Source organism: Lepidochelys kempii, chromosome 20, assembly GCF_965140265.1.
Source record: "Lepidochelys kempii isolate rLepKem1 chromosome 20, rLepKem1.hap2, whole genome shotgun sequence".
Lineage (NCBI taxonomy): Eukaryota > Metazoa > Chordata > Testudines > Cheloniidae > Lepidochelys > Lepidochelys kempii.
Genome location: NC_133275.1, coordinates 10,978,666 through 11,122,844, shown reverse-complemented (window position 1 = coordinate 11,122,844; position 144,179 = coordinate 10,978,666).

The window sequence follows — 144,179 nt, the reverse complement described above, 5'->3', positions numbered from 1 at the left end:
ATATTGGGATAGGACCGTTCCGACAGTGGAACAAGGGAAACTGCACTCATTAGAAGTAGGAAAGTTGTGCCTATTGGAAGATATTGAATGAATTCATAGGAACATAAATTCTGTGTCTCATCTATGCAGCTCAAGAAGGCCGTCATCAAAGCCCTTGGTCCCATGATGGGCATCCTGCTACACAAAAAGGAGCCGCAAAATCCAATATTTAAAGAGATCTCATGGCTCCTTGAGCAATATAAGGAGGAAATTGATGTTTTTCACGTCACCAAGGTGAGGTACCACTCGTTAAGGTAACTGTCTCTGTGTGTGCCTGTATGACCTGCAGGAGGAATTTGCTGCCAGTGGGGTTTCCTGGTCTAGATAGTGACTTGTTAGATAATAAATATGCACACAAGTTCTGGGTTTATACACATGGTGACCCAGGCAACAAGATTTGTAGGTAACTGCCTCTTCTGAAAAGCATCCTCTGTTTCCTGGGGAGGAGGAGAAGGAGATAAAAAACAAAACACCTGCACAACAAGATACTCCCGCCTTGTGATTTCCCAAAACATCCTGTCAACTCTGTGTCTCTCTTTTAGATCATAAGCTCCTCAGAGCAGGGGCTACCATATGTTGTCTCTGGTCGATACCAAGCCAACTGTCAACGGTTGAAAATTAATAATAAGGAGGCTTGAGGGTCATTGCTTTGCATTGCATAACTCAATAGATATAAAATCATTGCCTGTCTGTTTCATCTACCATTCTATGCAGTGCTCTTGTAGCCATGTTGGTCCAAGATATTGGAGCGACAAGGTGGGTGTGATAATCTAATTGAAGATATTGTCTCACTCACCTTGTCTCTCTATTTCATCCCCCCTCAGTACCACATGAGCGAGAAGTAAGGGGCCATATTCTGTCTTGAGTGGGGCTACACAGTTGTAAATGAAGTCATGAGACAGCTCTAACTTCTTGGTAGTGATATTTACTCACCGTCTATGTTGGTTGAAGCTTTCTAGTACGGAGTATGTGGTCACTTTGGGGGTTGAAATACCCATGATTTGGAGGGAACCAATGCATCATGGACTTCTTTGATAGCATCAGGGCACTACACAACTGTGTAAACATAGTAAAATATGTAGATGGCATCCGAGACATTCTGGAAGCTTCAAGCAGCAAAGGAGAAAAGTGTGTTAGATGCAGGAAGGAATTCGATTTTCATCTTTTTTTTAATCAATAACCTGGCAGAGGACATAAAATCATCACTGATAAAGTTGGCAGATGAGATAAAAATGGGGGAGTGGTAAATAATGGAGAGGAGAGCTCATGGATTCCGAGTGATCTAGATCACTTAGCAAACTGGGCGCAAAGAAACAATATGCCTTTAAATACGGCTGAATGTAAATGTATGCGTCTAGGCACAAGGGATTTAGGCCACACATACATGATGGGGGGATGCTGTCCTGGGAAGCAGTGACTCTGAAAAAGATTTTGGGGGTCATGGGGCATAATCAGCTGAACATGAACTCATGCTGTGGCCAAAAAAGCTGAAGCTGGGGTGCATCAAAAGGGGAATCTCAAGAAGGAGCACAGTGGTTATTTTACCTCTAAATTTGGCACTTGTCTGACGACTGTTGGAATCCTGTGTCCAGTTCTAGTGCCCACAATTCAAAAAGGGTGTTGATAAATTGACAGAAGAGCCACAGTGACGAAAGGATTAGAAAATGTGCCTTACAGAGGGAGAATCAAGGAAGTAAATCTCTTTAGTTTAATACACAGAAAGTAAAAGGCTGTGTGATGGGGTTTACCTACCCCGCATTGGTTCAGCAGGGGTTAATCCTGCTTTGTGGGCCGAGGAGGCCATGCCCCCTCATCTCTGCTCGGCATGCTTCAGCTGGACCCAGGATACAAAAGAGAGCCGCTCAGCTCAGGCTGGGATGGCTGCCGAAGGGAGCCGAGGCGCATTGCAGGCTCCTGCAGAGAGACTGCCAGTGCTCCAGGATTCAGAGGCCAGCCGGACTGTGGCTGCAGCTGACCCCCAGCCACCCAATGCCAGAGATGGAGGAGAGACCCCAGAATCCCTGAGCGTCCCAGCTGCGGAAGAACGGGTGGGAAGCAGCCTAGGTGGACGAAGCATTGATCCAGTTGAGGTAGCGGGCTTGACTCAGCATGCTTTGGAAGGATCCCCGCTGAGTTGGTGGCAGATACCCCTGCGCCCTGGGCTGGGACCCTGTGGAATAGGTAGGACCCAGTGGAGAAGGGCTCACCACTAGGTAACACTTCCCTGCCACAAAAGGGGGTTCTATCGACTCTGGCCACTAGGCCGCACTGCCCTGCAGCCAAGGGTGGGTCTACTGACTTTGGCCACTAGGCCGCACTGCCATCCCTAGAAGGGCAGCCCAAGTGACTCAGGCTGTTGGGCTGCGGACCCTCACGCAAGGGCTGCTGCACTGATCCCGACCATTAGGCGATGGTGCCCTAGGAGCCCGGACTGCTGTGGTGGCTAGGGAGACTAGGCCAGTTGGGCCGCTCCACATCTACTTCAATTCCTCCTCAACCTGATACCACCCTGACGGGGTGGACCTATCCTGTGACAGGGTGACTTAATTACAGTCTCTAATATCTTACATGAGGGACTCCTATTATCTAATGGGCTCTTCCGTCTAGCAGAGAAAGGTGTCACTTGATCCAATGGCTAGAAACTGAAGCTAGACACTTTCAGCCTTGAAATACGGTGTACATTTTTAATGGTGAGATAATTAACAATTAGAGCCATTTATCAAGGGCCGAGGCGGATTCTGACGACTTTTCAATCAGGATTGGTATGTTTTTCTAAAAGCTCTGCTCTGGGAATGATTCTGGGCAAGGTCTATGGCCTGTGTCATACCGACCGGAGGTCAGACTAGATGATGGCAAGAATCCGGTCCGGCCTTGGAATCTAGGAATCCCCTGAATCTGCTTCAGTCACTACATATGGCTCCTTTGTGTGCCCACCATCTGACTTTCGCCCTCTGTTGCAGAGTCTGAGCCAGCTCTTGGAGGTCTCTGGTGAATATAAGATCCCTCTACCTAAAGCGAAGTTTCAAGCCATCTGCAGTGCTCTGCACAACCAGGTGAGGGGTGGTTTTGCTTGGATCCCTTGAGCTTAGGCACAGCAGATCTGAAGCATATTAACACTGAAAAATCGATGGAATGATCGTGGAGAGCCTGGGGACCTCCTCATGCCTTACTGATTTCTGCAGGCTCAAGAGTAAGCAGGGAGCGCTCTCATTTTCTTAGCTACTATCCAGCTCAGTTTGTAAAGCAATTTCACCATAAGCCGATTACCAGGGGGAGTCAGAGTTGTAAAGTAAAAACTGTGGCTGTGTCTTGATTAGGTCAGCTCTGCTGCTCAAAACACTTTAGCTTCTCTTATCTTATGTATTGGTCATTGTCTTTGAGTCTTGCTGTGCATGCAGGACCATCTCCCTGGGGTTCAGACCTCCAGTTGGACAAGCAGGAAGCGGAAGCTTAGAAATTAATTGAACATTTTTCTTTTCCATTGCTTCTGATTAGTTTTTCTTTGACCATTTCCCTTCTTCCCACAGATCTGTTCTCCAGCTAAGCAGCTCAGCATTGAAAACCACAAAGAGCTGTTCCATTGTGTACTTCTGCTAGGTAAGGGGAAGACACTCTGAGTGACACTGTGGTTTCTTTGTAACTTCCTTACCTTTGTGAGGTACGGTAAGAAGAAGAGTTCTGCAGGCAGTGAGGATGTGATTTCTTCCCTTGCAGCCCGTTCTTCTCCTGATGACATGCTAGCATTTCTACACAAGCAGCAGAAGATTGAGCATGAGGCCGTTCGTGTGGTGTCTTTAGAGCTCCTGAGGGCTATTGTTGGGGCTGACTGTAAGTAACACAGGAGCACCTGTGCCAGCTGCCCTCTTGGCCAACATGCTGAGGGTTGAGTTGAGGACATCCAGAGCTAAAAGCTTGAGCTACTGGAGATTGAGCTAAAGAACCAAGGCTGTGTAGGCACGGCAGGGCTGCAGCAGACTCATCACCTCTGCAACTGGGGCACAGAGGCTCTAGAACACACAGTCACCAGTGGTTTGGAGATCCACTAAGGGACCAAATGCTGCCCTAAGTTACCCCCATATGGCCCCATATGGAAATCAACAGGTTCAACTAAGTGCTGAATGTAGCCCAAGATATTTGTCAAGGTCTTTTTCAACTTCAAATACAGAAGTTAACTTGGGGCTAATGCACGTTAACAAGAATCAGATAAAAATAGAATAATACTCCTGACTCGAGAATCCTAAGTATTATACACTCTAGACTAGATTCTGAGTCCTGTTATGCCGGTGTAAACACAGATTAACTTCAGGTTTCAGAGTAACAGCCGTGTTAGTCTGTATTCGCAAAAAGAAAAGGAGCATGAAAGCTCATGCTCAAATAAATTGGTTAGTCTCTAAGGTGCCACAAGTACTCCTTTTCTTTTTGCAGATTAACTTCAGTCACCTCAGTCTATCAAACTCCTTTATAATATTTCCATCATGGTAGTAGGATGGCACTATTTAGAGAAATGGAATTACTTTAGATTTACACTGGTGCAACTGAGACCAGAATCTGGTCCTATGTTTTCCCCACTGATTCTGTAGAGGAGAGAAGCTTGGTACTATTCTTAACTAGGGCCCTTTGAAATCCAGGATTAATTCCAGTGTGGAAAGTGAGTGTGTGTGGAACAAAGAAGTACTGTACACCTCTCCTTATCTTTCAGTGCCTGAGACAAGAGTTAAAAAGCTTCTGATTGTGAAATCCACTCTCAGTGATCAGAATGCTACGGTAAGATTGTGTGTGGAACAGTGAACTATTTCAATTTTTTCAGTGTTATGGGATGAATGGATATCTGGGTGGAGCTTTCATTCAGATCCAGATGAGAGACTGCAGAATAGAGAAGGCATGTCATTCTCCTGCCGGTGTTAAATGTATCCATGTTTCTAATCCAAGGAGACAAAATCAAAAGCATAATGGCCCAACTTGACTATCATACACATTGTAAGGAGAGTGATCCCTTTAGATAAGCTATTACCAGCAGGAGAGTGGGATGGGAGGAGGTATTGTTTCATGGTCTCTGTGTATATAATGTCTTCTGCAGTTTCCACAGTATGCATCTGATGAAGTGAGCTGTAGCTCACGAAAGCTTATGCTCAAATAAATTGGTTAGTCTCTAAGGTGCCACAAGTACTCCTTTTCTTTTTGTCTTGATACAGTGGAAGTGCCTCTCGTTAAGTTATTATGGGTCATACACAGGTTGCCTGGTCTGCCAGTGTCACAAATGCATTCTTGGTTCTTATGCTCCCAGGGTGGTAAAGGAAAATTTCTATTTAACCAGCTAAGAACATAAAACATAAGAATGGCTAACCTGCCTCCTGCAAAAGAATGGTTCATCTGGTCCAGTATCCTGGCTTCTGACTGCATTGTGTGAAGAAATGCTTCCTTTGGTTTGTTTTAAACCTGCTGCCTATTAATTTCATTGGGTCTTGTGTTAGGTGAAGGGCTAAATAACACTTCCTTATTGACTTTCTCTACACCAGTCATGATTTTATAGACCTCTAGCATATTCCCTCTTCGTCGTCTCTTTTCCAAGCTGAAACGTCGCTCTTTTTTTAATCTCCCTTGGGTGAGAAGTTATCCCATAGGCCTAATTTGTGTTGCACTTCTCCGTATTTCTTCCCATTCTAACACATCTTTTTTGAGATGAGATGACCAAAACTGCACGCAGTATTCAAGGTTTGGGGGTCCTGTAGATTCCTATCGTGGCACAAAGAAAGTTGCTGTCTTCTTATCGATCCTTTTCCTAAGGGTTCCTAACATGTTGTTATTTTTTGACTGCATGTTGAGCGGAAGCTTTCAGAGAACTACACAATGACTCTGAGGTCTCTTTCTTGAGTGATAACAGCTAATTTAGACCCCATCCATTTGTATGTACAACTGGGATTATGTTTTCCAAAGTGCATTACCCAGTACAGTACAGGAATCAGGGGCACAATGGTACCAGATGTGCCTGTTACTTTGGGGTAGGCTCATTGATTAGGGTTACTCTTCTTGGAGGGGGGAGGGTCTGTAATTCTATTAATGTGCTGCTTATGTCACTTGTGTGGAGCTCTCCTCCTTCCTTCTGCAAGTCCCCTCCCAGTGAAGCTACCCTGCAGGACCTCGGTTCCCCAGGGCTGGGTCCCTCCAGCCGAGAACTAGATGAACACGCACGCAAGCACTAGCAGAGCAAGTCTGAGCGGACCAGGTCCATCAGCCCTCTCCAGCTGATCCTCTCATATGGCCCTGTACTCAATGGGCTGGGTTAAGCAGCACTTTCAGCTGCTCCCCTCTTACGTGCCCCAAGTTTAACACATCCCTATCCCACTTTCACGTTACAATTGTACTGGTAGTAACCCACTTCATGAGCAAACCCCACAGTATTTTTGGGCACTACCGGGATCTTTAGCTTAGGTAAAAGAAGGGTTGCTGCAGAGTAAATGGGGGAAGCGGAAAATACAGAGTAAAATTGGGAGGGAGAGAGAGAGAGAGAGAGAGAGAGAGAGAGAGAAGCAACCAGCTGAACCACAAAAGTTATTTGCTGAATAATAGTGATAACTACACAAGGAGGGCTAAACAAACATAATGGTTACATTTGAAAGGTTAATACCTGAGGAAGAAAAGAAAATGGAGGGGCGGGGGGGGGGGAATCTCACCCACTCCATGAGGCTTGAACTGGGTGGGGTTCCCAGGTGGTGGTGGTAGCTCAGGGTCCTGAGTGCTGGAGACAGGCAGAGCCCCCCGCACGGTCAGTCAGGAGATGGAATCCCAGTGGAACTGAAGCAGAGGTTGGGTCTATACATCAGAACCCCTACTTGGGCATAGGTAGGGGGGTTTGTAGAGAAAATACAATGGTTCAAGGGAGAACACTAGATTTGTTTATGGGTAAACTGATGGGTTTTCAAGGGTTTTCTTTAGGCTAGACAATAGGAGCTGATCACTCTTGGCTATGGGTGGTGGTTTTTTCCAGGGAGCTCACAAGGCAACTAGGCTGCTTCAGTATTTTAGGATAACAAAGATTTATTACTAGAATTGGTCTGATAATTGCTGAGCTAGGTGTGTGCAGGCGTAGGTTCATTAGCATCTGGAGCAGGGATTCCCATGATGCAGTGCGTCCCTGCTTTTCTGGTCCCAGAGTTCAGTGTGGTTCTCTGTTCCTCATTCTTCATGCTAATTCCTATCCCATCTTTCATGCAGATGAGGCTAGGGGAGTTGTCTCTGTTCTTCATTCTGTATGCAAATGGAGATGTCTTAATCTTGTCACCCTTCTCAGGAGGGGTCTAGGTGTGACTACCAACACCCTTCATTGTTCTCTGCAAGCCTTTTCTCTGATGGGTTTGGGTTTGGGTTCAAACAGAGACTGGTGGGGGCGGGGAGTGTCTTTCATGAGTCAGACAGGCTAGATACTGCGCCCTGGTTCCCCAAAAACACAGAGCTGACTGGTCTCAACAATAAGGATGGCAAGTGAAGTCTAGTCCAACTGGAGACCATTCATTCTTCCTTTTTCCTTCTTTTTTCATTAGAGTCAGGGAACTTTTGATCGGTTTGGATCTCTGATTGGACGCATAGCACCATACAGCTGTGATTCGCTGGCCACGTCCCGTCAGTGGGTGGTTGACTGTATCAGCTGCCTTCTCTGTATACAAGGTGAGGAGACCATGAGCAGGTATAAGGAATTCTTCACCTTCTTTCACTGTTGTAATGTCCATTTGTCTGCCTATCTAGTTCTTTCTGTCCTGTCTGTTGTCGCTTAGATAACAGAATGGTGGGCATCTTGTAAATACCTCATTAGAAGAGAAGATTCTGATGTGTAAAGAGCCTAGCACACTTTTGGGAACTGTACAACTAATAAATGGTCTGCATACAGGTAGATAAGCACTAAATTCCTTAGGGCTTGTCTACACAGGGACACTAAGGAAAGTTAATCCAAATGAACTAAAGGTGTACATTTAAAGTGCATGAGGTAAATGGCATTAAACACATGTGTGGATGCTCGGATTCTGAATTAAAATGGGCCTTATTAATTGTAGTAAATTCCATGGATGAAACTAACCTGAATGAAGGCCACTTTAATTCTAAATAAGTGTGTCCCCATAGGTGTTTAATGAAGTTTAACTCATGCACTTTGAAAATGAATGGGGATTAGCTTTCTTGAATATCGCCATGGAGACAAGCCCTTGGTACTAAACATTTTCATTCTCTTTACCCTGCCACTGGCTGTACTGGAGGGGTTTCCTGGAATAATTCTGTAAACAAAAAGTTCTTCCAGCAGCCCTCTGGCATGAGCCTTCAGAGCTACTGGAGTAAGTAGAGGCCATTTTTCCCCTTTGTGAAAGAGTAGGATATTCTTTTCACCTAAGGGTTAGATGATAAGGGATAGAGCTTGGTTATCGTTTAAGGCCATTTCCAATGAGGGTGACCAGACAGCAAATGTGAAACCTCGGGACAGGGGGTGGGGGGGAATAGGAGTCTATATAAGAAAAAGACCCCAAAATGGGGACTGTCCCTATAAAATCGGGACACCTGGTCACCCTAGTTCCAATTATTATTAATCAGTCCTACAAACAGTGTTGGTGATTCAGAAACAGAATAAGGGACTCCAGCCTTTGAATGTACGACATAGTAATCCCAGCCTTGTTTAGAAGTGACTGATGAGCCTGGGTTTCTTGCCGAAGTTTTTTGTCTATCCCCGTCTCTTTTACAAGGAGAGTTTGGTGGAGGGATTCACCTCTAAACTGGAACCTCTGATCTACCTGCATGAGTTGTACTTGAAGAGGAGCTTAGATGTAAATAGTGAGAGCAGAGAGCCTGCTGAAACCAGACACACACAGAAAGCTGCTCCAAGCTGAACACAGTGCTTGTTCAATCCTGGATCATTCACAATAACATACCACTACTGTTAACGTTCAGACATTTTAGGGTGTAATCCCGACTCCATTACAGTCAACAGGAGTTTTGCCATTGACTTCAATGGGGCCAAGATTTTACACTATGCTGATGACAACATAGCACATAGAATCATCGAATCATCAGCATAGGGCATAGCGAGCAGATCGAGGGACGTGAACGAGAAGCTGGATATGACCCAGCAGTGTGCCCTTGTTGCCAAGAAGGCCAATGGCATTTTGGGATGTATAAGTAGGGGCATAGCGAGCAGATCGAGGGACGTGATCGTCCCCCTCTCTTCGACATTGGTGAGGCCTCATCTGGAATACTGTGTCCAGTTTTGGGCCCCACACTACAAGAAAGATGTGGATAAATTGGAGAGAGTCCAGCGAAGGGCAACAAAAATGATTAAGGGTCTGGAACACATGAGTTATGAGGAGAGGCTGAGGGAACTGGGATTGTTTAGTCTGCAGAAGAGAAGAATGAGGGGGGATTTGATAGCTGCTTTCAACTACCTGAGAGGTGGTTCCAGAGAGGATGGTTCTAGACTATTCTCAGTGGTAGAAGAGGACAGGACAAGGAGTAATGGTCTCAAGTTGCAGTGGGAGAGGTTTAGGTTGGATATTAGGAAAAACTTTTTCACTAGGAGGGTGGTGAAACACTGGAATGCGTTACCTAGGGAGGTGGTAGAATCTCCTTCCTTAGAAGTTTTTAAGGTCAGGCTTGACAAAGCCCTGGCTGGGATGATTTAGTTGGGGATTGGTCCTGCTTTGAGCAGGGGGTTGGACTAGATGACCTCCTGAGGTCCCTTCCAACCCTGAGATTCTATGATTCAATGATTCTATGATAGCACATGGATCCTCCCATATGAAGATCCATGCAGTAGGGGTTCAGTTTCCTTAATCGTTACAGTACTTTTTCTCCTTTTCTCCACTCCAGGCCAGTCCATAAACCTGGGCTCAGCAGAGGAGGAGCTGAGATGTCTCCGTGAAGCACTAAGAGCTCCAGACCCCGAGGCTCTGTTTCAGGCATCTTCCAAAATGGCCAGGGTAACTGACTCAAAAAGCTTGTGCGGATGTGCGAGTGACCGGGCACCGTTCATTTGACATTTGCTCTTTCATGATGCCTTTCCGTACTCGGAGGGAGCTGTGGGAGCGGGGCGTTGGTTGCTAGTAACCAGCAAGATGCTTTTCCTAGATGTGTGCTCTGAATGCCACGTAAAAACCAGATTCCACAGAATGTTGCACGCCCATGAAAATGCGCGAACAGATGCACACACATGTACCTATCCAGCAGGGCCGGCTCTTGCTTTTTCACTGATCCGGAGCAGTGAAGCACAAAAAATAATGAAATAAAAGAGCCCCCATGCCGCCCTAAGCTTGGCTGGAACACCGCCCCTTGCAATCTGCCGCCCCAAGCACGAGCTTCCTCGGCGGGTGCCTGGAGCCGGCCCTGCCATCCAGCCATCCAGGAGAAAAACTGTGTTAGTGGAACATCAAGCTGAGAAACCACCCAGGATTCATTCTGTCACCTTGTGGGTTTGCCTTCGCCGATATTTGTGTGCACGCCTCTCTTGACTGACTTCTGTGTGCTGTAAAAAGATGCAGTGTATGTCAGAGACTACAAACGGGAAACTTACCTCCTGCATATCCAGTACAATGTTGTGCTAACTGTGCAACAGAGTCTTTGCCTCTAACCTGATATCATCAGTGTAGAAGACAAAAATGTAGTCTATAGACTAGAGAGAGAATTGTAATCCCAAATGGCGAGCTAGACAGGAGGCTAATTCACCATTTGCTGATGCATGTATCTTTTTTTCCATTTTTAAAAGTGCTGGAGCCAAACATCATGGCGGTCTCTCCTGTTTTTGATTTGTTCCCAGGTTGTTAGTGAGTACTTTCCTTCAGAACAGGCCACAGACTTTATTGAGGCCACATTGGGTGGTCTGCTGTCTGCTAGCCCCACCTGTGCCACGGCAGCTGGACTGTGGATGAAGATCATCCTGAAGGAGTGTGGAGGTGCCATGCTGGATGAGGTAAAACTGGGAACTGGAGAGCTTTTCTACCTGAACTCTAGGCTTTTTGATCTTTGCCCTCATGTGTAAGGAAGAAAAATCTTGCTGTTTCTCCCCCTTGGACATAGAGTCGATTCCATCTCTGTTTCTACCCTAAGATAGGCAATGGCAGAATCAATAGCAGTAGACCGAGATAATCCAAGGGAAAAGGAAGATGGTTGGTTGGTTATTGTTCTAGCTTGTTGCCACAGTATTCAGCCAAGAAAGGCTTGAGAAAACAGACTCTGGGGAAAAGACAAGAAGACAGAATGACTGGCACTTGGAGGCCTCCAGGTATTAGGAGGCCTATGGTTAAGGGCTACATGGATTAAAAAGAGCACTGGGCTATTGCCAGCCTCTTGCCAGGTTTCTGAGCCTGGGCTCCAGCCCGAGCAGGAACAGCTCCACTTTTAGCCCCATCGTGTAAGCCCCACAGGCCCAGGTTGACCTGAGCTCTGAAACTCAGAGCTGTGGGATTTTTTTGCTGTGTAGACCTACCCTTTAAGAAGAGAAGGAGGGAGGGAGAAAACGCTAGTGTCTTTGGGATCCACTATTTATATGCCTTATTCTGGAGCCCAGTGCGTTAGGGCTAGATGAAAGGAGCACTCCACAAATCTTCTAACAAGGCTGGTGAAAGGCCTCAGGACAGGGAACCCTCGCAGCAGAACTGCCATGTTTGCACAGTGTTTTGAAGATGTGAAGGGCTAGGAATGAATATGAGAGGCAGTCCCCTGTTCATAGTCCCAGGCATTTGCACACTGTCTTTAAAGCACTTGCATATTTTGTGCTTGTGGTTGTTGATGAGCTCTGCATTCTTCGAGGCAAATGCTCAGATTTCGCTGCTTAAATCACACCTGGAAAATCTGGGCAAGCAAAGCCGCCTTTTGTGCATGTGAACATGGTTTATGCATATGGTAATGCATAGCTGGGCACCACCACATTAAATTACCTGGTGTGTCTGTGTGTGTGTCAGTGTTAATTTTTACAGCCGTGTGTGGGCAATTTGTGTGGGTTCAAGTTACGCAGACGTATTTGAACATTTGCTTCTTGAAGTGAGGCATTTCTAAAAAAGCAGCAAATGGCTAAACAAAGGTTTTGATTCTGTAGAGTGAATAGAGAGAAAGAAAAAGGGACATTTCTTTCTGGTTTTGTTCCTTCCAGGTGCCAGATATCCTGGCTATACTATATCGCCACATGCCTACGATCCAGGAGGGCAGCTTGAGGCAGTTCCTGGTGGAGGCAGTGTCCATTCTAGCTCACCATCACCAAGAGGCAGTGATCTCCAGCCTCCTCAGCAAACGTCTGCCGATGGACAGGTATATACCGCTACCTATTGCATTCATCTTGGTAAAACCTGGATCCCACAGCTTTACTAGGAGATGTAGGGCTTCATTTAAGCCACAGACAGTTTGGGATCATTCCTAAGGGTTAAGAGCCTGGCTCTTTCTGCAGGAAGGTCCAAGAACACGTTAAGGTGGGGTGCGGAGAGAAATTAAGTGTCATTCTGTTTCCATTCATGAATAGCTGCTTTGACATAGATACTTAGGTCAGAAGGGACCATTATGATCATCTAGTCTGACCTCCTGCACAATGCAGGCCACAGAATTTCACCCACCACTCCTAAAAAAGACCTCACACCTATATCTGTGCTATTGAAGTCCTCAAATTGTAGTTTGAAGACCTCAAGGAGCAGAGAATCCTCCAGCAAGTGACCCGTGCCCCATGCTACAGAGGAAGGCGAAAAACCTCCAGGGCCTTCCAATCTGCCCTGGAGGAAAATTCCTTCCCGACCCCAAATATGGCGATCAGCTAAACCCTGAGCATAAAGACATCCTAAAGACCTATCTTTACTGGTATAACTGGAGTGTACTGTTGGAAACATCTACCTCTCTAGACACCTGAATTGAGCTCACTCTGGAAATGAGCAGTGGCTGTTGGTTTCCTGGTAGCATGACAGCTTCAGGTGCAAATCCCTGGCTGATTGCAAAGACTAGGGCCAATATTATCATCAGACCTCTGCTTGGTATCAGTGAGGGTGGGGCTGCTAGAGCAGTGTTGCCATCCTTGGTACTTAAAAGTGGACTGGAAGCAGATCCATCATTTCGTTTAAAGATCGCTAACTGAGTTATCAGTGATCAGTGCTGGAATCTAAGACCATAAGAACAGCCATACTGGGTCAGACCAAAAGGCCATCTAGCCCAGTAGTCTGTCTTGCGACCGTGACCAGTGCCACATGACCCAGAGGAAATGAACACAACAGGTCGTTGTCAAGTGATCCATCCCCTGTTGCCCAGTCCCAGCTTTTGGAAAACAGAGGGTAGGGACCCCATTTGTGAAGGGGACATAGGATGGCCATGAATATTCATTCTCATAGTTGTATGTCCATCGAGTAGGAATCTGGCTGTTCTTTCATCCACTTGCCTTCCAAACCCTAGACCTTTGGGAGCCACATGCTCATGATTCCATATTGACTGGGAAGTGGAGAAAACAGGAAGTGAGGTTGGCGCTCTGTGTCCTGTCCTTCTGAAGTCTAGTATTAATGGTTAGGCTGCAGGAAGACTAGGTCACTTAACTTAGTTCTGTACCTGGAAACTCCATATTTAAACACAAGGAGAGTTAAAGGAGGACAGGACTCCTAACTCTCTCATCATAGGCAAGGAGAACATTTGGTCTTTACTAAAATATGACGCATTCAGGGTGAGCCACAAAAGTGTCCAGGGCTCACCTGTAACTTCTGTTAAACTGCAGTGACACCGCTGAGCTGTGGAGATCTCTGGGGGGAGACCCCTTGCTGGCCACTCAAGTCCTACAAGCCCTAATAGAGAAGATAAAGACTCCAACAAGAACAGAAGGCAGCATCACCTCAGAGGCAGAAATTGACAGGCATTTGGCAGCTGCTGAACCTCTCTCAGTAAGTTAGATGACAGACACATCTTTCAGGCTTTCCTGTGCCCTGTGACAATCCTGCTGATGGAAAGCGGGAAGTGTGGTATAATATTGCTGTGTGGGCACTTCTCCTCTGATGGACTGTTTCCCTGAGTCCGGCTCTGCTGTCTGTGGAACAAATACGGCAATTTTAGCTACGTTACTGATTTCCTTAATACTGTCTGGCCATAAGAGAGTCTTTGGAGCAGGTTTCTCACAGTGCTTTGCAAATCGTCCTTTGGACTCGCAGCATGCCTTGGGAGGTCATACACATTTATACGGATGTGGGAAAGTGAGCCACGAGTTAAGCAAGTTGCTCGCTGTCATTCAAGTTACTGGCCGAAGGGAGAATTTAGTACAGCAGATATCAGAAGGGGAGAGAGGGAGTGATGGTGTTGGGAAGAGATCTCCTTTTTTACCATGCTCTCCTTTCAGGCAACATGTGCCATCTTTGAGGTGGTGTCAGCCCTGCAGTCGAGCAAAGCTGTGCGGGAACTGCTCCCAGAGTTGTTTCCTGTTCTCCTGCAGCAGGTCAGCCAAACCCTCGGACAAAAGCTGCCTTTGCCAACGAGAAGCAGCCCGAGCGAAATCCGAAAAGGGCTACAACTTCCTGAGGGCAACCCTTGCCGGTAATTAGAAGGAAGGGAGAGAAACAAAGAGAATTCCAGGAGAGTTGTGTGACGCTCCCCAGGAGTTCCCAGGGTTACGAGGCACCTTACCATCACATGCCCTTCGAGTGAGGAAGTCTTGTCTGTGCCTGCTGTGGGTCAGTTCCCTGAAACTACCAGGCTATGGCAAAACAAACCCTGCCACCCAGGCCTCCTCAGACCTCAGTCTCTTTGTACAGGTTAATGACAGGCACACACCCACCGCCGAGTCTTCTGACCATTCTGTATAGTGTCCAGCCCTTTATCCACTGAACTCCCACAGAATTGTCAGGCCTGCTGTTCCCAATGGAACAGTACACACCAGTTTATTACTTCTTCTTTAGACTCTGTACTGGATACTTATACTCTGTACTGCAAAACACACAGCACTTAGATATATTTCTAGTGAAAAGAAGAACCGAGATTATCAAATAACAGAGATTCCAGTGACCATGAGTAAGAATGCAAGCAAAAAATGGTTACATTTCAAATGAAATCATAACCTGCTCCTAGAAACTAAACTTAACCAACAGGTTAACCTCCTGTCTCAAGATGTTTCTCACCCAAAGTTCTCAACCAAGAGTGATCGCGACCCCTCTTTCATGAAGAAAACTCGCGATCCATCTACTTCCTAAGTGAAAGATGTCCCCCAAATAGACTAGAGCAAACCTTTGATGTGTACCCCAAAATTGGGTCCCCACCCCCTGTCTACTTCCTGCTACTTTTCTTTCTTTGATGTTCTCACAGTCCTTCTCAACTGAATGTGAACCCTACATGCTTAATGTACATGTAAACAAACAGATGGATAAACATTTCTTGCCTGAAAGAAAACCATTTTGTCACCTTTCCTGGTGACTAGTCCCGAGTCACAGATCCGAAGAATGTAATTTTCAATGCATATCCATGACTCTTGATACAGCATCTGGACATGCGTTTCACAATGATATTGGCGACATGGGCTTTTATTTGAGACTCATGGGGCAATCTTTTAGTGAGCTAGAATGTATGTACCAGGCCCCTCGGCACCCACTCTGTGCCCCTCGCCAGTTAACACTAAGATTCCTGAGTCCTCAGTTGACTTCAGCTCCGGTAGCACATTAATGTACATTTCCCACCAATCTCGCAACATTATTTGTTTCTCTTCTTGTTGTGTTTCTTTATTCCATGCCAACAAGGTGCTCAAATTACAGACTTCATGGTTTTATAGTGTCTCTGAATTTTCCTAGGAAACCAGGATTTCAGCTCTGTTCACGGATGGGCAGCAGGTATCAAATAAACATAAGGAAGTACTACTTCACACCACACACGGTCAGCCTGTGGAACTCATTGCCAAGGGGTGTTGTGAAGGCCAAAAGTATAACTGGGTTTAAAAAAAAAAGAATTAGATAAGTTCATGGAGAACAGGTCCATCAATGGCTATTAGGCAAGATGGTCAGGGATGCAACCCCAAGCTCTGGGTGTCCCTAGGCCTCTGACCGCCAGATACTGAGACTGGACAACAGGGATTGGATCATTTCATGATTGCCCTGTTCTGTTCATTCCTGCTGAAGAAGCTGGCATTGACCACTGTTGGAAGACAGTGTACTGGACTAGATGGACCATTGGACTGAGCCAGTAAGGCTGATCTTATGTAGTGGCCACAGTGGGTCAGGTTTTCAAGATGGGTGCCTCAGTTTTGTCCACAAAACTTGAATTTGTTCAGATGGATGGGTACCTAGCTATGTGATTGCTGGCGCTGCAGACACGAGTATAGATTCTGCTCATGCTGTTGGCCCATGTGCAGGCCCATTTTAGGTACCTATATGTGACGGGGTGGTAGGCTGTGCCCCGGCCTCTTCCATGGACACACACTGCTCTGAGTCCCTCCAAAGTGTTCTAGGGATGCCTGCTCCTGAGATCCTGGTGGTAAGGGCTCTGATGACTGTTTGACCCCACTGGATGATCTTAAGTCACCTTTACGCTTGACCTTTGTTTTCTTTCTCCTCCCTCTTGTCTCTACTTTCGTGTCTAGGTTCCTCCAGCCCCTTTACATATATTTCCTCTTTACCTGGCCCTTCAGGTTTTATTTCCACCCTCCTGGGCCTCCATACCTGCCTTGGTGTCCCTGTTAGAAAGGGATTCCAGTCCATGCCCAGTAGAAGGCAGTGGGGCAATCCATCCACTACCCCTACATGTTTCTGCCTAAACTTCCCCTTAATTTTCAGAGTCACCTCTGCCATTGGGCAGAATTTATTGTCCCCATGGACCTGGTATTCAGTTTTGATCCTACCTCTGGGAAGTATCCAGTGGGGTTTCACTAACTCCTGCCTGATTAGCAAACAGGATGAAGCTGTGTCCATTAGTCCCTTTGGTGGCTCCTCCCTACCCAGACCGATACGGTAGGTACTTTCTTTTTTCTTCCCTGCCTGGGAGTCTTGTCCCAACCACAAAACTGGGCAAACCCACAGTCCATTTTCGGACAGTCTCTTTTTAGATGTCCTTCAGGTCCATGTCGGAAGCACGCCGTAGGCCAAGCTCCCACTACAGTTCCTTGAGGCTCCTCCCTCTTCTTCTTGCTGCCCTTCCCAGCTGTAGGCACTCTGGTCCTTCTCAAATCTAGTCCCTTAGACCACTGACTCACTCTGGGAATGTCCGCCTCTGCAAATTCCTCTCACTTTAACTGTGGGGTCCAGATGAACTGGCTGGCGCCACAGAACCCATACTCGGGTATGCTCAGGGAGACTCTGAAGAAACTTCCAGAACCATGCAGTCCATGATCTCCCCCACGGTCTGAGTATCTGGCCTTACCAATGAGTGGCCCAATCTTTTAATTTCTGTCCAAATGCACAGAGGCATAATCCCTCAATCCATCTTTCAACTCTAGATTTCTGGCAGTACTTTTCTGTAGACAGGCCCCACCTCGTCCAGCATGGCTGCCTTAATCATGTCATAATCTCTTGCCTGCTCATCACTAAAAGCCCTAGATGTGCTTCCCCGGTTAAATAGAGTGTCAGTTGAAGGGCCCACATTGTTCTGTCCCTAGGAGGTCTCACTGCTCCTCCTTGAGGAGTAACCAAAAACACATCGGGGTTGTTCGCGGGTCCCATTTTACAGTCTGATCTCCTGTGCCTGGTTTCCATTTCCTGTCACGGGACTCACCAAACTTTGGGGGAGTTGTTGCCAGACCTGGGCTTGCTCCCGTATAAATTCCTGCCGATTCTTTTGCTGTTAAACCTACCGGGCAAGGAAAGGCTGTTTTTCTGCCTGCTGGGATTGTTGGAAGGTCTGTCGGGTCTTCTACACCAGCGGTCTCCAAACTGGGGTGCGCGGGATGATCCCGGGGGGGGGGGGCGTGGCAGCAGTAGCGCCGCCGGACGGCACTCCGCCGTTTTTTTCCTTCGGCGGCAGCTCTGCATGTCCACGGCTGGTGCTCCCCTCTGGCGGCCCGCCTGTGGCAGGTCTCCCATCGGTGGCGCGTCTGCGGCAGGTCACCCTGGGGGTGCGTGAGCCAAAACGTTTGGAGGCCACTGTTCTACACCAGCAGTTCTCAACCGGGCCGGTTTTAGGGGGTCTGCCAAGCAGGGTTGGCTTTAGACTAGCTGGGGCTCAGGGCAGAAAGCTGAAGCCTTGAGCCCAGCACCTGCACTAAAGCCTCAAGCCCCTGCACCCTGTGGGGTTAAAATCTGGAGCCAGGAGCCCCAAACTCTGATGCCTGGCAGGGCAGAGGCCTGGAACTGGGCCATGGAGTATTTCTAGCATGTTGAGGTAGGGGGGGAGGCTCAGAAACAGAAAGGTTGAGAACCCCTGTTCTACACTTCTCTTTGCTGCTTCATCACCCATTTCAGTGTTCCCTCCATCGCCTGGACTGCCAAACCTCTACACCGGCTTCTCCAACAGGCTCTCCATTTGCATAGATAACAGGGAAATCCCTGATGAGCCCCCAGCTGTGACACAGAGGGGTGTTGCACCCCCACATCTTCCACAAACACAGACCGCGTTGAGACTTTTTTGCTTGTAAACACCAATGTATAGTCTATTTAATCCCCCTACCAATACATAGCACCTTTATATTGTATCTCAACTTTCTAAGCTCTTCTCCAAAAGTCAGGTGGGGGGTAAGGTGTTTCCACTCAGAGACCTCACTTTGTCAGGCTCTCCTAGCTTTTTGTCTTTCTGTTTCTCTTAGGGTGACCAGACAGCAAGTGTGAAAAATCAGGACAGGGGCGGGTGGGGGGATAGGCACCTGTATAAGATAAAGCCCCAAATATTGGGACATCTGGTCACCCAAGTTTCTTTCTCTGTCTGTTCCCCTCAAAGGGCTCCTGCCCATGTCCTTTTATACAGTTTCCCTGTTAATGGAATGATTGGTTCCTTGACTCACTAGCCCCAATCTGACCTCATAATCAGGTACACCTCTATCCAATTAGGCCTTCTGTGAGGAACCGAATTAGTACGAATAGTGACCAGAGTGCTGACTCAAGTGCAAACCCTCAGCACTCTGTCACCTCATATCTGGAGATATGACCCCAAAATGTCCATTAGTGATCACCACACTCTATGCCCCCTGTTTCTGGGTCCTGATCATGTATCTTTTCCATATCACTGTACTCTGCTAGTGCCCATACTCCTTGCAGAAAGAGAAAAAGCCCTGGCTGGGATGATTTAATTGGGGATGGGTCCTGCTTTTGAGCAGGGGGTTGGACTAGATGACCTCCTGAGCTCCCTTCCAACCCTGATATTCTATGATTCTATGATTCTATGAAAAAGGACTGCAAAATTTTGTCCCTAGCAAAACTAGTCCTAGGAGATGTATGAGACTGAAATTTACCTCCCAGCATCAAGTCCTTCCAGGGACACTGGTGTCCAGGACATTGCCAATGGGTGAACTGCCGATTGAACAGCAGACCTGAGAAGTAACCGGGGCTTCCTGACTCTCTGTTCAAGCTGCACCTTCCTCCTGATTGCTGCAGTTCTGTGCCTCTCTTTCCCCAGGCTTTCTATCAAAGCATTAGAATCTGTGCTTTTCAAGGGTGGGAATGAGAGACTGGTGAGAGCGCTCAGGAAGCAGAGGACTTGGACTCTTGTGGAAAACCCCAAGACACACCATGAGGGAGTGTGTCTGCTGGTGAGGTAAGAGATCTAGGAGGCATCATTTTATCCTTGGGAATGAGTAGCCAATAGAGTGGCTGAGAGGGAACCTCCCGTTTATAGCTTTGTGGGCGGGGGGTGCGGGGGTGTCCTGGGTGGAAACACACAGCTCCCACTCCTAGATATCAGAGCTGTATGCTCAGAGCAGCTGAGTTTTTGAAGTGTGCAATCTAGCCCATGAGCGGTTTCTTTTATCTTCCAGGCTTCTGCTAAGATCTGGGCTCATAACACCTGAGATCATACAGAGCCTCCTCCCCTGGGTGAATTCCCCCTCAGAAAACCACCGAGTCACCAGCACAGCTTTCCTTGCCCAGGTAAGACACAGGGCTCTGAAGAGCAGTTTCACCATTAGACTCTTGTCTGCCTTTCTTTCGGGAGTTGTACAGTTCAGTTCATAGGAGTAATTGTCATTTTAGACAGTAGAATAGGTCCTCCTTTATATGGAAACCTCACCAGGAACTTCACGATACCTTTCTGAGTCCTTCTCTCTCTCTCTGTGGTTTTTATTGCCGTCATTGCCTATACTAGCTACACAACCACAGGTGCTGGCTGAGAGAGATACGGACAGAGTTTGGATGACTGGACCTCTTCTGCCAAGTCCTAGTGCTGATCCTAACCAACAGCTCCTGAATTTGTTTTAGCTCAGCACATCTTCTGAATGAACTGAGTGTCCTAATACTACCAACCAAGCAACCTACAACTACATTAATGTCTATCTTAGGTTCTCATTACTCTAGTATCGGAGTACCTCTAAACTCTTTAATGTCTGTATCCCCACCACACTCCTGCGAGGTAGGGAAGCACTATGTTTCCTATTTTACAGGCAGGGAACTGATGCACAGAAGGGCTAAGTGACTTGCCCAAGGTCACACAGGAAGTCTTTGAGGGAGCAGAAAATGAAACCTGGGTCTCCTAAGTCCTAGGCTAGAGTGGGGATACCTGCTGGAGCATCCTCCCTTTCCATAGTCTTCCTCCAACATCTGCATCATATTTCCCACTTATGCTAAGCAACTATCTTCGGGGCTTATCTGGTTCTAAGAAAAACAACCTCTCTGTGCCCGTGATGGGCTGTACCTGGGCTTTAAGGCTCCTTACAAGAGGCCTCATGGTCCTACTACACCCTGCCCCAGGAAAAGAGCCCCCAGTCTGGGTCTGTCTAGAGAGGCCTCATGAAAGCAGCCAATCCGAGCCCATCAGGCTTGGCTAAAAGGAGCTGAAGGGCTTTAGCAGGTCAGTTCCTGGCAGGAACTGGAGGGGCAAGAAAGGGCGCTGCTCTCTGGCCACAGAAATTCAGGGGACAGCCAGAGTTTGATTCTGGCAGCCTTTACTTAAGCTGGGTTTTCAGGAAGAGAGTCCCGAAGAACTTTAACTCTGAGGTGAGGGTGAAGCTAAAAGTGGCCGGTAGGAAGAAGCGACAATGACCTGAAATCAAGCAGTGCCTAGCTCCTGTTTATAGGATCCATGGTTTGGAACCCAGAGTTAGGGGCAGGCCCAGGTTCCCCTACCACCAACAGTGGCATAAGCCCCATGGAGGGGACAATGCTAATGGAGAGCTTGAACAAAGGGCAGAATGTAAAGGACCCAGAGTTGGGGCTGGAGACCCTAGTGAGGGCAATGGGACTGTTCTTGACTACCCCAGAAGGGGTTCCTTTGGACTTTGGGACTCAGCCAGAGGCCTGAGCCACAGAAGACTCACTGAGGACAGCTGGCAGGATGCACCAGGGGTGAGAAAAGGACTGTGATACCATACCCAGCCACTAAGAGGCTCTCAAGAGGTGAGTGGATCCCTATTCTAGTGCCCAAAAGGAAAGCTCCATGTTTTGTAGACCTTTCTCATTTGTGTGGAATTTCTCATTTGTGTTACAGTGTATTATGTGCCAAGTATCAGAGGGGTAGCCATATTTGTCTGTATCCTCAAGACTGGGGCTGTAGGAGGACTCCTTGTTGTTTTTAGTGTATGACATGTCTGCTCAGATTCTATTCCCAATCTTAATGATCATATTGGAGCTAATGGACAGGTTGATTTTCTTTCAGCTAATGAGTGATCCCATGCTCAGGGAGAAGAAGTTCCTTAAGCCAGTCTTACACATCTTGGAAGAAAAGTCACATGATAGGAACAGCATTGTCCGGCAGATGGCTGTAAGAGGCCTGGGAAATTTAGTCTATGGGGCGCCTGAGAAGGTAAGAGAGAATACTGACTAGAATGCAGTATAACGAGAGAAACCAAGGAAAATAGTTGTTCGGAGTTTACAGAGGCTGCACACAATGCACTAGGCCAAATTCTGCTCTCTCACATACCCGAGTAACCTCTTTGCAGTCAATACAGAGCAAGCTAGATCCTTTGCTAAACTGGGCATAAGCAAACAATCTGTACACTTCAATATGACCATGTGTAAATGTCTCCATCTAGGAACAAAAAAAAATGCAGGCCATACTTACAGGATGAGAGACTCTATCCCAAAAAGCAATGATGCTGAAAACCACTTGAGTCATGGCAGAGAATCAGTTGAACATAAGGTGTCCCAATGCGAAGTTGTGGCCAAAAGGGCTGAAATGATCCTTAGAGGCATAAAGAGAGGAATCTTGACTAAGAGTAAAGAAGTTCTTTTCCCTCTGAATATGACACTCATGTGAGCACTGCTGGAATGCTGTGTCCAGATCAGGTGTCCACAATTCAAGAAGGATGCTGATAAATTAGAGAGGATTCAGAGAAGAGTCCCAAGAATTCTCAAAGGATTGGGAAAGATACCTCTAGTGATAGATTCAAGGAGCTCAATCTATTTAGCTGTACAAAGAGAAGGTTAAGGAGTGACTTGAGGACAGTCTAGAACTACTCACATGGGGAACACATTTTGAGAATGGGTTCTTCCCATTAGCAAACAAAGGTATAAGAAGATTCAATGGGGGAAAAGGAAGCTAGACTAATTCAGACTGGTAATAAGGCATTGATTTTTAATGGTAATTTTAATTAACCATTGGAACAATTTACCAAGGGTTGTAGTGGATTCTCTGTCACTAGCAATTTTAAAATCAAGATTGAACGTTTTTCTAAAAGATACACTCTAGTTCCAACAGAGACTATTTCGGGGAAGTTCAATGTTATGCAGGAGGTCAGACTGGATAATCACAAGGGTTTCTTTTGGCCTTGGAATCTAAGTAACTAGGAATCTAATAATAGGATGACACAGGTGTATTATGGCACCAAGTTTGGCTCATTGTAGCTCGAACCTGGTCTGAAATATAGCTATAGGTCTCCGGGGAGAGGGATGGGGGGGTGGGAGGGGGAGATGAAATTCCCACAGCTTCATAACTGCTAAAGAAAACGTATTAGAAGTGTGATCAGTGATCAGTGTTCTTTAATGTCGTATGTTTGTCCAGCTGAAAAAGCACAAGAAGTTTCTTATGGTCATCCTGATCAGGGCCTTAAGTGACCCTTTCAGTTCTGAAGTCATTGGCGAGAGCATGAAAGCAGTGGCCAAAGTCCTGAAGGAGCTGAAAGAGAAGGACATAGGTTCTTCCTTCAGAGACCTCACCCAAGAGATCCGGACCTACTTTGACAACGTATGTGACCAGAACTCTCCAGCCCCAGTTCAAGCGATCTTGATTAGACTCCATTTACTCCCTGGGCATTGCTCATGTCAGAGTGAAGAGATGTTTCGGCCCCAGGGAAGAGAGGTGTTTTTCGGAGGAGGAGAACATTAGGAGGATGGGGATGACATCCCTGCTCCCACAGTCTCCCCCTTCTGTTCTTCTTTCTTGCCACTGAGAAGCTCAAAGAAAGTCTGAATACTAGATTAGGTAGCTAGATAACCATGAAAAGGGGGTTCCAAGGTACAATAGAGAGCGTTGGGCCTGCTCTATACCATTTCTACGTGAGAGGGTTGGAATGATTCCGTTTTGCAGAGAATTTTGAGATGTCAAATTTTGGTTTTGTTCCTATTTGTGGCAATCCCTCTCCCCAAACTTCAAAACTCTTTGTGAAACAGAATTCCTCTTCTTAGCCGAGCTCTATTGAAAGCCTTGGGTCTGGGCAGTCTGCTCTCAGACTATCCCGGTGCTGGGAACCCAGGAAACTGTGGGAGCTAGAAGTGCCAGGGAGTTGCAAATTTGAGAGCCAGGGTCCCAGACGCTGGGGGTTTGGAAGCCCACGATCCCAGTCAGCCTGCTAGATCGGCTTCCAGGGAGCTGAATGGGTGCACTGGCAAGACAGCAGGCAGGTTTCTAAGGACCCCTGCCTAGCTTCTGGAGGAATTTCATCAAAATGGAACTGTCGCTAAAATAGTTTGATGAATCAGCAAATTCGAAACAAAAATTAGTTCATGAAAGTGTTCCCGACTAGCTGTAGTTGGAATCCCTCGACTTTAGCGTAGAAGAGATGGCTGTGCGAGGTTCGTGATGTGATTGTCCCTTAGTTACTAACTTGTGGGGCTTTCTTGGCTGTAGGAGGATGATGCTCTTCGTTTATGGTCCTTTGTCCTATTTGGCATCCTGGCCCGCCTGACCAAAAGAAAATGGAAGGGCTATTTCGCCGAGCAGGTTCGACAGAGCTGGGTCACACTTCTGCTGCACCTGCAAGACCCGAACCCCAGGGTTTCAGTGGTAAGACCGAGAGTGACTTATTTACTAAGCCAAAGGAATCTTCCTCCCAATGACAGGGGAGCTCTGCTATTCCTGCCTGCTCTGGAGGTCCAAATTCCCCCCTCAGTTCATTGCCCTCCTGCTGAGTCAGTTCCCGCCAGGTTGGTCCATGGCTGCCTCACCAGAATCCAGGATAGGTCATGGGTCTGAGCCCGACAGCTCTCTATTCCTGTCTGTCTCTGCACCCCAGGCCCCTGCCTCCCCAGAACAGAAGAGAGACCTGGTGAAGCAGCTTTCGTAAGTAGATCTGTTCCAAAAAGACATTGATGCTACCTCCAGGTTGCAGTGGAAGCTCTCCCCTCTATTAGTCATTCCTGCATGTTTTCTGCCAATTACATCCAGATGAATCCCTTTTTATCCCGGAATAGATGAGCAGTCAAGCAGATGAGTTCCCTTTGAATGACCAAAGCACTCATTAGGGAACAATTAAATGGTGTGACACGCTTCCTTTTTTTCAGGAATGCAGAGCTACGTTTCACCTCTGTGTCCCGTTTTTGGGACTGAAGAGGCTCCAAACTGCCGTGAATGAACACCTTGATGGCACAGCCGAGCTGAAGCCTGAAGAGCTCCAGGTGGACATTTGCAGACACCTTGTGAGTGAGCTGTTGAAGTGTCTGAGTTTCTTGACTGGAGTGGTATGTGGTGGTGTAGAGGTGTGGGGGGGATGTGTGATGGGTAATGGAAATAGCGGTCAGAGTGGGATATATGACTGAGGGTGATGGGAAATGTAAATCTGCCACAGATCCCCATTTTTCCCACGTCCACCCAGTCACCTGTTCTTTCTCTGATTTACCTGTGGCTCGTAAAAGCATGTGCTGGCAGTCAAAGGGCACTTCTAGCCAGAGAGAGCTCATGTGTCCCTGATTTCCTCTAGGCCAAAGAGAATGCCGAGCTGCTGGAGAACTTGTACAAAAGCACCATCATGTACTTCTTTAGCAGATGGGAAGAGATCCGGGCAGTTGCAGTCAAGTTAGCTGGTGAGAGATGATGCCCAGTGTCCCTTTTGGTATTCCCATTGAGGGAGAGAGAGAAAAATCCCACTGTGCAGCACTGAGCTGCCATTAATCTCTCTATGCCTCAGCTTCCCATACATAAATGGGGATGTTAATATCCCTACCTCTCCAGTGTGGTGGTCGGAGGAAATCATGACTTGCTATAAAGTGCTTTGGGATTGTTGCAGGGAAAGCACGGTGCAGTCATTTAGTAGTAGAGGCTGGGACACTGTCTCATAGGGCATGTTTACACTTGGAGCTGGGGGGCTAATTCCCAGCTTGATGAAACATACCCGCACTAGCCCTGAGTGCTAAAAATAGAGAGTAGCTGCGATGGCAGGAGCAGGAGGAAGTTTAACCACCCCAAGTATGATCCCATCCAAACCCCAAAGTTGATTCTCAAGGTGGCTAGCTCCTCCCACTGCTCGTGCTGCTTTTGCTACATTCTAATTTTAGCATGCGAGCGCTGTCCGAGGTAGTGTGGCCTGTCCCATTGAACTGCGAGTGATCCCCCTTGCTCAAAGTGCAGACCCACCCACAGTGTTGCTCAGTGCTCTTCACTACGACTTCATCATTGAGAGGCATGCAGCCCACCTGCCCTCAGCACCTGCTCTTTCAGGTTCCTGGCCACACCACCTTGTCAAGGAGGCAAAAGGTTCCTCCGCTTTGGCCCTGTGCCCTCTTCTCCCAAGCATACCCAGGTGAGACAGGCAGGCATTGTGGCCTAAGTCCCACCTGTCAGTCACCTTGTGGGATCCCTGCTTAGAACTCACTTATTCCTGGCCCCAGGCCTTTGCTCAGACCACTAGACCAAGACACTAGCATAGTATGTCTCCAATAACTGACAGCAGTGGCAAGAGGAACACAGACTCTTTAAAGCAAATGGGTTTTGTGTAAACATTCTTAAAAAAAAAAGTCTTTCTCATTCTCTTCAGTGTGGACTCTAAACTGCACTAGCATCCTCTTGCCCACAGCTCACCCTTAGGTCCACAGTAGGAGAGGCCAAAGACCTGTCTAGGGGCTGCTAATATCACTTTGCACTCAACAAGGGAAGGTTTTATTGTTGTTGTTTGTTTTCCATTGTGTATTTAGGCATCATCCTGGAACACACAGACAGGCAGCGTATGAAATGGCCGAACCTGGACCATCTGCTGATGTGTAAGTAATAAATACAGCTGAAGTTCTGCTCATCCGTGAGTTCTAAAGAAATTTAGCTGAGAAGCAGCTGTAACCGATAGCACTGGTGCAAACTGCATCAGCCACACATCCAAGGACAAATTCAGTCTTGCCCAGTAGAAAGTCAGCTTTAATTTCCCCTGAAGGAGGCAGCTGCAGGGGGTGTGATGTGAGTCCGTGCATCTCCTGGTTGTCCTGGCAAGGCCCCCTCCGCAGCCAGTGCTATCCACTCTTTGGGCGTTATTGGCTCTCTGTGGACTGCCCAGGTGAGGAGAAATTTTAGCCACTTTCTGCTCCCCCAAATTTCCCACCAGCAATTTTTCTTCCAGTAGGTGCCCTGCATCCTGCACAAACCAGCTTGGACCTGGTCTCTGTTCAATTCCAGGGTTATTGGAGCTCAGACCGTGGCTCCTGAATAGAGATGGAAAATAAACTTAAAAGTGGAAGCTATTGAAACAATGGACCTTCTTCCATTTACAGCAGAGTGGATGACTTTCTGGTCGAGTCAGGGCCTCCCCACTTGTTGGGAGCATGGAAGGGAGCCAATGGAGGAACCTAAAGCTTTCTTTGTATTGGAGAGCTTCTGTAGCGTGGTATTCAGAGATAGTAAGTCTCCAGCTAGTTCAGGCACAGGTGACAATATGAAAAGTGAGGCATATTCATCTCTCATGTATTTTCCATCCCAATAGAAGGACTGAGCCCAGTTTCACATTTTACAATGTGATCATTCAGCTCTGGTAGTTCAAGATTCTGTGATCACGCTTAGCTGTGATTTGACAGTCTGTACACTAGCATGTTGTCCTCTGTCATTTCAGCTCTCCAGTTCCTCAAGAAAGACCCAAGTCCCTCTGTCCAGCTGGTGGCAACTGAGGTCCTAAATGACATCTGTCCTGGCCGAGTGCTTGGGGAATGAAGCGGGAGAGAAACAGAAGAAGGCGCTCCAGTAGTATAAGGGCCCTACCGTCAATCAAACGTTAACCCCACCCTTGGCCCTCGTAAGCCTTACCCACCGTCACTGGAAGTCCCAAGCCATGAGGTATTACTTCCAGGGTCAAGGCAGACAAATGACCGGAAGCAACGTGTGTCATGTGACCCCTCTAAGAACTCCTCCCATTGTCCTCTACCAATCGGGATGGGTTTCGCCCTGATAGGAACGCCCCAAGAGAAGATTTGACCAATCAGGGGGAGTTCCGGGGCAGGACGACCTGTCTGGAAGTGGTTCGTGTGACCCCTCTAAGAATACCCCCCACCACCGTCTACGAATCAGTAGGGGTTTGAGCCACTGGGGACCACCCCGAGAGGAGGTTTGACCAATCATGGGGAGTTCCGGGGTGGGGTGATCTGTCTGGAAGTGGTTCGTGTGACCCCTCTAAGAATACCCCCCACCACCGTCTACCAATCAGTAGGGGTTTGAGCCACTGGGGACCACCCCGAGAGGAGGTTTGACCAATCATGGGGAGTTCCGGGGTGGGGTGATCTGTCTGGAAGTGGTTTGTGTGACCCCTCTAAGAATTCCTCCCACCGCCCTCTACCAATCAGGAGGGGTTTCAGCCACTGGGGACCACCCCGAGAGGAGATTTGACCAACTGGGGGGAGTTCCAGGGTGGGGTGACCCGTCCGGAAGTGCTTCGTGTGACCCCTCTAAGAACTCCTCCCACCACCTTCTACCAATCGCGATGGGTTTCGGCTGCAGAGGACCGCCCCGAGAAGAGATTTGACCAAAATGGGGCAGGTTCTCGGATTGGGTGAACCGTCCAGAAGAGGGTCATGTGACCCCTCTAAGAACTCCTCCCAATGCCCTCTGCCAATCAGAGTGCAGCACCATCACCCCATAAGTCCCAGCGCTGGGCAGAGGAAGCCATCTCTCACCAAGAAGACATGTTTTAGAAATTGTGGAAAGGCTGAGAGGAAACATGGACTCCTTTACCACCCCCATGAGACCTTCAGATTTTGTTTTAGCTCCGAGGACCTTTGGAGTTGTGTGGAGAAAGCGCTTCGGCAGTGACAGTTCCGAGGAGGGCCCTTTGACTCAACCGTTGATGGATACGTCGGAACCCGACCCCAAAATCCAAACCTTTGTGAGGCACCCCGATGAGTGTGACAGCCTCTCATTGTCCAGGCCCTAAAGTTGGAAGGCGATTGTGGCTTGGGGGAGTCACAAGGTGAACGGGAAAGACGGCGCTCAGGTAAATGAATGATTAAGAAGCGACGGTCGATCATGGGGGTGTGATGGGGTTAGGAATCGACCTGGCATTACATAAATCTAAAAACAGGCAGTGGGGTGCTTACACTGTTTTTTGTCTGAAAATCTCTCAACAGCTCGACGATGCCTTTCTAGAGGCCTTTGAGAAGTTACACATCGGTAGCCCTGTGGGAGTAAATCCATCGTGCATCAGCTGTTTTTGCTCCTGTCTGAGACCCAGATCTCCAGAGGAAAATCCAGAAAAGGACAAAAATGGAAGAATGAACCAGCTCAGACTCCCTCATGGTAGGGATCATGGCGTCCTTTGTTTCAGGCGGCTGTAAAAGATTGTGTTAAACCAGGCGATTAATAAAACTTATTTAAATGTGCCAGAATGAACGTGTCCCCCTCCATACTTGTGTTCGTAAAAGACGGTCCCAGGAACAGCCGTGTCTCCACAGACGGCTCTGTTAAAGAAAACCTGTTAAACCCCCAGGAAAGTTGGGGGCTTTGACGGGGTCAATCTTCTTTTTCAAGTGGCCAAAAAGCATCCTTGGAAGCTATTTTTAGCCAAGGTCGCGTGCCTCAAAAATGACAAACTAATCGGTGGAAAGAATTTTGAAACAAACCTTTTAGCAGATTGTTGAAACAGCACAGCGTTAACGCTTTTTGTTACTGATAATGAAGTCAAAGCAGGGGTTGTGGAGCGATTTTAACAGAACTTGAAAAAGATATGGAGGATGTGGCGATATTTTACAGCCCATAACGCCTTTCGCCACATTGACCTGTTACCTGACTTTATGAAGAGTTACAACCAGAGCTTTTACAGAACTCTACGTACCAGACCCGCCGATGTTAACCCTTCCAATTCTCTGAAGATATGGAAACCGGTTGATAGAAACGGTTTTAAAATAAAACCGGTTGTTGCCCCTTTTAGAAAAGGCGACCACGTGAGCGAAAAATGAGCGACAGCGGGTTTTACATGACTTTGCCCAGCAATGCCAGCTCTGCAGTTTTTCCTCAAAACACCAGCTCGAACTTTACAATACAGGTAATTAAGCCCTTGGATCTCCCAGGTGCCTGGGAGGTGGGGTTAGTGGAAATACAACACCCGCACAGCTGGAACGCTATCAACGAGGACACCCCTTTTAAAATCACCTTTGAAGATATGGCATAGAGTTTTATCCTACGACGAGGTTATTACTTGTCCATACCCAAATGATTGGATCATATGAACAATGCCGTGGCTCGTCATCCCCCACCACCTGAGGTGGTCATGAACGATGACCCTGTGGGTAGAAAAGTTAACCTTAAATCCGCTGATTTTACTTTTATGTTTTCTACCAGCAGGGAGCTAGCTAACATTCTAGGTTTGGGCCCCAAGCGCAGCATCCAAAAATTCCCCTTCTGGGCAGACATCACAGGGGGAGTTAATTCCCTGTATCTGCACACAGATATTGTAGAACACCAGTTTGTGAGGGACTTTTCTGTTCCCCTGTTACACTGTGTCCCTGTCTGAGGAAGGAACAATGAGTTTGTCACCATCACCTACGATAAACCTCATCACATTCCTGTCAGAAAACACCACATCGATACCATTACCATTGAAATAAAGACAGATCAGAACAGATACGTCTCATTTGTTGAACGGAGTGGATGTGAAAATTTAAACTGACGCACAGATAAGATGCTTTCTGTTTAATGGGCAGTGCAGCCGAAGGCTTTAAATTGCGCATTGTATCAGCATCGCTTTTTATGAAGAAAGTACGAGTGGCCCTGAGCGTTCATCTGGGGCACGCGGAGTCCCTGCTTACCACAAATGCTAAATATCCCGTGGACCGTGTGGGAATGAAAGTGTTTAGCATCCCCGTGGGCAGCAGGGTCAATAACCAGGAGAACCTGTTTTTTGGGACAGTTACCCAAAATGCTTGTCCTAGGGTTTGTCTTATGCCTTGAGTGGAAGTTACACTAAAAATCCCTTTCATTTTAAACATTATGATATTAATTTTGTGGCCTTGTATGTGGATGGTGAACAGATACCAACCAAGCCTCTGCAACCAGACTTGGAGGCAGGATGCTGCGTGAGAGAATACATGAATCTGGTACAGACACTGGTAAACACATGACAGATCGTTCTCTGTTAATCGACCGTGAGGAGTTTCCACAGGGTTACACCTTGTTTGCCTTTGACCTGTCTCCCGACCAGGAATGCACCGATGACTATTCCCTGATTAAAACCGGGAACCTGAGAGCAGAAATACGTTTTGGGAAGGCTTTAACCATCACCATCAATCTGATCATGCATGGGGTTTTTGACAACATCATAGAGAGAAATCAGAGGAGAGACGTTCTGCTTGACCATATGTGAACATGGACACCGCGCAGCTCTCGTGTGTCTTATCAAGGTGCCTTACACAAAAAAGAATTTCTTAGATGTGTTCCCTTGTGATTTGGCTCCCTGGCGACACGCTGTCTCAGAGACCCCTAGGTTTGTATCGCACATCCACACAACCAACCTGGTGAACACTGGCTTGCCTTGTGTCTGGCGGAGCGTAACCGTGGAGAGTTTTTAGACTCATACGGGCACCCCCCGAAGAGCATGTTGTTTCCTAAAAGCATTATGAAATGTTTAAACAAAAATGCCACAGGCATTGTGTTTCACAATAGACAATTACAAGACCCCCGCTCTGTCGCCTGCGGCTATCACTGAGTGTTTTTCTTACATCATCAGAGCAAGGGTTTATCTTTTGACAGGATTTTAAAATTGTATTCTAACGACTTAGTGCAAAACGACCGGATGGTGATGAATTTTCTAAAAAATACATTTAAATTCTTGGGCATACCTAGCCTTGCTCAAAATGTGTTTCAACAAGCCCAGACATGTGTATCTTGCAATGCTTTTTATAGCCATGTTATCCACTATTCTCAGGCATAACAGATAATGTTTTGTTTGGCATTATCCAACACATTTTTTATAAAGTAACTTTTCCCACAGTTGCTAGGTCCCGCGAGTATTGCAGAGAAGGGGTGTTTCCACCTCGTATCCATTTTAAAATCCATAGGGCAGGGTTTTAAAGCCTTCTCCTAGGACCCTCTTGTTGTAAATGACTTTCTTTGTTTTCTTAAGGGTTTTGGTCTCTATTTACCACTGATTTTTGCTCCTTACGATAGAGGGCTGCTGCACCTCTCTCTTTTTTGAGGTGTTTTCTCGCAGGCCCGTGCAATAGTCCAGGACTAGATCTTTCAAACTCTCAAAGTTGATCTTTTGACAGTTTGCCAAGTTCAGGGTAATACCTTTGACTTTCATACAGGCCTTTCCTCCCGACAGCTTATACCCGTATGTTTTCGGGCCTGCCGACACAAACTCGGTGATGTGTTGATCTGGCGGGATCTCGCTCGTGAGGGAATTTAGAAAGAGTTTAGCGATTTGGCGTTTAGCGGGGTTAAACCTGATCTCGTGTTGGCACAAACGCACGCCTTCTTTCTGGTAGAAATCGTTCATGTACTTATTTTGTTTTTCTTCGTCTGTGCACCAGCTGGGATACCCTGAAGCCTCTTGTTTCTGGCGGAGGTGTCATTTGATGTACTCTGAAAAGAGTTCATCAGATTTTTCATTAAAAAGCCAGATTTCATATATTTTTGCCACCGCGTACCCCTTCGTTATGGCCGCGTTCAATTCCACCGTGCACCAAGTCCCCAGGATGGCCCTCTCCTTGTCAGTATGGATGCACATCTCCCGCTGCTCGGTTTCCGCACAGGTTCGGCATAGCGGGAACATAAGCTTGCCACCCACTCTGACAGGTAAGAATGGGAAAAAGAAGCCTTGTGTGGGGTACACTTTAAGTTTTGCAATTCCAAAATAATTTGCAAGGGGTCCAAATTTGTCATAAACTATATCGGGGTGTCCGATAGGGTATTCTTTGGTTTTCTTTACAAAAGGGTAGAAGCTGGTAAAATCATAATAGTGGATTTCTTCCCCGGAGTTAAGTTTGTAATGTAGACAGATAGCGTTTGTCCTCCCCCCAAAAAGAGCATCCCTAGGCACGAGAGGCTAGGGCAACTGGGCTCATTTTCAATACCTGCAAGCTCCCTGTCTGTTTCTTTCATCACTTCCCACTCTTGCTCCCAAAGAGTCCTCACTACAAAACCAAGTTATTTCAGATAGTCGGTCTTGAGCTGCGTCTTGTAATAAGGAAACCCAAAAGTTGTCCCCGTCATAGGGTTTTGTGCTTTCTCACAATGACAGGTGGCACAACCGTGGAAAAGAACACCCATTAAACTCTATGGCTGTGTGTACCCTGTCAACACTGGCATAACCCTCTAAAGAGTTGGAGCCTACCTGTAGTTCCCCACCCTGTAAAGCATGCCCTATTTGTATAGTTTCTTGGTGAGAGGTATACAACAGCCATTGAATAGATGGGGTCGAATATCTTTTTCTGCCTGTGATCATCGTCTGGAGGGAGAAGAGCTACCGTGTTAGGCTCCAAAAACATAAACCTGTACATAGCCATGCAGGCAGATGCTAGTGTTATGTACCAGAATGGATCTATACACAGTTTTATCTCAGTGAATTTACCAGGTTCTCTCTCTACTAGATCTCCCTTCTCCATCATTTTCATAATCTCTTTTCTGTATAGGATACAAAGCTGTCTCAAAATTTTGACATCCTGCTGACAGTAATACGAGAGCTCTTTCTGCAAGTCAAACGTCTCCTACCTGTGGGCCTGCTACCAGTCGAGAAACTCTGCTTTTTCCCTGGGCATCATGCTTTCTACACCATAGTGCTCCACACCGGGCATAGGCCCCACGTCATTTTGATTTTCTAAAGTGTTCAAAAAATGTGGAAAATACCCTTTGCACCCTTCAAATCCCATCACCTGCGGGAGCTAACCAAGCTTCATGGGCAAGAAGTTTAAAGAGTCTATAAAACGAATGCCCAGGGCCTTAACTTCCACACACATTAGTTTACTACCCTGAGTGATCAGTTCTAGGCACATCTTTTCCTTCAGGAACTGTCTAATGATGAAGTATGCATCGTAACCTTTGGAATTGTGCGCCTGGAACGTGTAGACCCGGAACTCTTTGCCAATAAAGGTCTGAACAAACATAGAAAGACACTCATCACCCTTAAATTCCCAGGACTTTTCCGGCTTGAGGGACATAGCAAAAATGTAATTGGGAGTGTGCAACCCAGTCTCCTGTGTGATTTCGGAATCATAACAAATACACTTTTCTGAGGATTCGGGCTTTCTAAGGCTGTCCATAAAACCGAGGTGACCGTCTACATCACCAGCGATCAAACCCTGACCCTGCTTACAGCGCCTCCCTTTACGTCTGTGCCGCTTGTCCACGTAAGACTGACCCTTATCGCACAACGTTTTAGACAGGCATTCAGCTTGTTCTGTCGATGCCCAGTCGATGTGTCTGTCTAAACGCTCTCTGGACTGACAATACAGTCTACAGCGAGGACACCTCAGCTGCACGTCCACGCTGTCTGAGCAGGTTACGCTCAAGCAGAGGCAGCAGCTGTACCTGTGAGAGTGGCCGTGACTGTGCACCATGGGGCAAAACTCACCATATTTTTTTGCTCCGAACAACTTTTTCACAACCAGAACCCCATAGTAATGCTCATCGTGCAACAGGATGAAATAAATCTTGGGGTAAACTGCCCCCCCCCGCCCGTTTAAAAAAAGCCCCTTTCGCCGCATACAGCACCACCTGTGTGTTGACTCCTAAATGCTGTTCAGACATTGCTACGTCACTGAGCATAATCTTTTTTTGATCTGACCAGCCCAGTTTCTCATGCAACTTTCTCTCCCCCGCTAACGATTCCGCGTCCGTAGGTTTATGGTCGGACATGATGGTCAAGAGCCCACGCGCAAAACACAGATTGGTAGCCATGTAAGTCAGGTCTACTAAACATTGTCTCTTTTTTATGGATGATTTGACTACTGAGGATAGAATTTAAAACTCTACGAGCGGCCCCCACCCCTGTTTTTTTAAAACTGTCCCAACGAGGTGCAATGTCCCATTGACATGCAACTCTATTGCTCTGTGGCAGCTTTGAGGTCTGATTGAAGAAATCCTCAGCAGACAGCTCATCCCTAGTTCTTCAGACTGAAAACAACGGGTTAGTTCAATTACGGCTCTCTAAATGTAACTGAACATAATCATCAGGGCCTACCCTACCATTAACGTCATCGAGAACTAACTGTATCCCCCTGTGTATGGCTTCAACAACCTGCTGAGCTGAATTTATTCGCTCAAGATTGACAAAATGAAATTCCTCACAATACACCAACCCCCCAAATCTAGGTAATTCACGTTGCCAACTTCTCACTCTCTCCATACACCCCTCTGCATTTTCAGGGTTACTTGGGGGTTCCTCTACGGGACCATCTACATCAGATGCTATTTGAGAGTCAGACTCCGAGGCGCCTCCGTGAGGGTCATCGGGAGGAAATGGGGACCCATCATTCTAGAGAGCCCTCTGGGGAATTTTCTAAACCAGACTCTGTGTGAGAGTCTGATTCCACCTCCCCATTTTCAGACATTCCAGTTTGAGAGTCTCCAGTCGAGGGCATCTCTTTTTGTCCCCCCTCCCCATTACCTCTTTAGCCCTTTTTAAAATTTTTACAGCGACCCTGGCCTGGAACTTTTTGGCAGCCATTTGTTTGTCCACCAAGCGCTGTCCCCCCTTTTGTTTACACCTGAGCTGATGTGTATCCTTGAGGGTACCCCTTTTACCCAGGCCCCTTTCCACAACTAGTCACGCCTGCGCAGAGCCAAAAATTGAAGTATTTTTCAAAAAGTCACCCACCAAAGCTTTTGCTTTGTTGACGTGCTTTCCAGCCCTCCTTTCTTTTAGACCCCCTGAAGATACACCGTTCACCGGTATTCTGAACGAAGCATCATATTTTCCCCAAACCTTTTTAGAATGCCGTTCTTTTAGAACCCCCGAGGATACAGCGTCCCTCAGTCTTCTGAACGAAGCATCGTAGGTGGGCGTTTTCACTCATGGTTTTCTCAGGGCTTGGTGTGGAGGTGGCCGCTGAGGAACTGGAGTTGTGTTTGCGTGGTTGGTTTTCACCAGAGTCTTTTGTTTTGTCCTTGGCTTTGACGTATTTGAGGTTTGGATTGTCCTGATGCTTCATCTGCACTCTTGTGCTGTTTTGAGTTGTTAAAGGTCTCAAAGCAGATTTCTGGTTCTTTGGCTGGTCTGGTGGAGGTGTCCCTGTAGCTCTGACTACAGCATTGTCAGGAGAACTGCACATTCCCGATTGGGGGGGAAGGAACATATTACAAAACTTAACTTTACCATCTTTCTCACCCACACCGATGTATTTACTTAAAATACAAAACCTCATAACCTCCCAAACACAGTATATTTACTGGGCTTCATCCATCCATCTGGTGAATTTTTCTTTTCAGCTGTCTCTTTTCTTTTTCTTTTAAGCTTCTTTACCCTCTGGTCTAAGGGTCTCTCATGTTTTGACCGTACTGTGGAGCAGACAATATGATTATGATTATTATAAATCACACGAAACTGTCTTGTAAACTTAAAAATAAAATATTCATTAGGGTGTTTTTCTATTTAAAAAGTCAGAGCTTTAAAATAAAATAATCCATTTCAGGCTGTACAACAAACAGGAGTTTTGAGTTTATTTCTACCACGTTAAAACAAAAAACAACAAACCCACAAACATTTTTTTTAAATGCACCTCAGTTTGCAAAATAAAAACCAAACTGCTTTTAAAATCCAGTTTAAAACACATTTTGCACATTAAAAAAGCACCCTGTTAATTTGAAACACACCATTACCATCAGTTTGCAGCCATATACTTAAAAAAAAAACCACCTATATTTTTTTACACAGAGAGAGAGAGAGAGAGTGAGAGTTTAAAACACAGTTTGCCACAAAATACTTTTAAATAAACCCACATGCATTTAAAAGCCAATTGCAGAAAGTTACGCCCCCCCCCCACCCCACCCCCATATGTGTTTGGGCCTTTGGATTAAAGAACAAGCAAAAATGTTAGTTAGTATTACCCCCAAATCCCTATCCAACCTGTGTAATACCTGAAGTTATTAAGCAAAACTACAGTTAAACTGGTTTTTACCTTGGCCCGGTGATGAAATGCAGTTTAAAGTGATTGGTTCCATGCTAAACAGATCACACTGCAAGAAACATAGGCACCATTATTTACTAAGACAGCATGGCCAACGAGTGATAGAATAGAATATATATTTTCAGAGTTAAAAACAGGGAGCATGGCTCCTTTTGCAGTCCAGCAGCCATTCAAGAGAGTTTCTGTTGAAAGAGTCTCCAAAATACATGAGGTTTTTACACCATCCTAAGCCTTTGTTTCAAACAGACTTCAAAATAGGAGCTAGCAGGTTGATTTGATTGCTACAACTCTCAAATAATAGCTACTTAAGGCCATTAGGCACCCCTCCCTAACATTCCCTTTTGTGATCTGGGGTGGGGGAATTTGTTATACCAATAAAATAAAAACCAGCAGGATCTTATTAAAAGGGAAAAGGCAAAATGCCACATTTATTGTGCATACAGAAAGAATCATAGTAAGCAGTTAGTTATAGCTATAACATTCCATTCAATTTCATATTTACTCACACATTCATTCATACACACACACACACACACAGAGAGGTTCTGCAAGGTTGTTATCATAGTTACCAGCCTTAGAGTTGCTCATGCCAAGCCACTGGCCAGGTGGCCTGGACACGAGGAGGGAGCAGGGCCTTGTCAGATGCACATCTGACGCGCCTGGAAGTTGGTTTGCAGAATCAGACCCCAAAGTTTTCCATTTCTAGAGTCCATTTTTATAGGAATTTATTGCTATGCCAGCCTATGGGAATTGCTTCATCATGCTGTTGCTGAATCAATCAGCAGATGGCACATTCCTGACGGCTCCGTCTTGTTCTTCGGTTCTCCCATCCTTGAGGCTGTTGGGTGGATTCCAGTCTGCCCTCTGGGGGTCCTCTGGTTGACGCCTTCTTTGGCCGACAGACACTGGATTCTTAGGCTGGCACCTCCCTGATCATTCAGTTATTATCCACACCAAGCATCCATCCACATACATCCTCTATCTCTATTTTAAAGCACAATTGTTAACAAAGCCAGATAAATACAACAAAAGGGCGGGGAGTCTCTGTGTGCTCTTTCTGTTGTTACAAAGTGTTGCTTTGAGAACAGACTCTGTCTAGGATGTACTAACACAATTAGCAGCTTGCAACTTTCACACGGAGAGGGAGAGAAACAGCACCAAAACCCAAGAGACCTCTTAATTAGTAATACCCTGGAATTTAAACTATGGGGAATCAAACTCATTTGTGATTTTAATACAGAACTTCTTTAGTATGATCCAACAAATTAAGCTGTCTGCACAACCGAGCTGCTTTTGGCCACATTTTTTTCCTTTTAGTTAAAATACATTTTTCTGTAGGGCCTTCTTACAGTATTAAACAGTAAATCACCAATCTGTAATGTAACTGTACCCATTTCCAAGTGGGGACCCTTTGCAGATCTCAGTAAATGTCTTTGGGGCTTGTTTTTTAAACATGTTTCTTTCATGCTTAAACTTTGGGGTTGGGGGTTGAAATAAAATGGTTGTATCACAACCATAATAAGCACCCGCAGCTTTTAAAAATTTGTCTTTCGAGCAAATGATTGTTCTAAAGCATGGTGAAGATTTGTGAACCCTTCAAACATTTCAGTTTTGGGTTAGACCCGTGTGTGTGTGTGTGTGTGTGTGTGTGTGTGTGTGTGTGTGTGTGTGTGTGTGTGTGTGTGGTGGGATTTTTTGGTTGGTTGTTTTGGGTTTTTTGGGTAAATAGAGTATTTTAAACTTTTAATGGCTTTGAATTGCTAGAAAGAGTGACCCATAGCATTCAAACAACTCCTGGGTCATATTTAAACTGTCCAGTAGAGTTCTGCCAGTTCCTGGGTCATTTTCACTGTCCAATAGTGCTCTACCAACTCCAGGGATTATATTTAAACTGCCCAATAGCATCTGCGAATTCCTGAGGTTTTATTTCATTTCATATTAATCCGAACTCACCCACCCGCCTCCCTTACTATGGGTGCACACCCATCACATTTATCCCTCTAGCAACAAGGGTAAGTAATCACAGTTACCTTTGCTATTCAGTGGGGGTGTGAACAGGATGAGTCAACTCTATTGTACTCAAACACATGTCTGAACCATCCCTGTTTTGTTTTCCTGTTGTAAGCAGAGGCAGGATGAGCTCTACCCTGACATCTGGTGGTGAGTTGTGGGAAAGGACTTCAGGAGCTGATCTCGTTTGCAAAGGACACTCACCCCACCTAGCATGAGCCCACAGGAGCCCAAATGGTCACTTTGGCGGCTGTGGGATCCCCAGTTTCTCTGTTATTGGGGCAGGAAGAATAAAGTGCTGTTATCCTGATTATGTGAATCAAGGACAGTAGAACTGTCCTTGGCCTTTTATGACGGAGGGACTCGCCATCAACTAAGTAGCACTCGCTAGGCAAGGGACAAGGATTCCAAAACCCAGTGAATTGAGAGAGTTTGGAGGTTTGTGCCTGGTGATGTGAGCCCCCTTCTGAGGGCCCCAAACACCAATTGCACTTTCTCTCCATTGTGTAATGTCAGAGGTAATTTTGATTCTATTAGGAGTTTGGTTACAGACTGCAGAGCTGATGTCACTTTGGGTTCACGGTGCCCCAGCTCTGAGGCCCCCCTACTACTTAACACAGTATTCAGTGATTTCAGCTTGTCATAGGGGAGCTTCAGTGCCCCGCTGGTGGGGGGCTTGACCCGGTTTTGCATTGTGTTACTGGGAGGGAACTCCTAGATACTGAATCCAGCCCCTGTTGTGGCCAACTCTGATGGGCAGAAGGGTTACACTGTAAACACATTTTTAGGATTTGTTCCCCTCCCACTTCACAGCTTTTTGCTGTAAATGGGTCTCTTTTACACAAAGACACAAGACCTAGGTTCTCACAAACCATTTTTTTTTCATTTAAAAGTCATACAGCTTCTTGAAAACAAACCCAGAGGCTCCATTAAAACTTTTAGCTCACTTAAGGGCCAGAGACCTTCTAACAGAAACACAGATAATCACAAAGCCCTTTTCATTCGATTTTTTAAAATCTACAGCAGCCAAGTTTTATATTGCATGTTTGTCCCTTCATCATTCTCTCAATTAATCCTTTTAGATTTCTTACAAATAGACTGTTTCTTAAGCAGGGTTCTGTCACTTTTTGTGTGGACCAGACGGTCAATGTAACGCTGTAAGCAGGCATCTTCCAGTTTGGACATTGTCTTTAAAACAAGGTCAGGGTCTCCACTGAATTGCACAGCATTTCTCAAGGTCACCCCTTGTGCTAAATGTTCTTGGGTTAGGCACAGACATTGCATAACATAACCTATGGCAATAATAGTGTTCAATAAGCTTTCCAAACATAGCTCAGCACACAGGTCCCAGAGCTTGCAGTTTCTATCCATTGAAGTCCAAGTCACACAGTCATGGTGCCATTGGGCTGGGGCATCTATGACACAGCCCTCACCATTTTCAAAAAGCTTTTCCCTAAGACAGTGATGAAGAACAGCATAAACAGCAACGCGGACAATAGTCCGCATAACATTTTTACGCTCGTGATGTGGCACTGACTCAGCGAGTTCCATGCCAAGCCTCCTCCTAAACTCCTCGTAGCCGTCCTCCTCGGAGTCATCTTCAACAATTTCTAGCGGCGTTGAGCAAAAACAAGGCGGGCCTGGTTCACCTTCGCTGCTTGATGTTACGCCGTCCAGGGCCTCCGGGTCCCCTGGAAAGGCATCGTCAAGCTGTCGAGAGATTTTCAGAGAAGAAACAAGCGTAAGTTCCCACTCCTTGTTTTTAGATTTACACAACCCCTGGTTCCTAACCTCATTACACGCAATCATCGACCGTCGCTTCTTAATCATTCATGTACCTGAGCTATGTCTTTTCCATTCACCTTGTCTGCCAGTGCCTCCCCCAAGCCATGATCGCCTTCCTCCTCCAGGGTGGCGGATGACAAGAGGCCACCATGCTCATCAGGGTGTCTCATGAGCAGTTGGGCTTCAGGTTCGGATTCTGGCATATCCATCAATGGCTGGGCCAAAGGAATCCCCTTGGCTTCTCTCTCATCCTCTTCAGAACTGTCGCTGCTGTAGCGCTTTCTCCACACAACTCCAAAGGTCCTCGGGGCTAAAACAAAGTCTGAAGTTCTCACAGGGGTGGTAAAGGAGTCCACGTTTCCTCTCAGCCTTTCCACAATTTCTAAAACACGTCTTCTTGGTAAGAGATGGCCTCCTCTTCCCAGCGCTGGGACTTATGAGGTGATGGTTCTGCACTCTGATTGGCAGAGGACATTGGAAGGAGTCCTTCGAGGGGTCACATGACCCTCTTCTGGGTGGTTGAGCCCGTCCCAGAACCCACCCTATTTTGGTCGAATCTCCTTTTGGGGCTGTCCTCTGTGGCCAAAACCCATCGCGATTGGTAGAGGGTGGTGGGAGGAGTTCTTAGAGGGGTCACACGAGCCACCTCCTAACGGGTCACCCTGCCCCAGAATTCCCCCCAATTGGGCAAATCTCCTCTCGGGGTGGTCCCCAGCGGCTGAAACCCCTGCTGATTGGTAGAGGGCAGTGGGAGGAGTTCTTAGAGGGGTCACACAAACCCCGGAACTCCCCCTGATTGGTCAAATCTTCTCTCAAAGCGTTCCTGTGGGGGCAGAATCCATCCTGATCAGCAGAGGACAGTGGGAGGAGTTCTTACAGGGGTCACATGACACACCTTGCTTCCGGACATGTGTCCACCTTGACCCTGGAAGTAATACTCCCAAGAGGTGGGACTTCCAGTGACCTGTGTGCAGGGCTTACGGGGTCAAGGGGTGGGGTTAACGTTTGATGGATGGAAGGGCTCTTATACTACTCGCTCCCGCTACCCAAAATTGGAACAAAAGAGACGAAAATACTGGAGAGAAAGAAAGGAATGTTTTAAATGTTTTGAATTCTTGTATTGTCCTGTAAATTCTTTTCCCCAAATTAATTCAAAACATTAAATTGTATTTTTGATTTTTCTATGTTTTGTTGTTGTTTTATAACAGAATACAGCAACTATAATACTGGCCAGTATTATGCTTTTATAAATAGAATACAACAACCAGAACAGTGGCCCGTATTAGCCATTCTCCTACTGCTCAGATGCTGTAAGGGAGAGAAGGCTCAGGCCCTGTAAAGTAGGCTGGGTTGATTTTTTATGACTCCAAGTGTTTTTATTACACATCAGGACATCTAGTCATTCTGATGGACGTGCAGCCTCTGGACAAGCTCAGTGATAAGCATGTACATTACACTGCTTGCTCAGGGGTCATTACTATAGAAACAGCCAAGTACTGGCCCAGATCCTCAAATACACCTGAGCTTTAGACTCTGGGTTGTTCTAAATTACGCTGTCTTGAAACAGCCATTGCTGTACGGGAGATTGCTGTAGCACCGGGGTCGGCAACGTTTGGCATGCAGCCCCCCAAGGTAAGCCCCCTGGCGGGCCAGGCCAGTTTGTTTACCTGTCGCGTCCACAGCTTTGGCCGATCGCGGATCCCACTGGCCGCAGTTCCCCACTGCAGGCCAACGGGGGCTGCAGGAAGCCGTGGCCAGCACATCCCTCACCCCGCGCTGCTTCCCTCAGTAAAACAGAAGGTTTATTAGACGACAGGAACATGGTCTAATACAGAGCTTGTAGGTGTCGAGAACCGGACCCTTCAGCTGGGTCCATTTTGGGGGGCAGTGAGCCAGACAACCACGTCTACCCTTCACTCCATGTCCCAGCCAGCCCCAAACTGAAACTCCCTCCAGCCCCTCCTCCTCTGGGCTTTGTCCCTTTCCCCGGCCAGGAGGGCACCTGATTCCCTTGTTCTCCAACCCTTAGGTCTCACCTTGCAGGGGGAAAGGGCCCAGGCCATCAGTTGCCAGGAAACAGGGTGTCGGCCATTCTCTGTGTCCAGACCCCTGCACGCACCTGCCCTCTAGGGATCTAGATCTAGGGATCAGTCCAGCCAGCCTTGACGTCCCTCTCCGTGGAGCTGGGAATGCACCTGGAGCTGCCAGCCCAGTCCTGTCTACTCAGCGAACGGCTTGCTGCTGCTCTTTCCCGGGTCTCCTCCTCCCTCCCCAGCCCTGGAGCCAGACGAACACCCACACACAGGCCTACTGTGCCCATGGCTGTACAGCGGCTGCAGGGCTGCAGCCATCGCGTCCTGGACATATTCAAGGGGAGCCCGATGGGATTGGCCAGGCAAGGAGGGCATGAGCCCTGCCCAGCTAGGATGGGGCACCGTCCCCAGGCTGCTGCATCAAAGCCAGCCCTGGCTAGGAGCAATTCTGCAACCCAGGAGAGATTCTGCAACCATCCGCCTGCTGGAGAAAGACATCAAGGTGAACTTGTCCTAGCTTGGAACTCCCTGTAGCCAATGGGATACATTTGAGTTAGGAAAAAGAAAAGGAGGACTTGTGGCACCTTAGAGACTAACCAATTGATTTGAGCATAAGCTAAAGCTCACTTCATCGGATGCTTATGCTCAAATAAATTGGTTAGTCTCTACGGTGCCAGAAGTACGCCTTTTCTTTTTACGAATACAGACTAACATGGCTGCTACTCTGAAACCTGTCATGATTTGGGTTAGGGTGAATATATGTCAAGAAGACAAAACCACTCCTTGAGAGGGGCATGGCAGTGAGCTAGGCCCAGCCTGAGGGCCTCAGAGACCCCCTTGTCCCACCCTCTCTGCCTAGCTTCGGAACAGTCTAGGGGGTTCTCTGTGTGTGAAATTCCTCTCACTCTGCCTTCATTACTGGGGCTGGAGGGGGGCTGGACTATTTAGCTGCATGCAGCACATTGGCTTCTTGGGGTGAAGTCCCATCACAGAGAGGTGCACACAGGGCTAGGGAATGGGCAGCTCCCTCAGACAGTCATAGTAGTCCCTGAATCACACATGCACCACGAAGGGCCCATGAGAGTGCTGAGTCCTGAGAGTACCACGGCTCCAGCTGGACTGGATCTCCTAGCTCTCCCCCTTCCCCCAGAAGGTGGGGGTGAGCAGCTCTCAGATCACAAGGGATGCTTTGCCAGCTTATACAAGGCTATTGGAATGCATGGTTTATTGGTGGGAGAAAATGACCTAGAGAGCTGAGGTTGATGGGCCAACAGGCTTTGCAGTCTGCACTGGGTTTGCGTGCTGACGCACACCGTCGGTGAGACCAGGGACAGAACACGCACAGGGCTGTGGACAGCTCTGGCCCATGGGCTGGGCTGGGCTCAGAAGCATCCAGCGGAAGGAAGGCTTCGGTATTTCACCAGAAGGGGGAATAGGTCAGAGGCAAATTGCCGATTAGAGCTGGCTCGCTCGTGTTGGCAGGCCCCGCCCTTTACAGACACGCGACTCCATCCTCGTGTCCATGCTCCCCGAGCCCTTTAAAACAAGGGTAGCCAAAGGCAATGTTGCCATGGCTGCCCCAAGGAGCTCGGCTGCTGGAGGTTACAGGACACAGGCAGCAATGCTCTACCTTGAACCAAGCGGCTAAGCCAGGAGCATGACATGCCAGAGACCCAAGGTCTCCACCAGCCACACCACCTACGAAAGATGATGCAGCTGGATTCTTTGCAAACTGAGCAAGGCCCTCAGGTCCTCTCACCCACCCTCTCCTGCTCCCCAGGCCTCCCCGCAGATGCTGCTGACTCTGCATTCCAGTGCTGGGGAATGGCAATGCTGGATGGAGACTCCCCTACTGGGGCTGTGCAGGAAGGTCTAGCAGTGTGGGGGCATTTATCGTGGATCAGTGCTCCTGCTCTGTGGCTGATTATCAGCTTCAGTGACCAATTTCTTGCTCTAACAGCACCCAGAGAGCATAGGATTTGCTGTGCTAGCTCACTGCAGCGCCCAAAAGCCAGGTATCCTGTCTCCATAGTCAGAGGCTTCGAGGAAGGTATCAGAGACGCTGCAGTGTGTAATTAGGGAATAACCTTCTCTTTGGGGAATGTGCCCCCCTGTAGTCAGTGGCTGGCTCCTGCCCTGTGGAGATGGTTTTATAGTCCTGGTGTCTCCTGCCCTCTCTAACTAGTGATATTTGGATCATCCATATATATGTCTCATCCTTTTTTGAATCCCACTAGACATTTGGGCCCCTCAATATCCTGTGGCAGTAAGTTCCGCTGGTGAATTATGTGTTGTTAAGAAAGCCTTTCATTGGTAAGTCCTGAAAGCCCAAGGTGCCAAGGCGGCTGTGACTGGCTCATGGCTGCTGTGTTCCCTGTGGGAGGGTCAGAGGGGCATCATTCAAGCTGCCTGCCCGCATCCCCGGGTAGAAGTATGGCCGCAGGGGCACCAAGAAGATGCCACTGAAGGTGTAGATGTGACAGCTGCCAGTCACGTTGTAGAAGGACACCTCTCCGGCCTCAAAGTCCAGGAGGATGCCAATCTGCCGAGGCTTCACTCTCAGCATAAGCTCGGGCAGGGGGGAAGTGAGCGCTGCATACTCATCCCCATTGTGCAGCCACACCGTCCCGAAACCAGTCGCTGGTGAGGGCGTGAATATTCCCTGCCTGCTCACACACTCCTCACAGACCCTCAGTGTCCAACATGGCTTGTCCCTCACTTCCACCTCCCAGTAGTGCTTCCCGGCTGTGAACCGCTGCCGGCCCAGGATGCAGGTGCACGTGTCAAACCGCTTGGGGTTACTGGGGACATCCCGCCTCTTGTTGCCCACCCTCACGCTCCGCTGATCCCGGGACAAGAGCAGGTAGGCATTGGCTGTGTTGGGGTCCACAGTCACATGCGCTAGGGACAGAAAGAGAATCACATGGTGCATCCCATTAGTGTCTGTTGGTTACTTATGTCCTGCCCTTTCCTAGCACCTCCCTCAGAGGTGCTGTATAGACTGGAATGAATCCAGCCCCAACCCCCAGGAGCTGGGTCGGTGTCATTATCCCCATATGAGTGAGGCACGGGGGGGGCGGGGTGCGGGGAATTGCCCTCAGTCACACAGGGAGTCAGCTGCAAAGCCAGGAGGAGTCCTGACTCTCCATCTCCTGATCTAAACAGTAGACAACCCTCCCTCACAGATCCAGGAATAGAACCCAGGAGTGCTGACTCCCACCCCCAGTGCCCCCACTCATACCCACTAGACCTCGAAGTGTAACTTACAAATACAGATTTTTTTTTGGTTACCTAACCTACTTCTTATTCTGCCAATCGCTCAGACAAACAAGTTTGTTTACATTGAGGGGAGATACTGCTGCCTGCTTCTTATTTACAATGTCACCTGAAAGTGAGAAGGCATGGAACTTTTGTAGCCAGCGTTGCAAGGTATTTACATGCTAAATATGCTAAACATTCATATTCCCCTTCCTGCTTCAGCCACCATTCCAGAGGACATGCTTCCATGCTGATGATGCTCATTAAAAAATAATGCATCAATTACATTTGTGACTGGACTCCTTGGGGGGAGAATTGTATGTTTCCTACTCTGTTTTACCAACATTCTGCACGTATTTCATGTTATAGCAGTCTCGGATGATGACCCAGCACATGTTCGTTTTCAGATTTCACTGCAGATTTGACAAAACGCAAAGAAGGTACCAATGTGAGATTTCTAAAAATAGCTGCAGCACTCGACCCAAGGTTTAAAATTCTGAAGTACCTTCCAAAATCTGAGAGGGACAAGGTATGGAGCATGCTTTTAGAAGCCTTAAAAGAGCAACACTCTGATACAGAAACTACAGAACCCAAACCACCAAAAAAGAAAATCAACCTCCTGGTGGCATCTGACTCAGATGATGAAAATGAACATGTGTCAGTCCACGCTGCTTTGGATTGTTATCAAAAGCAGAGCCCATCATCAGCATGGAAGCATGTCCTCTGGAATGGTGATTGCAACATGAAGAGACATATGAATCTTTAGTATATCTGGCACAAAAACATCTTTCAACGCCAGCGACAACAGTGGCATGGGAACACCTGTTCTCACTTTCGGGTGTCATTGTAAACAAGAAGCAGGCAGCATTATTTTCTGCAAATTGTAACCAACCTTGTTTTTCTGAGCGATTGGCTGACCAAGAAGTAGGACTGAGTGGATTTATAAGCTCTAAAGTTTTACATTGTTTTATTTTTGAATGCAGTTTATATATATATAATTCTACATTTGTAAGCTCAACTTTCATGGTAAAGAGACTGCACTACAGTACTTGTATGACGTGAATTGAAAAATAGTTTTTTTTTGTTTTTTACAGTGCAATTATTTATAATCAAAAATAAATATACAGTGAGCACTGTACACTCTTTATTCTGTGTTGTAATTGAAATTAATAGATTTGAAAATGTAGTATACATCCAAAAATATTTAAAAGAAATGGTATTCTATTGTTGTTTAACAGCACAATTAATCGCGTAATTCTTTTTTGAATCGCACGGTTCATTTTTTGAATCGCGCAGTTAATCGCAATTAATTTTTTTAATTGCTTGACAGCCCTAATTTTAATATGGCTAATGTAAACATATACATCCAGGAACAAAACCTGTAGGCCTTAGTTAGAGGATGGGGGACTCTATCCTGGGAAGCAGTGACTCTGAAAAAGATTTGGGGGTAGAAGTGAATAAGTAGTTGAACATGAGCTCCCAGTGCGATAGAGTGACCAAAATAGCTGGAGTGATCCTGGGATGCCTAAATAGGGGAATCTCGAGTAGGAGTAAAGAGGTTACTGTACCTCAATAGTGGCACCACTGTGATCCCTACTGTGTCCAGTTGTTGTATCCACAATTCAAAAAGGATGTTTATAAATTGGAGGGTTCAGAAAAGAGCCACAAGCATGATTAAAGGACTGGAAAACATGACTTATAGCGATACAGGCAAGAAGCTCAATCTATTTATCTTAACAAAGAGAAGGTTAAGGGGTGATTTGATTACAGTCTCCAAGTACCTACATGGGGAACAAATATTTAATAATGGGCTCTTCAATCTACCGGCGATTGGTATAACATGGAAGTTGAAGCTAAACAAATTCAGACTGGAAAAAAGGTGTAAATGATTGACAGTGAGGGTAATTAACCATTGGAATAATTTACCAAGGATTGTGATGGATTCTCCATCACTGACCATTTTAAAATCCAGATTGGGTGTTTTCCGACAAGATCTGCTCTAGGGATTATTTTTGGGAAGCTCTCTGGCCTGTGCTATCCAGAAGACCAGACAAGATGATCCCTTCTGTCACTGGAATCTATGAATCTATGATTTGCCTAATTTTGAGACAACGCCGGAGCCAGTAGCCCTGGGGATGATGGAGAAAGGAAGGGAGAATTGAGGCTGTGCAGCTCAAGCCAACAACCCTAATCCAATGACTGCTTCATCTTGAGCAGATACTTTTGAATAACAAATTCCCTTCCAAACTGAGGTGGCACCCCCTCTTCTCTCCCCCAGCTGATACACTGGAAAGGGCCCAGGATGTCTGGCTGCAACAGGCCCGAGGATCACAGCCCTTCAACAGCTGCACCAGGCCCGGGGCTCGCAGCCCTTCAGCCTCTAGGCTGGGCCCGGGACACGCAGCCCTTCATCCTCTAGGCTGGGCCTAGGGCTCACAACACTTCAGCCTCTAGGCTGGGCCCAGGGCTCGCAGCCCTTCAGCGTCTGCGCCGGGTCTGGGGCTCGCAGCCCTTCAGCATCTCCACCTGCCTGCAACTCACAGCCCTTCTGTTCAGCTCTTTGGGACTCAGCCCCAGCCACTGAAAAGTTGGAATTCTTTTTTAAGCAGAAAGTGGATTTGTGCCCATGACTCAAAAGCTGCAGGACAGATTCTGTCCCAGCCTGGCCCCGAGCACAGATTCCCCTGGGATTTGGCTGAGATGGGAGAGGAGGAACGTCAGTTTCTGAGGGGATCTGGAGAGCAGCGCAGGACAGGGGTTGAGAGAGATGCTCTCTCTCAGCTTTGCTGCCAGCACTCTGAGTTGTCTGTAGCTCATATCTGCAGGCTGGGCACTGCCTGACTGCGGGACAGGCTGATGGCACTGCTCTACTCACCGAGACAGGCTGTGTTCTTGGAGCAGAGCTCTTCCTTGCACAGGATCAGACCCTGCCTCATGGTGTCCTTACCTTTCCTGAGTTGGCGTTTATATTCCCTAGCCCTGGGCATGTTTCACTGGCCCTCATTTTCCCTAATAAGGGAGGGGTTTGCTCCTTCCTCTCTTCCCGAAGCCCTGAGGGTCGTCCAGCCCTGCTGAGCTCTCGATGGTTCCCTTGGCCTTGGCCTCACAGCCTATCACGTTTCCCACTTCTGGTTTGGAAGAAACGTGCCTGCGAACATACAGCCGGTCTGGGCTTGGCGAGATGCCGGGTGAGGTCAGTGCAGGGTCTCAGGAAGGGCCATTTTCCAGTTACATAATTTCGCAGAATTTAATGGGACATTGGACCATCAAGTCTGACTTCTTGTATAACACAGGCTAGACAGTCCTTCCACCCTGACACCCCTTCCACCTGGACACCCCAACACCCCAATGGTAGGGAATCTACAAGTTTAAAAATATTGACGAAGTTTAAAAGCTTCAGCTCTTCTCCAGGCTGCTCCTTCCCATAGCAAGAGCCTCACAGAGAGCCTGAAAAGAGAGAGAGAGAGAGAGAGTGTGAGTCAGGAATGACAACAGTACTGGCGGGGAAGGTACTACATTTATAAACAGCAGCTCCTGCTGTAATGTCACATGCTATGCTTGAGTTATGTCAAGGTTACAGAAGATGACGACCATGTTTTCAGAGTCAGAAGCCCAGGCATCAAATAGAAGGGTTGAGCCACTGGCTAGACCAGTACAGTTAAAGTGAGGCACCCTCGTGTTGAGGCAGTTATGCTGGTATAGGAGTGCTAGTCCTGGGATCGCTATTCCTATAGGAGAAGCGGAATAAGCTCCACGGGTATAAAGATGTAGAACTGCAACCACACTAGGCCCTGGTCCACACTAGGAGTTGAGGTCAAATTTAGCAGCGTTAAATCGATTTAACCCTGCACCCGTCCACACGATGAAGCCCTTTTTTTCGACTTAAAGGGCTCTTAAAATCGATTTCCGTACTCCACCCCAGACAAGGGGATTAGCACTTAAATCGGCCTTGCCGGGTTGAATTTGGGGTACTATGGACGCAATTAGACGGTATTGGCCTCCGGGAGCTATCCCAGAGTGCTCCATTGTGACCGCTCTGGACAGCACTCTCAACTCAGATGCACTGGCCAGGTAGACAGGAAAAGACCCGCAAACTTTTGAATTTCAATTTCCTGTTTGCATGGTCACCTGCAGCTTGCCACGCTGGCCAGAGCTCATCAGCAGAGGTGACCATGATGGAGTCCCAGAATCGCAAAAGAGCTCCAGCATGGACCGAACGGGAGGTACCTGATCTGATCTCTGTATGGGGAGAGGAATCCGTGCTATCAGAACTCCATTCCAGTTTTCGAAAGGCCAAAACTTTTGTCAAAATCTCCCAGGGCATGAAGGACAGAGGCCATAACAGGGACCCGAAGCAATGCTGCGTGAAACTTAAGGAGCTGAGGCAAGCCTACCAGAAAACCACAGAGGCAAACGGCTGCTCCAGGTCAGAGCCCCAAACATGCCGCTTCTATGATGAGCTGCATGCCATTTTAGGGGGTTCAGCCACCACTACCCCAGCCGTGTTGTTTGATCCTTCAATGGAGAGGGAGGCAACACAGAAGCAGGTTTTGGGGACGAGGAAGATGATGATGATGAAGTTGTACATAGCTCACAGCAAGCAAGTGGAGAAACCGGTTTTCCCAACAGCCAGGAACTGTTTCTCACCCTGGACCTGGAGCCAGTACCCCCCGAACCCACCCAAGGCTGCCTCCCGGACCCGCCAGGTGGAGAAGAGACCTCTGGTGAGTGTACCTTTTAAAATAGCATACATGGTTTAAAAGCAAGCATGTGTAATGATTAATTTGCCCTGGCATTTGCGGCTCTCCTGGATGTACTCCCAAAGCCTTTGCAAAAGGTTTCTGGGGAGGGCAGCCTTATTCTGTCCACCATGGTAGGACACTTGACCACACCAGGCCAGTAGCACATACTCGGGAATCATTGTAGAACAAAGCATTGCAGTGTATGTTTGCTGGCATTCAAACAACATCCGTTCTTTATCTCTCTGTGTTATCCTCAGGAGAGTGATATCATTCATGGTCACCTGGTTGAAATAGGGTGCTTTTCTTAAGGGGACATTGAGAGGTGCCCATTCCTGCTGGGCTGTTTGCCTATGGCTGAACAGAAATGTTCCCCGCTGCTAGCCACGTGGTGGGGGGAGGCAAAATGCTACCTTGGAACGAAAGCACATGTGCTGTGTATGTAATGTTAACAGCAAGGTTTACCGTGAAAGAGTGTAGCCATTGTTCTAGAAAATGTGTCTTTTTAAAAACCACTGTCTTTTTTCTTTCTCCACCAGCTGCATGTGTTTCAAGGATCACAGGGTCTTCTGCTTCCCAGAGGCTAGTGAAGATTAGAAGGTGAAAAAACGCACTCATGATGAAATGTTCTCTGAGCTCATGCTATCCTGCCACACTGACAAAGCATGGACGAATGTGTGGAGGCAGACAATGTCAGAGTGCAGGAAAGCACAATATGACTGGGAGGAGAGGTGGTGGGCTGACGAGAGTAAGTGGCGGGCTGAAGAGAGGGCTGAAGCTGAAAGGTGGCGGCAGCGTCATGAGAGGAGGCTGCTGGAGGATCAAACCAATATGCTCCAGCGTATGGTGGAGCTGCAGGAAAGGCAGCAGGAGCACAGACCGCTGCTACAGCCCCTGTGTAACCAACCGCCCTCCTACCCAAGTTCCATAGCCTCCTCACCCAGACACCCAAGAACGCAGTGGGGGGGCCTCCGGCCACCCAGCCACTCCACCCCAGAGGATTGCCCAAGCAACAGAAGGCTGGCATTCAATAAGTTTTCAAGTTTTAAACTTTTAAAGTGCTGTTTCCCTCCTCCACCACCCCTCCTGGTGCTTCTCTCCTCCACCACCCCTCCTGGGCTACCTTGGTAGTTATCCCCCTATTTGTGTGCTGAATGAATAAAGAATGCATGAATGTGAAGCAACAATGACTTTATTGCCTCTGCAAGTGGTGATCAAAGGGAGGAGGGGAGGGTGGTTAGCTTACAGGGAAATAGAGTGAACCAAGGGGCGGGGGGTTTCATCAGGGAGAAACAAACAGAACTTTCACACCGTAGCCTGTCCAGTTATGAAACTGGTTTTCAAAGCTTCTCTGATGCGTACCGCACCCTCCTGTGCTCTTCTAACCGCCCTGGTGTCTGGCTGTGCGTAACCAGCAGCCAGGCGATTTGCCTCAATCTCCCACCCCGCCATAAACGTCTCCCCTTTACTCTCACAGATATTGCGGAGCGCACAGCAAGCAGTAATAACAGTGGGAATATTGGTTTCGCTGAGGTCTAACCGAGTCAGTAAACCGCACCAGCACGCTTTTCAATGTCCAAATGCACATTCTACCACCAGTCTGCACTTGCTCAGCCTGTAGTTGAATAGCTCCTGACTACTGTCCAGGCTGCCTGGGTACGGCTTCATGAGCCATGGCATTAAGGGGTAGGCTGGGTCCCCAAGGATAACTATAGGCATTTCAACATCCCCAACAGTTATTTTCTGGTGTGGGAATAAAGTTCCTTCATGCAGCTTTTGAAACAGACCAGAGTTCCTGAAGATGCGAGCGTCGTGTACCTTTCCCGGCCATCCCACGTTGGTGTTGGTGAAACGTCCCTTGTGATCCACCAGAGCTTGCAGCACTATTGAAAAGTACCCCTTGCGGTTTATGTACTCGCCCGTTTCGTGCTCTGGTGCCAAGATAGGGATATGGGTTCCGTCTACGGCCCCACCACAGTTAGGGAATCCCATTGCAGCAAACCCATCCACTATGACCTGCACATTTCCCAGGGTCACTACCCTTGATATCAGCAGATCTTTGATTGCGTTGGCTACTTGCATCCCAGCAGCCCCCACAATAGATTTGCCCACACCAAATTGATTCCCGACTGACCGGTAGCTATCTGGTGTTGCAAGCTTCCACAGGGCTATTGCCACTTGCTTCTCAACTGTGAGGGCTGCTCTCATCTTGGTATTCTTGTGCCTCAGAGCAGGGGAAAGCAAGTCACAAAGTTCCATGAAAGTGCCCTTACGCATGCGAAAGTTTCGCAACCCCTGGGAATCATCCCAGACCTGCAACACTATGCAGTCCCACCAGTCTGTGCTTGTTTCTCAGGCCCAGAATCGGCATTCTACCGCATGAACCTGCCCCATTAGCACCATGATGCCCACATTGCCGGGGCCCGTGCTTTGAGAGAAGTCTGTGTCCATGTCCTCATCACTCATGTCACCACGCTGACGTCGCCTACTTGTCCAGTATCGCTTTGCCAGGTTCTGGTGCTGCATATACTGCTGGATAAGGCGTGTGGTGTTTAATGTGCTCCTAATTGCCAAAGTGATCTGAGCGGGCTCCATGCTTGCCGTGGTATGGCGTCTGCACAGGTAACTCAAGAAAAAAGGCGCAAAACGATTGTCTGCCCTTGCTTTCCTGGAGGGAGGGAGGGAACGGGGGCCTGACGATATGTACCCAGAACCACCCGCGACAATGTTTTAGCCCCATCAGGCACTGGGATTTCTACCAAGAATTCAAATGGGTGGCAGAGACTGCGGGAACTGTGGGATAGCCACCCACAGTGCAATGCTCCGGAAGTCGACGGTTGCCTCGGTACTGTGGACACATTCCACCGACTACATGCACTTAGAGCATTTGTGTGGGGACACACACAATCAACTGTATAAAAACGCTTTCCACAAAACCGACTTCTATAAATTCGACCTAATTTCGTAGTGTAGACATACCCTTAGAGACTAACCAATTTATCTGAGCATAAGCTTTCGTGAGCTACAGCTCACTTTATCGGATGCATTCAGTGGAAAATACAGTGAGGAGATTTATATACACCCAGAACATGAAAAAATGGGTGATATCATATACACTGTAAGGAGAGGGATCACTTAAGATGAGCTATTACCAGCAGGAGAGCGGGGAGGAGAAAACCTTTTGTAGTGATAATCAAGGTGGGCCATTTCCAGCAGTTAACAGGAACGTCCGAGGAGCAGTGGGGGGTGGAGGAAGACACTGGCAAGAAGATTTTGAATGGCCCCTAACTTTGAGACACCGGGGGCCTAGATTTCAGAGGTGCTAAATACCCGCAGCTCCCAGGGGGCTTGTGGGCACTTAGGGTGTGTCTACACTGCAGTTACATGCCAACGGCTGGCCCGGGCCAGCTGACTCCGGCTCACAGGGCTCGAGCTGAGCAGCTGTTTATTTGTGGTGCAGACGTTCTGGCTTGGGCTGGAGCCCGAGCTCTGGGAACCTCCCACCTCGCATCGTTCTAGAGTCGAAGCTCCAGCCTGAGCCCCAAAGGCTACACCGCAGCTAAACAGCCCCTTAGCCCGAGCCCCGGGAGCTGGAGTCAGCTGGCCTGGGCCAGTCACAGGTGTGTAATTGAAAATCAGCCCCCAGCCGTCTCTGGGTGGGCACCAAAACCTGAAGCATCCAGTGCTGGCCATTTACTCCCTACTGAATCCCTGGACCTGAACTCCATGGGCGAAGCCACATTGCCTGGCCTGCGTTTGGCTCTAGGCTACATCTACTGGGAGCCTAGCAGGTCCTCTAGGTTTGATGTACCGTGAGGGCAGCACCTGGCTCTGGGAAGGCTCAGTAATTGGATGAGTCTGTTCAATTACACGGATCTGCTTCTGGCCAGGTTGCCGCTTGCATTTTGCTTGGGTCTGTAAAACAAAATGAAATCAAAGTGGCTGGTGGAAGCAGCGCAATGAACATTTAAAAAGAATCAGTGGCAGAGCTAATAGCGGGCCGGGGGGCAACTGCCCCCCTCGCCAGCCATTAGGTACACGTGTGGCGCCTTTTCAAGCCAATAGGTATAACTGAAGGTGGAACCACCAATGACCCAGCTGCCTCCTGGTTCCACCACGGCTCAAAATGTAGCTCCGCTGATGCTAAGAATCCAGAGTCTATTGAGCAGGAACATGGGACAGACAGCACCCTTGCTTGGAGAACCCATGCTTTGCAAAATGAGACATGGACTTTCATTCACCCTGCACTGAATTGCAGCCACTTCTGGAGTGGAGCGTAGTAGCTGCATAACAACACATGGATTGCTCGCCCAGCACTGAAATACAAATACCTCTGGGGTGGAGCGCAGCAGCGTATCATAGAACATGAGGGTTGGAAGGGACCTCAGGAGATCATCTAGTCCAACCCCCTGCTCAAAGCAGGGACAATCCCCAGTTTTTGCCCCAGATCCCTAAATGGCTCCCCCTCAAGGATTGAACTCACAACCCTAGGTTTAGCAGGTCAATGCTCAAACCACTGAGCTATCCCTCCCCCCCACAACACAATACAGGGATCACTCACCTGGCATTGAAATGCAGACAGCTCTGGATGGAGCATAGCTGATGTGCAACAGCACTCAACAACACTACACAGGGATCACCCACCCAGCACTGAAATGATGCCACCTCTGGGGTAGGAATGCAGCAGCTGTTCAACAGCCACAGAGCGACACTACTCACAGTTTAGAGCAGGATGTGAAGAAGACTCTCACTTCCATTCGAAAGCTCTGGGGGAGTTCACAGAAACAGACCATGCTGTTAACCTGAGCTGAACAGCAGCCAGGACACAATAGATTGGGTCTGCACTGCGGGTAACCAGACAACAGCTCTGCCATGAGGGATTCGTTCTGATTGATGGAGGGAGGGATGGGGCAGGGAGCCAGTCACGCTTGGGGAACTAATTCCTTCTCCAGGACGCTTTGCTCCAGGATCTTAGAGCCCAGGCTCTACGGACATTAATTCCTGCACCACCCAGCCGGAAGGGAAGGGCTGGGGCAGGTCTTTGCGCTCCACATGTCACAGGAGGACAAGGCAGAACAAACCATGTCACAGAATGAATCAGTTGCATCGCCTGGACTAGAACCCAGGAATCCTACCTGCCAGCTCTCTGCTCTAACCATTAGACCCCACTCCGCTCGCAGTCAGGATAGACCCCAGGAGTCCTGATTCCTAGACACACACACACACGTTTCTCTAACCCAGTGGTTCTCAACCAGGGTTACGGGTGCCCCTGGGGGTACGCAGAGGTCTTCCGGGGGTACACCAACAGGCTACACAAAAAGCTTTAGCAAAGTCAGGACAAACTAAAATGTCATACAGACAATGACTTGTTTATACTGCTCTGTATACTGTTGGGTGTGTTTTGTTATAGGATTATAGTCTGTTAAAATATGTGTATATTAAATTCAATATGGGGTTTGTAAAGACAGAGCAGCAATCCAAGATGGCGTCGGAACGGCCATCTTGTGACCGCCATCTTGTTGTTTACGGTGATCATGGCCCAGTCACAACTGGATCCAACCGGTTTTTCCCGCCATTGGCAGCTCCCAGGACAATTTTACCTCAGACTGTTTCCACCCCGGCTGGGGCTGTACCATGTTTTCCCGCCGCTCCGTGCAGGAAGGGCCGGCACTGGCTGAGCAGCGGTACAGTCCGTGCCAGTCGCTGGGCGCTCGCGGCTCCAGCCCTCCCCGCCCCCGGCAGCGCTGAAGGACGCCATTCCTGACGGGGCGAGACGGGCAGAGGCCGTTCGCTCCATTCGACCTGCTCCTGTTCCTGGGTACAACACGGGGCCTGGCTGAGGGGGGCTGGGTGCAGGTGGGCGAGGGGCCTGACCGAGGGGGGAGGTGCGTGGGGGGGGGCGAGGGGCACTGCTGAGGGGGGGACACTGGTTGGAGGGGGGACTTGCAGCTCACTGGGGGGCCCTGACTGGAGTGGGCTGAGGCCCCACTACCCCAACCCAGTCCTCGCTTTAACCCTGCCCGAGGCCCCCGCCTCCCTCTGCGCCCCACATGACCAGGTGGGGGTTCAGTGGGGACCTGCGTGGCCCTGTCACTGGGCGCCCGCCCCTTGGTGCCCAGGCCCAGCCCTCGCAGCGCCAGAAGTGGGGGGCTGCGGCGTTCGGCCGTCTTCAGCCTTGCAGACATCGACCCGCCAGCACCCCAGTTGCTTTATACTGAAATCAGTCACTGGGGGGGCTGGGCCCGTCCATCAGTGACACTAGGGGGGGCCGGGCCCGTCCACCAGTGACTGATTTCAGCGTCACTAGGGGCCGTCGTCCAGCGTCACAGACACTCCCCAGAGCATGGCAGGGAGAGGCCAGGGCGTGCCCAAGGTCAGGAGCAGAGCCGGGGCAGAACCCAGGAGTCCTGACTCCAGCCCCACCCCGCACACAGCTGAGTCCTACTTCTACCCACAGGGCTCGAGGGGACGTGGCAAGAGGCGGAGATGGCCCCGTCCGGACTGAAGGCGGTGGTGCGCAAGAGTGAGTGCGGAGCCGGGGGGGTCTGAGCCCGGTCGGGGGCAGGGTCTGGTTGGGTGTGGGTCTGGGGGGGCAGGGCCCAGTTGGGGAGCCCTGGGAGGGGTGCTCCTGGGGGTGTCTCACCCTCAGGGAGGATTAGGAGTCAGTCGGAGCAGAGAGCTCCCCCCCGCCTGCCTGTCACACACCAGGAAGGGGAGGAGGCTGTCTGCCCCAACCCCGAGGGCTGCCCCCTCCCATAGGAGCTGCATGTTGCGGGGGCGTCGTCGTCTCTTTCCATCAGGATGACTCCCACCAGGGCCGGTGCAAGGATATTTTGTGCACTAGGCAAAACTTCCACCTTGCACACTTCCCCGCCCACCCCCCCCCGACAACCTCTGAAAACTAGTAAAGTTACCATTATAAACAGCCTGTCAGAACGGGTAACGGCTGCGCGCAAGGAGAAAAATGACATCATAGCCACTTCGTAACATAGTAAAGCAGTACACTTCTGCCCGGCCCCAACACAGAGCTGGCGTAGGCTATAGCTGTAATGTAGGAGAGATCAAGGTAAAGCCTTACACTTCAGAAGCCCAACCCACTTCTGTTACTTCAGAAGCCCAACCCACTGCTGAATCTCCAGCCCAGGCTGCAGTGGACGGGGCCTGTGGCTAAATCCAGACCACAGACCTGGGGTTTAAAAGACCCTTGCAAAGTGGATTCAGTTCTGATGTTCCATGGTTGCCCCCCAGAACTGGGACAGAGCAAAAGTGGCCCACAGCTCAGGACGGCCGGTGGTGCTAATAACCCTGAGCTCTTCTCTTAGCTTTTCCTCACTAAATCGCACAATTAGGAGGGCCTGACACGTGGCTTCTGAATACTTGGGGTGGGCCATACTGCCCTGGTTCAAGAGGGGTCTCTGAACAGGAATAGCAGGGGGCTGCGGGTCAGGAGTGAAGGGCATCTGCAGAGCCGTGAGGGGGGGAACCCAGGACTGGAATAGCTGCGGGTCAGGAGTGAGGGGCACTGGTGGAGCTGGGAATGAGGGGGAGGGGGGGAGCAAAGGGCTGGGATAGCAGGGGGCTGCAGTCAGGAGTGAGGGGCATCTGCAGAGCTGTGAGGCAGGGATCCCAGGACTAGAATAGCTGCAGGTCAGGAGTGAGGCAGAGCTGGGGGGGGACAGACCAGGGCTGGCATAGCAGGGGACTGTGGACAGGAGTGAGGGGCACTGGCGGAGCTGGGAGTGGGTGGGAACCCAGGGCTGGGATAGCAAGGGCTCCAGTCAGTAGTGAGGGGCACTGGCACAGCTGGCGGGGGCAGTCCAGGGCTGGTGTGGGGAGGGGGGGGTGTAGCTGCAGTTCAGGGTCGAAATGCGTGGAAAAAGCAGGTTCGTGTCTGCCTTCGCCATGTCTGGATCCAGTCTGTGCTGCCAGCCCCTTACCATGCACTCGAGCCCCACGTACCCCAGTGAACGGGGCGTCCGCATGCCGCAGGTGTAAAGGAACTGCAGGAAAGCAGCAGGGAGGCCAGCGCGTCCTGGTGCAGAATAGCCCCTGGAACCTCATTAGGACTGAGCAGCCAAGTCCTGATGGCCTAGAGGTGGGGTAGGGAGAGGCATTGCTTGAGTTATGAGGGAAACATAGTGTGTTGGGCAGTGCACTCACGCACACCAGCTACCGGGAGTGGGAGTGAGAGTGAGAGCACAGGTCAGGGTCTCGGGGCTATTGCCCTACGGGGCCAGCCAGAATCAGGTGCTTCGTAGGGGTAAAACAAACAGATGTATTATGGTAGCACCCAGGAGCCCCAGTCATGGACCAAGGCCCCATTTTGCAAGGTGTTGTACATTATTCATTAGGTGTATTACAGTGGTGCCCAGGAGCGCCAGTCATCACCAACAAAAAGATGGTGCTTGGCCCGAAGAGCTGACTATCTAATTGCTTAGCTGGGCTGTGGAAGGTGCCCAGGAGACAGGCCAGCAGTTCCCTGAGTGGGGCATGCCTTGGAGGGGTTCTATGTGCAGGACTCAGAATTTGAAGTCTTTGTTGTGTTGCTGTCCCCCATACACAGTGAGGGTCCCTGGATCCCCTCCAGTCAAGAGGTGCTGGACAGGATCTGTTTTCTTCCTGCACGGGGCCAGATCCTTAGTTCAGCTGCGCTCATATCCAGCCTGGCAGAAAGGACGTATCCAGCCTGGCAGACTCCCCTCGTTCCATTTCTCTGTGCGCAGCACAACGTCAGGATGGGAATGGGGCCAGTAGGGGCTCCCTAGGAGGCTGCTTCCCCGGAGCTGGGCTTCATGTTCTTTGCCATGGGAGGCACAGACTGTCCCCCAGACCTCTCCGCAGTGCAATCCTGTGGGGATTGGATGGGCAGGTGCAGCAGGCGGAGAGAGGCGACCTCAGCTGAGATTCAAAGCGAAGGAGACTAGATGAGGCTCAGGGAGCAGGGGCTGTTGGGGAGGAGGCTCCTGCATCTGCAGCAGCAAGGTGAGTGGAGGGAGACCAGGGGCAGGGGGCGCTGGCAGAGCAGGGTGAAGCCCAGAACCCGCAGGGGCTGCCCGCGGAGGGAGCGCTGTAGGAGAGGACTGCGAGCTGGGGCCTGGGGCTTGGGACAGGGCAGCCAGGTTCTCACCTGTCACAATGGCTGGTCGAGGGGTCTGAACAGGTTCCAAACACCCTGCCAGGCTAGCTGGCGTGGCGAAGCTGCAGGTGCCCAGCATGGCGCCCGGGGAGGGAGGGGGCCCTGATGGTAGTTGCCTGGGATTGCTGCTCGGCCGGCTGTTCCCTGGGCACTGCTCAGAGCCCACTTAGTTCAGCAGCAAGGCAATGCCAGGCCCCATCTGTGGCCGGGCATGGACACTTCTGTGACAGCGAGAGATGTGACTGGGCCCTGAGGATGTCCCGGGCACATGGGCACAAGCCCTGCTCCAGGTGGGGAGGGAGCCCAGAGCCAGGGGGGTAAAAACCAGCCCACCTCCCGATGGCATCATGCTAGGCCCTGAGTCCCCAGGGGCTGGGCATGGGCTGGGCCATTTGAGCAGCAGGGAGGGGCCTCGGCAGGTGCTGACACCCCCTTTCTTCCCCCTTGCAGTCGGTGCAGGCTTTGATCAATGACTTCCAGGGCACCCCCACCTTCAACTACAAGGCAGCTCACGTCTTCTTCCTCCGCCGTGAGTATCGGGGGTCGGGGGATCCCCCAGCTGGGAGGCTGGGCAGCAGTACACTGGAGCCTGGGGGGTGGGGGGTCTCTCTCTGCCGGCAGGCCAGTGCGCAGCACCCTGATTATGCTCTGCCCTCCTGCAGGGGATGCAGCCCCAGCAGGCCAGACCGAATGACCCCACCTATCCCTTCCCCCACTTCTCCCCCACGGGCCTGCCTCCAGCCAGCACGGCTCACAGACACCTGCAGCTTGTGCCCAGAAAGGCAGCCTCTGGCTACCATTCCCAGCATGCATTGCTCCATCAGTCCCAACTCGGTGGGGGGATGGGACAGCACCAGAATACCCAGGGTGTCAGGGTCAGATCTGCTTCTCCCCATTACAGCGGCAGGGGGAGCCCAAGTCCCCGTTCCTCCTTGTGCATCATCCTACGTGGTACACTCCGGTCACTCAGCCCTGCGGGGGGGCTGAGGGCAGGGTGTGAGACAGGGGCTGTGTAGGAGAGATTGTGGCTCCCCCTCGCTGCTGATGCTGCAGAAAGCGAGAACCCGGCATGACTCTGGTTCGGGGGGGCATCGTTGACTCCTGTGTGGCCCTGCTGGCTTGCCCAGGTTCCCCACAGGCGTGCAGCACTACTGTCCCTGCTGTGCCCGGTCTGGCCCTGTCCGTGGGGGCTGGCGCTGTGCTGGGGGTCCTGAGCCCTGTGCCTGTCACTCCCACCCACTGCCTCTGCCTTGCAGCCTGTCCTGAGCCTCTGTTCAAGGAGCTGAGGAAGTCACGGATCACCAAGGTCATCAAAACCCTCAAGGAGATCAACATGGCCTTCCTGCCTTACGAGAGCCGGGTGAGGGGTGGCCGGGCTTTGGAGGAGCAGGTCCGCACGGCGGATGGTGACGTACGACACCCCACCCTTAGTGTTTCATGTGGCTTGGCGGGGGAACCTTTCCCTTCTAGGGCCCCGGGTTTGACGCCAGCACAGGGCAGCAGGGACTAGCTGGCTGCTCACACCCTGTGAGACCTGGAATCGCTGGCTTGCACTGGGTGGGAATGGTAGATGTATGGAGAAGGAGGGCCCTGCCTCCCTGGCTTTACCAGCTCTTACTGGTGGTTTATACTAGGCCTGCAAGACAGCCCAATACTCCACACGCCTGCCCTTTACCCAACCACCCCATCCCCTCCTTGTGTCATCAGTGGATTTCCCCCCTCCTGCCCCTGAGGGGCAGGACTGGGGTGTCAGCCCCATTGCATTGATGGGGAAACTGAGGCACAGAGAGACATGAGCCTGGTCTACACACAAAAGCTTTGTTGGTATGGGTTTGTTACAGGGACATGAGAGAAAAAATCCCCCTGTAACTGATGCAGCTGTGGTGGCAGAGCCCCTGGGTAGGTGCCGTTACGCTGGCAAAGCAGTCCTTTCGCCACTCTAGCTGATTTCATCTGGGGTACCGGTGCCAGCTGTGCCAAGAGAAGCTTTGGCTGGTAGAAGCTGAGTGTCCGTCAGGAGGCTTTGCTGGCTCACCCGTCCCGTTGCGCCAGCAAACCCTTCACGGGCTGATACTATTTATTGGTGTCCAAGCACGTTTGTCCCCATGGCTCGTTCTGTTCGGCCAGTGAAATAAGCGACAGCGGCAGACGCGCCTTGATGCCGGGTTTGCCCGTGGCTATGCTGGGGCTTTCGCCAGACGAGAAGCGTCGCCAAGCCCCCTCCCCCAACATTGAGGGCACCTGGGAGTCTGCAGCCAAGTATGGACCTGAACCTGGGGCATCTTCATCCCAGGCTGGTGCATGAATCTCTGGCTCGCTATCCCTCTACCACAACAGGAGTGGCACTGGCAAAGGGTTCTCTCCCTCACTAGGGGCTCGCTACAGCTCCGCCAGGCTGGCCTGATCCAACAGCGCATCTTAGGGGCACGGTATGGGGCACAGCTGGCCTGGCTGCAAGCAGTTGGCACCGGGGTCTGATCTCTGCTCTCCCCCGTCCCCAAGGTGTACTCCCTGGACAGGCCATAGAGCTTCGACAACTGGTTCAGCCCCTACTGCTTTTTCGAAAAGAACAAGCAGATGGAGAATCTGGCAGAGCAGATTGCCACATTGTGTGAAACCCTGGAGGAGTATCCAGCCATCCGCTACAGGAAGTGAGTGTGTCCAGGGGAAGGGGTACCCAGCTATCCCCTATAGGAAGTGAGTGTGCCATGGAGAAGTACCCAGCCATCCTCTACAGGAAGTGAGTGTGCCCAAAGGGCGAGGGTACCTGGTTACCTCCTACAGGAAGTGCAAGTGCCCCTGGGGGAGGAGCTGTTTCTGACCCACAGGGTTTGTCTTTGCTGCAGGGACCATGAAGATAACTTCCACTTGGTGCACGCTGTGCTGGCCAAACTCAAGGTGTTCAAGGCATACGAGCCCAGCATGGGAGAGGTGAGCGAGCTGTGTTGGCCACGCCCTTGCCATGGGACAGAGCCGCGGGGGAGCACATGAGAAGTAGAAGGAGGGAGGAGTGATTTAGAACCTGCTCGGAGATCCTGGCGGGGGGAGGGGTGGGGTCTAGACACCCTTGGAGATCCTGAGGGATTGGCAGAACAATAGCATTTCCTGTGTGGCTGGACTAATGGCCACAGCCCTTCTCTAACACTGGCTGTGGGCAGATCTCAAAGTGCTCTACAAAGGCTAGTGTCCTTATCCCCTCTGTATAGATGGGGAAACCGAGGCACCGACTGGGGAAGTTTGTACCCAGCACAATCTCTCTGTTTATAAACAGGGCAGTTCGGTCACAGAACTAAGCTTCGCACACAGAGCTTCTTCCACACCTGGACACTCCTGTCTGTGTGTGCTCCTACACCCATCACCATGGTATCAGAATCTCACTAATGAATTCAGCCTCCCAGGGGAGGCAGGGTGGCCTGTGTTACAGAAGGGAAACTGAGGCATACAGGGAGTCTGCCAGAGCAGGAATAGAACCCAGCTCTCCCGAGCCTTAGCCACAAGTCAGCCCTGGCCTGTGGGCTTCCCCTAGCTCCTGCCATCCCCGTCCCACCCCCAGCAGAGGGCAGCTGCAAACCCACCCTGCCCTGGATTCTCACACGGGAAACCCAGTAGCTCCTGCCCCCCCTAGGAGAAGCAAAGTGATGTAAAATCCAAGGCCTGCCCAGATCTCTCCCTCCTGTTGCCTCTGCTCTTGTTTCCAGCCTTTGCTGAGCTGCTGGGAGACTGTGCACCTGTGACCAACTGGGAATGTTTGTAATATCTTTTATGAATCTGATGCGTGCCTCAGTTTCCCTATATACTTCCTGGCTTCTCTGGCAGGGGGTGAAGGGGAAGGATTCTCGGGGAAGGTAAGAGTCATGCGGGGCGGGGGGGGGTGTCACCTCCCTGTCTTGATGAAATGAAGAGAATCCAACACAGATCAGCCCGGGGGCCAGAAAGACCGTGCCGGCTCCAATGGCTCTGGTTGGATGCTCCCAGCCGGGAATTGGAGCAGGGCCCCCAGCTCAAGAACACAGGGTTGGGAAGGTTTGAGCTGGGGGATGAGTGCGGGAAGCTGGGAGCTCTCGCCTGAGAACTGACCAAGGTCAGGCCGAGGCCTGGTCTACACGAGGCAATTGGGTCGGTGCCACTGTGTCGCTCGGGGGTATGGGAAAGGCAGCGTCACTGAAGCGGAGCAGCTGAAGTGGTTTACATGTAGACAGGCCCTGAGTGAGAGACCCGGAGCTGAAAACGGGTTTCTCTGCAGCTCGACCGGGCTCTGGGCTGACCAGAACAGCCTCTTGCTTTAACCTTCAGTGGGCCGGGCTGCCCAGGCTGGGTTTCAGGTGCCTAAGAAACCCGACTGTTCTGACAACGCTGGGTGAGTGTCCCTGTCACCCGGGCTGAGGGGCGTCAGGCCCTGCGGAGTGGACGGGTCTCTACCAGGATCTGTCCCAGCTGGACTCGCTGGGCAGGGCTCACGGGGTAAAGCCTAGCGGTTCAGTCTCAGGAGGCGGGAAGGCCATGTGGCCTGTCCTGGAGGAAGAGAGAGACCTGTTGGGGTCTGGCACAGCAAAGGGCTTCCTCCCAGAGATTTCCACAGCTGGGACCCTGGCACCGACCCTGTGGATCCATGACTGCACCATTCCTCTCTACTTTCCCATCGACCGAGACAGTGTTGCCTAGTGGATAGAGCCCTGGACTGGGACGGGCGACCCGGGCTCTATTCCCAGCTGGGTGACCTTGGGCAAGTTTGATGATTTAACTGGGAATTGGTCCTGCTTTGAGCAGGGGGTTGGACTAGATGACCTTCTGGGGTCCCTTCCAACCCTGATATTCTATGATTCTATGATTCTATGATTCTAAGTCACCTCCCCTATTGACGCCTCAGTTTCCACATCTGTAAAAGGGGGATAATGCTACCAGTCTCGGGCAGGGGGGCCCCCTCTGGGATAGCTGGCTGCCATGGCACAGATGCTCTGTAACTCACAGCTGGCAGCACAGGCCTGCCTCCAGAGGGGAGCCTGGCACACACCTGGCTGCCCAAACCATCTACCCAGGGAAGGGATTGACAGCATGCTTGTTAACCACCGGAGTAACTTGCTGCAGCAGAGCTGGCTCCAGCCTGCAGCCCCAGTCTGATCTGGGCTATTCTCAGGAGCTGATAGCGGCGCTGGGGAGGGAAAATCCTGCTCTGTGCACACCCTGCTGCTGTGACTCCCGTTGAGTCCCCCCAGGGATATTCCTGAGGCTCTTGCCAAGCCTCCCTGTCACAGGTGTAAGCACTATCCCCATGTTACACGGGGGAAACTGAGGCATGGAGCAGCGTGCCAGGAGTAGGTGGCAGAGGCAGGAATAAGAGCCAGGAGTCCTGCCTGCCCAGCTCCCTTCAATAGAATCCAGACAGCACGCCCACAGCACTCAAGTGCACTATAAGGTGGGTAGAAAGCTGGCTAAATTGTCGGGCTCAACGGGTAGTGATCAATGGCTCCATGTCTAGTTGGCAGCCGGTATCAAGTGGAGTGCCCCAAGGGTCGGTCCTGGGGCCGGTTTTATTCAATATCTTCATAAATGATCTGGAGGATGGTGTGGATTGCACTCTCAGCAAATTTGCGGATGATACTAAACTGGGAGGAGTGGTAGATACGCTGGAGGGGAGGGATAGGATACAGAAGGACCTAGACAAATTGGAGGATTGGGCCAAAAGGAATCTGATGAGGTTCAATAAGGATAAGTGCAGGGTCCTGCACTTAGGACGGAAGAACCCAATGCACAGCTACAGACTAGGGACCGAATGGCTAGGCAGCAGTTCTGCAGAAAAGGACCTAGGGGTGACAGTGGACGAGAAGCTGGATATGAGTCAGCAGTGTGCCCTTGTTGCCAAGAAGGCCAATGGCATTTTGGGATGTATAAGTAGGGGCATAGCGAGCAGATCGAGGGACGTGATCGTTCCCCTCTATTCGACATTGGTGAGGCCTCATCTGGAGTACTGTGTCCAGTTTTGGGCCCCACACTTCAAGAAGGATGTGGATAAATTGGAGAGAGTCCAGCGAAGGGCAACAAAAATGATTAGGGGACTGGAACACATGAGTTATGAGGAGAGGCTGAGGGAGCTGGGATTGTTTAGCCTGCAGAAGAGAAGAATGAGGGGGGATTTGATAGCTGCTTTCAACTACCTGAAAGGGGGTTCCAAAGAGGATGGCTCTAGACTGTTCTCAATGGTAGCAGATGACAGAACGAGGAGTAATGGTCTCAAGTTGCAGTGGGGGAGGTTTAGATTGGATATTAGGAAAAACTTTTTCACTAAGAGGGTGGTGAAGCACTGGAATGCGTTACCTAGGGAGGTGGTAGAATCTCCTTCCTTAGAGGTTTTTAAGGTCAGGCTTGACAAAGCCCTGGCTGGGATGATTTAACTGGGAATTGGTCCTGCTTTGAGCAGGGGGTTGGACTAGATGACCTTCTGGGGTCCCTTCCAACCCTGATATTCTATGATTCTATGATTCTAAGCCCCTGCTCTCAATGCAATGCTGGCTCCATGCAGCACAATCCCGGCTGGCCAGTCCAATGTGCCCCTGCCTTGCCAGCTGGCGCAGAAAGAACCCCAGGGTCTCTTGTAGCATGGCTTCTAGCAGTCAGGTCTCCAAAGCCACCCAGCCCGCGGTCCCGGCACCCTGGGGCCTTGTCTGCACTAGTCCCTCTTGCCTTGATGTTTCCCAGCTGCCAGCCCTGAGGGGTAGCTGGCACAGGCAGTGCTGTGGCACCCACCAGTGCACTAACCCCCCCTCTGCTCTGGGCAGGGTGGGGTGACCCGGTGGTTACGCCAGCCTCCATCTGCACTCGGGGATCCCTGCAGCAGAGCCGAACTGGCAAAGGTGTGAGCAGAGTCCCGTGGGGGGTGGGGGCTGAGCATAGCAACCCATCCAGGCTGGGTAGGGCCGGGGAGGAATGATGGCGCCAGCTCTGGGTTCATATCCCTGCTCTGCCACAGACTCCCTGTGTGACCTTGGGTGAGTCACCCAGCCCCTCTGGGCCTCCGTCCCCCTCTGCAATGGGGTGACAGCCCTGTCCAGCCCCATGTGCATGGGGGGGCAGGATGCAGCAATGATAGTGCTACAGGGGTGGGGGCCAGATACTCCTCCAAGAGAGGCGCTCCCGCGTCAGCCTCAACCCATTTACCCAGAGGCTGTGGAGACCTGCCAGGCGGGTGGGTGGTGGCCGGTCCGACGTTCTGCTCCCGAGCGTGGCTGAAAATCGGGCCACGTACTGAGGTGGGACAGTTGGGGTAGCATCAGGGGCTGTACGTCCCCACCCCACCCACCCCCGACTGTCTGTGCTACCCAGCGAAGAGCAGACGCAGCCCCCCCCTTGCCGAGGTGCTCCTGGGTGGGCTTGGGTTCCACTGGGGCTGCTGGAGCCGGTTTCAGAGCCGTCTGCCATGAGAGCGCAGGGCTGGTCTCCTATCGCCACCTGCTGCGCAAAGAGGGCAGTGCATGCTGATCAGGCAGGAAGCGGGCGCTGGGCCAGCCCCCCCATGATGTGGGTCTGAGATGCTGTCCATTTGAGTGGTCTCTGTCCCACTGGATGCTGGGGGGCCACACAGGCTGGGACTGGGGAGCTAGAGCTTCATATGGGGTCCCAGCTCAGATGCAAGGTGGGGCATAGGGATAATGTCCTGTCGTCCCCCTCTGGGACCTTGTATCAAAGAGTCTCTGGGCCTGGTGTTGGTTCATGATAGACTAGCCAGGCCCTTCTGGTGTAATTCCCCCCTGTCCCCACACAGCATATGGAGCAGGGGGCAGTCCGGGAGCTGCCTTGTAAGGGGCATGCTCCCATTGGTGGAGAGGCACGAGCAGAGAGCATGCTTGGGGGAGGGGGGCATTGCTATTTGCATGAGGGGCAGGTAGCCCATCCCTACAGGGGGCGTTGCAGTGCAGCTGGTCAGGGCAGGACCCCAGGGCACGTCCCAGCTAGCTTGGGGGTGTCGCTTGGCTTCCCCCTGGGGTTGGGGGCTGGGCCACAGAGAGGGTGGGTAGTGAAGTTTCAGGCCACCAGGGCCCATTGGATTGTGCCATGTAAGCCAGGCCAGGAACCCTCTGCCAGAGCAGGAGGTGACGGGTTTCTCTCTCCTTGGCCCCAGGGTTTAGCAGGCACAGCAGTGCCTCCTGTCTCCTTGCTGGGCAAACAAGCCCTGCCAGCGCTGCGTGCCTGCTGTGGACGGGGTGAGAGACCCTGGCACCTGGGATCTGCTGCTCGGGCCCAGCCCCAATCTGCTCAGCTGCGGAGCTTTCCACCCCTGATCCCCGTGAGGAATTATCAGCCGCAATTAACAGCCATTTGGATAATTGCTGTGCGGCTGCCAGGCAGGTGGGCGGTGAATTGGGGGTGCGGAATTAAAAAGCTCCGGCGGAGACACCTGCCCAACTGTGGGCTCGCCAGCTCCCCCCATGGCTGCCCTTACATGGGGCTCCGTCTGCACCCCGGGCCTGCACCTTGAGCAAGGGGGACCCCAGCCACACACGCTGTACCCCTCAGCCTGCCCCCAGAAGCATGAGGGGGGTGCAGGCCTGAGACAGCTGGCCATGGGCCTGGTCGGTGCCAGGAGGGAGGGTGGGTCCAGCAGACAGGCCCAGCCCCTCTGCCCTGGCTCTGCCATGCTCTGCCCCAGGCCCTGGTGAGGGCAGCTGGAGAGGGCTGCACGCATCAGCCCATGCAGTGGGCCTGGGGGTGCTGATCACTGCTGGTCCCAGCCCTGGGGGCTGGTGGGAATGGGGTGCCAAGATGCCCCTGTCTCCCAGTGCCAGCTGTGCCAGGGCCCCCAAGACCTTTGGGCCTGGATTGGGGGGATCATGACTAGGGCGGAGCTGGGACCCAGGGACAGGTGAAGCTGCACCAGGCTTGCAGAAGAGTTCATCCTGCAGAGACCTGCATGCAGACCCTGCTGGAGGGAGATTGCTTGGGGCAGAGCGGGGTGACTTGGGGGGCTTACAGCAGGGCTGGGGGGAGGCAGTGGGGGTAGCAGGGAGGGGGAGAGGTTTACAATAACTGCAAGCTGTATACAGTGCATGGGTGGAGGGGCCAGGGGGTGATTTGGGGTGGGGCAGTGGGAGGCAGGAGGTGCAGGTGGGTGATACCCCCATGCAGCGGCAGTGCCCCCTGTAGGCAGCACAGGTGCATCCAATGGGCCCTAGAGGAAATATTGTCTCAAGATCGGAGTTCACCAAACCCAGGCTGAGCTAGCCCTGTCCCCAACCTGCCCATCCCTTGTGGGTATGGACTGCAGCCCAGTGCCCCCTGCCCTGGGCCAGGCCATGCTGGGGGCTGAGCGATCCCAGAATGATGCCCAGCGCACACCCCTTCTCCCGGGCAGGGACCCAGCATCTCGTCCCCCAGCCCTCCTCAGAGTCGGCCCCCAACCTCCAGGGCTGGGCGGGGGGGCGGGGAAGGCAACCGGCCTGAGCCAAGTTCACAATTATGCAACCAGCCCGTGTGATGCTGCTTATCATCTTACCGCGCAGCCCAAAGCCGGCTCACCCGCCACTTTCGTGGCATTTTGTTGCCTGAAATTAAATCTCATTTCCTAATTACTGGGTGGGCTCCAGCTGCTGGGCTGGGCTGGGCTGGGCTGGGCTTTAAGAAGGGGGCAGTGTAGTGTGATCAGCATCAGTCACAGAGACAGCCTGTTGCAGAGAACCCCCCCAAAGCCCGAGACACCCCTCACCACAGCCAGCCCCCCCAGGCTGCATCTAACGAGGCCCACTCACCTCCCTCTGCCCTGCAGGAAACTCAGCCTGGCTGATTCCTACAGGGTCCATCCAGCCCAGTATCCCCTCTCCCTGCTGTGAGCAAACGTCAGGCCCTGCCCACTTGCACGTTCCCAGAATCTGGTGAGCCCAGCCCTGATGGTGCAGAAACACGCAGTCCTGGACAGTGCTCGGCACAAAGGACTCACACAAACACATTCCAGAAGCGTGGTACAAAAACCACAATATCAAGAATGGCACAAAAACATTCCCCAAGGATAACAGGAACACACTGAGCCCTCCTAAAAGATAAGGTCAAATAGCAACATAATAAATACAAATGTTTTAATCAAACCAACATGTACAAAAAAGTGGACAATAACTAGCCAGGTCAGAGGGCAGTATCTAAGTCAGAGGGGCAGCTTGTTTGTATCAGGGTATCTCTGAGAGAATGTGTTGGTCCAGCCAAGGGGGAAATGGAAAGTCCTGCCATTCACTGAGCTGCGTCCATTCTCACAGGCATACATGTCTTAATATCCTCGTAGAGTCTGCCAGGTGCTATTAGCATGCCTTGTCAACAATAAACCTGGCCGGGTGCCTTCGTCCCTTAACGGATCTTGTGGTCATTCGGCGGTTCACTCAAAGTCTGCTGTGCTGGCTGTCTGCACAGAGCTGGGGCAGCACACAGGGAGAACACACACACACACGCAGTAAAATATCTAACAAGAGAGGCAATCAGTAAGGATATTTCGCAATGGCTCATTTGGTTTCGATGGGCAGACCCAGCACTTTACACTAATTCATGCTTCTCCCCTGTTGAGGGAGTTACACAGGCCATGGCTACACTACAAAATCAAATTGCCCTGCGTGCAGCCGCCACAGTAGTTACAGCACTTGTGTGTGTGTACACCTGGCTCCTTGTGTCCGTGGTGTGTGATATCGATTGTACTGTCAGTGTGGGGCATTGCGGGACAGTCGATGTAAGCAACGCAGTATGTACACTGACACTGCATTGACCTAACTACGCTGACTGGGGGAAGTGGCATGATTAAGTCGGCAAAGCAGGTGAGTTACATCAGCGGGAGCCAAATTTTAGTGTAGACGCAGTGTTAGGTGGACGTAAGCTGCCTTGCAAACTCAGTGGTGTGGAGCAGTTACAGAGGTTTACGATGCAAACATTCATTCTAACTTTATACCACGGGCTACAGAGGTTATGGGAGAGATCAATCCTGCAAGCAATTCCACAAGTCGAAACACTCCACACACGCTGATCAGCAGCTGTTGTCACACGGCTAACACACAGGCTGGGTCAAGCTCTGCACTTATCAGTGTTCAGTGAGGCCTAAGGGCCTGGGCATGAGCTGGCACCTGGTCTGCTAGCGTCACAGGACCCATCTAGCCCAGTACCCCGCCCTCTCCCTGCTGCCTCCTTCCCCAAACCAGATCAATGGGGCCAGCCACCCCAGCACCAGCTACTTCAGAGGAAGGTGCAAGAACCCCCTCCTAGTGGCTAATGATGACATAACCAGTCGGGGGAGGGGAAAAGGGGGGCATATCCCCCTCATCCTGACAGTCAGCAGTGGCCTTGTGGCCTGTTTTCTAAATTCTGTCCTGACACCATTGCTCCCCCACCCCGCACCATCCTTGTCTGAATCCTGCCAGGCTCGCAATGTCAGTGACATCTAGTGGCAGTGAGTTCCCCTGGCTAATTATGTAACTTCCCTTGACATTTGCTTTCACAGAGCGTCCCATTGCTCTTGCAACACCGGGGCAGGTGAAGGGGGGGCAAATAGGAGCACCCCCCTCCTTTCATTATATTCTGTACCTATTTCAGCCCTGCTTCTTTCGCTCCTCTTTAAACTAAAGCCTGAGCTGTTTTGTTGGTAAATTGGCCTTTTTCTTGACAGTGTTGTAGAAAAAATTTGCTTCTTTCTAAACATTTCAGGTTTTTGATGAGCAATTTAAAAAAAGCCTTCGAAAAATTACCCCTCCCTCCCCCATTTCTCTGCCCTTTGTCCTTTTCTCATCTACTGGAAAGTGGATGGGAAGGGATGGAAAAAACTACACACCCACACACACATAGACATTTTTGGCTTTTGAAAATTTTTTGCAAGGGGTGAAAACATAAGGGTTCCATGCACCCCCCCAAATTTCCAAGGCAGCTCAATTGTGGGGCTGCTGCTCTTCCTGCTGCCCTTCTAGTGCCAAGGTAGACCAACGCCCTGTCACACTTTAACCCTTAAATGGCCAGCGTTGCCAACGCCCATCACTGCATGGTGAGCCCAGCAGTGGGTGGGTGGGTGAGTTGGAATGGGATCAGTAACGAAGAAACTTCACTTTCATTAGATAAAGTGCCCACCCTCGGCGTGGAGGAGAAGCCCCAGACCTCGCTCCTCCCAAACACAGCCATGCCAGAATGCAAACAAATATTAAAATCTTGTGATTTTTAAGCAAATCTCATGATTTTGAGGCCTGACTAGTGACTTCTGAGTGTTGGGGCGCAAGAGGGGCACCAAAGCTGATGGGCCCGCTCGGCCTTCTTGCCATCTGGGCAGAGGCACCTGTGTGGGACCCGGGGTGGCTCGTGCCTCCCCACACTTGGGACAGACAATACTAAACATCTCATGGCTCCCCCTGGCAGTGCGTGGAGGGAAAGCCGCTCCCGAGCTATGGCCACAGAGTCTTCTTTTAGAAGATGACAGGACAAGGAGTAATGGTCTCAAGTTGCAGTGGGGGAGGGTTTAGGTTGGATATTAGGAAAAACTTTTTCACGAGGAGGGTGGTGAAACACTGGAATGCATTACCTAGGGAGGTGGTAGAATCTCCTTCCTTAGAAGTTTTTAAGGTCAGGCTTGACAAAGCCCTGGCTGGGATGATTTAATTGGGGATTGGTCCTGCTTTGAGCAGGGGGTTGGACTAAATGACCTCCTGAGGTCCCTTCCAACCCTGATATTCTATGATTCTATGATTCAAGGGAGGCAGTGTGGCCTAGTGGGTAAAGCACTGAACTGGGATGCAGCAGACTGGAAGTCTATGTCTGACTCTGCCACTGGGTGATCTTGAGCAAATCCCTTCCCTGCCCTCTGCCTCAGTTTCCCCATGTGTATAATGGGGATGATGACACTGACCTCCTTTGGGAAGTGTTTTGCTGGACAGTGCTATGTAAGATGAATAATAATATTCTGGGCTGGCGGGGTAGGGGGCGTCTCTCCTCTCTGGGGCATGGGTTCGAATCTGTCCCTGGGGAGCAGTGTCTGACAGTGGGGGTGGCTGTGGAGAGGGGCTCAGTCCAGTTCCTGTTGGGACAGCACCCGCGTTGCCTGCCGGCTGTGGGACCAGCACGCTGGGGCTACAGAGCCTGAGCTCCGCTCTGCCCCTAGATGGGTCCCTTCAGGGCAGGGCCGTTGGCGTGGGGGATGGGGGTGTGACGCAAGCCTTGGGCTCTGGGGCAGTCGAGTTGGCCCTTTCCCCAGTGCTGGAGTCCCCGCCACAAGGCCCAAAGCTCCCCAGGCCTGAATCCTGGCCCCACGGAGCCCAGCTTGGGGGGCGGGGGGGGGCGTTTCCTGCAGCCGCACGGCCTCTCCGGTACAGCCAGTGGCCTTGGCACTCTGGGGCAAGGCAAGTCACTTTCCAGCCCCCACCCCTGGGGCCAGGGGGCACAGGCCAGCCCAGGGCTCTGAGGAAGATGGGGCGCGCCCTCCGCCCCTCTGGTTTAAACGTCTCTCTGTCCCTTCCCCCCACTCCATGGCCCCGTGCACAGCTCTCCTCTTTCTGCATCTTCCCCTCCTGCTCTTTAGGATCTGGCCCCCTGGGGTACCCAGGTGTCAAGGAAACCCGCTCCCGGCTGGGGAGCCATGGTTGGCTTTTGGGCCCCAGGCTTCTGCATGGCCCTGGCTAACGAGCCCCCTGGGAGGGCAGCGCTGCCCGGCCTGGGCCCTGGGGCCTCGGCAGGAGCTGCCACAGAATGCCAGCAGCAAAGCTGCCAGTGGAGGCTTCTCCAGTGCCCTGCAGAGTGGGGGAACTGGGCTGAACTGGGGCCAGCGTCAAGGCCATGGGAGGGACCAGCCAGGTAAGGGGCTGGGTTACCCACTGTTGGGCCCTATGGGGATGCTGGCTGAGGGTCCTTGTGCCCATGGCATTAGAGGGATCACAGGGATGAGGCTCTGGGGGCTGCTGGGAGTTTGGAGAGGGGTCCGTGTTCAGCTCCCATCTCCCCACACACGCTTCTGATCCAGAATGGCCTGGGTGCGAGACCTTCCCCTGGCTGGTGCCGAATGGCCAGTGTTTGCTGGGATGCTTTGGACCCGGCAGCTGCTCCCTGCCCCTGGGGGAGGTTCATCGCTGGGGCAGTGCTGCCAGCCCCAGAGACTGAGGGCCTGGGCCCCACAGCAGATCACTCTGTACTCCACCCCTTGCCCTGCCTGAGAAGGTGGGGAGGGCACTTTTGGCCAGTCCTTGGCTGTCAGCTAATGCCCGTCAGAGCATGGACCCATCCCCCTAGGGACGGGGTTGAGACCCCCAAACTCATGTCACACATAGGCCTGCTGGGCACTGGCAGTGGGGCAATCCCTTCTCTGCCAGTGACTGCGGGGGGAGGCTCTTGGGGCAGAGATGGGACCAGCGGGGCATCCCTGGCACAGTGAGGGAGCAGATCTGTAGTCCTGGCCTGGAGAATCCGTTATCCACCGCTCCTTACCCGCTGCCCAGTCAAGGCACCGAAAAGAAACCGTGTGATTGTAGGTGACCTATCGAGTGGCACCTAGTGCGACTTAGAGCAACATGGCTGGCACGAAGGGCTCGGTGAATGGGGAGGACTGGCTGGGAGCGGGGCACTGACTGAGTCACTGGGTTCCCATGGCCAGAAGAATCTCGGCCCTGGCCTTGCACCACCCCAGGGCCCCAATCTCTGCTGAGGCCTTGCCCACCTCCCTGGCAAGAGGCCCAGCAGCCCTGGTCACTCCCAGGACTAGAGTCACTTGTATTCCAGTCACTCAGTTCATCCCTGAGGTTGAGATGTAGCCACTTCTGGGGTGGGATGCAGGGGCTATTTATACAGGGATCCTTTGCCCAGCACTAAGATGCAGCCACCTCTGGGGTGGGACGGAGCAGCTCTTTAACAGCCACACAGCACAGTAGATTAGGACAAGTGAAGAATCCCACATCTAGTTGCACTGTGCTGCACAGAGCGTGGGGAGCTGGGCCAGGGAGCCTTGGGGGAGGGATAGCTCAGTGGTTTGAGCATTGGCCTGCTAAACCCAGGGTTGTGAGTTCAATCCTTGAGGGGGCCATTTAGGGATCTGGGGCAAAAATTGGGGATTGGCCCTGCTTTGAGCAGGGGGTTGGACTAGATGACCTCCTGAGGTCCCTTCCAATCCTGATATTCTATGATTCTATGACCAGGCTGCACTGCACATGGGCTCCTTAGTGACAAGCGCTCAGAAACTTAGATTTACAACCCCCAAAATAGCACAAATTGAGCACTATGCTGGGGCCAGCACAGACTAGAAGGGGCAAGTGCCCCCTACTGGGTCCTCCCACCCCACTCACTGCAGCCCCTAGCACCCCATAAGCTCCATCCATGCAGAGTAAGGGGACTGGCACATGGAATTGCAAGCCCAATAGCAAGGATTTCTGATGGCTCTGTAAACTTGGGGCGGGGGAGTGGAGAATTGCTAATATAGTTCCTATTTTTAAGAAATGGAAAAAAACGTGGTCCAGGTATCTACAGGCCTTTTAATTTGACCTCAACTGTCTGCAGGGTCTTGGGACAAATTTTGAGTGAGAAAGTAATGAAGGACAAAGAGGTGAACGGTAACTGGGATAAAATACAACCTGGTTTTACAATCGGTAGGTCCTGCCAGGCCAACCTGATCTGTTTCTCTGCGAAGATAACTGAGGTTTTACACAAAGGAAATGCAGTAGATCTAATCCAGTGGTTCTCAAACTTTTTGTATTGGTGACCCCTTTCGAACACCAAGCCTCTGAGTGCGACCCCCCCTTAAAAATTAAAAACACATTTTTGATATTTAACACTATGTTAAATACTAAATTTAAACCCTATGGCTTAAAATGAATTTACCTTTACTCACTGCTTTTAAATTCAGACTAAAACACAGCGGGTGGCGGGGCTCGGGGCTGACAACCCTGTGTGTGCTCCCGGCTGATAACCCTCAGCATGGCCGGGCTGCGCCTGAAACCCCATTACAGGGGTGGGGCTCACAGCGTCCTGGAGGCCCCAGCTCAGGGCTCACAGCCCCACTCCTGGTTGGGGTCAGCACTTGCAACCCCATGTGGCAGTCGGACTCAGGGATCACAGCCCCACTCCTGGCCAGGGTTGGGGTCTGGGCTTGCAGCCCTGTGTGGGGGTTGGAGTCGGGGCTCGCAACCACGATTCCCTGTTGGGGTCGGGGCTCACAGCCCGGCCCAGGGGTTGGGGTCAGGACTCACAGCTGCACACCGGGGTCGTGGCTCACAGCCCGGCTCAGGGGTCGGGGTCGGGACTCACAGCCGCACACCGGGGTCAGGGCTCACAGCCTAGCACAGGGGTCGGGACCCACAGCCATGTGCCCGGGTTGGGGCTCGTAGCCCCGCAGCTCCACACAGGGGTCAGGGCTGACAGCCTGGTGCAGGGGTCGGGGCTCGCAACTTACAGCCGCGCGCTGGGGTCAGGGCTCGTGACCCCCCCACTTAACCGGGTTGTGACCCCCAGTTTGAGAACCAATGATCTAATCTACCTGGATGTCAGTGAGGCATTTGATACAATTGGCAAATTATTAGTTCAATTGGAGAAGATGGGCTTTAATCTGAGAATTGAAAGGTGGATAAGGAACTGGTGAAAAGGACGTGCAGAAAAGGACCTGGGGTTACAGCGGATGAGAAGCTGGAGGTGAGTCAGCAGTGTGCCCGTGTTGCCAAAAAGGCTAACAGCATATTGGGCTGCATTAGTAGGAGCGTTGCCCACAGATCGAGGGAAGTGATTATTCCCCTCTATTCAGCACTGGTGAGGGCCTCATCTGGAGTATTGCGTCCAGTTTTGGGCCCCCACTACAGAAAGGATGCGGACAAATTGGAGAGAGTCCAGCGGAGGGCAATGAAAATGAGTAGGGAGCTGGGGCACGTGACTTATGGGGAGAGGCTGAGGGAACTCTGCTTATTTTGTCTGCAGAAGAGAAGAGGGAGGGGGGATTTGATAGCTGTCATGGAGTCCCCAGGCGATGCTCTGGAACTGCTCCCCATGAAGCCAGTCAGGACTCTGGGGAAGTCTCCTGTCTGTGAGCAGACTGTCTGCAGGACACACAGCTCACACAGCTTCCTGGGTCTGACCTCGGAGCATTCAGCATCCTCTGCCCCTCCGTGCGCTTCCCACAGCGAGTCTGCTCTGGCGGGGCTCCTGGGGAAGCCAGAGGGTCCTGCACCCCAACTTCGCAGTCAGATGTGACTCTCAGCCAGCCAGTAAAACAGAGGTTTATTAAACGACAGGAACATGGTCTAAAACAGAGCTGGTAGGTGCAGAGAACAGGACTCCTCAGCTGGGTCCATTTTGGGGGGCAGTGAGCCAGACAACCACGTCTGCCCTTCACTCCATGTCTCAGCCAGCCCCAAACTGAAACTCCCTCCAGCCCCTCCTCCTCTGGGCTTTGTTCCTTTCCCGGGCCAGGAGGTCACCTGATTCCCTTGTTCTCCAACCCTTTAGCTCTCACCTTGCAGGGGGGAAGGGCCCAGGCCCTCAGTGGCCAGGAAACAGGGTGTCGGCCATTCTCTGTGTCCAGACTCCTGCACACACCTGCCCTCTAGGGCTCTGCAGTGATCAGACACCCTTCTCCCACCACCTAGATACTTAAGAACTGCAAAGGGGAAATTGAGGCACCCCCACACTATTCAGAGGAAACATTAAGAACAGTCCCACTTTGTCAAATCAGCACCCCCCCCAACTTGTCTAGGATTTTATCGGTGGTAGGCATTGGACATGGTGATGGCACTGAACTTCCCATATCCACACAGAACCGGATCGACCCATCCTTCTTGGGAACCAGCACCATGGGAGAGGCCCAGGGGCTGGAGGACGGCTGGATCACCCCTAAAGCCAGCATGTCTCCAACCTCTCTCTCCAGGTCCTGGGCTGTTTTCCTAGTGACCCTGAATGGGGAACACCGGATGGAAAGATTGGCTCCTGTTTCCACCTGGTGAACAGCCAGGATAGTGAGCCCGGGCCGGCTGGAGAACAGCTGCCGGTGTGAAGGCAGCACCTCTCTGATCTCTGCCTGCTGGGCAGGGGTTAGCTGGTCTGAGAGGAGAATTGATTCCAGCGAGGGGTCAGCCCCACCTCAGGGAGGAGTCCCACCAGGGGATCCTCTCCCTTCTCCTCCCACTGCCCACACCCAGCCAGCCCCAACTTCTCCCTGGCCCAGTATGGCTTCATCATGTTGACATGGTGCACCCAGTGGCGGTGTGCCCGGTTGGACAGTTCCACGACATATTTCACTTCATTTACCTGTCTGATGACCTTGAAGGGGCCGTCCCAGGCATCTTGCAGCTTGTGCTTCCTCATGGGGATGAGAAGCATCCCCTGGTCCCTGGTAGCCTAGAAGCAGGCACGTGCTGAGCGGTTGTACCAGACCTTCTGCTTCCCCTGTGCCCTGGCTAGGTTTCCCCTGGCCAAGCCCATGAGCTCCGCGAGCTTTTCCAGACAGGTCAGAACATACTCCATCGGGGGAGGCCTTCCCCCCGCACTCGTCCCTCATCAAGTCGAGGGGTCCCCTCACCCTCCTCCTATTTCCGAAAGGGGAAAACCCTGTGGATTCCTGGGGCACTTCCCTGTATGTGAACAGCAGGTGGGGTAAATACTTCTCCCAGTCCTGTGGGTGCTGGTCCATAAAGGTTTTCAGCATCATCTTTAGGGTCCCATTGAACCTCTCCCCCAGCCTGTTGGACTGAGGGTGACACGCCGAGGCCCAGGTGTGTCAGACCCCACACTTCTCCCACAAGCACTGGAGCAGGGTTGACATGAAGTTGGACCTCTGGTCTGTAAGGACCTCCTGGGGGAACCCACTCTGCTGAAAATGGTGAGCAGCGCATCTGCCACGGTGTCTGCCTCCATACAGGACATGGCCACTGCCTCGGGGTAGCGCAGAGAGAAATCTACCCCCACCAGAATGTATTTCTTCCCCGACCGGGCTGCCCTGCTGAGGGGCCCCACTATGTCCATGGCCACCCTCTGGAAAGGCTCCTCTACGATGGGCAGAGGTCTCAGAGCTGCTTTACACTTCTCCTGGGCCTTCCCCACCCTCTGGCAGGAGTCCCAGGCCCTGCAATTCTGTTGGACGGCGTCAAAGGCCCCGGGCCACTGAAAGTTCTGCAGCAGCCTCTGCCTGGTGCGCCAGATGCCCTGAAAGGGGAATATTGTGGGCCAAGTACAACAGTCTGTGGTGGTACCTCTGGGGGAGGACCACCAATTGCCTCCTGGCTTTCCAAGGTTCAGTTGGCCCTGAACCAGCCCATTCCCGGGACAGGAATCCCTTCTCCCACAGGAATCTCTCCCGGCAGTCCTCCCCCTGGGGTCCTGCACCATTGTGGCCAGCAAGGGCCCTCAGCTTCTCTGAGGAGGGATCCTCCTGCAGCTCCATCTGGAATTCGGCTGCTGGGTTTGAGGGGACAGCCCTGGTTGGCGGTGCCTCAGTTTCCGCACCTTGGGACAGAGGCTCTGGCCCAGCACTGTCAAGCCCTACCCTCGTGCTTCGGTGTGATCCCCGACCCCAGCATAGCCCTATCAACTGCGGCCCCCTGGACCCGTGGTGCCCCCTCTCGGTGGGCTTCCGCCCAGTTGACACCCCGCGGGTTCTGCTTGGCTGCCATTTCCTCCATCTTCAGGCATTGAGCCACCTTGTGTCCTTTTTGGCCACAGTAATTACATTTCAGGTCCCTCAAGTCCCATGGGGGGTCGGCATGCCCCAGCCTTCAGGGGCACCTGTGAGTTGGGCTTCCTGGAGTCCCACCCTGGGGAGGTTTCTGTGTGACTCCCCTTCTGAGTCCCTGATGTGGGTCTCCCTCCTGACCCCTATCTGCTGTTCACAAACTCATCCACTAGTGCCCCTGCACTGCGCAGATCTTTAGGCTTCTGGTCCACTAACCACATCTTAAGGTCTGGAGGGCAGATGTCATACAGCTGCCCCAACCCCACCAGGTTACACACCTCCTCTGCGGTAGTGGCCCCTGTGCCCTTCCCCCACCTACGGAGATATTCCCCCAGCAGATTGGTGACCTCCTTGTAAGTGGCACCTGGGGTCTTGCGTACACCCCGGAATCGTTTCCTGTACGCCTCAGGGGTCAGTTCAAACTTCAGCAGCAAAGCCTGTTTGAACAGGTCATAGTCCCCCATCTCAATACCATCCATTTGGCTGAAGGGCTCTATGGCCTTGGGATCCAGCAGGGGGGTCAGATAGTGTCAGAACCATACAGCTCAGGGTAGCCTAGAATTCCGCCTTACCTAATGTTGGCCCATTCCCAGCTTCTGGCAAACGGAGGCTAGGTACACTTCAGAGCTTGGTTTTGCATCCCTGCTCATCCTGACTAATTCATGAACTTATCTAGTTCTTTTTTAAACCCTGTTATAGTCTTGGCTTTCACAACTTCCTCTGGCAAGGAGTTCCACAGGTTGACTGTGCATTGTGTGAAGAAATACTTCCTTTTGTTTGTTTTAAACCTGTTGCCTATTAATTTCGTTTGATGACCTCTAGTTCTTGTGTTATGAGAAGCAGAAATAACACTTCCGTATTTACTTTCACCCCCTTAGTCATCTCTTTTCCAAGCTGAAAAGTCCCAGTCTTCTCTCTTCTTATAAGGAAGCTGTTCCATACCCGTAATAATTTTTGTTGCCCCTTTCTGTATCTTTTCCATTTCCAATATATCTTTTTGAGATGGGGCGACCACATCTGCACACAGTATTCAAGATAGGAATGTAGTGTGGATTTATATAGAGGCAATATGATATTAATTCTGCTTATGCTCAAATAAATTGATTAGTCTCTAAGGTGCCACAAGTACTCCTTTTCTTTCTGTTAATGTTGCATTTGTTTAATCACTGTACAGTGCCTAGCACAACAGATCTTTGTCCATGACTAGGGCTCCTGGGCACTATGCTAATACAAATAAATAATAACAATGATGATGCAGAATAGACCTGAGCTCTCCCTCCTGTAGCTGGGCTGGCTCTGCAGAGTTAAGATGAGCAAAATGCAACAAATCCTCCCCCTTCTCATTTTTGTCACGACCCTCACAGCTCTGATTCCAATACACACACACAGAGCAGGCCAACTAAGGAGATGCCATTTTTAGCCAGTCATGTTTCAGAGCAAAAGCACATCATGGGACTGAAGTGACAACTTGCCGGCGGGGTAGTAAACATATTTTCTGATGGGCAACCAAATCTGAGATTCAGGTTGACTCTAGACTGTGCAGTCCTTTAAATTCTGTCTTATTTAGACTTATAATCTTGGGGGGAAGGATTTTTTTAGATGGCTGATGCATTCAAATTGTGTGAATTGCAGTGAAGACAGGAGAGAATCTAACTCTTTGTGTTTTTGGTTTGTTTGTTTTAACTAAAACATCAGGAACCAAGTTCTTCATACAGATCATGAGCCACAAGGTAGGTGTAAAAGTGTTGACCTCTCAGGCAGGTGGAGGGGCTCAGGATAGAGTATTACTATAAGCGTGTATAAGAAAAGATAACTGAGCTGCCCAACCTTTGTGAGCCAGGAAGGCTGGAGTGGGGGTGTAACTCAGCTGTGTGTGGTTCCTTTTATTTATTTAGTGTATGCGATCCAGCTAAGCCTCAGCCTTCTTATCAGTGATGTTCAAGGCATGAAGACCTCCAGGAAGTTGCCATTTTGCAGTCCTCCACAGTGTGCATCATGGTTTGTGGGTTCCCACATTGACCTAGTGGACTATGTCCCCCAGCTGCAGCATGTCTGTGGTCTGGAGAAATGGATGATCCAACTAGCAGATCAAATTTGCTGTGTGGGGTACAAACTGGTTACAAAGCTACAGTCATGTCTTGTGCAGCCAGGGCCTAAATCAGTTTCCTGGGGATCATCCCAGTGAAGTGACTGTTCTTATTAAGGCCCTGTCCTTGCCATAATTCATAATTGACTTTATTACCAGTGGCTGGCTCCAAAATGCGTTTTGCTACAGACGCAACATGGTTAATATCCTGTTAGTACTAGGGCTGTAAAGCAATTAAAAAATGTAATCACGCACTTAAAAATAATATAATACCATTTAAATATTTGTGGATGTTTTCTACATTTTCAAATATATTTATTTCATTTACAACACAGAATACAAAGTGTACAGTGCTCACTTATATTTCTTTTTTATGACAAATATTTATACTGTACAAAAAGACAAAAGAAATAGTGTTTTTCACTTCACCTAATACAAGTAATATAGTGCAATCTCTTTATCACGAAAGTAAAACTCACAAATGTAGAATTATGTACAAAAAAATTGCATTCTCGAACAAAACGATGTAAAACTTTAGAGCCTACAAGTACACTCAGTCTTACTTCTTGCTCAGCCAATTGCTAAGACAAACAAGTTTGTTTACATTTGCAGGAGAGAATGTGTCCATGCTGATGATGAGTTCTGCTCAATAACGATCCAAAGCAGTGTGGTCCAACACATGTTCACTTTCACCATCTGAGTTAGATGCCACCAGCAGAAGGTTGATTTTCTCTTTTGGTGGCTTGGATCTGTAGTTTCCACATTGGAGTATTGCTCTTTTCAGACTTCTGAAAGCATGCTCCACACCTCGACCCTCTCAGATTTTGGAAGGCACTTCAGATTCTTAAACCTTGAGTCGAGTACTGGAGCTATCTTTAGAAATCTCAGATTGGTATCTTCTTTGCATTTGGTCAGATCTGCAGGGAAAGTGTTCTTAAAATGAACAACCTGTGCTGGGTCATCATCCGCGACTGCTATACCAGGGAATCTGTGGCGGCGTGTGCGTGAAACAGCGCAGGGGGCGCACCGCTCTCCCCCAAGGAGTTCAGTCACACACATTATATTTTTAACAAGTGTCATCCGCATGGAAGCACGTCCTCTGGAACGGTGGCCGAGGCATGAAGGGGCATACGAATGTTCAGCATCTCTGGCATGTAAATACCTTGCAATGCCGGCTACAAAAGTACCATACAAATGCCTCTTCTCACTTTCAGAAGACATTGTGAATAAGAAGTGGGCAGCATATCTCCTGTAAATGTCAACAGACTTGTTTCTCTCAGTGATTGACTGAACAAGAAGTAGGAGTGAGTAGACTTGTAAGGTCCAAAGTTTTACATTGGTTTGTTTTTGGGTGCAGTTACGTAACAAAAAAATCTACATTTGTAAGTTGCATTTTCACGATAAAGAGATTGCACCTCAGTACTTGTATGAGGTGAATTGAAAAATACGATTTCTTTTGTTTATCATTTTTACAGTGCAAATATTTGCAATAAATAGAATAGAGTGAGCACTGTACCTTTTGTATTCGGTGTTGTAACTGAAATCAATATATTTGAAAATGTAGAAAACATCCCAAAATGTGTAATACACAATAGAATACCAATTGAAATGTAACTGTGATTCATTTTTTTAATAATTTTTTTTGAGTTAATGGCGTGAGTTAACTGTGATTAATCAACAGCCCTAATTAGTACCATGGTCAGGTAAGGGTGCTGCCCTCTCCAGAGGCATAGCCAGGTGTATGGTGTTGGTTTGAGGCATTGGGGACTTTTTCCCCCCTTAGTAGTTCATGGATGCACGGGCTTGGTGCTCTGGAACCAGTGAATGAAGTTCAGGGCTTGTCTACGCTTCCGCTTAAGTTGATGTAACTTATGTCGGTCACGGACATGAAAAAGCCACCCCCCTGAGCTGTCCGCACTGGCGCTAAGTCAGTGGGACACACACTCATTCTGTCATAGCTTCCACCTTTCGCTGAGGTGGAGTAATTATGCTGACAGGAAAGCGCTGTCTGGTCTTCATAGTGCGTTTACAGTACTGCCCTACATTAGAGCAGCTGCAGTGAGTCTGGTGAAGACCAGCCCCCGGACAAGGACCCTCTTGCAGTGTGGCTACCCCTCGGGGCACACTCTCACTAGGACAAGCCTCCTGGGCTTCAGCTCCTCCTTGGTCTGACCTCGGAGCATTCAGCATCCCTGTCTCACGCCATAAGCTCCCTGCAGTGAGCCACCTGAATAGGACAGCTGGGGAAACCTTACACGCCCTCCAAAGGGGCCATGCACCCCCGACTTCAGCAGTCAGGAGTGACTCTCAGCCAGCGGTGTAAAACAGAGGGTTTATTAGTTGTCTGGAACACAGCATAGAGCAGAATCTTGTTAGCACAGAAAGCAGGAAGTTACAGCAAAGTTCATCTTGAGGAGACCCAGAGCCACGGGTTCTCCTCCTGAGTCCCAAACCAGGAGTCTGACCAGCCTCCAGCAGCCCACCTTCAGTCACACCCAGTTGCCCCTCCTCCATCCTGTATGCTGTTCCCCAAGCAAACCGGTCACCTGGCCTCCACCTCTCTTTGTTCTCCAATTCCTCCCACTGGCTCTTGCAGAGGATGGGCCCCGGCAATCAGTTGCCAAGATACATCTATTGTCTGGGCCCAGGGAGCTAGAAGGCACTTGCACCTTCCCTCTCGGGGTATCTGCAAAGGTCACACACCCTTATCCCACCACCTAGATACTTGTGCAACACAATGGGAAAACTGAGGCGTGCACAGTATTCATCAAACACTAAGACACTTCCCACTTCGTCACAAGTAGCCATTTGTCCTAAGTACCTATGTCAGTCTTTCTCAATGGCCTGTCCCTCAGATCTCCCTGACACTGTTTAGAAAAGCTGCAAGCTTTGGATTCACCAAGGGCAAGTCATGCCTGACCAGCCTGATTGCCTTCCAGGATGAGATAACTGGCTCTGTGGATATGGGGAAAGCAGTGCGTGTGATATATTTTGACTTTAGCAAAGCTTTTGGTACGGTCTCCCACAGTATTCTTGCCAGCAAGTTAAAGCAGTACGGATTGGATGAATGGACTATAAGGTGGATAGAAAGCTGGCTAGATTGTTGGGCTCAACGGGTAGTGACCAATGGCTCCAAGTCTAGTTGGCAGCTGGTATGAAGAAGAGTGCCCCAGGGGTCAATCCTGGGGCTGGTTTTGTTCAACATCTTTATTAGTGATCTGGATGATGGGATTAATTGCACCCTCAGCAAGTTTGCAGGTGACACTAAACTGGGGGGAGAAGTAGATACACTGGAGGGTAGGGAAGGGTCCAGAGTGACCAAGACAAATTGGAGGATTGGGCCAAGAGAAATCTGATAAGGTTCAACAAGGACAAGTGCAGAGTTCTGCACTAAGGAAGGAAGGAAGGAAATCCCATGCACTGCTACAGACAGGGGACCGACTGGCTAAGCAGCAGTTCTGCAGAAAAGGACCTGGGGATGACAGTGGATGAGAAGCTGGATATGAGTCAGCAGTCTGCCCTTGTTGCCAAGAAGGCCAATGGTATATTGGGCTGTATTAGTAGGAGCATTGCCAGCAGATGGAGGGAAGTGGTTATTCCCCTCCATTTGGCACTGGTGAGGCCACATCTGGAGTGTTGCGTCCAGTTTTGGTCTCCCCACTACAGAACAGATGTGGACAAATTGGAGGGAGTCCAGCGGAGGGCAACGAAAATTATTAAGGAGCTGGGGCACATGACTTATGAGGAGAGGCTGAGGGAACTGGGGTTATTTAGTCTGCAGAAGGGAAGAGTGAGGGGGAATTTGATAGCAGCCTTTAACTACCTGAAAGGGGGTTACAAAGAGGATGGAGCTAGGCTGTTCAAAGTGGTGGCAGATGACAGAACAAGAAGCAATGGTCTCAAGTTGCAGCGGGGGAGGTCTAGGTTGGATATTAGGAAACACTATTTCACTAGGAGGGTGGTGAAACACTGGAATGGGTTCCCTAGGGAGATGGTGGAAACTCCATCCTTAGAGGTTTTTAAGGCCCGGCTTGACAGAGCCTTGGCTTGGATGATTTAGTTGGTGTTGGTCTTGCTCTGAGCAGGGGGTTGGACTAGATGACCTCCTGAGGTCCCTTCCAACCCTGATATTCAATGATTCTAAGCTGGTCCCTGGTATCAAAAAGGTTGAAAAATACTGATTTATGTAATCAATCTGGCCCGTCCTCCTTACTTCCAGCTATCTAGAAAACCTCCCACAGTCCATTGGCCCAAGTTACTTCTGTGCATGCCCTCTGTACATTGATACAAATGCGGATAAATAGCATGGAAGGTGTGAGGGGAGACACATTTGTGATGGCAAGAAAACTGCTGCATGGACACAAACTGAATCCTGAAGAAGAGGTCTATGTATGCTTGAAAGCTTGTGTGTCTCACTTTCAGAAGTTGGTCCTCCCCTACCTTGTCCCTTCTGCGTAACTGTTAAGTGATTAAGGTGACTCGTGCCTGTCTCTGGGTCATAGTATGGACTAGGAGGGAACATTTTCAAAAAGTGCCTGTGACTTAGGCCCTCACTATATTCAGAGAGTCTTGGGCTGTTAAGCACCTGCCAACCTCTGCACTTTACAGGGCCAAGTGCACTGTAGTGCAAATTGCATCCTTAACTCCAGACATGTTTGTTTTAGTTTGATGTTTTTCTAAATCCAGCAGAGATGGCCTTGGAGTATGAAGGTAAATGCAAAAGGATTTACTTCAGAATGCCGTGCTTCTGCCAATCCTTAGCATGTCACTGCTGTACAACTAGTTAATTTGGTAGCTTCAAGGGTTTTTATAGTAATCATAGAATCATAGAATCATAGAATATCAGGGTTGGAAGGGACCCCAGAAGGTCATCTAGTCCAACCCCCTGCTCGAAGCAGGACCAATTCCCAGTTAAATCATCCCAGCCAGGGCTTTGTCAAGCCTGACCTTAAAAACCTCTAAGGAAGGAGATTCTACCACCTCCCTAGGTAACGCATTCCAGTGTTTCACCACCCTCTTAGTGAAAAAGTTTTTCCTAATATCCAATCTAAACCTCCCCCACTGCAACTTGAGACCATTACTCCTCGTTCTGTCATCTGCTACCATTGAGAACAGTCTAGAGCCATCCTCTTTGGAACCCCCTTTCAGGTAGTTGAAAGCAGCTATCAAATCCCCCCTCATTCTTCTCTTCTGCAGGCTAAACAATCCCAGCTCCCTCAGCCTCTCCTCATAACTCATGTGTTCCAGACCCCTAATCATTTTTGTTGCCCTTCGCTGGACTCTCTCCAATTTATCCACATCCTTCTTGAAGTGTGGGGCCCAAAACTGCACACAGTACTCCAGATGAGGCCTCACCAATGTCGAATAGAGGGGAACGATCACGTCCCTCGATCTGCTCGCTATGCCCCTACTTATACATCCCAAAATGCCATTGGCCTTCTTGGCAACAAGGGCACACTGCTGACTCATATCCAGCTTCTCGTCCACTGTCACCCCTAGGTCCTTTTCTGCAGAACTGCTGCCTAGCCATTCGGTCCCTAGTCTGTAGCTGTGCATTGGGTTCTTCCGTCCTAAGTGCAGGACCCTGCACTTATCCTTATTGAACCTCATCAGATTCCTTTTGGCCTAATCTTCCAATTGGTCTAGGTCCTTCTGTATCCTATCCCTCCCCTCCAGCGTATCTACCACTCCTCCCAGTTTAGTATCATCCGCAAATTTGCTGAGAGTGCAATCCACACCATCCTCCAGATCATTTATGAAGATATTGAATAAAACCGGCCCCAGGACCGACCCTTGGGGCACTCCACTTGATACCGGCTGCCAACTAGACATGGAGCCATTGATCACTACCCGTTGAGCCCGACAATTTAGCCAGCTTTCTACCCACCTTATAGTGCATTCATCCAGCCCATACTTCCTTAACTTGCTGACAAGAATACTGTGGGAGACCGTGTCAAAAGCTTTGCTAAAGTCAAGAAACAATACATCCACTGCTTTCCCTTCATCCACAGAACCAGTAATCTCATCATAAAAGGCGATTAGATTAGTCAGGCATGACCTTCCCTTGGTGAATCCATGCTGGCTGTTCCTGATCACTTTCCTCTCATGCAAGTGCTTCAGGATTGATTCTTTGAGGACCTGCTCCATGATTTTTCCAGGGACTGAGGTGAGGCTGACTGGCCTGTAGTTCCCAGGATCTTCCTTCTTCCCTTTTTTAAAGATTGGCACTACATTAGCCTTTTTCCAGTCATCCGGGACTTCCCCGGTTCGCCACGAGTTTTCAAAGATAATGGCCAGTGGCTCTGCAATCACAGCCGCCAATTCCTTCAGCACTCTCGGATGCAACTCGTCCGGCCCCATGGACTTGTGCACGTCCAGCTTTTCTAAATAGTCCCTAACCGCCTCTATCTCCACAGAGGGCTGGCCATCTCTTCCGCATTTTGTGATGCCCAGCGCAGCAGTCTGGGAGCTGACCTTGTTAGTGAAAACAGAGGCAAAAAAAGCATTGAGTACATTAGCTTTTTCCACATCCTCTGTCACTAGGTTGCCTCCCTCATTCAGTAAGGGGCCCACACATTCCTTGGCTTTCTTCTTGTTGCCAACATACCTGAAGAAACCCTTCTTGTTACTCTTGACATCTCTGGCTAGCTGCAGCTCCAGGTGCGATTTGGCCCTCCTGATAACATTCCTACATGCCCGAGCAATATTTTTATACTCTTCCCTGGTCATATGTCCAACCTTCCACTTCTTGTAAGCTTCTTTTTTATGTTTAAGATCCGCTAGGATTTCACCATTAAGCCAAGTTGGTCGCCTGCCATATTTACTATTCTTTCGACTCATCGGGATGGTTTGTCCCTGTAACCTCAACAGGGATTCCTTGAAATACAGCCAGCTCTCCTGGACTCCTTTCCCCTTCAAGTTAGTCCCCCAGGGGATCCTGGCCATCCGTTCCCTGAGGGAGTCGAAGTCTGCTTTCCTGAAGTCCAGGGTCCGTATCCTGCTGCTTACCTTTGTTCCCTGCGTCAGGATCCTGAACTCAACCAACTCATGGTCACTGCCTCCCAGATTCCCATCCACTTTTGCTTCCCCCACTAATTCTACCCGGTTTGTGAGCAGCAGGTCAAGAAAAGCACCCCCCCTAGTTGGCTCCTCTAGCACTTGCGCCAGGAAATTGTCCCCTACGCTTTCCAAAAACTTCCTGGATTGTCTATGCACCGCTGTATTGCTCTCCCAGCAGATATCAGGAAAATTAAAGTCACCCATGAGAATCAGGGCATGCGATCTAGTAGCTTCCGTGAGCTGCCGGAAGAAAGCCTCATCCACCTCATCCCCCTGGTCCGGTGGTCGATAGCAGACTCCCACCACTACATCACTCTTGTTGCACACACTTCTAAACTTAATCCAGAGACACTCAGGTTTTTCTGCAGTTTCGTACCGGAGCTCTGAGCAGTCATACTGCTCCCTTACATACAGTGCTACTCCCCCACCTTTTCTGCCCTGCCTGTCCTTCCTGAACAGTTTATAACCATCCATGACAGTACTCCAGTCATATGAGTTATCCCACCAAGTCTCTGTTTATTTCCAGCTCACTGTTCTGCATAAGTATAGTCATTAATATGTACCGGCCACTCTGCACTACTGATTGCGCTTTCCTCATTTTTAATGGAATATTCCACTCACCCAAAATCCGAAGTGAATTTGGTTGGGTACACACAATGAGTGCCAACTTAGCAGTTTAGCATTTTTATCTCGGCTATTAAAAATTGATGGCTTAACCCCGTTAGAGGGCAGCTCCAGTAGCTAGTATGCTTTCACTCTTGTTAATTGTGTTGATGATGAACTTAGATCTTGTTTTACAGAATGTTTTCTTTTGTCTTTTTATTCCTTCTCTTCCAGTTGATGCTTTGGATCCAGAGAGGTTAATACAATGTCCCTATGATAAGTATCATCGAATCAGGGCCTGTTGGTTTCCCTATCATCTGATAAAGTGCAGGAAGGTAGGATGCATCCGATGAAGTGAGCTGTAGCTCACGGAAGCTTATGCTCAAATAAATTGGTTAGTCTCTAAGGTGCCACAAGTCCTCCTTTTCTTTTTGCGAATACAGACTAACATGGCTGTTACTCTGAAGGTAGGATGGGATGTTAAGGTCTCTAATGCACTTGGGAAATCATGTTTTTGTAAATGCTTATGCATGGTGAGCTCGGTATGCTGTGCTGCCTTTTGCTAGAAGGATGCCTTCACTTGCTATTAGGCTGGAAGAAGCCATCTTGATTTCATATTTATATCGCTCATCCATTTACCACTTAGTAAAAGCATCCAGTTCATATTTAGTAATGCCCTTCAGATCAGTGCATTTACCCTGAAGAAAGGTGAAACAGGTTCTTCAGAATACCTAGCTCAGTGATGGGATCCTATTCTCTTCCAACAGTTCACTCATGGGACCAGGCTATTTACTTCCCACTTCAGGCAATGGAGCAAATGCAGCCAGTGTTATATGGATGCCTTCTGGCTGGCCAAAGCAGAAGTGATCTGATGTTGCAGTTAATTCTTTACTTTACAATCAGAGCAGGAGAGCTGCTAAGCCATCTTTTTTCATCTTGCTAATAACTCTATTCAGTGTACATCTGTCTGCAAGTCCCTCTTCGCAGTCTTCTATCCTAGGCGAGAATGCTGTATATTTAAGAGGAGAATCTGCTCCTTTCTTTTGTCCTCTCAGTCTAGTATCTTATTTTAAGCTCTCCAGTGCTAGTGTATATTAGTTGTACAGGTATAAGCACACTTATACTGGTATAACTGCCTCCAGGAGTTAAGATGATGTACTGGTATGATGGTATTGGTTAGGAATCACACCCCTAGCCAACATCGCTATAATGATAGAAAAGCCATGCAGAGCAAGCCTGAGCAGTGGGTTCGTCCTCTTTATATTCTTGCTCTTTTCTAAGGGTAAAGGTTCTTCATTCAGTGGGGGACAGTAGTGCTCTTCTATGTCCACACTAGTTTACCTATACTGGCAAAATGCTCCCAATATAGACGTGGCCTCAGCTGGAACATTGAGTAACTTCCCTCCTGTTTCAGAAGGGTTAAATTAACTGCAAAGACTTAAGCTCTAGCGCAGGCAGAGACTTATCATAGAATATCAGGGTTGGAAGGGACCTCAGGAGGTCATTTAGTCCAACCCCCTGCTCAAAGCAGGACCAATCCCCAATTAAATCATCCCAGCCAGGGCTTTGTCAAGCCTGACCTTAAAAACCTCTAAGGAAGGAGATTCCACCACCTCCCTAGGTAACCCATTCCAGTGCTTCACCACCCTCCTAGTGAAAAAGTTTTTCTTAATATCCAACCTAAACCTCCCCCACTGCAACTGGAGACCATTACTCCTTGTTCTGTCATCAGCTACCACTGAGAACAGTCTAGAGCCATCCTCTTTGGAACCCCCTTTCAGGTAGTTGAAAGCAGCTATCAAATCCCCCCCTCCTTCTTCTCTTCACAGACTAAACAATCCCAGTTCCCTCAGCCTCTCCTCATAAGTCACGTGTTCCAGTCCCCTAATCATTCTTGTTGCCCTTCGCTGGACGTTTTCCAATTTTTTCACATCCTTCTTGTAGTGTGGGGCCCAAAACTGGACACAGTAGTCCAGATGAGGCCTCACCAATGTCGAGTAGAGGGGAACGATCACGTCCCTCGATCTGCTGGCAATGCCCCTACTTATACATCCCAAAATGCCATTGGCCTTCTTGGCAGCAAGGGCACACTGTTGACTCATATCCAGCTTCTCGTCCACTGTAACCCCTAGGTCCTTTTCTGCAGAACTGCGGCCGAGCCTTTTGGTCCCTAGTCTGCAGCGGTGCATGGGATTCTTCCCTCCGAAGTGCAGGACTCTGCACTTGTCCTTGTTGAACCTCATCAGATTTCTTTTGGCACAATCCTCCAACTTGTCTAGGTCCCTCTGTATCCTATCCCTACCCTCCAACCTATCTACTTCTCCTCCCAGTTTAGTGTCATCTGCAAACTTGCTGAGGGTACAATCCACGCCATCCTCCAGATCATTAATGAAGATACTGAACAAAACCGGACCCAAGACCGACCCTTGGGGCACTCCACTTGATACTGGCTGCCAACTAGACATGGAGCCATTGATCACCACCCATTGAGCCCGACAGTCTAGCCAGCTTTCTATCCACCTTATAGTCCGTTCATCCAGCCGATACTTCTTTAACTTGCTGGCAAGAATATTGTGGGAGACCATGTCGAAAGCTTTGCTAAAGTCAAGGAATAACACATCCACTGCTTTCCCCTCATCTACAGAGCCAGTTATCTCATCATAGAAGGCAATTAGATTAGTCAGGCATGACTTGCGCTTGGTGAATCCATGCTGACTGTTCCTGATCACTTTCCTCTTGTAAGCAGAGTCAGGATGAGATCCACCCTGACATCTGGTGGTGAGGTGTGGCAAGTTGTGGAAAAGAACTTCAGGGGCCGATCTCATTTGCATAGGCACACCCACCCCGCCTAGAATGAGGCCATAGCTGCCCAAATGGTCACTTTGGCTGCTGTGGGATCCCCATTGTCTCTGTTATTGGGGCAGGAAGAATAAATTGTTATTACCCTGATTATGGGAATCAAGGACAATGGAACTGTACTTGGCCTTTTGTTATGATGGAGGGACTCGCCATCAACTAAGTAGCACTCACTAGACAAGGGACATGGGTTCCAAAACGCTGTGAAGGGAGAGAGGCTGGGGATGGGTATTAATATTTGGTGGCATGCCCCCCCCCTTGTGAGGGCTTTACATGCTAATTGCACTTACTCCTCTTTCCACTATAATTTTGATTCTATTAGGAGTCTAGTTACAGGCTGCGGAGCTGGCTCAACCATTAGAAGAAAACCACTCGCCCCCTTCAGGTGAACGCCAGGTGGCGAAGCTTCAGGCCCAAGGTGACAGTATGAAGCAGAGTTCAAATCAAAGTCCTCGTGTCACTGTAACACCGGCATGGCAGTCGGTGGCAGGTTGCCAAAGCTCAGGCTCCAGGCCCCATCCTGCCCTCACCCTGTAGCCCCCATATCGGCCAGGGAGAGCCTACAGATAACGAGGGATCAATGAAGAGCAGCCGCCCTCTATCCCACATAGGCTCACAGACGAGCCCGGGATGCTGTTAACAGCCACCCAAGGGACAAAGGGTGTTGGATCAATGGGCCCCAGATTCCTGCCAGGGCAGCCATCTCCTCTCACCCCAAAGCTCTGGCACAGAAGGAAAGGCTGCCTGGGAGAACCCCTTGGCAGGGAGCTTTGCTCAGGACGCAAGGGTCCCTCTGCCGGCTCTCGTGCAGGGTGCCCACTGAGGCATGGGGCAGAAGCAGTCAGATTAATCCAGCTCTGGATTGCCTTTGCACTGCAGCAGCAGCCTCTGAAGACTGATCAGCAAGCGAGGCCACGCCCTGATAAGAGGGCTGGACAGACAGATGCTGTGTGGAAAGGCCAAGCAAAGTGCCCGTGGCCTTCCCCACCCCACCAGCCCAGCCTTCCCTGGGCTAATTCAGAGGACATCTCTGTGCTGGTTGTTGCTGGCGTACTTTGGAGCTAATAGGCACACAGAGCCCACCATCTATGCAGCGTCACCAGCTTCAGAGTTCAGAAGTGAGGCCCCCAAAATCATGGGATTACAAAACTGATCAGTTTGGGTTCTTTATTTATCCCTCCATGGAGCTGCTGGACTGCTCCCCAGGTATGAGCGCTAGACACTGACTTCATTGGCTAAGCAAAAACTGGAATTCTCACAAATTCACATGACTCCAGGAGCTGGGACTTTAAGAAAGCCACCAGTTCTCCTGAGAGTCAGTGACCTTGGCTGTGCTCAGGGGAGGCTCAGCTCTGTTCCCAGGTGCCCAGCTGTGCCCTGCTTGGGAGCACTCTGTCACAAGTGTGATACTGGGGAGAAAGGAGCACACAAGGGGCATGGCCCATGCCTGAGAGACAGCTGGACACATTTCCATGTGCAGCATCAGGTTTAAAATGTACCAGACCTTAATAAAGTGGGAATTTTCTGTAACATTTTTAAATAATTCTATGCATGCCTCAGTTTCCCTCTGTACTTCACACTCTTACCCAATGGGTCTGGAGGGTTAAAATGCCCATGGGGCAAAGCAGGAGACATGAGGTTCCTGGACTTTCAGAAAGCCTTTGACAAAGAGCCTTTGGTGGGGGTCCTAAGCAAAGTAAGCAGTCACGGGATAAGAGGGAAAGTCCTCTCACGGATCACTAACTTAAAAGACAGGAAGCAAAGGATAGGAATAAATGGTCAATATTCAGCATGGAGAGAGGTAAACAGTGGTGTCCCCCAGGGATCTGTACGGGGACTAGTGATGTTCAACATATTCATAAATGATCTGGAAAAGGGGGTAAATGGTGATGTGGCAAAAAGTGCAAATGATAGAAACTTACTCAAGACAGATAAGTCCAAAGCAGACCGTGAAGAATTACAAAGGAACCTCAGACAACTGGGTGACTGGGCAACAAAATGGCAGATGAAATTCCATGTTGGTAAGTGCAAAGTAATGCTCATTGGAAAACATAATCCCAACCATACATATAAAATGAGGGGGGTTTATCATATCAATGATGAGCTGTTACTACTCAAGAAAGATCCTGGGGTCACTGTGGATAGTTCTCTGAAAGCATCTGCTCAGTGTGCAGCAGCAGTCAAAAAAGCGAACAGAATATTAGCAGGGATCAGCACTGTCGGCTTTGGGCCTGCAGAGGGATCCGTCAAGTCTGGTGCCACTGGACCCTCCTGCTAGAGAGTGCCAGGTGGAGGAGCAGGAGCTCCCTTCCATCCTGGACACGTTTGAGGTGGCCAGGGACTTGATTGCCATGATGGCACCGCAGTTTCCCACCAGGCAAGATAGACCTCCGGCACCACAAGGCACGGCGCCGTCCAGAAGCAAGCCCATGATGGTGAAGCTCTGCTCGCCTTCCCCACGGCACCATCCTCCGACACTGTCCTGCTTGGACCACCCTGCCAGATTGGCTGAAGAAGTTAGCTGTCTGGTTCTTCAACTCAGCAGCAGCAGTCGCTCGCTGGGTGCTCAGTGATTCTCTGCCTCCCTGGGCTCAGCTCTTGCCAAGCCCTGCTTCTTCTCTGTTCCTCCACAGCTTCAGCCCAGATCCTGTCCTACACCCAGCCTTGCTCCTGCCTCAGAACCAGCCCTGCTCCCTTCTTCCCTGCCCCCGGTGATCCGGTTCTGACCCTTGGCTCTGATTCCTGACTCCGACTCTCTCTTGATTCTAGAGTGACCAGATATCCCCATTTGATAGGAACAGTCCTGATCTGGGGGTCTTTTTCTTATATAGGTTCCTATTACCCCACCCCCATCCCAATTGTTCACATTTGCTGTCTGGTCACCCTACTTGATTCTTGGCTCTGCCATTTGGATTCTGACTCTAGTTCGAATCTTTGGATCTGCTTCTTGGTTTTGGCCCCGTCTCAATCCCTGCTTTTGGCTTTTGGACACTCACCACTAGGCATGACTCCCAGTCTGACCACTATGCCTGACCACCTACAACCCGGTCTCCTGACATGTGCTCAGTCTGGTTTGTGGTTTAACCATCTGATGAGTTCCATGTAACCTTGTGCATGTCTTTGTGAGGAAACCAAGTATCACCAATAATCAGTGCATGTTACTGCACAGCAATTCTCAAACTGTGGGTTTGGAACTGTCTTTATAGTTTAGACTCAACCACCCTCCTTATACAGTTTGGAAGTTGTTCGATACACCCTCGGAACCAGATTTACTCTTCTTTATACAGATTTGGGCCCTAGTCGGGGAGCGACGTACTCATGTAACCGAGCAGCAGAATTTGGCCCTCCTATGGGTTCAGTCTCTCAGTTAGGCCTGTCTTTTTATCTTATCTATTGATATAGCATCCATCCCGAGAGTAGAAGAGCAGCTGTCCCATTTCAGACAAGATACATCAATACCTATATTGATCGTTCCTTTTGAGAAATAAGAAAATAGAGTAAAAGTAAAATGTACTTTTTCTCCCAAATCTATGTGCCATTCCTGATCTTGATTGAACAGGGGAGAGCGTCTTTCCTCTGGATTAAGAATCCAGCTGAGACAACTACCCCAGCCCCACACATTCTACAAGGGAATCCAAAGTCAGAGCAGTGGCATTCAGTGAAGGGTAGCTGCTCTCTTTGAACATCCTGATAGATGAAATAAAGGACTGGGGGGTCATCATTAAAAGTACCTTAAATGGGAGCTCAATCCCCAGAGCTATGATTGCCGAATCAGGAAAAAACAAGAAAGTACGTACTCTCAGGGATTGGCATATTCAAGTTTACAAGAGAGACGATAAAGACTGGCCATGACGTAGAAAAATCAAAATTCAAGTTCGCCAGTAAGAAAAGAGCCTGAGTAATAGTCAGCTAAAGAATGGAAGGGACCAGTTGACCCAGGAAGTTACAAGAGCCTTTATTAAAACGGAGAGCTACTTTTGTCCTTCTGTCTGCTTGCTTCTGGCCAAGGTTGGCTCAGGAATAGAGGGGGAATCTCTTGGGGTCCAGCAACTCTGCTGGCTTGGGAAAGTGTGCACTGCATCACCCACTCCTCCCTATGTGAGACAATCTCTGTGCCTCTGTTTCGATAGTTCAAACCCCTTAAAAATACCTTTCTTTACAGCTCAATACAGAAATTGCCAGAACCTAGTCCTGTACTTTTTTCTTTCAAAACAAACAATGAAATGGGGATGTTTGCACGACAATGATATGAATCCATGTCTGTATTTTTATATCTTTAGACGCCCAACAAATATACAAAAATCTGCATTAAAATAACAATTAGTAAGTTTGCAAAACTGAGCAATGGAAAGTTTGGAAATGCCAGGATTCAGGGAGTCTGAGTACTGTGCACGTGCATTTTGACACAGTCTTTACTTGCACAATTGTACTATTTTTTTCCACAGGCCCCTCATTCAGTGACCATTGAAGTGTTGTTTGTTGCTTGCCTTCAGACGCTGTGTACATACTTCTGCAACGTGAACACATCAAGTCAGGTTCCAGGTCGCAGTCCTTCTCTTCCAGGGGCTCAGTGGCCAGGGCCCAGTATATCTAAAATATCAGGTAAATCCCTGGGATTAGGGTTGTGGCTGACAGGGCCTATTTCTCAGGCACCATGAAGTTTTCTACTCGAAGGATGAGGCTTGTCTGTGCAGTAGATAGAGCTTTCTCAGGGGACAGTCTGTGACAGGAGAACATACTCCCATGTCATTCCGAGGCTATTAGAGAGACAAGGTGGGTGAGGGAGAGGGTGACCAGATAGTAAGTATGAAAAATCGTGATGGGGGTGGGGTGGGATTGATAGGCGCCTAAACCCCGAATATCTGGACTGTCCCTATAAACTTAGGACATCTGGTCACCCTAGCTGAGGTAATATCTTCTGTTGGACCAACGTCTGTTGGTGAAAGAAATAACCTTTCAAGGACCTGAAGGAATCATAGAATCATAGAATCATAGAATATCAGGGTTGGAAGGGACCCCAGAAGGTCATCCAGTCCAACCCCCTGCTCGAAGCAGGACCAATTCCCAGTTAAATCATCCCAGCCAGGGCTTTGTCAAGCCTGACCTTAAAAACCTCTAATGAAGGAGATTCTACCACCTCCCTAGGTAACGCGTTCCAGTGTTTCACCACCCTCACAGTGAAAAAGTTTTTCCTAATATCCAATCTAAACCTCCCCCACTGCAACTTGAGACCATTACTCCTCGTTCTGTCATCTGCTACCATTGAGAACAGTCTAGAGCCATCCTCTTTGGAACCCCCTTTCAGGAAGTTGAAAGCAGCTATCAAATCCCCCCTCATTCTTCTCTTCTGCAGGCTAAACAATCCCAGCTCCCTCAATGCTCCCTCAACATGACACTGCTTTCCCTTCATCCACAGAACCAGTAATCTCATCATAAAAGGCGATTAGATTAGTCAGGCATGACCTTCCCTTGGTGAATCCATGCTGGCTGTTCCTGATCACTTTCCTCTCATGCAAGTGCTTCAGGATTGATTCTTTGAGGACCTGCTCCATGACCTTTCCAGGGACTGAGGTGAGGCTGACTGGCCTGTAGTTCCCAGGATCCTCCTTCTTCCCTTTTTTAAAGATTGGCACTACATTAGCCTTTTTCCAGTCATCCGGGACTTCACTCTGGAAGAACTCTGTGCAGTCCTTTCACCAACAGAAGTTAGTCCAATAAAAGATATTACCATGACAGATGTGAGTCATATTATTAATGTACTAGAGGAAGCTGCTCAGATACTTCATTGATGAGAACCATGGAAAAACCTAGATAGAATAAAGTGAAGGAGAAAGAGAGAGCCTCTTTCTGAGATTATCCTTTTCCTTCTCCCTAATTTGCTAACAATTTTCCTTCTCCCTATTTGCTAACAAAGATATACATTCTTAGTGCTGTTGTGGCTTTGTGCAGAAGTGTGAATTGTCTCAGTAGATTCGGATGTATTTTATCTTTTAGGCAAAGATATCGAAAACAGGGAATACAAACAACACATGTTATGCAAACTCGCACCACTAGGTGGAAGCAGATATTTTGAGTTGTCATTAATTGAGAAACCATTTCAAAAAGCAAAGTCATGTTCTTGGAATTCTGCTTTAAGCCACAAGGCACACAGCTAAGCAGAGTCATCTTCTGAGTGCTGGATCTTTCATTTTTTTTCCATACGAGAACCTGCTTAAAATCCCATTAATGAACTGTGTTCTCTTCACTCTCCTATTTGTCTGTGCTGTGACGGAAAAATAGAATTGTCTGTCAATAATGGCTTTTATTTGAAGCAGAGAGTGAGAAAACATGTGTGTAAAATGCTTTGAAGAAGAAAATCTCTCTAGAAATGCAAATTGTTATTATTATTGTTGTTATTGGGTCAAATTCTACAGTAGGTATTTAGGCTCCTAGCTTCCACTGATTTCAGTGGAAGTTAGGAGTCTAAAGACCTTTGAGGAGCTGGGCCTCATACCCTACTCAGACAAAACTTTGACTGACTTTAATTCAGCCTAGCCCTGCGTTGGGTTAAGCCCAATATCTTACTGTACATTGTACAGAAGCTTCTTGCTAGCAGGAGTCAATCTGCAGCTGTTTTTTTCAGTAATGCTGTCAAGGTTCCTTCCCCACTCTGAACTCTAGGGTACAGATGTGGGGACCTGCATGAAAACCTCCTAAGCTTACTTTTACCAGCTTAGGTTAAAACTTCCCCAAGGTACAAATTAATTTGACCCTTTGCCCTTGGAATTTCCACTGCCACCACCAAACTTTAACTGGGTTTACTGGGAAACGTAGTTTGGATACGTCTTTCCCCCCAAAATCCTCCCAACTCTTGCACCCCACTTCCTGGGGAAGGTTTGGTAAAAATCCTCACCAATTTGCATAGGTGACCACAGACCCACACCCTTGGATCTTAGAACAATGAAAAAGCTTTCAGTTTTCTTACAAGAAGACTTTTAATAGAAGGAAAGGAATACCTCTGTAAAATCAGGATGGTAGATACCTTACAGGGTAATTAGATTCTAAACATAGAGAATCCCTCTAGGCAAAACCTTAAGTTACAAAAAAGACACACAGACAAGAATAGTCATTCTATTCAGCACAACTCTTCTCAGCCATTTAAAGAAATCATAATCTAACACATACCTAGCTAGATTACTTCCTAAAAGTTCTAAGACTCCAGTCCTGTTCTGTCCCCAGCAGCAGCAGCACGCAGGCAGGCAGACAGAGAGACCCTTTGTTTTTTCTCCCTCCTCCCAGCTTTTGAAAGGATCTTGTCTCCTCATTGGTCATTTTGGTCAGGTGCCAACGAGGTTACCTTTAGCTTCTTAACCCTTTATGGGTGAGAGGATTTTTCCTCTGGCCAGGAGGGATTTTAAAGGGGTTTACCCTTCCCTTTATATTTATGACAAATGCATTTTCTGTATTTACCAGCTTTGTTTTCTTGCACCCTCAGTCATTTTGGGCCTTGTACATAATGTGTATAAATGGAATATTTATCATCCTCTCTGACTGTAATGTGTTTTAAGTGATGGTATATTGTCAAGCTGCATTCAGTATGGGTTGATCTGTTGATCCTCATTAGTGAGAGAAGTGTATGAATTACGAGCCCAAGCAGGATCCCGCTGCTCATTGCTGCAGCTCAACTTGCACTGCTGCAGAACACTATTTGTGTGTGTGCACAAGGCTTGTGTTGTGAAAACCTTCCCCCTGTAAATACACTCAAAGTCAACCTCTGATCCAGCTCTTGTCAAATGCAGCCAGTTAACATCACAGTGACCACGGGTGTAAAGCTGTGGCCTCCTCCTTTTGAGGGTCTACTGTTGCCCAAGCTCTAAGTCAAGCTGAGGCAGTGTTGGGGTGATGAGGTGCTAATTTATGAGCTCCTTGATGCCTGCACAGTGTTTGTCATGGCTTTGCCACACATACTCTTGTTCTGTTCTTGATCTTAATTTATTCTGTGGCATTACATAGTTCATGGTGTTACTTGTCACATGCATGAACACTCTTCCCATCACTGGTCCATCCGTACTGGACTTATATGTGGATGCCTTGCCCGGATGGTAACAGCTGCAATGAGCAAGCATTCTTACAATTACCTGTGCTCCTACCTGATGCTGCATTTTTGAAAGGCCCGACTTTATGGAGCCAGGTGTAGTCAGTGAGGGGTGCAGAACACCAGCACAGAGACAGGCAAACTCTCTGTGCTGACCATGCCCTTAGCTTCTTGCAGAGTGGCCTGCTGTTTATGTACTAAAACTGGAGTAGGCCTCAATGGTGTGCCACTGGATACTTTCCATCTTGTGCAAATGTACGAGTCCCCAGTTTACACAATGGCATGGAACAGGGGCTGAGTCACATCAGACCCTGAATCAGGAAGAAAGTTCCCGAAATAGGTAGCTCTATATTAGTTATCTGCTGGTACCTGGTCAAAGGGGGCTTTTTTGCTTGCTTTATTATCCTCTTGTTTGTTTGTTGTGCTGTTAAGATGTGTTAATTAATTAATGACAGTTAAGGACCATCTTGTTCTCTGTTTCTACAGGTCCGAGCGCAATGGGATCCTACTCTGTGACTGGGACTGTGAGGCAGTACTGCAATACAAATAATCACATGCTGATCTCCAGAAATATTTTTATACCGTGGCCATCCTCACTAGCTTAAGAGATTAGTCACGGAAAATGGAAGTTTGTGAACCTGACATCTGCAGTTTAACTCAGTCCCCTTGTCTCCTGCACTGAGTGTTCTTTCTGCTCAATACACACTCAATGGTAGGCATGCCCACAGAATAGGGTTATGAAGATGGGTCTCTGGGAGGCTTTGACTTCCTCTACCATGGGATGCTATTGCAGGAAGGAGGTTTGCTGGGAAGAGATGGGGTCCGTCTGACCAAGAAGGAGAAGAACATCTTCATGCACTGACTCACCAACCTTAGGAGAAGAGCTTAAAACGAAGTTCAGAGGGGGCAGGTGAAAAAAGCCACCAGGTAAAAAAAGGTGGCCTTAATAGAGGACTAGCTGTGTGGGGAGAAGTAGATGTGGAAAATTGCAGTAGAATTATAGGAGAAACAAGAGGGAAATCCATGGGGGCATCTGCTTAACATCTTAGATGTCTGTACACACAAGCAAGGAGGAATACTAATGGGGAATAAACAGTAAGAACTGGGAGTTTTAGAACATAAATCTTAACTGAGCTTAACTGCATCACAGATACTTGATGGGATAAATCTCATGACTGGACTATTGGTATAGAGGGCTATAGCTTGTTGAGGAAGGACAGGCAGGAAAAAAAAGAGAGGACATATTGCATTGTAAACCTGTTCTGAGGTCCAGAAGGAGGTGAGAAGCAGACCAGTTGAAAGTCTCTGAGTAAAGATAAAAGAGGGAATAAACAGGGGTGAGGTCCTGGTAGGGGTCTATTACAGACCACCAAATCAGGAAGAGGAGGGAGAGGAGGCATTTCTAGAACAAACAACAGAAATATGCAAAACACAAATCCTGATTGTAATGGGGGACTTTACCTACCCAGACATCTGCTGAAAAAGGAAATGGTAAAACCCCAAATTACCCAATAAGTTTCTGGAATGTACTGGGGACAATGCTTTGTTTCAGAAAATGGAGGAAGAAACCGGGGGGACAGCCACTGTAGACTTGATTCTGACCAGCAGGGAGGAGCTGGTTGTGAATGTGAAGGTGGAAGGTGATTTGGGTGAAAGGGATCATGAAGGATAGATTTCAAGATTTGTAATACAGTCCAATAAGATTTCATCAAGCTTTTTAATCAACCAAATTAAAAAGCAAAAGAAACCAACCACCCACACTCAAGTGTCACTGTGCATTCCAACCAACCACCCACACTCAAGTGTCACTGTGCATTCTCCAAGGCAGTTTCTTCTCTTTCTTTGTTCGGTGCTTTTATTTTCTATCCATTCAAGCAGGAGCAGATTTTCCAGTAAAACCAATATTGGAAAGTGTGGCAAACTGAGAGAGGGACGGAACCAAAATTCAAAAGGATTTCGAGCGAATGAGAAATTCTACACTGGAGCAAATTTAGCCACCTATTGGACTGCGTACATGGATGGGCCCAGATATTGAAATGTATTTAGGTTCCTCACATCTATTGATTTCAGTGCGAGTTAGGAGCCTAAATACCTTTGAGACTCTTGTCCATGTCATCACAGCACCTACCTGGTCAGCAGCAGTTTATGTGCTATGTCACAGTCACAGCGATGTCATAATAGTGCTTGCATAATCTTAACTGGCTATTCCGGACAGGACAGCCTGAGAGGCCAGCTGCCTATCAGTACTGGAGCTCTTTGGAGAAAGGACTGGAGGAAGTGTTGAGGAAAGATTAAAACATGAATAAATTTGTGAGTGATCAGGAGGTAACCGACAGAGGTAAGGGTCAGCACTGTATTCTCTATATCCATTCTATATTCACACACACATTTAGAAAGCATAGGCATACAGATGAGCTGTAATGTTCTCCATTTGTGTGAGCAGAACCTCAGCTGCTGTAAACCAGTGTCCCTCCTTTGACTTCCTTGTAGCTGTGTTGATTTACACCAGTTGAGGAGTTGGCCTACAGCCTCTGGACCTGGAAACTTTCCTGAGAATCTGAGTTTCTAGGGAATGTTATGGGGGAGGTCTTCCTTCTTTTCTCCCAGTTGTTTTATGTTTGTTATGGGTCCTCATTTTGCGTCTTCTGCATCCATGGAGCCAACTCCATCAGCGATAGGGGAAATTAGAACAAAAAAGGCAGAAGGACTTCTCCTTTAGCTGTCTAAATGAAGCTCTGCTACTATCTTAAATGCAAGAGAACAAAGCATGGGGTCACATTTCTTAGCAACACTAGTGCTCCTCATCCCACACAGATGGGCAGAGTAGGTTACAGTCATGATTCCGTTTGCATCTGGGTGTTACAACTGAAGGATGCAATTTGCATAACGGATGGGCAATCACCTAACCTCAAGTAGTCTTTCCTGGGAAGGGGAAATCTTGTTAGTTCCTCCTTCATGCTTGGAATGCTGTTACAATGGAGACAGATAAATACGGCATTTCAGATTTCTTGTGAAATATTAAGTCTCCTGGAGAATTTCTGCCCAGAGCGAAGAGATACATGGGAGATCAAATCCTGTTTTTTTTCATACACCAGCTATTTCATTGTTTCCTAGAGTTTAAGGCCAGAAGGGACCATTAGATCATCTAGTCTGACTTCCTGTATTTCACAGGCCACTAAATTTCACCTAGCAACCCTACACTGAACCCCAAAACTTGTCTTGGACAAAAACATTTCAGTCTGTAGGAGACAAAACTGTTGTGTGCCGTCGGCAGAGGACAGGAGAGACTGAGGTTCCACCAATGCCTGAGGCCCTTGCAATGGCCGAGAATTGATTGGGTCAGATATACTCAGATTATCCTAGCAGGTGATCAGTGCCCCATCCTGCCACTCAAAGGTCCCTGCCAATCCGACCAGGGGGAAATTCCTTCCCACCCACAACTCTGGAGATCAGTTGGACCCTGAGCATGTGAGCAGGACAGCTAAGGAAACAGATTCTCTGAACCATTTTAGAGCACTGGTCCACCCTACCAGGTGTCCCATCTCCTGCTATGGTCAATCCCTGATGCTTCAGATGAAGGTTGGAGGGACCCACCCCACCCCACCCCACCCCACTCACAGCGTACACCTCGCCAATTGTGCATGGGGGTGGGGGTGGGGGGCGGGGGAATTCCTTTATGACCTCTACAGGCAACTGTACAGGGGGGAGGGATAGCTCAGTGGTTTGAGCTGTGAGTTCAATCCTTGAGGGGGCCATTTAGGGATCTGGGGCAAAAGTTGGGGATTGGTCCTGCTTTCAGCAGGGGGTCGGACTAGATGACCTCCTGAGGTCCCTTCCAACCCTGATATTCTATGAACTGGATGAACTCCGTTCCATGAGTCTTCTCTGCAATTATTTAAACGACCATAAAAGAAGATTAAAGGCTTTCTTCAAAACAAGGGGCCTAAAGTTAAGCTTCTAAATTCATACTGAGGTCTCCAACAGTGGCCTGATTTTCAAGAGATACCGAGCCCCAAAAGTTCCCAGCATAGCTAATAGGTACATCTGGGTGCTCAAGATTTTTGAAAATGAGGCCCTGACTAAGCAAAACTCCTCAGCATGTGCTTAACTTTAGCTCTATTTCTTGGCTTAGAGTTAAATTATTATTCTGTATGCTATCAAAACTTATCAATTGACAGTAAAGAGGGAAAGGAAGATTATTTTACGTGGGGACCTACTTGAAAGGAGCAAATTGCTTCATGATGATTTCCCCCCAAGCACACTGGGGAGTTCAGCAAACAAACCTGGTCATGAGGAGGAAGGAAGAGGATTTCCAGGATTCCCAGGTCTACTTCTCACAGTGTTTGGGCTCCTGCAGAATCTTGACTGGATAGTGAATTAAAGAGGCCAGCACCAATTTCTGCTGTCAGTGGTAACCAGCCGAATCCTTTTATTTAATTTCAGGTGTTTATAATGAGGTTGTTTCCCTCCTGGCACATATGGATGACCAAGATAAGGGCAAAATTGCCCTCAGGATTGCCTTTATAGCCGAGACCAAGCTGGCTATCGTTCTGAGAGTTCTGCTCGAGAAACTGCAAAAGGATGAGGTAGGGCACTTTCATGAAATTGCATCCGCTTTCCAGGTGTCCACACCAAATTCTGCCTGACTTCATGGGGGTACAAGGGACTGCACGGGGGTAATTCAGTGTAGAACTTGGCCTGGGGCACCATCAGGAGAACCAGTATTCCTCAGGCGTAAACTCATCATGCAAAATGCTGTTCTTACAGATCAGGATGATACAATGCTCTATAAAGAGAGCATTGCCCTTTTACACACAGTGGAGTACATGGGCTGTAGACAGTAAAAGTACACCATCGGACTAGCAGTAATCTCTTCTAATAATTTTTGCCCTTCTTTAGCATCTTCGTCCAAAAATCTCAAAGCACTTCCCTAATACTAATGAATTAAGACTCACAGCACCCTTGTGAGAAAGGGAAGCATTATCCCCATTTACGGATGACTTGTGTCACAGGGAATTAAGTAACTTGCTCAACACCACTTAGCAAGTTAGTCAAAGAATGTGAATAAAACCCAAGTGAACTGACTCCCTGCTCTAAAGCCTAGCCAACACTCCTTTGTTATGATGACATGTTATTGAGATTATAGCATTGAAGGGACCCTTATCTATATATTTTCTACTGGGGGAATTCTGCAAGAAAAAAATAAAAATGATGCGTACAATATTTTAGAGGTTCTGCAAAATTCTGCATATTTTGTTTGTCAAAATAATACAATATAATTACACCCGTTAAAATGATTTTTGGTTATTTATTTCAAAATACCTGTCAGCAAGTATGTCTGTATGAATACAGACAACAAAAAGGATTCAGGAAATGTTTTTTGACAAACCAATTCCTTACTCTGCATGTTAATACAGAACTCTGAGTAATAATTCATTTAAACTCAATACAGAACCATATTTCTTGCACCCCTTAGGCGCAGTGCAAAGGCTTGGTAGAGTCAAGGGTAATGGAGGGAAGTAAATTGCTGGGAAGGAGCCTGGGTGTGAACTTGGAGCGTTGCTGGGTATGGATGAGAAAAGTATGGAACAGTTTTTTTGGGAGGGGCAGGGAGGAATTGTTAGGCAGCTGCCCCCATGCAGACCCTGTCTGACCCCTAACCTCTCCCATTCAGTAAGGCACATCTGCCCCTGTCTCCATGTGTTCCTGCACACCCATGGGTCCTTGCACCCCCGTCCACATGTGTCCCTCCACCCCCACTCAGAAACCCACTCCCCCCATCCCCATGTGTGTTAGGGGGCTTATTCCTTCACCCACTCACTTCCCTGGTCCTTCTCAGATGAACAGAGAGCAACAATACCCAAAGTCCAAAGGTGCAAACAATTCCATGTTTATTGGGTGAACTTCCAGCAAGCATGATTTCAGTTTCCTTCCTTAGTGTCCCCCTTCCCAGCTCTGACACCACAGAGCCTTACAGCTGTGTCCCTGTTCCCATTCCTGCCCTTAGCCAAACATGATTCCAATTTCCCCAGCCCCATTCCCTGTTCCCATTTCCCCCTTTAGCAAAACATGATTCCAATTTCCCCACCCCCATTCCCTGTTCCCATTTCCCCCACCCACACACCCACCCCCTCATTTCCTGATTGACTGCAGACTATATAGTAAAACTTGACTTCTGCTTAGCTGTACCTTAACCAATCCTTTTCCTGAAATTTAACTAACCAATCCTAACATATTGTAACATGATTATGTAACCAATTATATCCCACCACCTTAATTAGTTTACAGCCAGCAAAATTAATTATACAGCAGAGAGAAACAATCACAGAACCAGACAGAGATTATACAGACAAACAATGGGGAAATGGGGACTACAGTGATAGAACAAACCCAGAAATGAGGATTTCACATCCCTGCTAGTGATAAGTGAGTTCTTGCCAGACAGGATGCAATCAAACTAAGTTTCCTTTTACATCTTCTCGGCCCTTCCCTTTCTCTGGAGGCAATAGGCATTATCAGGACAGGATTGTGTTCCTAACAGCCCAATAGCACCTTATTTCAATGTGACTAGTTGGGAATGTGAAGAGGTGACTGGTCGCTTCCCAGCTTATGGCTGCCTCTGCTGCTTAGCCAAAGGCCTTAGCCTAAGAACAGGGCCTCAGACTGTCACAGTAAGAGAAGGACCTTACACTGGCAGACAGTGATTTTCATTCTTTCTTTTATACCTCTAGAACTAGCCAAGTGATAAGAATACACCTAAATTCTTAGCTGATAGGCCTTTACAGACAGGCCTGAACATCTATATCCTAACAATGTGTCCCTGTACCCCCTCCCCCTGTCCCCATGTGTCTCTGTGCCCCCAGCCAACCGGCCCCTGTCCTTAGGTAGCTCTGCACCTCCTCCCCCATCACTATGGAGCCCTGAACCTCCCTCCTCCTCTAACTCTGTGCCTCCACTCCCATTCAGCCCCTGCCCCAGTCTGTCCTCCCCCACTAGCCCTTATGAGCCCCTGATTGACCCCACCCCAGCATCCCACACTGTCTGTCTCCCCATAGCCCCTGTCTCCTGACCTGGCCTGCTGTGAAGAAGACAGGCTCTCTCTCTTCTTCCTTCGCTGATAGGGAGTTGCTGCTTTGTTCTATTGCCACAGCACCCTTTGGTGGGCAAGAGATGGAACGGCAGCAGCATTTCAGCAGAAGCTTTTTACTGTGCAAAAAAATAAAAATATGCGGGGCTCATTAATTATGCACATGTGCAGTAGTGCAGAATTGCCCCAGGAGGAATATTCAGACCCCTTTTTTCCATTGATTAATACTTGCATCCAACAAAGTCCATTTCCCTATTAAGGGCCAACACAGAAGGCATTTTAGTTTCCATTAAAGTACTAGGAGGCCAACTGAACCGCTTGTCTTGGCCTCCAACTCCTTTAATTATTTGAATTACTTGATTAATTATAAAAAGAAAAGGAGTACTTGTGGCACCTTAGAGACTAACCAATTTATTTGAGCGTAAGCTTTCATGAGCTACAGCTCACTTCATCGGATTCATTCAGTGGAAAATACAGTGAGGAGATTTAGATACACACAGAAGATGAAGAAATGGGTGTTATCATACTCACTGTAAGGAGAGTGATTAATTATGTTAATTCATGTGATTAATTACTTGAATTACTTGAATTATGTAGTGCTTATGTATTGATAAGTTGTCAGTGACAATTTTCAATTAAAAAAATCCTCCTTACATTTAAAAATGAATGGAAGGGGCTTCTCCCCAGTGGAGCTGTCTGTTATGATTGCAGTTTGCAGAAGCATGCCTTTTAAAGCAGAACCACTGGAACGTATAGCCAATCAAGAGATCTGATGCAGACCCTGTCTGACCCCTAAGCTCTCCCATTCAGAGATCTGATTGGCTTTGAACCTTCCAAAGTGGGTTATGACCTTGGCATGCAGGTCACACAGATGTCTAGACTCACAGGAGACCGAGACGGAAAAGACCTATTGGATCATCCAGTCCATTTCCCTGCTAATGCAGGAGCATTCCCAGCAGCCATTTTCCACTGTTTTGGCCAAACTAATTTGAAAAGCCCCTAAGGACAGAACTTCCGCCTCTTTCCTAGGAAGACTATGTCATAACCTAATAGCCCTGTCTTACAGTTGGGGCATTTTTCCTGTTATCAAAGTCTAAATTGAATGTCCTTTTTTAGCTTAATCCCATTACTCCTACTTTTACCAAAATGTATTATCCTAAAAAATTCCTCTCCCTCCTTGGTGTTCACACCCTCCAGGTAGTTGTATGGTATTATCCTCTCTCCTTCAGAGTCATCCCTTGGCCGCATCAGACACAGACAGCTCTTTCCGTCTGTCTGCAGAAGTAGGGGTCTGCTCGGGCCCAATTTTTAAGCCCAAGCTGAACTGGCCCCCGGCCCACTCACCTCACCCTGAGAGGGCTGAATCATTTTCCATCCTGGTCCCAACGTTTCCCCCCAAACCGGATCCTGCCGCTGCATCCTGCTCATGGGGCTGGTGCAGCGGCCACTGTGTGCAGCAATGGCTCCATCCTCTGACACGGCCCCTGCTGCGCTGGGTCTGTGCTGCAGAGAGAGGGAGACGCTGTGACTCCTCGGCATCCTTGCTCCACAGCGCGTGCAGCGCAGGAAGGAGGTGGTGGCTGGCAGGAACACGCAGTCCCAGTTGTGCCGATCCCAGGGGCTAAAGGAGGAGAGCCGACCTGACCCGAGCTCAAGAGGGTCCAGTTGTTTTCTCACCCAACCTGACCCAGACGCCTGTGGTCAGGTCCCCTAGGATTTGGGTCAGGTTGCAGGGCTCTATCCAGAAGTCACTTCTGCCAGCCCCCTGCATTCTTTTTTGCTCTCCCAGGAATGACTTCCCATTTGTTGATCTCTCTGGGAATGTGGTGCTAGAAAAGGCACTCCTCCAGATGCAGTCACAGCTCAGCTGAACAGAGAGGAACTGTTGTCTTCCTGCTTTGTGCCATGATCCCTGTGTGTAAAAGACCCAACCCACATGGCTCTTTGTGGTAGCCATCACACCTTGCATATACCTCTTGACTTTGTTTTCCACTGTCACCCCCAGGGCACTTGTTGCTTCCCACTTTTCTCCCTCCCATTCTGTCAGTTACTTCTACCTCCTTTCCAGGGGTGCTAGTTTGTAGTTTTCTGAAATGAATCTTGGTCTCTCCTCAGGCTTTTAATTTCTCAGTGTCCCGCTTTATTTTTGCTCGGTCCCAACTGATCCTACAACTCCTCCATAGTTAGTCTCATCTGTGAAGTTCTACACTGATGGGCCACATAAAAGACACCGTCGCGCGTGCTACTGTCCGTGTAGATCTAAGGGCTGAGCTCATTGCCCCCGGGAGCGGTTGAGGACTCACTGCAGGAGTTGGGTATTTTATATTCCACATTTACAAATTCTGCCTGGAGTGGCTAGAGCAAGGGCAAGGTGCTCATTTTTATTGTTTGTTCGGAATAAATGAAACTAGAGAAGGGGGCAGTGAAGGGCGCTTCCTCTGGCTCTTTTCTCTCCAGGAAGATTAAACAATGTCAGTTGCTCGGCTGCTTCTGAAGCGCTGCTGAATGCGGTGCTTGTGGAGGGCAGGGCATGTTTTACGCCAATTAAGCCACCAATTAGGGCAGGGGCTTATTAGCTACATTACTGTCTGGTCGGCAAGACAAACTTTTCCCAATTCTTCTCCTTTATGTTTTGTCCCCAGCAAAACAGAATAGACATTTACTGTGTCCTGGAGAAAGTCTTACAGCAGGACACCCAGGGCCTAGAGAGATGGCTTCTGAAGAAAATAATAACACTAGCCTCAAACCACATGACAGAGAAGACTCAGGTAAGTTAGTTCTCCTGAGATACCAATCAAAGGATCCAAAGCTTTAACTCATTCAAACTCTCTTTTGGGGGGATAAACTATATACTGAAATGAAAATGTATTCTTCTGTTAGAGGTCCACACCTTCCTCCAGACCAAAGCCCAGGTCCTAGACAGCACTTGTGCACATGCATAAGATGGGACGACTCACATGCTGAAAGTTACACATGTGCTGACGAAGCAGCTTGCAAGCAACTCAAAGGCTGAAAACTGTTTAGCCAAGTGACTCAAGTGACTCAAGGAATATTTATGACGAATGACTCTACCCTCAGAAAGTTGGGTTGGTTCATTCACAACTTGTGCACAGAAATAAGGACTTGACTCATGTAAACAACTCTGGCTAGTGCAACCGGCTTCAGTCACCTCAGTCTCTCTCTTTTGGTTTTTGGTTTTAGGAAGCAAGAAATGAACTAAAAGTGGCAGCTAGCAACACCTTAGTGACTCTGGCACGCTGCTATTTCAGTGATGTCATGTTAGAGCTGGTGTATCATCTGGAGCTGCCTGAAGAGTTTATTTTCATGACATTGGGCAACCTGTCATCCGCCTATGGTATGGTCACTTCCCTCTTTTCTTTCAAAGTGATTGTTTTTCATTTCAGGACAGGGGATTATCTCTCTACCTAAAAATGTTACCGCTAAACAGAGCTCTGTTTGAGTGTGTGTGTGTAGAAACACAAGATTAACTGCTGTTGCTAGTTCTGGCCTCCAGATCATGAGCGATCCAGCTGGAGGTGCAAGCTCTAACCTATGCCCCTGAGTGAAGTACCTTAAGGATGGGAATGAGTGGAAGATCAGGTCTAGTGGAGCTCTTCTCCACCCCACTTGCCATCCCGCCCCAGTGCTCTCTCCCCTTGCTCTGGGAGTGAGTTGGGCATTGGGCACAGCTGTACACCTGTGGAGGATTCCCCTCTTCAGGGTGAATCCCCCACTGGCTTTCAATGGCTGCTTTAAAGCCATTCTGCTCTGCTTACGCAGCGCCAATGGCCTCGGAACCCATAGCATCCTGCCCCACAGTGTTTCTACGTGTGTTGTAAGAAGGCAGAGAGCAGCTGATTGTCTGTCTTCCTTCTCTTCTGGCCTTTCTCTGCAGCACTTAAGTGTATCCCTTTTGTGGGAATGATCCTGAAGGTCATGATCTCCACGTTGGCGTTAGTCAAGGACAGCAGGATGAGACAAGCATTTTGCGGTGGTAAGTGCCAGCACTTCCTGTAGGTGCCCCAAATGGATATTTAGGGGGTCTTGGTACAGATTTAAGTGACTGACCAAGTTTGCAAACAGGCCCTGAACTGTGCTCCCTTCCCTGGATTGCACCAGGTGCTGCGTTCCTTGGCTCCCGTAGCACTCAGTGAAGTTGAGAGTGCTCCTTCCTTTGCAGGAGGTGCTGAGCATTTGTAAGTTCAGGCCCTTTATGACTCACGCATATCGTTTAAAATAAACAGACACAAAGGCTGAAGCTGCCCGTCTGCCAGGAGGCTCCTGGGGAAGGAGGTGAAGGGAGCAGATTTCATTACTGTACATTTAAAAATCCCCTGTTTCCCACTCCTCCACCCATTCTCTCTCCTCAGTTTCTTCATCATCATCATCATCATCATCATCATCATCATCTCCTTTCACCCTCTTTCTCTGTCTACTCCACTTCTCTCTTCCTTTGCTTTTCAGGTGATGCTCAGTAAGGGGTTAATCCTGCACCCTTGAGGGAAATGGGAATTTTGCCATCCACTTCATAGAGAACAGGATTGGGCCCTAATTCCTCTTAGCAAGGACACTAGATGCACCCACTTTTAGGGCAAAGTGCTCCCCACTACCTTCAAATCCCACTAAAGCCAATGGCAGTGAGGAGCACTGAACATCTTTCAGACAAACTGTAACTCAGGATGAAATCATACAGTGTTCGGGTTCAATAAACAATAACTGCAGGGGACGAGAGTCTTCAAATGATGGTAATTGAAAAAAGATGGAGAGATGTACAAAGAAAAAAGCCTTTTAAGAAACAAGAAATGGAATGGGGAAAAGAGAAATAGCTCCCAATTGATATGGGATTTCAGCATCTAGTCCTGATAGTAGCTGCCATGGTACTGGAGTAAACGATAGGCCTGGGTGTCTTCTCTGAGAAAGCAACTTCTCCTCATTATTACTATGTCCTTTTCACATGGCCTGTCTTCTCTCCTTCTGTGCAGTTCTGGAAAAATGCTCAAGGGCAGTGAATGTATATTTTATGAACTGGGAAAAGTGCCCATTCCCCAGAATGGGTGAATCACAATTCTGCAAGAACATTCTTCCCTTATATAGTCATGTGACCAGCAACTGGCTGAGCTGTGAGGAGCTGGAGGTGAGAATTGCTGGCTTTCTAAACCTTTAGCGGAAATTGTGATGTTACATTCTGTGTGTCTGGCACTCTTTGTGATGATGGCATTTAATGGGAGGTCCTTTTGGATGGAACAGATTGTCATGTAAAACATCGAAAACCCATACGTTTATAATGTCACCACATCATGGAAATTCGGTCTGTACCCAGTGTACATGGAGTCTAGTTTTGTGCACCTAATGTGCAGATGAACCCGGGATAGTGGGCTAAATTAATTCCTGGTCTAAGTCCATTCAGCCCCAGTGGAGTTACAGCAGGGATGAGTTGGCCTAGAATGCATACTAATCTGGGGAAATATTTTACCTGGTCTAGTTGTGAGGTGCATTAGAATATAATCCTGACACCAACCCTACGAGTCCTGGTTCTTTACCAGGAAATATTGGGATAGGACCGTTCCGACAGTGGAACAAGGGAAACTGCACTCATTAGAAGTAGGAAAGTTGTGCCTATTGGAAGATATTGAATGAATTCATAGGAACATAAATTCTGTGTCTCATCTATGCAGCTCAAGAAGGCCGTCATCAAAGCCCTTGGTCCCATGATGGGCATCCTGCTACACAAAAAGGAGCCGCAAAATCCAATATTTAAAGAGATCTCATGGCTCCTTGAGCAATATAAGGAGGAAATTGATGTTTTTCACGTCACCAAGGTGAGGTACCACTCATTAAGGTAACTGTCTCTGTGTGTGCCTGTATGACCTGCAGGAGGAATTTGCTGCCAGTGGGGTTTCCTGGTCTAGATAGTGACTTGTTAGATAATAAATATGCACACAAGTTCTGGGTTTATACACATGGTGACCCAGGCAACAAGATTTGTAGGTAACTGCCTCTTCTGAAAAGCATCCTCTGTTTCCTGGGGAGGAGGAGAAGGAGATAAAAAACAAAACACCTGCACAACAAGATACTCCCGCCTTGTGATTTCCCAAAACATCCTGTCAACTCTGTGTCTCTCTTTTAGATCATAAGCTCCTCAGAGCAGGGGCTACCATATGTTGTCTCTGGTCGATACCAAGCCAACTGTCAACGGTTGAAAATTAATAATGAGGAGGCTTGAGGGTCATTGCTTTGCATTGCATAACTCAATAGATATAAAATCATTGCCTGTCTGTTTCATCTACCATTCTATGCAGTGCTCTTGTAGCCATGTTGGTCCAAGATATTGGAGCGACAAGGTGGGTGTGATAATCTAATTGAAGATATTGTCTCACTCACCTTGTCTCTCTATTTCATCCCCCCTCAGTACCACATGAGCGAGAAGTAAGGGGCCATATTCTGTCTTCAGTGGGGCTACACAGTTGTAAATGAAGTCATGAGACAGCTCTAACTTCTTGGTAGTGATATTTACTCACCGTCTATGTTGGTTGAAGCTTTCTAGTACGGAGTATGTGGTCACTTTGGGGGTTGAAATACCCATGATTTGGAGGGAACCAATGCATCATGGACTTCTTTGATAGCATCAGGGCACTACACAACTGTGTAAACATAGTAAAATATGTAGATGGCATCCGAGACATTCTGGAAGCTTCAAGCAGCAAAGGAGAAAAAGTGTGTTAGATGCAGGAAGGAATTCGATTTTCATCTTTTTTTTAATCAATAACCTGGCAGAGGACATAAAATCATCACTGATAAAGTTGGCAGATGAGATAAAAATGGGGGAGTGGTAAATAATGGAGAGGAGAGCTCATGGATTCAGAGTGATCTAGATCACTTAGCAAACTGGGCGCAAAGAAACAATATGCCTTTAAATACGGCTGAATGTAAATGTATGCGTCTAGGCACAAGGGATTTAGGCCACACATACATGATGGGGGGATGCTGTCCTGGAAAGCAGTGACTCTGAAAAAGATTTTGGGGGTCATGGGGCATAATCAGCTGAACATGAACTCATGCTGTGGCCAAAAAAGCTAAAGCTGGGGTGCATCAAAAGGGAAATCTCAAGGAGGAGCACAGTGGTTATTTTACCTCTAAATCTGGCACTTGTCTGACGACTGTTGGAATCCTGTGTCCAGTTCTAGTGCCCACAATTCAAAAAGGGTGTTGATAAATTGACAGAAGAGCCACAGTGACGAAAGGATTAGAAAATGTGCCTTACAGAGGGAGAATCAAGGAAGTAAATCTCTTTAGTTTAATACACAGAAAGTAAAAGGCTGTGTGATGGGGTTTACCTACCCCGCATTGGTTCAGCAGGGGTTAATCCTGCTTTGTGGGCCGAGGAGGCCATGCCCCCTCATCTCTGCTCGGCATGCTTCAGCTGGACCCAGGATACAAAAGAGAGCCGCTCAGCTCAGGCTGGGATGGCTGCCGAAGGGAGCCAAAGCGCATTGCAGGCTCCTGCAGAGAGACTGCCAGTGCTCCAGGATTCAGAGGCCAGCCGGACTGTGGCTGCAGCTGACCCCCAGCCACCCAATGCCAGAGATGGAGGAGAGACCCCAGAATCCCTGAGCGTCCCAGCTGCGGAAGAACGGGTGGGAAGCAGCCTAGGTGGACGAAGCATTGATCCAGTTGAGGTAGTGGGCTTGACTCAGCATGCTTTGGAAGGATCCCCGCTGAGTTGGTGGCAGATACCCCTGCGCCCTGGGCTGGGACTCTGTGGAATAGGTAGGACCCAGTGGAGAAGGGCTCACCACTAGGTAACACTTCCCTGCCACAAAAGGTGGTTCTATCGACTCTGGCCACTAGGCCTCACTGCCCTGCAGCCAAGGGTGGGTCTATTGACTTTGGCCACTGGGCCGCACTGCCATCCCGAGAAGGGCAGCCCAAGTGACTCAGGCTGTTGGGCCGTGGACCCTCACCCAAGGGCTGCTGCACTGATCCTGACCATTAGGCGATGCTGCCCTAGGAGCCCGGACTGCTGTGGTGGCTAGGGAGACTAGGACAGTTGGGCCGCTCCACATCTACTTCAATTCCTCCTCAACCTGATACCACCCTGACGGGGCGGACCTATCCTGTGACAGGGTGACTTAATTACAGTCTCTAATATCTTACATGAGGGACTCCTATTATTTAATGGGCTCTTCCGTCTAGCAGAGAAAGGTGTCACTTGATCCAATGGCTAGAAACTGAAGCTAGACACTTTCAGACTGGAACTACGGTGTACATTTTTAATGGTGAGATAATTAACCATTAGAGCCATTTATCAAGGGCCGAGGCGGATTCTGACGATTTTTCAATCAGGATTGGTATGTTTTTCTAAAAGCTCTGCTCTGGGAATGATTCTGGGCAAGGTCTATGGCCTGTGTCATACCGCCCGGAGGTCAGACTAGATGATGGCAAGAATCCGGTCCGGCCTTGGAATCTAGGAATCCCCTGAATCTGCTTCAGTCACTACATATGGCTCCTTTGTGTGCCCACCATCTGACTTTCGCCCTCTGTTGCAGAGTCTGAGCCAGCTCTTGGAGGTCTCTGGTGAATATAAGATCCCTCTACCTAAAGCGAAGTTTCAAGCCATCTGCAGTGCTCTGCACAACCAGGTGAGGGGTGGTTTTGCTTGGATCCCTTGAGCTTAGGCACAGCAGATCTGAAGCATATTAACACTGAAAAATCGATGGAATGATCGTGGAGAGCCTGGGGACCTCCTCATGCCTTACTGATTTCTGCAGGCTCAAGAGTAAGCAGGGAGCGCTCTCATTTTCTTAGCTACTATCCAGCTCAGTTTGTAAAGCAATTTCACCATAAGCCGATTACCAGGGGGAGTCAGAGTTGTAAAGTAAAAACTGTGGCTGTGTCTTGATTAGGTCAGCTCTGCTGCTCAAAACACTTTAGCTTCTCTTATCTTATGTATTGGTCATTGTCTTTGAGTCTTGCTGTGCATGCAGGACCATCTCCCTGGGGTTCAGACCTCCAGTTGGACAAGCAGGAAGCGGAAGCTTAGAAATTAATTGAACATTTTTCTTTTCCATTGCTTCTGATTAGTTTTTCTTTGACCATTTCCCTTCTTCCCACAGATCTGTTCTCCAGCTAAGCAGCTCAGCATTGAAAACCACAAAGAGCTGTTCCATTGTGTACTTCTGCTAGGTAAGGGGAAGACACTCTGAGTGACACTGTGGTTTCTTTGTAACTTCCTTACCTTTGTGAGGTACGGTAAGAAGAAGAGTTCTGCAGGCAGTGAGGATGTGATTTCTTCCCTTGCAGCCCGTTCTTCTCCTGATGACATGCTAGCATTTCTACACAAGCAGCAGAAGATTGAGCATGAGGCCGTTCGTGTGGTGTCTTTAGAGCTCCTGAGGGCTATTGTTGGGGCTGACTGTAAGTAACACAGGAGCAACTGTGCCAGCTGCCCTCTTGGCCGACATGCTGAGGGTTGAGTTGAGGACATCCAGAGCTAAAAGCTTGAGCTACTGGAGATTGAGCTAAAGAACCAAGGCTGTGTAGGCACGGCAGGGCTGCAACAGACTCATCACCTCTGCAAATGGGGCACAGAGGCTCTAGAACACACAGTCACCAGTGGTTTGGAGATCCACTAAGGGACCAAATGCTGCCCTAAGTTACCCCTATATGGCCCCATATGGAAATCAACAGGTTCAACTAAGTGCTGAATGTAGCCCAAGATATTTGTCAAGGTCTTTTTCAACTTCAAATACAGAAGTTAACTTGGGGCTAATGCACATGAACAAGAATCAGATAAAAATAGAATAATACTCCTGACTCGAGAATCCTAAGTATTATACACTCTAGACTAGATTCTGAGTCCTGTTATGCCGGTGTAAACACAGATTAACTTCAGGTTTCAGAGTAACAGCCGTGTTAGTCTGTATTCGCAAAAAGAAAAGGAGCATGAAAGCTCATGCTCAAATAGATTGGTTAGTCTCTAAGGTGCCACAAGTACTCCTTTTCTTTTTGCAGATTAACTTCAGTCACCTCAGTCTATCAAACTCCTTTATAATATTTCCATCATGGTAGTAGGATGGCACTATTTAGAGAAATGGAATTACTTTAGATTTACACTGGTGCAACTGAGACCAGAATCTGGTCCTATGTTTTCCCCACTGATTCTGTAGAGGAGAGAAGCTTGGTACTATTCTTAACTAGGGCCCTTTGAAATCCAGGATTAATTCCAGTGTGGAAAGTGAGTGTGTGTGCAACAAAGAAGTACTGTACACCTCTCCTTATCTTTCAGTGCCTGAGACAAGAGTTAAAAAGCTTCTGATTGTGAAATCCACTCTCAGTGATCAGAATGCTACGGTAAGATTGTGTGTGGAACAGTGAACTATTTCAATTTTTTCAGTGTTATGGGATGAATGGATATCTGGGTGGAGCTTTCATTCAGATCCAGATGAGAGACTGCAGAATAGAGAAGGCATGTCATTCTCCTGCCGGTGTTAAATGTATCCATGTTTCTAATCCAAGGAGACAAAATCAAAAGCATAATGGCCCAACTTGACTATCATACACATTGTAAGGAGAGTGATCACTTTAGATAAGCTATTACCAGCAGGAGAGTGGGATGGGAGGAGGTATTGTTTCATGGTCTCTGTGTATATAATGTCTTCTGCAGTTTCCACAGTATGCATCTGATGAAGTGAGCTGTAGCTCACGAAAGCTTATGCTCAAATAAATTGGTTAGTCTCTAAGGTGCCACAAGTACTCCTTTTCTTTTTGTCTTGATACAGTGGAAGTGCCTCTCGTTAAGTTATTATGGGTCATACACAGGTTGCCTGGTCTGCCAGTGTCACAAATGCATTCTTGGTTCTTATGCTCCCAGGGTGGTAAAGGAAAATTTCTATTTAACCAGCTAAGAACATAAAACATAAGAATGGCTAACCTGCCTCCTGCAAGAGAATGGTTCATCTGGTCCAGTATCTTGTCTTCTGACTGCATTGTGTGAAGAAATGCTTCCTTTGGTTTGTTTTAAACCTGCTGCCTATTAATTTCATTGGGTCTTGTGTTAGGTGAAGGGCTAAATAACACTTCCTTATTGACTTTCTCTACACCAGTCATGATTTTATAGACCTCTAGCATATTCCCCCTTCGTCGTCTCTTTTCCAAGCTGAAACGTCGCTCTTTTTTTAATCTCCCTTGGGTGAGAAGTTATCCCATAGGCCTAATTTGTGTTGCACTTCTCCGTATTTCTTCCCATTCTAACACATCTTTTTTGAGATGAGATGACCAAAACTGCACGCAGTATTCAAGGTTTGGGGGTCCTGTAGATTCCTATCGTGGCACAAAGAAAGTTGCTGTCTTCTTATCGATCCTTTTCCTAAGGGTTCCTAACATGTTGTTATTTTTTGACTGCATGTTGAGCGGAAGCTTTCAGAGAACTACACAATGACTCTGAGGTCTCTTTCTTGAGTGATAACAGCTAATTTAGACCCCATCCATTTGTATGTACAACTGGGATTATGTTTTCCAAAGTGCATTACCCAGTACAGTACAGGAATCAGGGGCACAATGGTACCAGATGTGCCTGTTACTTTGGGGTAGGCTCATTGATTAGGGTTACTCTTCTTGGAGGGGGGAGGGTCTGTAATTCTATTAATGTGCTGCTTATGTCACTTGTGTGGAGCTCTCCTCCTTCCTTCTGCAAGTCCCCTCCCAGTGGAGCTACCCTGCAGGACCTCGGTTCCCCAGGGCTGGGTCCCTCCAGCCGAGAACTAGATGAACACGCACGCAAGCACTAGCAGAGCAAGTCTGAGCGGACCAGGTCCATCAGCCCTCTCCAGCTGATCCTCTCATATGGCCCTGTACTCAATGGGCTGGGTTAAGCAGCACTTTCAGCTGCTCCCCTCTTACGTGCCCCAAGTTTAACACATCCCTATCCCACTTTCACGTTACAATTGTACTGGTAGTAACCCACTTCATGAGCAAACCCCACAGTATTTTTGGGCACTACCGGGATCTTTAGCTTAGGTAAAAGAAGGGTTGCTGCAGAGTAAATGGGGGAAGCGGAAAATACAGAGTAAAATTGGGAGGGAGAGAGAGAGAGAGAGAGAGAAGCAGCCAGCTGAACCACAAAAGTTATTTGCTGAATAATAGTGATAACTACACAAGGAGGGCTAAACAAACATAATGGTTACATTTGAAAGGTTAATACCTGAGGAAGAAAAGAAAATGGAGGGGCGGGGGGGGGGAATCTCACCCACTCCATGAGGCTTGAACTGGGTGGGGTTCCCAGGTGGTGGTGGTAGCTCAGGGTCCTGAGTGCTGGAGACAGGCAGAGCCCCCCGCACGGTCAGTCAGGAGATGGAATCCCAGTGGAACTGAAGCAGAGGTTGGGTCTATACATCAGAACCCTTACTTGGGCATAGGTAGGGGGTTTTGTAGAGAAAATACAATGGTTCAAGGGAGAACACTAGATTTGTTTATGGGTAAACTGATGGGTTTTCAAGGGTTTTCTTTAGGCTAGACAATAGGAGCTGATCACTCTTGGCTATGGGTGGTGGTTTTTTCCAGGGAGCTCACAAGGCAACTAGGCTGCTTCAGTATTTTAGGATAACAAAGATTTATTACTAGAATTGGTCTGATAATTGCTGAGCTAGGTGTGTGCAGGCGTAGGTTCATTAGCATCTGGAGCAGGGATTCCCATGATGCAGTGCGTCCCTGCTTTTCTGGTCCCAGAGTTCAGTGTGGTTCTCTGTTCCTCATTCTTCATGCTAATTCCTATCTCATCTTTCATGTAGATGAGGCTAGGGGAGTTGTCTCTGTTCTTCATTCTGTATGCAAATGGAGATGTCTTAATCTTGTCACCCTTCTCAGGAGGGGTCTAGGTGTGACTCCCAACACCCTTCATTGTTCTCTGCAAGCCTTTTCTCTGATGGGTTTGGGTTCGGGTTCAAACAGAGACTGGTGGGGGCGGGGGGTGTCTTTCATGAGTCAGACAGGCTAGATACTGCGCCCTGGTTCCCCAAAAACACAGAGCTGACTCGTCTCAACAATAAGGATGGCAAGTGAAGTCTAGTCCAACTGGAGACCATTCATTCTTCCTTCTTCCTTCTTTTTTCATTAGACTCAGGGAACTTTTGATCGGTTTGGATCTCTGATTGGACGCATAGCACCATACAGCTGTGATTCGCTGGCCACGTCCCGTCAGTGGGTGGTTGACTGTATCAGCTGCCTTCTCTGTATACAAGGTGAGGAGACCATGAGCAGGTATAAGGAATTCTTCACCTTCTTTCACTGTTGTAATGTCCATTTGTCTGCCTATCTAGTTCTTTCTGTCCTGTCTGTTGTCGCTTAGATAACAGAATGGTGGGTATCTTGTAAATACCTCATTAGAAGAGAAGATTCTGATGTGTAAAGAGCCTAGCACACTTTTGGGAACTGTACAACTAATAAATGGTCTGCATACAGGTAGATAAGCACTAAATTCCTTAGGGCTTGTCTACACAGGGACACTAAGGAAAGTTAATCCAAATGAACTAAAGGTGTACATTTAAAGTGTATGAGGTAAATGGCATTAAACACATGTGTGGATGCTCGGATTCTGAATTAAAATGGGCCTTATTAATTGTAGTGAATTCCATGGATGAAACTAACCTGAATGAAGGCCACTTTAATTCTAAATAAGTGTGTCCCCATAGGTGTTTAATGAAGTTTAACTCATGCACTTTGAAAATGAATGGGGATTAGCTTTCTTGAATATCGCCATGGAGACAAGCCCTTGGTACTAAACATTTTCATTCTCTTTACCCTGCCACTGGCTGTACTGGAGGGGTTTCCTGGAATAATTCTGTAAACAAAAAGTTCTTCCAGCAGCCCTCTGGCATGAGCCTTCAGAGCAATTGGAGTAAGTAGAGGCCATTTTTCCCCTTTGTGAAAGAGTAGGATATTCTTTTCACCTAAGGGTTAGATGATAAGGGATAGAGCTTGGTTATCGTTTAAGGCCATTTCCAATGAGGGTGACCAGACAGCAAATGTGAAACCTCGGGACAGGGGGTGGGGGGGAATAGGAGTCTATATAAGAAAAAGACCCCAAAATGGGGACTGTCCCTATAAAATTGGGACCCCTGGTCACCCTAGTTCCAATTATTATTAATCAGTCCTACAAACAGTGTTGGTGATTCAGAAACAGAATAAGGGACTCCAACCTTTGAATGTACGACATAGTAATCCCAGCCTTGTTTAGAAGTGACTGATGAGCCTGGGTTTCTTGCCGAAGTTTTTTGTCTATCCCCGTCTCTTTTACAAGGAGAGTTTGGTGGAGGGATTCACCTCTAAACTGGAACCTCTGATCTACCTGCATGAGTTGTACTTGAATAGGAGCTTAGATGTAAATAGTGAGAGCAGAGAGACTGCTGAAACCAGACACACACAGAAAGACTAGGGACCGAATGGCTAGGCAGCAGGTCTGCGGAAAAGGACCTAAGGGTGACAGTGGACGAGAAGCTGGATATGACCCAGCAGTGTGCCCTTGTTGCCAAGAAGGCCAATGGCATTTTGGGATGTATAAGTAGGGGCATAGCGAGCAGATCGAGGGACGTGATCGTCCCCCTCTATTCGACATTGGTGAGGCCTCATCTGGAATACTGTGTCCAGTTTTGGGCCCCACACTACAAGAAGGATGTGGATAAATTGGAGAGAGTCCAGCGAAGGGCAACAAAAATGATTAAGGGTCTGGAACACATGAGTTATGAGGAGAGGCTGAGGGAACTGGGATTGTTTAGTCTGCAGAAGAGAAGAATGAGGGGGGATTTGATAGCTGCTTTCAACTACCTGAGAGGTAGTTCCAGAGAAGATGGTTCTAGACTATTCTCAGTGGTGGAAGAGGACAGGACAAGGAGTAATGGTCTCAAGTTGCAGTGGGGGAGGTTTAGGTTGGATATTAGGAAAAACTTTTTCACTAGGAGGGTGGTGAAACACTGGAATGCGTTACCTAGGGAGGTGGTAGAATCTCCTTCCGTAGAAGTTTTTAAGGTCAGGCTTGACAAAGCCCTGGCTGGGATGATTTAGTTGGGGATTGGTCCTGCTTTGAGCAGGGGGTTGGACTAGATGACCTCCTGAGGTCCCTTCCAACCCTGAGATTCTATGATTCTATGATTCTATGATAGCACATGGATCCTCCCGTCTGAAGATCCATGCAGTAGGGGTTCAGTTTCCTTAATCGTTACAGTACTTTTTCTCCTTTTCTCCACTCCAGGCCAGTCCATAAACCTGGGCTCAGCAGAGGAGGAGCTGAGATGTCTCCGTGAAGCACTAACAGCTCCAGACCCCGAGGCTCTGTTTCAGGCATCTTCCAAAATGGCCAGGGTAACAGACTCAAAAAGCTTGTGCGGATGTGCGAGTCACCGGGCACCGTTCATTTGACATTTGCTCTTTCATGATGCCTTTCCGTACTCGGAGGGAGCTGTGGGAGCAGGGCATTGGTTGCTAGTAACCAGCAAGATGCTTTTCCTAGATGTGTGCTCTGAATGCCACGTAAAAACCAGATTCCACAGAATGTTGCACGCCCATGAAAATGCGCACGCGGATGCACACACATGTACCTATCCAGCAGGGCCGGCTCTTGCTTTTTCACTGATCCGGAGCAGTGAAGCACAAAAAATAATGAAATAAAAGAGCCCCCATGCCGTCCTAAGCTTGGCTGGAACACCGCCCCTTGCAATCTGCCGCCCCAAGCACGAGCTTCCTCGGCGGGTGCCTGGAGCCGGCCCTGCCATCCAGCCATCCAGGAGAAAAACTGTGTTAGTGGAACATCAAGCTGAGAAACCACCCAGGATTCATTCTGTCACCTTGTGGGTTTGCCTTCGCCGATATTTGTGTGCACGCCTCTCTTGGCTGACTTCTGTGTGCTGTAAAAAGATGCAGTGTATGTCAGAGACTACAAACGGGAAACTTACCTCCTGCCTATCCAGTACAATGTTGTGCTAACTGTGCAACAGAGTCTTTCCCTCTCACCTGATATCATTAGTGTAGAAGACAAAAATGTAGTCTATAGACTAGAGAGAGAATTGTAATCCCAAATGGCGAGCTAGACAGGAGGCTAATTCACCATTTGCTGATGCATGTATCTTTTTTTCCATTTTTAAAAGTGCTGGAGCCAAACATCATGGCGGTCTCTCCTGTTTTTGATTTGTTCCCAGGTTGTTAGTGAGTACTTTCCTTCAGAACAGGCCACAGACTTTATTGAGGCCACATTGGGTGGTCTGCTGTCTGCTAGCCCCACCTGTGCCACGGCAGCTGGACTGTGGATGAAGATCATCCTGAAGGAGTGTGGAGGTGCCATGCTGGACGAGGTAAAACTGGGAACTGGAGAGCTTTTCTGCCTGAACTCTAGACTTTTTGATCTTTGCCCTCATGTGTAAGGAAGAAAAATCTTGCTGTTTCTCCCCCTCGGACATAGAGTTGATTCCATCTCTGTTTCTACCCTAAGATAGGCAATGGCAGAATCAATAACAGTAGACCGAGATAATCCAAGGGAAAAGGAAGATGGTTGGTTGTTTATTGGTCTAGCTTGTTGCCAAAGTATTCAGCCAAGAAAGGCTTGAGAAAACAGACTCTGGGGAAAAGACAAGAAGACAGAATGACTGGCACTTGGAGGCCTCCAGTTATTAGGAGGCCTATGGTTAAGGGCTACATGGATTAAAAAGAGCACTGGGCTATTGCCAGCCTCTTGCCAGGTTTCTGAGCCTGGGCTCCAGCCCGAGCAGGAACAGCTCCACTTTTAGCCCCATGGTGCAAGCCCCACAGGCCCAGGTTGACCTGAGCTCTGAAACTCAGTGCTGTGGGATTTTTTTGCTGTGTAGACCTACCCTTTAAGAAGAGAAGGAGGGAGGGAGAAAACGCTAGTGTCTTTGGGATCCACTATTTATATGCCTTATTCTGGCGCCCAGTGCATTAGGGCTAGATGAAAGGAGCACTCCACAAATCTTCTAACAAGGCTGGTGAAAGGCCTCAGGACAGGGAACCCTCGCAGCAGAACTGCCATGTTTGCACAGTGTTTTGAAGATGTGAAGGGCTAGGAATGAATATGAGAGGTAGTCCCCTGTTCATAGTCCCAGGCATTTGCACACTGTCTTTAAAGCACTTGCATATTTTGTGCTTGTGGTTGTTGATGAGCTCTGCATTCTCGAGGCAAATGGTCAGATTTGGCTGCTTAAATCACACCTGCAAAATCTGGGCAAGCAAAGCCGCCTTTTGTGCATGTGAACTGGTTTATGTAATGCACAGCTGGGCACCACCACATTAAATTACCTGGTGTGTCTGTGTGTGTGTCAGTGTTAATTTTTACAGCCGTGTGTGGGCAATTTGTGTGGGTTCAAGTTACGCAGACGTATTTGAACATTTGCTTCTTGAAGTGAGGCATTTCTAAAAAAGCAGCAAATGGCTAAATAAAGGTTTTGATTCTGTAGAATGAATGGAGAGAAAGAAAAAGGGACATTTCTTTCTGGTTTTGTTCCTTCCAGGTGCCAGATATCCTGGCTATACTATATCGCCACATGCCTACGATCCAGGAGGGCAGCTTGAGGCAGTTCCTGGTGGAGGCAGTGTCCATTCTAGCTCACCATCACCAAGAGGCAGTGATCTCCAGCCTCCTCAGCAAACGTCTGCCGATGGACAGGTATATACCGCTACCTATTGCATTCATCTTGGTAAAACCTGGATCCCACAGCTTTACTAGGAGATGTAGGGCTTCATTTAAGCCACAGACAGTTTGGGATCATTCCTAAGGGTTAAGAGCCTGGCTCTTTCTGCAGGAAGGTCCAAGAACACGTTAAGGTGGGGTGCGGAGAGAAATTAAGTGTCATTCTGTTTCCATTCATGAATAGCTGCTTTGACATCCTAAAGACCTATCTTTACTGGTATAACTGGTGTGTACTGTTGGAAACATCTACCTCTCTAGACGCCTGAATTGAGCTCACTCTGGAAATCAGCAGTGGCTGTTGGTTTCCTGGTAGCATGACAGCTTCAGGTGCAAATCCCTGGCTGATTGCAAAGACTAGGGCCAATATTATCATCAGACCTCTGCTTGGTATCAGTGAGGGTGGGGCTGCTAGAGCAGTGTTGCCATCCTTGGTACTTAAAAGTGGACTGGAAGCAGATCCACCATTTTGTTTAAAGATCCCTAACTGAGTTATCAGTGATCAGTGCTGGAATCTAAGACCATAAGAACAGCCATACTGGGTCAGACCAAAAGGTCATCTAGCCCTGTAGTCTGTCTTGCGACCGTGACCAGTGCCACATGCGCCAGAGGAAATGAACACAACAGGTCGCTGTCAAGTGATCCATCCCCTGTTGCCCAGTCCCAGCTTTTGGCAAACAGAGGGTAGGGACACCATTTGTGAAGGGGACATAGGATGGCCATGAATATTCGTTCTCATAGTTGTATGTCCATCGAGTAGGAATCTGGCTGTTCTTTCATCCACTTGCCTTCCAAACCCTAGATCTTTGGGAGCCACATGCTCATGATTCCATATTGACTGGGAAGTGGAGAAAACAGGAAGTGAGGTTGGCGCTCTGTGTCCTGTCCTTCTGAAGTCTAGTATTAATGGTTAGGCTGCAGGAAGACTAGGTCACTTAACTTAGTTCTGTAACTGGAAACTCCATATTTAAACACAAGGAGAGTTAAAGGAGGACAGGACTCTTAACTCTCTCATCATAGGCAAGGAGAACATTTGGTCTTTACTAAAATATGACGCATTCAGGGTGAGCCACAAAAGTGTCCAGGGCTCACCTGTAACTTCTGTTAAACTGCAGTGACACCGCTGAGCTGTGGAGATCTCTGGGGGGAGACCCCTTGCTTGCCACTCAAGTCCTACAAGCCCTAATAGAGAAGATAAAGACTCCAACAAGAACAGAAGGCAGCATCACCTCAGAGACAGAAATTGACAAGCATTTGGCAGCTGCTGAACCTCTCTCAGTAAGTTAGATGACAGACACATCTTTCAGGCTTTCCTGTGCCCTGTGACAATCCTGCTGATGGAAAGCGGGAAGTGTGGTATAATATTGCTGTGTGGGCACTTCTCCTCTGGTGGACTGTTTCCCTGAGTCCGGCTCTGCTCTCTGTGGAACAAATACAGCAGTTTTAGCTACGTTACTGATTTCCTTAATACTGTCTGGCCATTAGAAAGTCTTTGGAGCAGGTTTCTCACAGTGCTTTGCAAATCTTCCTTTGGACTCGCAGCATGCCTTGGGAGGTCATACACATTTATACAGATGTGGGAAAGTGAGCCACGAGTTAAGCAAGTTGCTCGCTGTCATTCAAGTTACTGGCCGAAGGGAGAATTTAGTACAGCAGACATCAGAAGGGGAGAGAGGGTGTGATGGTGTTGGGAAGAGATCTCCTTTTTTACCATGCTCTCCTTTCAGGCAACATGTGCCATCTTTGAGGTGGTGTCAGCCCTGCAGTCGAGCAAAGCTGTGCGGGAACTGCTCCCAGAGTTGTTTCCTGTTCTCCTGCAGCAGGTCAGCCAAACCCTCGGACAAAAGCTGCCTTTGCCAACGAGAAGCAGCCCGAGCGAAATCCGAAAAGGGCTACAACTTCCTGAGGGCAACCCTTGCCGGTAATTAGAAGGAAGGGAGAGAAACAAAGAGAATTCCAGGAGAGTTGTTTGACGCTCCCCAGGAGTTCCCAGGGTTACGAGGCACCTTAGCATCACGTGCCCTTCGAGTGAGGAAGTCTTGTCTGTGCCTGCTGTGGGTCAGTTCCCTGAAACTACCAGGCTCTGGCAAAACAAACCCTGCCACCCAGGCCTCCTCAGACCTCAGTCTCTTTGTACGGGTTAATGACAGGCACACACCCACCCCCGAGTCTTCTGACCATTCCGTATAGTGTCCAGCCCTTTATCCACTGAACTCCCACAGAATTGTCAGGCCTGCTGTTCCCAATGGAACAGTACACACCAGTTTATTACTTCTTCTTTAGACTCTGTACTCGATACTTATACTCTGTACTGCAAAACACACAGCACTTAGATATATTTCTAGTGAAAAGAAGAAGGGAGATTATCAAAGAACAGAGATTCCAGTGACCGTGAGTAAGAATGCAAGCAAAAAATGGTTACATTTCAAATGAAATCATATCCTGCTCCTAGAAACTAAACTTAACCAACAGGTTAACCTCCTGTCTCAAGATGTTTCTCACCCAAAGTTCTCAACCAAGCCTGATCGCGACCCCTCTTTCATGAAGCAAACTCGTGGTCCATCTACTTCCTAAGTGAAAGATGTCCCCCAAATAGACTAGAGCAAACCTTTGATGTGTGCCCCAAAATTGGGTCCCCACCCCCTGTCTACTTCCTGCTACTTTTCTTTCTTTGAAGTTCTCACAGTCCTTCTCAACTGAATGTGAACCCTACATGCTTAATGTACATGTAAACAAACAGATGGATAAACATTTCTTGCCTGAAAGAAAACCATTTTGTCACCTTTCCTGGTGACTAGTCCCGAGACACAGATCCTAAGAATGTAATTTTCAATGCATATCCATGACTCTTGACACAGCATCTGTACATGCGTTTCACAATGATATTGGTGACATGGGCTTTTATTTGAGACTCATGGGGCAATCTTTTAGTGAGCTAGAATGTATGTACCAGGCCCCTCGGCACCCACTCTGTGCCCCTCGCCAGTTAACACTAAGATTCCTGAGTCCTCAGTTGACTTCAGCTCTGGTAGCACATTAATGTACATTTCCCACCAATCTCGCAACATTATTAGTTTCTCTTCTTGTTGTGTTTCTTTATTCCATGCCAACAAGGTGCTCAAATTACAGACTTCATGGTTTTATAATGTCTCTGAATTTTCCTAGGAAACCAGGATCTCAGCTCTGTTCACAGATGGGCAGCAGGTATCAAATAAACATAAGGAAGTACTACTTCACACCACACACGGTCAACCTGTGGAACTCATTGCCAAGGGGTGTTGTGAAGGCAAAAAGTATAACTGGGTTTAAATAAAAAAAAGAATTAGATAAGTTCATGGAGAACAGGTCCATCAATGGCTATTAGGCAAGATGGTCAGGGATGCAACCCCAAGCTCTGGGTGTCCCTAGGCCTCTGACCGCCAGAAACTGAGACTGGACAACAGGGATTGGATCATTTCATGATTGCCCTGTTCTGTTCATTCCTGCTGAAGAAGCTGGCATTGACCACTGTTGGAAGACAGTGTACTGGACTAGATGGACCATTGGACTGAGCCAGTAAGGCTGATCTTATGTAGTGGCCACAGTGGGTCAGGTTTTCAAGATGGGTGCCTCAGTTTTGTCCACAAAACTTGAATTTGTTCAGATGGATGGGTACCTAGCTATGTGATTGCTGGCGCTGCAGACACGAGTATAGATTCTGCTCATGCTGTTGGCCCATGTGCAGGCCCATTTTAGGTACCTATATGTGACGGGGTGGTAGGCTGTGCCCCGGCCTCTTCCATGGACACAGACTGCTCTGAGTCCCTCCAAAGTGTTCTAGGGATGCCTGCTCCTGAGATCCTGGTGGTAAGGGCTCTGATGACTGTTTGACCCCACTGGATGATCTTAAGTCACCTTTACGCTTGCCCTTTGTTTTCTTTCTCCTCCCTCTTGTCTCTACTTTCGTGTCTAGGTTCCTCCAGCCCCTTTACATATATTTCCTCTTTACCTGGCCCTTCAGGTTTTATTTCCACCCTCCTGGGCCTCCATACCTGCCTTGGTGTCCCTGTTAGAAAGGGATTCCAGTCCATGCCCAGTAGAAGGCAGTGGGGCAATCCATCCACTACCCCTACATGTTTCTGCCTAAACTTCCCCTTAATTTTCAGAGTCACCTCTGCCACTGGGCAGAATTTATTGTCCCCATGGACCTGGTATTCAGTTTTGATCCTACCTCTGGGAAGTATCCAGTGGGGTTTCACTAACTCCTGCCTGATTAGCAAACAGGATGAAGCTGTGTCCATTAGTCCCTTTGGTGGCTCCTCCCTACCCAGACCGATATGGTAGGTACTTTCTTTTTTCTTCCCTGCCTGGGAGTCTTGTCCCAACCACAAAACTGGGCAAACCCACAGTCCATTTTCGGACAGTCTCTTTTTAGATGTCCTTCAGGACCATGTCGGAAGCACGCCGTAGGCCAAGCTCCCACTACAGTTCCTTGAGGCTCCTCCCTTTTCTTCTTGCTGACCTTCCCAGCTGTAGGCACTCTGGTCCTTCTCAAATCTAGTCCCTTAGACCACTGACTCACTCTGGGAATGTCCACCTCTGCAAATTCCTCTCACTTTAACTGTGGGGTCCAGATGAACTGGCTGGCGCCACAGAACCCATACTCGGGTATGCTCAGGGAGACTCTGAATAATCCATGATCTCCCCCACGGTCTGAGTATCTGGCCTTACCAATGAGTGGCCCAATCTTTTAATTTCTGTCCAAATGCACAGAGGCATAATCCCTCAATCCATCTTTCAACTCTAGATTTCTGGCAGTACTTTTCTGTGGACAGGCCCCACCTCGTCCAGCATGGCTGCCTTAATCATGTCACAATCTCTTGCCTGCTCATCACTAAAAGCCCTAGATGTGCTTCCCCGGTTAAATAGGGTGTCAGTTGAAGGGCCCACATTGTTCTGTCCCTAGGAGGTCTCACTGCTCCTCCTTGAAGAGTAACCAAAAACACATCGGGGTTGTTCGCGGGTCCCATTTTACAGTCTGATCTCCTGTGCCTGGTTTCCATTTCCTGTCACGGGACTCACCAAACTTTGGAGGAGTTGTTGCCAGACCTGGGCTTGCTCCCGTATAAATTCCTGCCGACTCTTTTGCTGTTAAACCTACCGGGCAAGGAAAGGCTGTTTTTCTGCCTGCTGGGATTGTTGGAAGGTCTGTCGGGTCTTCTACACCAGCGGTCTCCAAACTGGGGTGCACGGGATGATCCCGGGGGGGGGGGGGGCATGGCAACAGTAGCGCCGCCGGACGGCACTCCGCCGTTTTTTTCATTCGGCGGCAGCTCTGCATGTCCATGGCTGGTGCTCCCCTCTGGCGACCCGCCTGCGGCAGGTCTTCCATCGGTGGCGCGTCTGCGGCAGGTCACCCTGGGGGTGCGTGAGCCAAAACGTTTGGAGACCACTGTTCTACACCAGCAGTTCTCAACCAGGCCCGTTTTAGGGGGTCTGCCAAGCAGGGTTGGCTTTAGACTAGCTGGGGCTCAGGGCAGAAAGCTGAAGCCTTGAGCCCAGCACCTGCACTAAAGCCTCAAGCCCCTGCACCCTGTGGGGTTAAAATCTGGAGCCAGGAGCCCAAAACTCTGATGCCTGGCAGGACAGAGGCCTGAAACTGGGCCATGGAGTATTTCTTGCATGTTGAGGGTGGGGGGAGGCTCAGAAACAGAAAGGTTGAGAACCCCTGTTCTACACTTCTCTTTGCTGCTTCATCACCCATTTCAGTGTTCCCTCCATCGCCTGGACTGCCAAACCTCTACACCGGCTTCTCCAACAGGCTCTCCATTTGCATAGATAACAGGGAAATCCCTGATGAGCCCCCAGCTGTGACAGAGAGGGGTGTTGCACCCCCACATCTTCCACAAACACAGACCGCGTTGAGACTTTTTTGCTTGTAAACACCAACGTATAGTCTATTTAATCCCCCTACCAATACATAGCACCTTTATATTGTATCTCAACTTTCTAAGCTCTTCTCCAAAAGTCAGGTGGGGGGTAAGGTGTTTCCACTCAGAGACCTCACTTTGTCAGGCTCTCCTAGCTTTTTGTCTTTCTGTTTCTCTTAGGGTGACCAGACAGCAAGTGTGAAAAATCAGGACGGGCGGGGGGGGCGGGATAGGCACCTGTATAAGATAAAGCCCCAAATATTGGGACATCTGGTAACCCAAGTTTCTTTCTCTGTCTGTTCCCCTCAAAGGGCTCCTGCCCATGTCCTTTTATACAGTTTCCCTGTTAATGGAATGATTGGTTCCTTGACTCACTAGCCCCAATCTGACCTCGTAATCAGGTACACCTCTATCCAATTAGGCCTTCTGTGAGGAACCGAATTAGTACGAATAGTGACCAGAGTGCTGACTCAAGTGCAAACCCTCAGCACTCTGTCTATCTGGAGATATGACCCCAAAATGTCCATTAGTGATCACCACACTCTATGCCCCCTGTTTCTGGTCCTGATCATGTATCTTTTCCATATCACTGTACTCTGCTAGTGCCCATACTCCTTGCAGAAAGAGAAAAAGCCCTGGCTGGGATGATTTAATTGGGGATGGGTCCTGCTTTTGAGCAGGGGGTTGGACTAGATGACCTCCTGAACTCCCTTCCAACCCTGATATTCTATGATTCTATGATTCTATGAAAAAGGACTGCAAAATTTTGTCCCTAGCAAAACTAGTCCTATGAGATGTATGAGACTGAAACTTACCTCCCAGCATCAAGTCCTTCCAGGGACACTGGTGTCCAGGACATTGCCAATGGATGAACTGTCGATTGAACAGCAGACCTGAGAAGTAACCTGACTCTCTGTTCAAGCTGCACCTTCCTCCTGATTGCTGCAGTTCTGTGCCTCTCTTTCCCTAGGCTTTCTATCAAAGCATTAGAAGCTGTGCTTTTCAAGGGTGGGAATGAGAGACTGGTGAGAGAGCTCAGGAAGCAGAGGACTTGGACTCTTGTGGAAAACCCCAAGACACACCATGAGGGAGTGTGTCTGCTGGTGAGGTAAGAGATCTAGGAGGCATCATTTTATCCTTGGGAATGAGTAGCCAATAGAGTGGCTGAGAGGGAACCTCCCGTTTATAGCTTTGTGGGCGGGGGGTGCGAGGGTGTCCTGGGTGGAAACACACAGCTCCCACTCCTAGATATCAGAGCTGTATGCTCAGAGCAGCTGATTTTTTGAAGTGTGCAATCTAGCCCATGAGCGGTTTCTTTTGTCTTCCAGGCTTCTGCTAAGATCTGGACTCATAACACCTGAGATCATACAGAGCCTCCTCCCCTGGGTGAATTCCCCCTCAGAAAACCACCGAGTCACCAGCACAGCTTTCCTTGCCCAGGTAAGACACAGGGCTCTGAAGAGCAGTTTCACCATTAGACTCTTGTCTGCCTTTCTTTCGGGAGTTCTACAGTTCAGTTCATAGGAGTAATTGTCATTTTAGACAGTAGAATAGGTCCTCCTTTATATGGAAACCTCACCAGGAACTTCACGATACCTTTCTGAGTCCTTCTCTCTCTCTCTCTGTGGTTTTTATTGCCGTCATTGCCTATACTAGCTACACAACCACAGGTGCTGGCTGAGAGAGATACGGACAGAGTTTGGATGACTGGACCTCTTCTGCCAAGTCCTAGTGCTGATCCTAACCAACAGCTCCTGATTTTGGTTTAGCTCAGCACATCTTCTGAATGAACCGAGTGTCCTAATACTACCAACCAAGCAACCTACAACTACATTAATGTCTATCTTAGGTTCTCATTACTCTAGTATCGGAGTACCTCTAAACTCTTTAATGTCTGTATCCCCACCACACTCCTGCGAGGTAGGGAAGCACTATGTTTCCTATTTTACAGGCAGGGAACTGATGCACAGAAGGGCTACGTGACTTGCCCAAGGTCACACAGGAAGTCTTTGAGGGAGCAGGAAATGAAACCTGGGTCTCCTAAGTCCTAGGCTAGTGTGGGGATACCTGCTGGAGCATCCTCCCTTTCCACAGTCCTCCTCCAAAATCTGCATCATATTTCCCACTTATGCTAAGCAACTATCTTCGGGGCTTATCTGGTTCTAAGAAAAACAACCTCTCTGTGCCCGTGATGGGCTGTACCTGGGCTTTAAGGCTCCTTACAAGAGGCCCCATGGTCCTACTACACCCTGCCCCAGGAAAAGAGCCCCCAGTCTGGGTCTGTCTAGAGAGGCCTCATGAAAGCAGCCAATCCGAGCCCATCAGGCTTGGTTAAAAGGAGCTGAAGGGCTTTAGCAGGTCAGTTCCTGGCAGGAACTGGAGGGGCAAGAAAGGGCGCTGCTCTCTGGCCACAGAAATTCAGGGGACAGCCAGAGTTTGATTCTGGCAGCCTTTACTTAAGCTGGGTTTTCAGGAAGAGAGTCCTGAAGAACTTTAACCCTGAGGTGAGGGTGAAGCTAAAAGTGGCCGGTAGGAAGAAGCGACAATGACCTGAAATCAAGCAGTGCCTAGCTCCTGTTTATAGGATCCATGGTTTGGAACCCAGAGTTAGGGGCAGGCCCAGGTTCCCCTACCACCAACAGTGGCATAAGCCCCATGGAGGGGACAATGCTAATGGAGAGTTTGAACAAAGGGCAGAATGTAAAGGACCCAGAGTTGGGGCTGGAGACCCTAGTGAGGACAATGGGACTGTTCTTGACTACCCCAGAAGGGGTTCCTTTGGACTTTGGGACTCAGCCAGAGGCCTGAGCCACAGAAGACGCACTGAGGACAGCTGGCAGGGTGCACCAGGGGTGAGAAAAGGACTGTGATACCATACCCAGCCACTAAGAGGCTCTCAAGAGGTGAGTGGATCCCTATTCTAGTGCCCAAAAGGAAAGCTCCATGTTTTGTAGACCTTTCTCATTTGTGTGGAATTTCTCATTTGTGTTACAGTGTATTATGTGCCAAGTATCAGAGGGGTAGCCATATTTGTCTCTATCCTCAAGACTGGGGCTGTAGGAGGACTCCTTGTTGTTTTTAGTGTATGACATGTCTGCTCAAATTCTATTCCCAATCTTAATGATCATATTGGGGCTAATGGACAGGTTGATTTTCTTTCAGCTAATGAGTGATCCCATGCTCAGGGAGAAGAAGTTCCTTAAGCCAGTCTTACACATCTTGGAAGAAAAGTCACATGACAGGAACAGCATTGTCCGGCAGATGGCTGTAAGAGGCCTGGGAAATTTAGTCTATGGGGCGCCTGAGAAGGTAAGAGAGAATACTGACTAGAATGCAGCATAATTAGAGAAACCAAGGAAAATAGTTGTTCGGAGTTTACAGAGGCTGCACACAATGCACTAGGCCAAATTCTGCTCTCTCACATACCCGAGTAACCTCTTTGCAGTCAATACAGAGCAAGCTAAATCCTTTGCTAAGCTGGGCATAAGCAAACAATCTGTACACTTTAATATGACCATGTGTAAATGTCTCCATCTAGGAACAAAAAAAAAAAAAACGCAGGCCATACTTACAGGATGAGAGACTCTATCCCAAAAAGCAATGATGCTGAAAACCACTTGAGTCATGGCAGAGAATCAGTTGAACATAAGGTGTCCCAATGCGAAGTTGTGGCCAAAAGGGCTGAAATGATCCTTAGAGGCATAAAGAGAGGAATCTTGACGAAGAGTAAAGAAGTTCTTTTCCCTCTGAATATGACACTCATGTGAGCACTGCTGGAATGCTGTGTCCAGATCAGGTGTCCACAATTCAAGAAGGATGCTGATAAATTAGAGAGGATTCAGAGAAGAGTCCCAAGAATTCTCAAAGGATTGGCAAAGATACCGCTAGTGATAGACTCAAGGAGCTCAATCTATTTAGCTGTACAAAGAGAAGGTTAAGGAGTGACTTGAGGACAGTCTAGAACTACTCACATGGGGAACACATTTTGAGAATGGGTTCTTCCCATTAGCAAACAAAGGTATAAGAAGATTCAATGGGGGAAAATGAAGCTAGACTAATTCAGACTGGTAATAAGGCATTGATTTTTAATGGTAATTTTAATTAACCATTGGAACAATTTACCAAGGGTTGTAGTGGATTCTCTGTCACTAGCAATTTTAAAATCAAGATTGAACGTTTTTCTAAAAGATACACTCTAGTTCCAACAGAGACTATTTCGGGGAAGTTCAATGTTATGCAGGAGGTCAGACTGGATAATCACAAGGGTTTCTTTTGGCCTTGGAATCTAAGTAACTAGGAATCTAATAATAGGATGACACAGGTGTATTATGGCACCAAGTTTGGCTCATTGTAGCTCGAACCTGGTCTGAAATATAGCTATAGGTATATTTAGGGGATGGGGGGGTGGGAGGAGGAATGGGGGGGTGGGAGGGGGAGATGAAATTCCCACAGCTTCATAACTGCTAAAGAAAGTGTATTAGAAGTGTGATCAGTGATCAGTGTTCTTTAATGTCGTATGTTTGTCCAGCTGAAAAAGCACAAGAAGTTTCTTATGGTCATCCTGATCAGGGCCTTAAGTGACCCTTTCAGTTCTGAAGTCATTGGCGAGAGCATGAAAGCAGTGGCCAAAGTCCTGAAGGAGCTGAAAGAGAAGGACATAGGTTCTTCCTTCAGAGACCTCACCCAAGAGATCCGGACCTACTTTGACAACGTATGTGACCAGAACTCTCCAGCCCCAGTTCAAGCGATCTTGATTAGACTCCATTTACTCCCTGGGCATTGCTCATGTCAGAGTGAAGAGATGTTTCGGCCCCAGGGAAGAGAGGTGTTTTACGGAGGAGGAGAACATTAGGAGGATGGGGATGACATCCCTGCTCCCACAGTCTCCCCCTTCTGTTCTTCTTTCTTGCCACTGAGAAGCTCAAAGAAAGTCTGAATACTAGATTAGGTAGCTAGATAACCATGAAAAGGGGGTTCCAAGGTACAATAGAGAGCGTTGGGCCTGCTCTATACCATTTTTTTGTGAGGGTTGGAATGATTCCATTTTGCAGAGAATTTTGAGATGTCAAATTTTGGTTTTGTTCCTATTTGTGGCAATCCCTCTCCCCAAACTTCAAAACTCTTTGTGAAACAGAATTCCTGTTCTCAGCCAAGCTCTATTGAAAGCCTTGGGTCCGGGCAGTCTGCTCTCAGACTATCCCGGTGCTGGGAACCCAGGAAACTGTGGGAGCTAGAAGTGCCAGGGAGTTGCAAATTTGAGAGCCAGGGTCCCAGACGCTGGGGGTTTGGAAGCCCACGATCCCAGTCAGCCTGCTAGATCGGCTTCCAGGGAGCTGAATGGGTGCACTGGCAAGACAGCAGGCAGGTTTCTAAGGACCCCTGCCTGGCTTCTGGAGGAATTTCATCAAAATGGAACTGTCGCTCAAATAGTTTAATGAATCAGCAAATTCGAAACAAAAATTAGTTCATGAAAGTGTTCCTGACTAGCTGTAGTTGGAATCCCTCGACTTTAGCGTAGAAGAGATGGCTGTGCGAGGTACGTGATGTGATTGTCCCTTAGTTACTAACTTGTGGGGCTTTCTTGGCTGTAGGAGGACGATGCTCTTCGTTTATGGTCCTTTGTCCTATTTGGCATCCTGGCCCGCCTGACCAAAAGAAAATGGAAGGGCTATTTCGCCGAGCAGGTTCGACAGAGCTGGGTCACACTTCTGCTGCACCTGCAAGACCCGAACCCCAGGGTTTCAGTGGTAAGACCGAGAGCGACTTATTTACTAAGCCAAAGGAATCTTCCTCCCAATGACAGGGGAGCTCTGCTATTCCTGCTTGCTCTGGAGGCCCAAATTCCCCCCTCAGTTCATTGCCATCCTGCTGAGTCAGTTCCCGCCAGGTTGGTCCATGGCTGCCTCACCAGAATCCAGGATAGGTCATGGGTCTGAGCCCGACAGCTCTCTCTTCCTGTCTGTCTCTGCACCCCAGGCCCCTGCCTCCCCAGAACAGAAGAGAGACCTGGTGAAGCAGCTTTCGTAGGTAGATCTGTTCCAAAAAGACATTGATGCTACCTCCAGGTTGCAGTGGAAGCTCTCCCCTCTCTTAGTCATTCCTGCATGTTTTCTGCCAATTACATCCAGATGAATCCCTTTTTATCCTGGAATAGATGAGCAGTCAAGCAGATGAGTTCCCTTTGAATGACCAAAGCACTCAGTAGGGAACAATTAAATGGTGTGACACGCTTCCTTTTTTCAGGAATGCAGAGCTACGTTTCACCTCTGTGTCCCGTTTTTGGGACTGAAGAGGCTCCAAACTGCCGTGAATGAACACCTTGATGGCACAGCCGAGCTGAAGCCTGAAGAGCTCCAGGTGGACATTTGCAGACACCTTGTGAGTGAGCTGTTGAAGTGTCTGAGATTCTTGACTGGAGTGGTATGTGGTGGTGTAGAGGTGTGGGGGGGATGTGTGATGGGTAATGGAAATAGCGGTCAGAGTGGGATATATGACTGAGGGTGATGGGAAATGTAAATCTGCCACAGATCCCCATTTTTCCCACGTCCACCCAGTCACCTGTTCTTTCTCTGATTTACCTGTGGCTCGTAAAAGCATGTGCTGGCAGTCAAAGGGCACTTCTAGCCAGAGAGAGCTCATGTGTCCCTGATTTCCTCTAGGCCAAAGAGAATGCCGAGCTGCTGGAGAACTTGTACAAAAGCACCATCATGTACTTCTTTAGCAGATGGGAAGAGATCCGGGCAGTTGCAGCCAAGTTAGCTGGTGAGAGATGATGCCCAATGTCCCTTTTGGTATTCCCATTGAGGGAGAGAGAAAAAATCGCACTGTGCAGCACTGAGCTGCCATTAATCTCTCTATGCCTCAGCTTCCCATACATAAATGGGGATGTTAATATCCCTACCTCTCCAGTGTGGTGGTCGGAGGAAATCATGACTTGCTATAAAGTGCTTTGGGATTGTTGCAGGGAAAGCACGGTGCAGTCATTTAGTAGTAGAGGCTGGGACACTGTCTCATAGGGCATGTTTACACTTGGAGCTGGGGGGCTAATTCCCAGCTTGATGAAACATACCCGCACTAGCCCTGAGTGCTAAAAATAGAGAGTAGCTGCGATGGCAGGAGCAGGAGGAGGTTTAACCACCCCAAGTATGATCCCATCCAAACCCCAAAGTCGATTCTCAAGGTGGCTAGCTCCTCCCACTGCTCGTGCTGCTTTTGCTACATTCTAATTTTAGTATGCGAGCGCTGTCCGAGCTAGAGTGGGCCTGTCCCATTGAACTGGGAGTGATCCCCCTTGCTCAAAGTGCAGACCCACCCACAGTGTTGCTCAGTGCTCTTCACTACTACTTCATCATTGGGAGGCATGCAGCCCACCTGCCCTCAGCACCTGCTCTTTCAGGTTCCTGGCCACACCACCTTGTCAAGGAGGCAAAAGGTTCCTCCGCTTTGGCCCTGTGCCCTCTTCTCCCAAGCATACCCAGGTGAGACAGGCAGGCATTGTGGCCTAAGTCCCACCTGTCAGTCACCTTGTGGGATCCCTGCTTAGAACTCACTTATTCCTGGCCCCAGGCCTTTGCTCAGACCACTATACCAAGACACTAGCATAGTATGTCTCCAATAACTGACAGCAGTGGCAAGAGGAACACAGACTCTTTAAAGCAAATGGGTTTTGTGTAAACATTCTTAAAAAAAAAGTCTTTCTCATTCTCTTCAGTGTGGACTCTAAACTGCACTAGCATCCTCTTGCCCACAGCTCACCCTTAGGTCCACAGTAGGAGAGGCCAAAGACCTGTCTAGGGGCTGCTAATATCACTTTGCACTCAACAAGGGAAGGTTTTATTGTTGTTGTTTGTTTTCCATTGTGTATTTAGGCATCATCCTGGAACACACAGACAGGCAGCGTATGAAATGGCCGAACCTGGACCATCTGCTGATGTGTAAGTAATAAATACAGCTGAAGTTCTGCTCATCCGTGAGTTCTAAAGGAATTTAGCTGACAAGCAGCAGTAACCGATACCACTGGTGCAAAGTGCATCAGCCACACATCCAAGGACAAATTCAGTCTTGCCCAGTAGAAAGTCAGCTTTAATTTCCCCTGAAGGAGGCAGCTGCAGGGGGTGTGATGTGAGTCCGTGCATCTCCTGGTTGTCCTGGCAAGGCCCCCTCCGCAGCCAGTGCTATCCACTCTTTGGGCTTTATTGGCTCTCTGTGGACTGCCCAGGTGAGGAGAAATTGTAGCCACATTCTGCTCCCCCAAATTTCCCACCAGCATTTTTTCTTCCAGTAGGTGCCCTGCATCCTGCACAAACCAGCTTGGACCTGGTCTCTGTTCAATTCCAGGGTTATTGGAGCTCAGACCGTGGCTCCTGAATAGAGATGGAAAATAAACTTAAAAGTGGAAGCTATTGAAACAATGGACCTTCTTCCATTTACAGCAGAGTGGATGACTTTCTGGTCGAGTCAGGGCCTCCCCACTTGTTGGGAGCATGGAAGGGAGCCAATGGAGGAAGCTAAAGCTTTCTTTGTGTTGGAGAGCTTCTGTAGCGTGCTATTCAGAGATAGTCAGTCTCCAGCTAGTTCAGGCACAGGTGACAATATGAAAAGTGAGGCAGATTCATCTCTCATGTATTTTCCATCCCAATAGAAGGACTGAGCCCAGTTTCACATTTTACAATGTGATCATTCAGCTCTGGTAGTTCAAGATTCTGTGATCACGCTTAGCTGTGATTTGACAGTCTGTACACTAGCATGTTGTCCTCTGTCATTTCAGCTCTCCAGTTCCTCAAGAAAGACCCAAGTCCCTCTGTCCAGCTGGTGGCAACTGAGGTCCTAAATGACATCTGTCCTGGCCGAGTGCTTGGGGAATGAAGCGGGAGAGAAACAGAAGAAGGCGCTCCAGTAGTATAAGGGCCCTACCGTCAATCAAACGTTAACCCCACCCTTGGCCCTCGTAAGCCTTACCCACCGGTCACTGGAAATCCCAAGCCATGAGGTATTATGTCCAGGGTCAAGGCAGACAAATGACCGGAAGCAACGTGTGTCATGTGACCCCTCTAAGAACTCCTCCCATTGTCCTCTACCAATCGGGATGGGTTTCGCCCTGATAGGAACGCCCCAAGAGAAGATTTGACCAATCAGGGGGAGTTCCGGGGCAGGATGACCTGTCTGGAAGTGGTTCGTGTGACCCCTCTAAGAATACCCCCCACCACCGTCTACCAATCAGTAGGGGTTTGAGCCACTGGGGACCACCCCGAGAGGAGGTTTGACCAATCATGGGGAGTTCCGGGGTGGGGTGATCTGCCTGGAAGTGGTTTGTGTGACCCCTCTAAGAATTCCTCCCACCGCCCTCTACCAATCAGGAGGGGTTTCAGCCACTGGGGACCACCCCGAGAGGAGATTTGACCAACTGGGGAGAGTTCCAGGGTGGGGTGACCCGTCCGGAAGTGCTTCGTGTGACCCCTCTAAGAACTCCTCCCACCACCTTCTACCAATCGCGATGGGTTTCGGCTGCAGAGGACCACCCCGAGAAGAGATTTGACCAAAATGGGGCAGGTTCTCGGATTGGGTGAACCGTCCAGACGAGGGTCATGTGAGCCCTCTAAGAACTCCTCCCAATGCCCTCTGCCAATCAGAGTGCAGCACCATCACCCCATAAGTCCCAGCGCTGGGCAGAGGAAGCCATCTCTCACCAAGAAGACATGTTTTAGAAATTGTGGAAAGGCTGAGAGGAAACATGGACTCCTTTACCACCCCCATGAGACCTTCAGATTTTGTTTTAGCTCCGAGGACCTTTGGAGTCGTGTGGAGAAAGCGCTACGGCAGTGACAGTTCCGAGGCGGGCCCTTTGACTCAACCGTTGATGGATACGTCGGAACCCGACCCCAAAATCCAAACCTTTGTGAGGCACCCCGATGAGTGTGACAGCCTCTCATTGTCCAGGCCCTAAAGTTGGAAGGCGATTGTGGCTTGGGGGAGTCACAAGGTGAACGGGAAAGACGGCGCTCAGGTAAATGAATGATTAAGAAGCGACGGTCGATCATGGGGGTGTGATGGGGTTAGGAATCGACCTGGCATTACATAAATGTAAAAACAGGCAGTGGGGTGCTTACACTGTTTTTTGTCTGAAAATCTCTCAACAGCTCGACGATGCCTTTCTAGAGGCCTTTGAGAAGTTACACATCGGTAGCCCTGTCGGAGTAAATCCATCGCGCATCAGCTGTTTTTGCTCCTGTCTGAGACCCAGATCTCCAGAGGAAAATCCAGAAAAGGACAAAAATGGAAGAATGAACCAGCTCAGACTCCCTCATGGTAGGGATCATGGCGTCCTTTGTTTCAGGCGGCTGTAAAAGATTGTGTTAAACCAGGCGATTAATAAAACTTATTTAAATGTGCCAGAATGAACGTGTCCCCCTCCATACTTGTGTTCGTAAAAGACGGTCCCAGGAACAGCCATGTCTCCACAGACGGCTCTGTTAAAGAAAATCTGTTAAACCCCCAGGAAAGTTGGGGGCTTTGACGGGGTCAATCTTCTTTTTCAAGTGGCCAAAAAGCATCATAAAACTTTAAATAGAAGACAGGTCAGAGCTTGGCTTTCACACCAGGATGCTTACGCTTTACACAAACCAGCTCAAATACGTTTTAAAAGAACCAGGACCGTTGTTTCAGATGTGGACGGGCAATGGCAGGCAGATTTGGTCCGTATGCACCGCTTCTCCAAACACAACAGCGGTTTTAAATACATCTTAACAGTGATAGACATTCTATCCAAATATGCCTGGGCCTTAGGCCTAAAAGACAAGATGAGCGGTGAGGAATCCAAGGCCTTGAAAGCTATTTTTAGCCAAGGTCGCGTGCCTCAAAAATGACAAACTAATCGGTGGAAAGAATTTTGAAACAAACCTTTTAGCAGATTGTTGAAACGGCACAGCGTTAACGCTTTTTGTTACTGATAATGAAGTCAAAGCAGGGGTTGTGGAGCCATTTTAACAGAACTTGAAAAAGATGTGGAGGATGTGGCGATATTTTACAGCCCATAACGCCTTTCGCCACATTGACCTGTTACCTGACTTTATGAAGAGTTACAACCAGAGCTTTTACAGAACTCTACGTACCAGACCCGCCGATGTTAACCCTTCCAATTCTCTGAAGATATGGAAACCGGTTGATAGAAACGGTTTTAAAATAAAACCGGTTGTTGCCCCTTTTAGAAAAGGCGACCACGTGAGACTATCTAAAACCAAAGGAGCTTTTGAAAAAGGTTGTGAACAGACGTTTACCAATGAGATATTTATAGTGGATGAAGCCTGAACCAGGAGCCCGAGACCTGTATACCGATTAAAAGATTACGAGGGTGAGACAGTTACTGGATATTTTTACCCTGAAGATTTACAAAAAGTAAACCCCAAACAAGACAAGATTTGCAGGATCGAAAAAGTTCTAGCAGAGAAAGGAAAAGGGAGAAAAAAGCAGCTACTGGTGAAATGGTTTGTGGGGGGCGGGGGATAAGTTTATCAGCTGGGTGGAAGCTTCTCAATTCTGACGTTTAGACACAAACAAACAAAAAGATTCCTCCTGCAAAGACTGAGGGAGCAAAAAATGAGCGACAGCGGGTTTTACATGACTTTGCCCAGCAATGCCAGCTCTGCAGTTTTTCCTCAAAACACCAGCTCGAACTTTACAATACAGCTAATTAAGCCCTTGGATCTCCCAGGTGCCTGGGAGGTGGGGTTAGTGGAAATACAACACCCGCACAGCTGGAACGCTATCAACGAGGACACCCCTTTTGAAATCACCTTTGAAGATATGGCATAGAGTTTTATCCTACGATGAGGTTATTACTCGTCCATACCCGAATGATTGGATCATATGAACAGTACCGTGGCTCGTCCTCCCCCACCGCCTGAGGTGGTCATGAACGATGACCCTGTGGGTAGAAAAGTTAGCTTTAAATCCGCTGATTTTACTTTTATGTTTTCTACCAGCAGGGAGCTAGCTAAAATTCTAGGTTTGGGCCCCAAGCGCAGCGTCCAAAAATTCCCCTTCTGGGCAGACATCACAGGGGGAGTTAATTCCCTGTATCTGCAAACAGATATTGTAGAACACCAGTTTGTGAGGGACTTTTCTGTTCCCCTGTTACACTGTGTCCCTGTCTGAGGAAGGAACAATGAGTTTGTCACCATCACCTACAATAAACCTCATCACGTTCCTGTCAGAAAACACCACATCGATACCATTACCATTGAAATAAAGACAGATCAGAACAGATACGTCTCATTTGTTGAACGGAGTGGATGTGAAAATTTAAACTGACGCGCAGATAAGACGCTTTCTGTTTAATGGGCAGTGCAGCCGAAGGCTTTAAATTGCGCATTGTATCAGCATCGCTTTTTGTGAAGAAAGTACGGGTGGCCCTGAGCATTCGTCTGGGGCACGCGGAGTCCCTGCTTACCACAAATGCTAAATATCCCGTGGACCGTGTGGGAATGAAAGTGTTTAGCATCCCCGTGGGCAGCAGGGTCAATAACCAGGAGAACCTGTTTTTTGGGACAGTTACCCAAAATGCTTGTCCTAGGGTTTGTCTTATGCCTTGAGTGGAAGTTACACTAAAAATCCCTTTCATTTTAAACATTATGATATTAATTTTGTGGCCTTGTATGTGGATGGTGAACAGATACCAACCAAGCCTCTGCAACCAGACTTGGAGGCAGGATGCTGCGTGAGAGAATACATGAATCTGGTACAGACACTGGTAAACACATGACAGATCGTTCTCTGTTAATCGACCGTGAGGAGTTTCCACAGGGTTACACCTTGTTTGCCTTTGACCTGTCTCCCGACCAGGAATGCGCCGATGACTATTCCCTGATTAAAACCGGGAACCTGAGAGCAGAAATACGTTTTGGGAAGGCTTTAACCATCACCATCAATCTGATCGTGCATGGGATTTTTGACAACATCATAGAGAGAAATCAGAGGAGAGACGTTCTGCTTGACCATATGTGAACATGGACACCGCACAGCTCTCGTGTGTCTTATCAAGGTGCCTTACACAAAAAAGAATTTCTTAGATGTGTTCCCTTGTGATTTGGCTCCCTGGCGACAAGCTGTCTCAGAGACCCCTAGGTTTGTATCGCGCATCCACACAACCCACCTGGTGAACACTAGCTTGCCTTGTGTCTGGCGGAGCGTAATCGTGGAGAGTTTTTAGACTCATACGGGCACCCCCCGAAGAGCATGTTGTTTCCTAAAAGCATTATGAAATGTTTAAACAAAAATGCCACAGGCATTGTGTTTCACAATAGACAATTACAAGACCCCCGCTCTGTCGCCTGCGGCTATCACTGAGTGTTTTTCTTACATCATCAGAGCAAGGGTTTATCTTTTGACAGGATTTTAAAATTGTAATCTAACGACTTAGTGCAAAACGAC